This window comes from Thalassophryne amazonica, chromosome 8 (assembly GCF_902500255.1).
Source record: "Thalassophryne amazonica chromosome 8, fThaAma1.1, whole genome shotgun sequence".
Classification (NCBI taxonomy): domain Eukaryota; kingdom Metazoa; phylum Chordata; class Actinopteri; order Batrachoidiformes; family Batrachoididae; genus Thalassophryne; species Thalassophryne amazonica.
Genome location: NC_047110.1, coordinates 97161450 through 97305628, shown reverse-complemented (window position 1 = coordinate 97305628; position 144179 = coordinate 97161450). Strand labels below are relative to the sequence as shown.

The window sequence follows — 144179 nt, the reverse complement described above, 5'->3', positions numbered from 1 at the left end:
GATGAATGATCAATATCACGTGACATACAAACCACCAATCAAATGACAAGGATGTATTCAGCCGTTATATAATGGCAATTAACATGATATAACGTTACAGGTGTTCTTTTTCACACATATACTCAAGACTGTTCTTTGAAAATAACTTTGAGATACAGTGTGTCAGCATTATCAAGAGTGCACCAAGTTATCCTGTGCATTTAACTTTTCAGTGCTTTTTTATTTTTCCCATTTAATTTATTTTCCATTCATTTAATTTTCAGACCCAACCAGGAATTGTATTTCATTGACATTTAATTTGACAAACGTACCAACATAGGGTGTTATGTGTTGACGCGGGTTGAGGAGCGGACCTGTGTCTGACTGAACCCAGCGCTAAATAACCAGAAAGCGGTTCCAAAAAACAAAACAATTTTATTTTCCCCTCTTGTGCAATACTTTTTGTACAACATAAAAGTGCGTTTGTCTGGCGGAGTGAAGGACGGCGCGCTCTCCAGCACGCAAAGGGATCGAAGCCCGGTGCTTCTGGACTCACATTCACCGCCAAACACCCCCCAGGTGGACACGACAAACTGACTCTGTGAAGGATAGAAGAGGTGAGGTAAGTTACCAGCTACAACTAATATCCTTCAAAGGCACACACTATCAGCAACACATTCAGGTCTGAATTTAAGCTTTATGTAAATGAGCAGCTTCTCACAACAGGTGGAGGATCATCAGTCCGCACGCCACGGCCGTGAGAAGCGAGCTGCACAATTCTCATCAATGTTCAAATATACTGCGTAACAAAATCTCAAATTACTATCAACGATCATTCAGACAATCATCACCTCTGATGTGTGCTGACAGCATGTGTCCCTCACCCGTCCTCCTTCACAGGCACGATGTGTCAAACCCAGGCGCGGTCCTCAGCGTCTCACAAACGAACGTAACAAGGTCGAGTTCCTGGCAATTCTGCTTGAATCACTCATGGCTTAAATGCAGAACGCCATCTCATTATCTGCTTCAGCTGAAAGTCTTTAAGTTTGCACATGAGCATCATCCACAGGTGCTGCAAGTCATTAGGCCTGCACGTAAACATCCTCAACAAGTGCAGCCAGTGATGCTGATGAGGGTGAAGGACTCTTCCGCCAGCGCCTTCTCCACAGACAAACAACACCAAAATGTCCAGCCAAACCCCCCAACACACAACAATAGGGTGCACAGTTTCCCCATAATTTTTTTCAGACGCTGTGATACTCACCGAACCCCTTCCCAATAATCGCAAGGTGCATGTGAGATGCTCAGAAACAGAAAAGCTAAAGTTAAATGATCTGTTGGGAAAGTGTAGTGACACAGACCCACAACAGGGGGCACAAATGATCGGACAATGAAAGAGTCGAATATGAACACTTTACTGTTGTGAAAGAGCACAACAAAAACACAGAGGATTACAGAATTTGAGCAAACAGTCAATCCACAAAGGTGACGTGTGGGCAGGCTCAAGGATAGAAGACGTCTGTCCTGAGAAGAACCAGAACCACATGATTTCCTCCGCCACCGAACCTGGAGAATACTGGAGCCGCCAAGTTCCGAGTCCCCAGGTGGCCGCCGTCTCCGAGTGTCGGATCTGGTACTGCTGGCGAGGAGCAAAAACAGTCAGATGTGGGTGCGTGCACACCCAGTAACAACAATGGTGGGAATTCCACCTCCACCTCTAACACACACTCGTGCAGCTCCTGTCTAACCACTTATCTGGTTGGGGTGTGAAGCGAATCCGTCGCTGATCACACCAAACACCAATCTCTCAGATAGGGAACACCACAGGAAAGCAGCTGCAAAAAGAGTTCAGACTAAGACACAGTTAAGGCTGAGAATATTACCTTCACAGGTAGATGATATCTCGGCAACGAGGTGGAGATGACGTCCGGTTTTTATGGAGTGGAATGATGAAGTGTAGATGGATGACAGCTGTCATGAGATAATGAGTGACAGCTGTCACCCCCGGCTGTGTCCGTGGCGGCAGCGCCCTCTCGTGCCTGAAGCCCGCACTTCAGGCAGGGCGCCCTCTGGTGGTGGGCAAGCAGTACCTCCTCTTCTGGCGGCCCACACAACATGATCATTATTTATGTAATCCTGTCATAGTCCTGCATTTGTGGTTAAAGAAAAAACTACTTTTCCCAGACAAGTATTTTTTATTTTAAAGAATACTAAAAGGTGAGGATCACTCAGTTTCAGCTTCACTAACTACACCAAGAATTGCATGGGTATATTTGGGTATAAACAAAATTTAAAGTCCATATTTATTGTCAGAATGCCACAAATCATCACAGATCTGTGATGCGTGTCCAGCCAGCCCTACGCGCATCTCCAGTGAACAGTGCATGTGTCCAGCAAGCGGAGAACTGAAGGAGAGACGCCGCGTCATGTGGACCATAGCTCACGTGGGTGATGTGACATTCAGATCGCCAGCTGAGTGTACACATGATCACACTGTCCTTTGTACATGGGACATCCTGCCCATGTACGCGCTGAGCGGCTGCTCCAGCCCGTGGCAAAGGCCATATATGTTTTTATGCATTTCCACATGAGGACAGCAAGCATACGCACGCGCCTCACGGCATGGAGTTGTAAGGTCATGTCCTTCAAAACACAGTATGTGTTCTCCAGAAGTGACTTGCAGGTCCAGAGATCTCAACAGCTGCTGCTGTGTGCGGCCACGCCCATCTGTTTGTTAAGTGCACAGAACAAAGTGTCACTCTCAGTTTCTGTGTTAAATTATTTTGGTTATTTGTTATGTAATTGTGTAAGTAGTTATTGTAGTATTTATTTATACACTTGCCCTGGCTATGTTCTCTGTGTTTTTAATGTAACATGTCATGTGCACTGAGCTGTTATTTCCATTTGTCAGTGAGTGGCTGGTTGGCGATCAGTTGAGAGGCGCCTCGTTGTACTGTATGTGCTCAAACGTGGCTGGCCGGTCCCCATGTGATCTTGCCTGGACATAAATATGAGCATGTCATGCAAGTGTGCCCCCCCCCCCACGCACGCCATGTGTTGCAGGGGGAGCTGACACACTGGCACGCTACATTTGTTGGGGCGGTGGGGACGCGATTCACACACCCGCCACATGTGTTGGGGAGTGAGTTTGGCACAGCCACACCCATGTGTGCTGCTTGGTGACACCACACTTGTGGGGCACTTCACAAACAGTTTTCACAAACAGCTCGAATGTGGTCAGGTCAATTTTATAGACCAGCAAAAGGACTTTAAAATCCGATCTGGCAGAAACCAGAAGCCAATGAAGGGACGCCTGAATGGGTGTAATGTGGTCAAACTTTCTACTTTGTGTCAAAAGTCTGGCAGCAGTATTCTGCACTAACTGTAGACCCCTAATGCTGGACTGTGGCAGACCAGAAAATAAAGCATTACAATAATCCAATCTGGAAGAGATAAATGCATGTATCAAAGTCTCAGCATCAGCCATAGACAGGATGGGATGAATCCTCGCTATGTTTCACAGATGGAAGAAGGCAGTCCTCGTAATATCTCTAATGTGGAGGACAAAGGTCAATGTAGGATCAAAAAGTACCTCAAGATTCCTCACCTTGTCTGTATGATGAATAACACACAAACCCAAACTAAGCGCCAGCTGGTCAAATTGATGCCGATGTCTGGCTGGACCAAGAACCATCATTTCAGTATAATCAGATTTTAAGAGTAGGAAGTTACTAGACAACGAATTTCTCACAGATACAAGGGAATCTTCTAAGGATTGGCATGTACAATTGAGTATCATCAGCATAGCAATGAAAGGCAATCCTATAATGCCGCAGAATATGCCCAAGGGGCGCTATACAAAGTAAGAAAAGCAAGGGGCCTAACACAGACCCTTGTGGAATCACAAATTTCATTTCACCAAGGCCAGAGGTAGTGTTATTATACACAACACAGTGAGAATGACTGGACAAGTATGACGTCAACTAAGCAAGGACACTTCCAGTAATCCCAAAGTAATTTTCCAGCCTATCAAGTAAAGCACGATGATCCACAGTATCAAATGCAGCACTAAGATCTAAAAGCAGCAAAACCATTGTGGTGTCCGAATCCATTGCACACAGAAGATCATTCACCACTCTAATAAGCACTGTCTCTATGGAGTGATGTTTTCTAAAAGCAGACTGCACTCACTCAAAAAGATAATTCTCGGTAATATGGTCCACAAGCTGGTGTGAAACCACTTTTTCCAGAATTTTAGAGCAGAATGACAGATTTGATCAGCCTATAATTATTCAATACACCATGGTCAAGACTAGATTTCTTAAGCAATGGTTTAATCACTGCAGATTTAAAACACCTAGGAACAGAACCAGAGGATAATGAAAGATTAACAATTTCCAGCACAGTCGGCCCAAGAACGGGCTGTAAGTCCTTAACTAAGTTCTTAATAGGACTAGCTGTTAAAAATCCCAAATAATCAGCAAATCAATTGTTGGAGGTGCCCTCTTAGATGGGATGGGATCAATGATCACAAGATGCCACCACCACGCCACATCTTCAGTTGTTTGCCCCGAACGTCATTGGGTGTTTCGGCCACTTACAACAAGACACCCTCTGCCGAGGCTGGCCCATCCCAGGCTGATCAGACCCGGGCGTGCAGCATAAACAACTTTGTTGGTATAGGATCAAATAAGCAGGTTGTGCTTTTTGTAGACGTCATGAGCTTCACCAGCGCATCTAGTGAAATAGTATCAAATTCTGTAAATCTAGGTGTCACCTCATTTATAACACCCACCCTCCATAGCAGGGTGCAATGATTGAGCCAAGGCATGCTGAGATATGCTCAATCTAATGTCTTCTATTTCTTTTCAAAGTAATCCAAGAAGACCTGAGCTACAAACAGAGAATGACTAACAAGTGGCCGTCCATGGATAAGAAATGCTACAGTGTCAAACAAAAATTTTGAGTTGTGCTTGTTTTTATTGATCAAATCTGAATAGTAGGCCCGCTTTGTAGTCCATAATGCATGCTTATACTAATATACTCTATGACTGCATCATGCCATGCAAGGTGGAACACCTCTAATTTAGAACTACGCCACTTGCATTCCAGACTTCTAGCCTTCTGCCTGAGGTCCCGCAAGTAACCATTGAGCCAAGGCGACTACACTTTGGGAAGGCAAGGCCTTAATAGAGGAGGCACAATCTTATCAAGTGTAGTTTTGAGTACTGAATTTAGATTATCCACCATACTGTCTACTGATTGAGCATTCTGCAAAGTTGAAGCTAAAAGATCAGGCAATCTAGCTTCGAGTTCAGTCCTTGTTGAAGGTTTAATGTGTCACCGCAGTAACAGGCAAGGTTGTTGCTCCACTAAATGTGGCAGCATAAATGTAAACCTAATAAGTGAGTGGTCAGAGACCACCAATTAAAGGGGCAAGATGCCAGTATTTGTGACAGAAACACCACGTACAAGAACCAAATCGAGGGTATTCCCACAAATGCGTGTCGAGCCCTGAATACATTGCTGAAATCCCAGTGCATCCACAATTTCCATAAATGATTTACACAGGGGATGAGAGGGCCTATTCATATGAATATTAAAATCACCAATGACCAAAATGTTATCAGCACTAGTTGACAAGTTAGAAATAACGCACCAAATTCATCTAAGAATTAAGAATGTGGGCCAGGGGGCCTATAAACATTGACAAAATAACACGACTGATGTCCATACTTCTGCCCCAGACAATATGTAGCATCATGGGCAGAGTGGAGAATCAGATGCTCAAATGATTTATACTTGTGACCCCCAACGTTTAATAAAGTAAACCTAGACCTATAAATAAAAGCAACACCCCCGCCTTGCCTTGCACCACGGGAAACATGACTAAATGTATATGCTGGTGGGCAGGCCTCATTCGGGGGAAGGACAACTGTAGGCCTAAGCCAGGTTTCACACAAACCAATCATATCTAAATGGTGATCCACAATTAGATCACTGATCAACATAGATTTTGAAGACAGTGATCTGATATTAATAAAACCCAAACTAAGGACCTCGGCAGAGTTGACAGTTGGACTGTTTGGGTTTACGGGTGGTTCCAAAGTAACATTCAGGTACCTGAAAATAGGTTTAGGCCTGATACACTCCACACGGATCGCAGGCATCAGACATGAAATATTTAATACAGCAGGAACAGCCAGCGGGCCATCCTCGACTCCAATGTCATCCAATGTAGTAATAGATATTAAATTTTAAAAACATATCCCCCTATAATTTCTACGAATACGTCTACCGGAGCAGGCCACAGTCTCAACCTGATAAATCTCTAAATCACCCTCCCGAAAAATCCACTATCACCACCTTGGATTGGTGGTTGGCATTTTATTTATATATATATATATATATATATATATATATATATATATATATATATATATATATATATACACATTCTGACTTGTCTGGGGTTCTAGCTAGCCTGGCGGCCCACCAGGCTTATCATACTGTAGGAGGAACACTGGGGTGCTTATTCTCCTTACTGCTGATCCACTTCATTTTACTCAACAAAATGAAGTTATTAAATCCAGTGGATATTCGAGTTTGAGCACATCCTACTTTGGGTAAACTTTTGCAACTTTTGCACTTCTGTATTATTCTGCAATTCAAGAATTCTTTAGCATAATAGTTATGTCAGTAGATGACAGCAACAGCTGTATGTCCTTTAACAACCTTACCTACCCTCTTGCTTGCCTCTACTGGTGGTTGGCTCTCACTGCGGTATTGTATCACTTCCTGTTCCGGAGCACAGCGGTGTTTTTCTGTATCTGTTAGCTGTTTAATCTGCGCAGTTAGATTGGTCTAGTTATCTAGATTACGATTTGTTTCCCAGTGTAATCTTTACGTGCCTTAACTAAAGCACTCCTTCTGCTGAATCACCTCTAAATTATTTACACATTATTCACTTTGCGTGTTTTTAGGAATCCGCTAGCTTAGCGTAGCTACTAGCTCTTAGCCGATTTAGCATGGCGGCTTCTCCTGTCTCTCCCGCACTTTTCTGCTCTGGGTGTGAAATGTTTAGTTATTCCTCGGCCTCCTTTAGCAGTAATGGTACTTGTAATAAGTGTAGATTATTCGTAGCTTTGGAGGCCAGGCTGGGCGAATTGGAGACTCGGCTCCGCACCGTGGAAAATTCTACAGCTAGCAAGGCCCCTGTAGTCGGTGCGGACCAAGGTAGCTTAGCCGCCGTTAGTTCCCCCCTGGCAGATCCCGAGCAGCCGGGAAAGCAGGCCGACTGGGTGACTGTGAGGAGGAAGCGTAGCCCTAAACAGAAGCCCCGTGTACACCGCCAACCCGTTCACATCTCTAACCGTTTTTTCCCACTCGACGACACACCCGCCGAGGATCAAACTCTGGTTATTGGCGACTCTGTTTTGAGAAATGTGAAGTTAGCGACACCAGCAACCATAGTCAATTGTCTTCCGGGGGCCAGAGCAGGCGACATTGAAGGAAATTTGAAACTGCTGGCTAAGGCTAAGCGTAAATTTGGTAAGATTGTAATTCACGTCGGCAGTAATGACACCCGGTTACGCCAATCGGAGGTCACTAAAATTAACATTAAATCGGTGTGTAACTTTGCAAAAACAATGTCGGACTCTGTAGTTTTCTCTGGGCCCCTCCCCAATCGGACCGGGAGTGACATGTTTAGCCGCATGTTCTCCTTGAATTGCTGGCTGTCTGAGTGGTGTCCAAAAAATGAGGTGGGCTTCATAGATAATTGGCAAAGCTTCTGGGGAAAACCTGGTCTTGTTAGGAGAGACGGCATCCATCCCACTTTGGATGGAGCAGCTCTCATTTCTAGAAATCTGGCCAATTTTCTTAAATCCTCCAAACCGTGACTATCCAGGGTTGGGACCAGGAAGCAGAGTTGTAGTCTTACACACCTCTCTGCAGCTTCTCTCCCCCTGCCATCCCCTCATAACCCCATCCCCGTAGAGACGGTGCCTGCTCCCAGACTACCAATAACCAGCAAAAATCTATTTAAGCATAAAAATTCAAAAAGAAAAAATAATATAGCACCTTCAACTGCACCACAGACTAAAACAGTTAAATGTGGTCTATTAAACATTAGGTCTCTCTCTTCTAAGTCCCTGTTGGTAAATGATATAATAATTGATCAACATATTGATTTATTCTGCCTAACAGAAACCTGGTTACAGCAGGATGAATATGTTAGTTTAAATGAGTCAACACCCCCGAGTCACACTAACTGTCAGAATGCTCGTAGCACGGGCCGGGGTGGAGGATTAGCAGCAATCTTCCATTCCAGCTTATTAATTAATCCAAAACCCAGACAGAGCTTTAATTCATTTGAAAGCTTGTCTCTTAGTCTTGTCCATCCAAATTGGAAGTCCCAAAAACCAGTTTTATTTGTTATTATCTATCGTCCACCTGGTCGTTACTGTGAGTTTCTCTGTGAATTTTCAGACCTTTTGTCTGACTTAGTGCTTAGCTCAGATAAGATAATTATAGTGGGCGATTTTAACATCCACACAGATGCTGAGAATGACAGCCTCAACACTGCATTTAATCTATTATTAGACTCTATTGGCTTTGCTCAAAAAGTAAATGAGTCCACCCACCACTTTAATCATATCTTAGATCTTGTTCTGACTTATGGTATGGAAATAGAAGACTTAACAGTATTCCCTGAAAACTCCCTTCTGTCTGATCATTTCTTAATAACATTTACATTTACTCTGATGGACTACCCAGCAGTGGGGAATAAGTTTCATTACACTAGAAGTCTTTCAGAAAGCGCTGTAACTAGGTTTAAGGATATGATTCCTTCTTTATGTTCTCTAATGCCATATACCAACACAGTGCAGAGTAGCTACCTAAACTCTGTAAGGGAGATAGAGTATCTTGTCAATAGTTTTACATCCTCATTGAAGACAACTTTGGATGCTGTAGCTCCTCTGAAAAAGAGAGCTTTAAATCAGAAGTGTCTGACTCCGTGGTATAACTCACAAACTCGTAGCTTAAAGCAGATAACCCGTAAGTTGGAGAGGAAATGGCGTCTCACTAATTTAGAAGATCTTCACTTAGCCTGGAAAAAGAGTCTGTTGCTCTATAAAAAAGCCCTCTGTAAAGCTAGGACATCTTTCTACTCATCACTAATTGAAGAAAATAAGAACAACCCCAGGTTTCTTTTCAGCACTGTAGCCAGGCTGACAAAGAGTCAGAGCTCTATTGAGCTGAGTATTCCATTAACTTTAACTAGTAATGACTTCATGACTTTCTTTGCTAACAAAATTTTAACTATTAGAGAAAAAATTACTCATAACCATCCCAAAGACGTATCGTATCTTTGGCTGCTTTCAGTGATGCCGGTATTTGGTTAGACTCTTTCTCCTCCGATTGTTCTGTCTGAGTTATTCTCATTAGTTACTTCATCCAAACCATCACATGTTTATTAGACCCCATTCCTACCAGGCTGCTCAAGGAAGCCCTACCATTATTTAATGCTTCGATCTTAAATATGATCAATCTATCTTTGTTAGTTGGCTATGTACCACAGGCTTTTAAGGTGGCAGTAATTAAACCATTACTTAAAAAGTCATCACTTGACCCAGCTATCTTAGCTAATTATAGGCCAATCTCCACCTTCCTTTTCTCTCAAAAATTCTTGAAAGGGTAGTTGTAAAACAGCTAACTGATCATCTGCAGAGGAATGGTCTATTTGAAGAGTTTCAGTCAGGTTTTAGAATTCATCATAGTACAGAAACAGCATTAGTGAAGGTTACAAATGATCTTCTTATGGCCTCGGACAGTGGACTCATCTCTGTGCTTGTTCTGTTAGACCTCATGCTGCTTTTGATACTGTTGACCATAAAATTTTATTACAGAGATTAGAGCAGCCATAGGTTTAAAGGCACTGCGCTGCGGTGGTTTGAATCATATTTGTCTAATAGATTACAATTTGTTCATGTAAATGGGGAATCTTCTTCACAGACTAAAGTTAATTATGGAGTTCCACAAGGTTCTGTGCTAGGACCAATTTTATTTACTTTATACATGCTTCCCTTAGGCAGTATTATTAGACGGTATTGCTTAAATTTTCATTGTTACGCAGATGATACCCAGCTTTATCTATCCATGAAGCCAGAGGACACACACCAATTAGCTAAACTGCAGGATTGTCTTACAGACATAAAGACATGGATGACCTCTAATTTCTGCTTTTAAACTCAGATAAAACTGAAGTTATGTACTTGGCCCCACAAATCTTAGAAACATGGTGTCTAACCAGATCCTTACTCTGGATGGCATTACCCTGACCTCTAGTAATACTGTGAGAAATCTTGGAGTCATTTTTGATCAGGATATGTCATTCAAAGCGCATATTAAACAAATATGTAGGACTGCTTTTTTTGCATTTACGCAATATCTCTAAAATCAGAAAGGTCTTGTCTCAGAGTGATGCTGAAAAACTAATTCATGCATTTATTTCCTCTAGGCTGGACTATTGTAATTCATTATTATCAGGTTGTCCTAAAAGTTCCCTAAAAAGCCTTCAGTTAATTCAAAATGCTGCAGCTAGAGTACTGACGGGGACTAGAAGGAGAGAGCATATCTCACCCATATTGGCCTCTCTTCATGGCTTCCTGTTAATTCTAGAATAGAATTTAAAATTCTTCTTCTTACTTATAAGGTTTTGAATAATCAGGTCCCATCTTATCTTAGGGACCTCGTAGTACCATATCACCCCAATAGAGCGCTTTGCTCTCAGACTGCAGGCTTACTTGTAGTTCCTAGGGTTTGTAAGAGTAGAATGGGAGGCAGAGCCTTCAGCTTTCAGGCTCCTCTCCTGTGGAACCAGCTCCCAATTCAGATCAGGGAGACAGACACCCTCTCTACTTTTAAGATTAGGCTTAAAACTTTCCTTTTTGCTAAAGCTTATAGTTAGGGCTGGATCAGGTGACCCTGAACCATCCCTTAGTTATGCTGCTATAGACGTAGACTGCTGGGGGGTTCCCATGATGCACTGTTTCTTTCTCTTTTTGCTCTGTATGCACCACTCTGCATTTAATCATTAGTGATCGATCTCTGCTCCCCTCCACAGCATGTCTTTTTCTTGGTTCTCTCCCTCAGCCCCAACCAGTCCCAGCAGAAGACTGCCCCTCCCTGAGCCTGGTTCTGCTGGAGGTTTCTTCCTGTTAAAAGGGAGTTTTTCCTTCCCACTGTAGCCAAGTGCTTGCTCACAGGGGGGTCGTTTTGACCGTTGGGGTTTTACATAATTATTGTATGGCCTTGCCTTACAATATAAAGTGCCTTGGGGCAACTGTTTGTTGTGATTTGGCGCTATATAAAAAAATTGATTGATTGAATTGATTGATTGAACATACATAATGCCATTTGCGTCAATCCCAGTGATGTACAAAATGAAGGTGCAGAATTCCTTTAAAAAATGAAATTTGTGGCGTTATATAAATATAGGATCAAAGTAAAGATGTTTATTAATTTGAAGCAGCTTTCATTCTTTTCACCTATTTCATATTTCTTTGAGGAGTTTAAAGAGACCACGCTGGGTTCCAAAAGTATAAAACCAGACAGAAATGAGATCAAGCTCACTGAAATCACTCAGAATTTTAAGTATGTATAATACTTTTTCATTTTTTTATGCATGTTTTGTGCCACTGTGTAATACAAAGTTATAGTTATTTCATTCTTGAAAAACAAAAATTGCCAACAATAATGTGCATTATAGTCAATTTATTCATAATTGTGACTTTAGACCTGCTAATGTGTACGGAGCATACTGACTTGCCTTAAGTGATACAATGGAGTATGAAATCCTTTGTAATCCTTCTGTCCCTTCTTTAGAGATGAAAAATAAAACAAACCAAGTCGGCATGTCGACACCTCCCGCAGAACTTCTGTTTATTTGATAAAATCCCGTCCATTGTTTGGATTGGCCATTCACTTCCAGTCTTGGCAGTTGCGTGTTTCCACATCCCCATGGAGGCATGTTAGTCCTCCACTGATCTCCACTGTCATAGCTGCAAGACAGAAGAATGTCTTTGCTGAGCCAGATACCCCAACTGCAGCACTTGAGAAGCTGAGTTGTGGAATCGAAGTGTCTGGGTTTGTGATTCTCCTGGAGCCAGACTAAGATCCAGGCTTTCGGTGACTTCCTGGATTCAGGAAGTCATCAGAATTGTAGCTGTATGCAGCAAAGGTGTTGAACTTGGAGAGACATTCAGTTATTTTGGCAGTGGTATTTGTGTCTGTGGGTACTTGGCCTTTGAGTTTGAGAAACTCCTTGGAAAATAATATCTGTGCTGAATACTTATTTTATGTTAGTGATCAAGTATTTGCTTTTGTTATTTGATTGGAAGTCTCTGAGATCTGGTTTAAAGTTTAAACATAAGAGTTAAGTTTCTGTTTCATCACGCATGTGCAAGTTTCAGATACAGGGAGGGCTCCCCCTATCTGTGAGAGCCAGTAATGTAATAAACCACACCCACTGTAATGCCCACATTGTATAAACGTGTTGTGCGAGCCATCTTTGTCGTCTTTACACAAGATGGAGTTCGTCTGTAGAGACCCAGGCCTGGTTTTCAACCTGACCTTCAATAAATTCAAAATGAGGAATATACGAGGTCTGTCCGACCTTTTTATTTTTTGCAAAAACCATATGGATTTGAATCACGTGTGATTGCATCAGCCAAGCTTGAACCTTCGTGCAGATGCTTGAGTTTTTTCACGACTGTCGGTTGCGTCATTCGCCTGTGAGCAGGCATTGTGTGAGCAGTGGTCTACCCCTCTCGTCGGATTTTATTGCGAATAAATGTCTGAACGATTTGGAGCAATGCTGCATCAAATTTTTCCAGAAACTGTGAGAGACCTCCAGGTGGACACCATTCGGAAAATTCAGATGGCTTTCATTGGCAATTTTATGGGGATTACACAGATTAAGGAGTGCTCCAGCCGGTTTAAAGACCGCCCACAGCATCTGAGAGCACGGCGCACTCCGAGCGCCGATCGACAGGCTGACACCCCGCTGAAACAACCAGATCATTTCCAACATGAAGGCTTTGTTGATCCGGGATGTCGTCTGACTTCCACAAAAATGGCAGAAGATGTGGACATCAAGACTTTTTCAGCACATTCCACTGTTACAGGAGTTTTTTTCATGGAAAGAGAAGCAGAGGGATGCGCCACAGAGCCGCGAATGGCGCGGGACAAAAGCACCTCCGTGTTGGTCTCACAGGACGGCTTTCAGACGGCTTTCGGTGGCTTTTCAGTCATGTGACTATCCGAGAAATTGTGAATGAGCTGGACATGCCAGGACATGTCCTGTGAGGCTTCATCACGGCGTTGCTTTGCGCCATGAGGCTCCACCGCGACGTGCAGAATTCCTCCGCACGTCTGTCTCAATGTGCCGAAAAAGTGCAGATGTCCACGTCTTCCGCAATTCCTGTGGAAGTCAGACGACGTCCCGGATCAACACAGCGTCCAGTGTGGAAATGAACGGCACATTTCACTGTTACAGGAGTTTTTGTCATGGAAAAGGGAGCGGAGGCATTCCGTGCGTCGCGGTGGAGCCGCATGGCACAAAGCAACGCCGTGATGAAGCCTCACAGGACATGTTCAGGCATGTCCAGCTCATTCACAATTTCTCGGATAGTCACACGACTGAAAAGCCACTGAAAGCCTTCTGAAAGCCATCTGAAAGCCATCCTGTGAGACCAACACAGAGGTGCTTTTGTCCCGCGCCATTCGCGGCTCCATGGTGCATCCCTCCGCTTTTCTTTCCATGAAAAAAACTCCTGTAACAGTGGAATGTGCCGAAAAAGTCTTGATGTCCACGTCTCCTGCCATTTTTGTGGAAGTCAGACGACGTCCCGGATCAACAAAGCCTTCACTTTGGAAATGATCTGGTTGTTTCAGCGGGGTTTCAGCCTGTCGATCGGCGCTCAGAGCGCGCTGCGCTCTCAGACGCTGTGGGCGGTCTTTAAACCGGCTGGAGCACTCCTTAATCTGTGTAATCCCCATAAAATCGTCCCTGAAAGCCATCTGAATTTTCCGAATGGTGTCCACCTGGAGGTCTCTCACAGTTTCTGGAAAAATTTGATGCAGCAAAGCTCCAAACTGTTCAGACATTTATTCACAATAAAAATCCGACGAGAGGGGTGGACCACTGCTCACACAAAGCCTGCTCACAGGCGAATGACGCAACCGACAGTCGTGAAAAAACTCACGCATGCGCACGAAGGTTAAAGCTTGGCTGATGCAATCACACGTGATTCAAATCCATATGGTTTTTGCAAAAAATAAAAAGGTCGGATACTTTTCTAACAGACCTTGTGTATATATATATATATATATATATATATATATATATATATATATATATATATATATATATATATATATACACACACATATACACTCAACAAAAATATAAACGCAACACTTTTGGTTTTGCTCCCATTTTGTATGAGATGAACTCAAGGATCTAAAACTTTTTCCACATACACAATATCACCATTTCCCTCAAATATTGTTCACAAACCAGTCTAAATCTGTGACAGTGAGCACTTCTCCTTTGCTGAGATAATCCATCCCACCTCACAGGTGTGCCATATCAAGATGCTGATTAGACACCATGATTAGTGCACAGGTGTGCCTTAGACTGTCCACAATAAAAGGCCACTCTGAAAGGTGCAGTTTTGTTTTATTGGGGGGGGATACCAGTCAGTATCTGGTGTGACCACCATTTGCCTCATGCAGTGCAACACATCTCCTTCGCATAGAGTTGATCAGGTTGTCAATTGTGGTCTGTGGAATGTTGGTCCACTCCTCTTCAATGGCTGTGCGAAGTTGCTGGATACTGGCAGGAACTGGTACACGCTGTCATATACGCCGGTCCAGAGCATCCCAAACATGCTCAATGGGTGACATGTCCGGTGAGTATGCCGGCCATGCAAGAACTGGGACATTTTCAGCTTCCAAGAATTGTGTACAGATCCTTGCAACATGGGGCCGTGCATTATCCTGCTGCAACATGAGGTGATGTTCTTTCATGTATGGCACAACAATGGGCCTCAGGATCTCGTCACGGTATCTCTGTGCATTCAAAATGCCATTAATAAAATGCACCTGTGTTCTTCGTCCATAACAGACGCCTGCCCATACCATAACCCCACCGCCACCATGGGTCACTCGATCCACAACATTGACATCAGAAAACCGCTCACCCACACGACGCCACACATGCTGTCTGCCATCTGCCCTGAACAGTGTGAACCAGGATTCATCCGTGAAGAGAACACCTCTCCAACGTGGCAGACGCCAGCAAATGTGAGCATTTGCCCACTCAAGTCGGTTACGACGACAAACTGGAGTCAGGTCGAGACCCCGATGAGGACAACAAGCAGGCAGATGAGCTTCCCTGAGACGGTTTCTGACAGTTTGTGCAGACATTCTTTGGTTATGCAAACCGATTGTTTCAGCACCTGTCCAAGTGGCTGGTCTCAGACGATCTTGGAGGTGAACATGCTGGATGTGGAGGTCCTGGGCTGGTGTGGTTACACGTGGTCTGCGGTTGTGAGGCTGGTTGGATGTACTGCCAAATTCTCTGAAACGCCTTTGGAGACAGCTTATGGTAGAGAAATGAACATTCAATACACGAGCAACAGCTCTGGTTAACATTCCTGCTGTCAGCATGCCAATTGCACGCTCCCTCAAATCTTGCGACATCTGTGGCATTGTGCTGTGTGATAAAAGTGCACCTTTCAGAGTGGCCTTTTATTGTGGGCAGTCTAAGGCACACCTGTGCACTAATTATATTTTTGTTGAGTGTACATAAAGAGCCAGGAGAAATTACAGACGGACCAGTTGTGTGCCTGGATGGTTGCCATCCAGGACTCAAGGTTGTTTTCCTGTTGGTGGATGTTATGATGGATGACAGCAGCACATGCTCGCAGACTTGGCTTAGAGTACCACCAATTCTGTGAGAAAATTTCTTCAGGCTTGTAATCTCATGTTTGGACTAATATATCACACCCAGCGTGGAACAATTTGCTCAAAAACACTTTAGCACACTGACTGGAATAACCTGGATTTGATCCACTGAGCTTCCCAGATTGCAGGAACTCACTGTACTCACTGAGCTGCAAGTATGATATGTGCCAAAGTACTCAGTACTTAGTAAGTTTAGTTCTAGGTAAAAAAAAAAAATCACTGTTGGATAAACAGTAAGAGGACTGTGTTTGTATAGCACTTTTCCATCTGATGCTAATGCTTAAAGCACTTTATAGTGATGCCACACATTCATACTACGGGCTGCACACACTAGTCGACCAACAACTAGATTCTTTGCTTTTTCCTCTTGGTATTGTACACTTCAAATTTACAAACTCTGACAGAGACCTGTGCTTTAACGCCTACCACTGACTGTTTCTCCACACGTGTGCACATTGGCGTCTCGCAGTATTCAGTGTCGCATTTGCACTAAGAGTTTGCAGCAGTGCTTCATGATGGATTGTCATAGTGAAGAATGAATGTAACCAGCACGACAGCCCGACAGGACAGGGCGTTATCAGGATTTGTCTGCTCATGTTTGAGGATAAAAGCAAGAAAAACTTAATAATGTGTGTCTGGCCCCTACGACAGACTGGTATCCTGTCCAGGGCGTACCCTTCCTCAGACCCCCACCATGACCTGAAGCGGTTGACGATGAGTGTGTGTGTGCCTGGCCCAATGTTTTGTGTTTCCTTGTGAAAAAGTTGAGTTCAGTAGTGCACACGGTAGACTGCATATTGTGTGATAAATTTTTTAATATACTGACATTTCAGTCTTGTTACACATTGAAATGGAACTTGCAGCACTCGTGGTATTATTGCTGTCAAGTTGCAACCTCTTGTTTGTGTAAAACAAATATATTGCTGACTGTAAAGCATTTCCTTCTCCTGTGGTCTTAGTAATCACATCAGGAATGGTTATTCATCTTTGACTTGACTTTCATGACATAACTGGTTTTAAAAATCTGAAGTTGTACAGCCCCCAATTCTCTCTCTCTCTCTCTTTGGGATTAAGGACTTTGCTCAATGTCACCTTAGTGATTTGTCCTGTCTGATCAGGGAATTGAACTGAGGTTTCTCTGGTCACAAAACCTGGCTCTCTAACCCCCAGGCCACCATAAAGGCTTATGTCCAAATGGGATAAACAACAAAGAACTTACCAAGCAGTTTGCTGTGTGTAGGCACTAACAGTCCCTCCACTGTGGCAGTGTTCTACCTTTTCGTAGCTCCTTGTACTGACACACCCCTCCACATTTGCATCAAAAAATCTCCAGTCTTATCTTACCTCCTTGCTGACTCTACCAGCAGGAGATTTCAGCAGGTCAGCTCAGTTTTCTGGGAATATGTGCTTGGGCCACTCATTGCTGCATCTTGAGTCCTAGATCAGTGGTGTCCAAACTATTCCAGAAAGGGCAGAGAGGGTGCAGGTTCAGCAGGTGATTTTCACTGATTAACATCCCTTTGAGCAGGTGGGATGAGTTCATCAGTGAAATCACTTGCTGGAGTCAGTAGCTGCAAAGAAAACCTGCACCCTCTCAGCCCTTTCTGGAATAGTTTGGACACCACTGTCCTAGAAGGTAACCCCCCAGGCAGAGCGTTGGTCCATCCCTACAGTCTATCTGCCACAGCCAGGTGAAACATGAGCGTCCACTTAGCCTTCTCCAGCCACTGGGGTCCTCAACACTCAGGCACCTGCATACTGATAAATGTGACACATTTCCAAAATGTCGTAGCTGACGCTCCATCACAATGGAACTGATACTCCTCTGGAACTGATACTCATCAAGTAACCCAAGCAAAAGACACAAGTTTATTGATGCAGCTGTAATCGCTACAGTCTCGAACAGCTTCATAACACCCACGTTGTGAGAAAAATAAATGCAAATAATGACACGTCCAACCTCTGGACCCACGCTGAAGAACTCCTGCTAAAGCCTCTGCCTGAAATGCAAGTAGGAGTAGGTGAAAGGCTGCATGTTTGTCTGAGTGTGGTGATGAGCAGACACACCTTTATGGATTTAGAATCATTCATTTACATTTTGCTTCCTTTTGTTGGACGGGGTGCATTCAGAAAGTATTCACAGTGCTTCACCTTTTTCCACCTTTTTTTCACCTTATTCCAAAATTGATAAAATTCATTTTTTTCTCAAGGTTCTACACTCAATACCCCATAATGACAATGTGAAATGTTGTTTTTTAGATTTTTGCATATTAATTAAAAATTAACATCTAAGAAATCACATGTACATAAGTAAATAAGTTCTTTTTTGTAATTTATTGAGATCCATTTTCCATTGTTGGTTATGTCTCATGACTAAATCAACATGGGCTTGGATGAAAAGTCAGTCACTCTCATTCCAAATTACTCCAGTTTTTTTCTTGCAAAGTGAATGCAGACCAAAGGATTTCTTTAAAATTATGAAGCTAATATATTTCAAGTGTCTCCATATCAACTATAGTCACTTAAGTAAAGGTATGCATATCACTTTTTTTTCCAAAAAATAACACAAACCATTGAATAACTGACGTTATCTTGTCTGTGACTGCCATTATAATTAGACTGTTACCTTTAGACAAAAGTAGGGAAGAGGTTTATCAGCCTGAACTATATGAACATTTTCATACATTTCCAACTCCAGTGGGTCCAGAATGAGTTGATTTCATGAAATTCCATGAGGCATTGACTTGAGACATTGATTCTAAGGAATTCCATGAGGCATTGATTCTAAGGAATTCCATGGGGCATTGACTCCATGGAATTCCATGGGGCATTGACATGAATTGTAGATTATTGCTATCATCAAATCAACACCATTTGTTTGACCTGAAGCATCTACCAAAAAGGAATAATAGTAGGTAACAGTGTCTGATTTGACAGCGAGGCAGCCGGGGACACGGGTAAGCACATGCATCAACCTTTCTTATCAAATCAAATCAATTTATTTATATAGCGCCAAATCACAACAAACAGTTGCCCCAAGGCGCTTTATATTGTAAGGCAAGGCCATACAATAATTACGGAAAAACCCCAACGGTCAAAACGACCCCCTGTGAGCAAGCACTTGGCGACAGTGGGAAGGAAAAACTCCCTTTTAACAGGAAGAAACCTCCAGCAGAACCAGGCTCAGGGAGGGGCAGTCTTCTGCTGGGACTGGTTGGGGCTGAGGGAGAGAATCAGGAAAAAGACATGCTGTGGAGGGGAGCAGAGATCAATCACTAATGATTAAATGCAGAGTGGTGCATACAGAGCAAAAAGAGAAAGAAACAGTGCATCATGGGAACCCCCCAGCAGTCTAAGTCTATAGCAGCATAACTAAGGGATGGTTCAGGGTCACCTGATCCAGCCCTAACTATAAGCTTTACCAAAAAGGAAAGTTTTAAGCCTAATCTTAAAAGTAGAGAGGGTGTCTGTCTCCCTGATCTGAATTGGGAGCTGGTTCCACAGGAGAGGAGCCTGAAAGCTGAAGGCTCTGCCTCCCATTCTACTCTTACAAACCCTAGGAACTACAAGTAAGCCTGCAGTCTGAGAGCGAAGCGCTCTATTGGGGTGATATGGTACTATGAGGTCCCTAAGATAAGATGGGACCTGATTATTCAAAACCTTATAAGTAAGAAGAAGAATTTTAAATTCTATTCTAGAATTAACAGGAAGCCAATGAAGAGAGGCCAATATGGGTGAGATATGCTCTCTCCTTCTAGTCCCCGTCAGTACTCTAGCCGCAGCATTTTGAATTAACTGAAGGCTTTTCAGGGAACTTTTAGGACAACCTGATAATAATGAATTACAATAGTCCAGCCTAGAGGAAATAAATGCATGAATTAGTTTTTCAGCATCACTCTGAGACAAGACCTTTCTAATTTTAGAGATATTGCGTAAATGTTGGGAAAGTGTAGTGACACGGACCCACAACAGGGGGCGCAAATGAACGGTCAATAGATGAGCCAAAAAGTAACAATTTAATGTTGTGAATGTGCACAACGAACATACAGACAATCACAGAATATCATAACAGTCAATACACAGAGGTGACGTGTGGGCAGGCTCGAGGATAGAAGACGTCTGTCCTGAGAAGAGCCGGAACCACACGATTTCCGCCGCCCCAGAACCTGGTGAATACTGGAGCCGCCAAGTCCCGAATTCCCAGGTGATCACCGTCCCCGACTGTCGGATCTGGTACTGCTGGCGAAGAACAAAGACAGTCAAGTGTGGGTGTGTGTACACCCAGTAACAACAACGGTGGGAATGCCACCTCCACCTCTCACTCAATACTTGCAGCGCGTCCTCAGAGGAAAAAGAGTGCTGTATTGCACAGCCTCTACAAAAGGACCGGAACTCCTGCAAACACTCACAATAAACAGATTCTCAATATTTCCACAAAGGCTGAGGATATTACCTCCTATGAAGTATGATATCTCGGCAACGAGGTGGAGATGACGTCTGGTCTTTATGGAGTGAGATGATGTTGAGTAGATGGGTGACAGCTGTCAAGAGGTAATGAGCGACAGCTGTCATCCCCGGCTGTGTCCATGGCGGCAGCGCCCTCTCGTGCCTGAAGCCCGCACTTCAGGCAGGGCGCCCTCTGGTGGTGGGCCAGCAGTACCTCCTCTTCTGGCGGCCCACACAACAGTAAATGCAAAAAAGCAGTCCTACATATTTGTTTAATATGCGCATTGAATGACATATCCTGATCACAAATGACTCCAAGATTTCTCACAGTATTACTAGAGGTCAGGGTAATGCCATCCAGAGTAAGGATCTGGTTAGACACCATGTTTCTAAGATTTGTGGGGCCAAGTACAATAACTTCAGTTTTATCTGAGTTTAAAAGCAGGAAATTAGAGGTCATCCATGTCTTTATGTCTGTAAGACAATCCTGCAGTTTAGCTAATTGGTGTGTGTCCTCTGGCTTCATGGATAGATAAAGCTGTGTGATAGATTATGTTGAGGGTGAAGGCAGATCAGTGAACCTCTGCAGTCAGATTCAACTCCTTTTGATAAATTTGTAATACTGGTTTGTCTTAATTTGTTATGTGTTGGTTTGTTATTGACCATACAGATGGATAGATGTCTTTGTGCAATTTATGACAGTTTGTCATGCAAAGTTGAACTGCCTCATTGAGACTGATATGTTATGAGCCATATGTTACCGCAGGCGTTCCAATTACAAATTCAGTGGTACTTATTATAAATCTCTTGATCTACAGTCACTGAGATGTGATGCCATATGTTCAGTCACCATTACAAAATGACTGCAGTGTAATAATCTAAATTCTGAGGGGAACACAACATCAAATTTGAAGTAACTGGAGTCATTTCAGCTCCAAATTCACACAGTAGCACACATTTCTGGGGTCTCACAATCCCAGTTTTCATCTAGAAAACATTGACATTGGGCATCTCCCTGGAGAGAGAGAGAGTTTACCACCCATTAAGAAAGCCACACAGGATTTGACAGATTGAGACTTTTACCCTTGACCTGAAAATGTCATATGAGGCAAACTATGAGTTATTACTCCCTCAGTTGCACTGCATTAGCGACAGCGCCCTCTACAGACAACTGATTTGATGTAACCTGTGCTGATAAGAAGAGCATTGACTTGGGATTATGTCTCACAGAATATTTAGCAGCCAAGGACATTCAACCAGCATGAACCAGATAAGAACAAAATACCACCCAGAAAATGGATTCCTCACAGATGACAAGCAGAGCTTTTATTTGTAGCGTTGCAAAGCACATTTCATGGTTGTTAGCACTTATTCTCTCTCTCTCTCTCTCTCTCTCTCCCCATTCTCTTTTTCTTTCCTCATCAACTTAGTGAAAACACTTTGGACCACAGGTCCACATATTTCAATACAGTTCATTTGGAGTGTGTGATGAAAATAAATAAATCAACCTTCGCCCCGGTCAGACAGCACTAACGAAGGACACCTAAGCCAAAACGAAACAAAAAAATCTGGACTTACGTTGACTGTCGGAGACATCCTTTAATCATCGTCCAGCTTCGTTCCTGTAGCTGGCGCTTCGTCAGAATTTTCAAACTGTTGAAAAATGTGAATGAATCCTGACGACAACCTTAGTTTGTCCATATTCTGTTGTGCTTTCTGTCTTGACGGTTCCTCGTCATTTTTGTAGTTCCTGTACTGTCAGAGTTCCGTTTGGCTGTTGTCCAACTTTGTCCAACCTCCCAAGTCCAACATCTTACACGAACATTGATGATATCTGAACGGATCACTAACTAAAGATCCAACGAGCTGAATGTGACTCGTCAGTGTGTGGGACGAAAACCAACGTTTTCATACAGAAACAATAGCGGCAAGAACGTGTGATCAACTACTTTAACTATTTACGCACATTGCAGCGTGCATATGCGCGCACACGTTGTTGTAGTGAAGACAGACCTGTTGTCAAGACAACTAGCTATCGCAGCTGCAAAGCGTCAAGGTCACCGTTCGCTTCGTTTTTTTTCTTTTGCTAGTTTCTGTTTTGTTTTGGTGTCTTATGCACCCTAGACTCGTAGGCTTTTTGGTAATGGGAGAAGTGCCAGCTCATTCATCCACTTTTTCTCGACAGTTAGTGGCTTTATGACTTTTTTCCTTCGTTCAGCTAATGCCTTGTGCCGTGTAACCAGGCGATTAAGGATGGTGCACAGCACAAACAGATATGAGATGTATTCAACTCCACTTTTCTATCTACACAACATGTAATCGGAGTGTAAAGTAAGGCATGAGGTGCAAAGGAGTTGTATTTAGTCACTTAAATAGTCATAGGTGTGTTTTGGACATAAACTCTGCCATCTGTCATTCCAACACACACACACACATACATACATACATACACACACACACACACACACACACACATATATATATATATATATATATATATATATATATATATATATATATATATATATATATATATATATATAAGGATTAAACAACTTGAAGCCGTGCATTTTACAGTTTGAATGCATGACGCGGAGTCTAAAATGCCACGAAGTGAAGTGCATTCAAACCGTATAATGCACGACTTCGAGTTGTTTAATCTGCTTATACCATGGTCCCACACAGTGAGCTAACACACAAATATTTAAGTTAACAGACCTTGATAAAAATGTGTAAGTATTTGGGACTATTTTATGCCAGTCTCAAGATGTTTTCATCCTTGGCAACCGTTCTCTTCTTCTTTCCCGTCTTCAATCTTGTCCAGTTCGTCCGATGTTAAATCTTTACGCCGTTGCTTTTGCTGTTCTTCTCATTTGCTCTCCTCCTCTTTCCATTCCTCAAACATTTTATTTTGGCCAAAAATATTAAAATTCACTTGGAAATCCATGTTTTATCACGTTTCTTTCATTCACTTGTCAAAACACAGCTGATCTGCGCCAACTGATTTGTGTGTTGCTATGGTGACGACCAGAGCGGAGTGATATTACCGTGACTTAACTCGCCGAACTACGTGTGCATATACATGAAAATAATGCACGCCAGTTAGACATGGAATTCTCACTGACCATGGTGTGTGTGTGTATATATATATATATATATATATATATATATATACATATATATTGACTGGTGGTTGGCTCTCACTGCGGTATTGTATCACTTCCTGTTCCGGAGCACAGCGGTGTTTTTCTGTATCTGTTAGCTGTTTAATCTGCGCAGTTAGATTGATCTAGTTATCTAGATTACGATTTGTTTCCCAGTGTAATCTTTATGTGCCTTAACTAAAGCACTCCTTCTGCTGAATCACCTCTAAATTATTTACACATTATTCACTTTGCGTGTTTTTAGGAATCCGCTAGCTTAGCGTAGCTACTAGCTCTTAGCCGATTTAGCATGGCAGCTTCTCCTGTCTCTCCCACACTTTTCTGCTCTGGGTGTGAAATGTTTAGTTATTCCTCGGCCTCCTTTAGCAGTAACGGTACTTGTAATAAGTGCAGCTTATTCGTAGCTTTGGAGGCCAGGCTGGGCGAAGTGGAGGCTCGGCTCCGCACCGTGGAAAATTCTACAGCTAGCCAGGCCCCTGTAGTCGGTGCGGACCAAGGTAGCTTAGCCGCCGTTAGTTCCCCCCTGGCAGATCCCGTGCAGTCGGGAAAGCAGGCTGACTGGGTGACTGTGAGGAGGAAGCGTAGCCCTAAACAGAAGCCCCGTGTACACCGTCAACCCGTTCACATCTCTAACCGTTTTTCCCCACTCGACGACACACCCGCCGAGGATCAAACTCTGGTTATTGGCGACTCTGTTTTGAGAAATGTGAAGTTAGCGACACCAGCAACCATTGTCAATTGTCTTCCGGGGGCCAGAGCAGGCGACATCGAAGGACATTTGAAATTGCTGGCTAACGCTAAGCGTAAATTTGGTAAGATTGTAATTCACGTCGGCAGTAATGACACTCGGTTACGCCAATCGGAGGTCACTAAAATTAACATTAAATCGGTGTGTAACTTTGCAAAAACAATGTCGGACTCTGTTGTTTTCTCTGGGCCCCTCCCCAATCAGACCGGGAGTGACATGTTTAGCCGCATGTTCTCCTTGAATTGCTGGCTGTCTGAGTGGTGTCCAAAAAATGAGGTGGGCTTCATTGATAATTGGCAAAGCTTCTGGGGAAAACCTGGTCTTGTTAGGAGAGACGGCATCCATCCCACTTTAGAGGGAGCAGCTCTCATTTCTAGAAATCTGGCCAATTTTTTTTGGATCCTCCAAACTGTGACTGTCTAGCGTTGGGACCAGGAGGCAGAGCTGTGGTCTTATACACCTCTCTGCAGCTTCTCTCCCCCTGCCATCCCCTTATTACCCCATCCCCGTAGAGACGGTGCCTGCTCCCAGACCACCAATAACTAGCAAAAATCTATTTAAGCATAAAAATTCAAAAAGAAAAAATAATATAGCACCTTCAACTGCACCACAGACTAAAACAGTTAAATGTGGTCTATTAAACATTAGGTCTCTTTCTTCTAAGTCCCTGTTGGTAAATGATATAATAATTGATCAATGTATTGATTTATTCTGCCTAACAGAAACTTGGTTACAGCAGGATGAATATGTTAGTTTAAATGAGTCAACACCCCCGAGTCACACTAACTGTCAGAATGCTCGTAGCACGGGCCGGGGCGGAGGATTAGCAGCAATCTTCCATTCCAGCTTATTAATTAATCAAAAACCTAGACAGAGCTTTAATTCATTTGAAAGCTTGTCTCTTAGTCTTGTCCATCCAAATTGGAAGTCCCAAAAACCAGTTTTATTTGTTATTATCTATCGTCCACCTGGTCGTTACTGTGAGTTTCTCTGTGAATTTTCAGACCTTTTGTCTGACTTAGTGCTTAGCTCAGATAAGATAATTATAGTGGCTGATTTTAACATCCACACAGATGCTGAGAATGACAGCCTCAACACTGCATTTAATCTATTATTAGACTCTATTCGGCTTTGCTCAAAAAGTAAATGAGTCCACCCACCACTTTAATCATATTTTAGATCTTGTTCTGACTTATGGTATGGAAATAGAAGACTTAACAGTATTCCCTGAAAACTCCCTTCTGTCTGATCATTTTTTAATAACATTTACATTTACTCTGATGGACTACCCTGCAGTGGGGAATAAGTTTCATTACACTAGAAGTCTTTCAGAAAGCGCTGTAACTAGGTTTAAGGATATGATTCCTTCTTTATGTTCTCTAATGTCATATACCAACACAGAGCAGAGTAGCTACCCAAACTCTGTAAGGGAGCTAGAGTATCTCGTCAATAGTTTTACATCCTCATTGAAGACAACTTTGGATGCTGTAGCTCCTCTGAAAAAGAGAGCTTTAAATCAGAAGTGTCTGACTCCGTGGTATAACTCACAAACTCGTAGCTTAAAGCAGATAACCCGTAAGTTGGAGAGGAAATGGCGTCTCACTAATTTAGAAGATCTTCACTTAGCCTGGAAAAAGAGTTTGTTGCTCTATAAGAAAGCCCTCCGTGAAGCTAGGACATCTTTCTACTCATCACTAATTGAAGAAAATAAGAACAACCCCAGGTTTCTTTTCAGCACTGTAGCCAGGCTGACAAAGAGTCAGAGCTCTATTGAGCTGAGTATTCCATTAACTTTAACTAGTAATGACTTCATGACTTTTTTTGCTAACAAAATTTTAACTATTAGAGAAAAAATTACTCATAACCATCCCAAAGACGTATCGTTATCTTTGGCTGCTTTCAGTGATGCCGGTATTTGGTTAGACTCTTTCTCTCCGATTGTTCTGAGTTATTTTCATTAGTTACTTCATCCAAACCATCAACATGTTTATTAGACCCCATTCCTACCAGGCTGCTCAAGGAAGCCCTACCATTATTTAATGCTTCGATCTTAAATATGATCAATCTATCTTTGTTAGTTGGCTATGTACCACAGGCTTTTAAGGTGGCAGTAATTAAACCATTACTTAAAAAGCCATCACTTGACCCAGCTATCTTAGCTAATTATAGGCCAATCTCCAACCTTCCTTTTCTCTCAAAAATTCTTGAAAGGGTAGTTGTAAAACAGCTAACTGATCATCTGCAGAGGAATGGTCTATTTGAAGAGTTTCAGTCAGGTTTTAGAATTCATCATAGTACAGAAACAGCATTAGTGAAGGTTACAAATGATCTTCTTATGGCCTCGGACAGTGGACTCATCTCTGTGCTTGTTCTGTTAGACCTCAGTGCTGCTTTTGATACTGTTGACCATAAAATTTTATTACAGAGATTAGAGCATGCCATAGGTATTAAAGGCACTGCCCTGCAGTGGTTTGAATCATATTTGTCTAATAGATTACAATTTGTTCATGTAAATGGGGAATCTTCTTCACAGACTAAAGTTAATTATGGAGTTCCACAAGGTTCTGTGCTAGGACCAATTTTATTCACTTTATACATGCTTCCCTTAGGCATTATTATTAGACGGTATTGCTTAAATTTTCATTGTTACGCAGATGATACCCAGCTTTATCTATCCATGAAGCCAGAGGACACATACCAATTAGCTAAACTGCAGGATTGTCTTACAGACATAAAGACATGGATGACCTCTAATTTCCTGCTTTTAAACTCAGATAAAACTGAAGTTATTGTACTTGGCCCCACAAATCTTAGAAACATGGTGTCTAACCAGATCCTTACTGTGGATGGCATTACCCTGACCTCTAGTAATACTCTGAGAAATCTTGGAGTAATTTTTGATCAGGATATGTCATTCAAAGCGCATATTAAACAAATATGTAGGACTGCTTTTTTGCATTTACGCAATATCTCTAAAAGCAGAAAGGTCTTGTCTCAGAGTGATGCTGAAAAACTAATTCATGCATTTATTTCCTCTAGGCTGGACTATTGTAATTCATTATTATCAGGTTGTCCTAAAAGTTCCCTAAAAAGCCTTCAGTTAATTCAAAATGCTGCAGCTAGAGTACTGACGGGGACTAGAAGGAGAGAGCATATCTCACCCATATTGGCCTCTGTTCATTGGCTTCCTGTTAATTCTAGAATAGAATTTAAAATTCTTCTTCTTACTTATAAGGTTTTGAATAATCAGGTCCCATCTTATCTTAGGGACCTCGTAGTACCATATCACCCCAATAGAGCGCTTCGCTCTCAGACTGCAGGCTTACTTGTAGTTCCTAGGGTTTGTAAGAGTAGAATGGGAGGCAGAGCCTTCAGCTTTCAGGCTCCTCTCCTGTGGAACCAGCTCCCAATTCAGATCAGGGAGACAGACACCCTCTCTACTTTTAAGATTAGGCTTAAACTTTCCTTTTTGCTAAAGCTTATAGTTAGGGCTGGATCAGGTGACCCTGAACCATCCCTTAGTTATGCTGCTATAGACGTAGACTGCTGGGGGGTTCCCATGATGCACTGTTTCTTTCTCTTTTTGCTCTGTATGCACCACTCTGCATTTAATCATTAGTGATCGATCTCTGCTCCCCTCCACAGCATGTCTTTTTCCTGGTTCTCTCCCTCAGCCCCAACCAGTCCCAGCAGAAGACTGCCCCTCCCTGAGCCTGGTTCTGCTGGAGGTTTCTTCCTGTTAAAAGGGAGTTTTTCCTTCCCACTGTAGCCAAGTGCTTGCTCACAGGGGGTCGTTTTGACCGTTGGGGTTTTACATAATTATTGTATGGCCTTGCCTTACAATATAAAGCGCCTTGGGGCAACTGTTTGTTGTGATTTGGCGCTATATAAAAAAAATTGATTGATTGATATATATATATATATATATATATATATATATATATATATATATATATATATATATATATATATATATATATATATATATATATACTTTATTAGTTTTGCTGGGTTTCATTGCACATTTGCCCAAATGTGAGTGATTGAATGCCACTGTTGGGTCCTGTCATCTTGCGGTAACTGTCATTCCAACGAGAAATCTATTTCCTAAAGTCATGACCATGGATTGGCAAGTCCCACTAAATATTGGCATTTCATTATTTTTTTTTTTAATCCATTGCTGTACCATCATCTCTCTCAAGCAACATCAAGCTCTCCATCTCTTCTTCCATCCACATGTACCGTAGCCATGTATTTTAGAATGTCGTGTGACTCTTGGTCATGTGAGCTCTAACAGTGGAAAAACTGTTTCCATTGCAGTTTTGCAAAATAAAGCTTTTTTCAAATCATCTGGCAAAGCCACTTCATGCAAGCATAAAAAAAAGTTTTTATTTTTTATTTTTTAAGACTTACCACTCAACATATTATCAAGTTTCGACTTCAAAATTGTACAAGATCCTCACTAGAATGACAGTTCTCACGAGAGGACAAAAGCCGGTGTAGCAGACCGAACGGTCCCCCTAAAAATTGGTACACCCTGCCTTCACTGCGCATGCATCATTTGGGATCATAGCTGCTCGTCTGAGTCTGACTCTCTACACCCAAAGTGATCAAAGGGAATAATATGATTATTAACCATCAGATGACAAAGTAAAACCTCTTAAATCATTCTAAAGTCAGTTTTTAGCAGAAAATGAGGCTGTTTTAAGCAAAAACGAAGAGATAATCACCTCATTTCGCTACTGATGCACTGAAATGACGTAGGCGTAGCTGCACGTCAGATGTCTTCAGTGCTGCTGCTGTGCTCTGATTGGTCCGCCGTCTTTTAATACGAAATAATGCTGAATTTATATGGAAATGATTGTTGTACAAAAGCTTCAGATATTTGTCACTGAGATAGATGATGATGACTGCAGTGCAGTTTTAAGCAGAAACGACGTGATAACTGGTGGACTGCAGCTGATGCTCCGAAATGACGTATGCGCAGTGAAGGCATTTTTAGGGGGGGAACCACCGTTCAGTTTGCGACACCGACAGAGGCCTTCTGCAGCTCAGTTGAAACCCTGTCACAACTATTTTTAAAAATCAACGATCTAACTGCATTCTTCAGTATATGGTAAGCACCTTGAAGTCATCTTCCAGCAGCACCCTCATCTGTTATTCTTTTTGAGACAATAGCCCATCAGCATCTCAGATGGTGGAGGAAGAAGTGAGAGGTTTTCTGGTGAGGAACCTGAACTTTGTGCAAACTTGTGAAATCATGCGAGCAGATGATTTATACGTAGAAGTAGCTGCCTGGGGTGAACCATTTGAGTGCCTTGTTACGAAATGTCTTCTCCTCTTTCTCCTTCGAGGTGACAGTGTTGCACATACAGCCAACTCCCATGAAAGCAGTTATACTTGTTACTTGGAGGATGCACGTAAAAATAACAACTGCTTTGGCTGCACGCGAGCAGTGACACTTGCTATATGCTGTATGCTGCTGTGCATTGGGTGGAACATAGGGCCCACAGAGAGAGAGAGAGAGAGAGAGAGAGAGAGAGAGAGAGAGAGAGAGAGAGAGAGAGAGAGACGTCTTGTTGGATTGAAAACAATCATTTCTTTAGTATTTCTTCTCAGAACATGGCTTTAATCTTCAAAAATAATAGAGGAGCACTTGTTAAAATTCATGGCATAAACGTACAGCATGATACATGATGTCATACTGCAGGTAAGTGAAAGTCGTGTCTGGGGTTGTAATTACTTTCACAGTGGGAGGAAAAGCAACTTTGGATTGAATATTGCATGTTTATGGAAGCAGCCATTTACTAATATTGCTGCGGAGGTCTTCTTCTCAGTTAGTGGTCAGACAAGGTAGACCTTCGTAATTAAAGGGCTTTTAGAAGTCTTTCAGTTCAGTTGTCATCTAGAGGTGAGCACCTATCATTCAGGCACACAGCTTTACTCTGTCAGCAGAAACTCACAGCAAAGAAATGCAGTTTATTTAATGTCCTGTTAGCCAGCGCCAAATGCAGATGTTTTTGCAGTGAAATGAGTTGCGAGACCTTTTGGAGGGGACATTCAGTCAGGTCTGAAGTATTTATACTGTATTCCACACAAACATTCAGGGTTTATTTTCAATTAAGGGCTGACTAACGTTGTGTTGTTTCATTTAGAAAGCTGTTGCTGGCAGGTTATGGTTATTTGCTGCAACTTTGCCACCTTTCCCTAACAGGGCCAGAGATGAGTGTGTGCAATCCTTATCCAAACCTACACCCAGATTGGGTGAAGCTAAATCCCCCATTCCTCCTTCACTTCCCACTCCTGCTGCCACCTCTTGCAGCTCTGCTGAGGCAGCGGCAGCGGCAGCGGCACATTCCTCTTTCATTAGTCGGTCATGCTCCATCTTGAGCTCTTGGTAGGAGCGGGAGAACATGTGGAAGATGGAGGTAGCAGGGAAGGCCATGATGAGGATCCCACTGAGGATGCTGCTGAGAGCTACAACCTGCCCTGGAATGGATCGAGGCACCATGTCGCCGTAGCCTACTGTCGTCATGGAGATAATAGCCCACCAGTAGGATGCAGGGATGCTGCTGAAGTCATGGGCACCTGTGAGCTCACTCTCAGCCAGGTGGACCAGTGGAGAGAAGAGGGTGACAGCCACGCAAAGGAAAAGCAGGAGGAGGCCAAACTCGCGGGTGCTGCGTCTGACCGTTAGCCCCAGCGTCTGCAGGCCAAGAGAGTGGCGTGCCAGTCTCATCACATAGAGAATCCTCAGAGCCCGCAGGATCCTCAGCACCAGGCCCAGCTTGTCCAAGTACCCCTTACCTCCTCCAGGCCTCTCGTGGTCTAGAGCCTGATCCTCCTCTGTCACCACCAGGGAGACATAGTAGGGCAGGATGGCCATCGCATCAATGATGTTCAGTGGGCCACGGAGGAAGTCCAGCTTGCTGCGAGCTTGAATGAACCTCAGCACAAACTCCAGAGAGAACCAGGCGACACACACCGTCTCAATGATGAACATGTGGTAGCATTTGGAGGAGCATTCACCCTGAGGTAGAAAGGAGAAGAGAGAGATGGAGCAAAGCAGGAGCAGAGGTTTGACAGAAGGCACAGAGAGGTGGGCAAACAAAACAGCGAGGTCAGATAATCAGCCGTTATAATTAATAATGATAATCAGTAATAAATCATCAAGTGCTCCTAGGGTTGGGCAGTTGGACGATTCCTTCAAACACAACTGATGTTCTTACCAACATCACGATGTGAAGCCACTACCGTGATGCCACGCCTCCACCTTCCCACCTACATATTATACACATTCCAGTGTACATGCTGTAGCATAACAATGATGTATTTGCTCATGCTGGTGGCTTTCTGCAAAGATCAAACTGAGCACAGAGTGCAAAAATAAAGGATGGAGATGTGTCTTTATTTTACAACCCCAAATCAGAAAATGTTGGGACAGTACGGAAAATGCAAATTAAGAATAAATATAGCGTAATGCTAAAATATCCTTGGCCGTATGAGCATAAAAATAAGAAACAGAATGTGACCTTTTGAACTCTTAAAATAGGTCAAGGTTAGCTATCTTTGAACTTGTACAAGGTCTGTGTCCCAAGAATGTTCCCTGTGAATTTGAAGACACTAGCCTTAATAGGACTGGACTTATTTTGGCTTCGGGTAAAACTACAGTGATTGTTACATTTACTTTGACTTTTACTTCATTGCAGACAGTATGGACCCAAGATATTACATGTTTTGTCGGGTCATCTTAATTTATCCATCCATCCATCCATCCATCCATCCATTTTCTTCCTCTTTATCCGGAGTCGGGTCGCGGGGACAGCAGCTCAAGCAAAGCCGCCCAGACCTCCCGATCCACACACACCTCCCCCAGCTCCTCCGGGGGAACCCCAAGGCGTTCCCAAGCCAGCCAAGAGATGTAGTCCCTCCAGCGTGTCCTGGGTCTTCCCCGGGGTCTCCTCCCAATGGGACGTGCCCGGAACACCTTTCCACCAAAGCATCCAGGGGGCATCCGGAAAAGATGCCCGAGCCACCTCAACTGACTCCTTTCGACATGGAGGAGCAGCGGCTCAACTCCGAGCTCCTCCCGAGTGACCGAGTTCCTCACCCTATCTCTAAGGGAGCGCCCAGCCACCCTGCAGAGGAAACTCATCTCGGCCGCTTGTACTCGCGATCTCGTTCTTTCGGTCATGAGCCAAATCTCATGACCATAGGTGAGGATCGGAACGTAGATCGATCGGTAAATCGAGAGCTTTGCCCCCCTACTCAGCTCTCTCTTCACCACAATGGTCCGATACAGCAACCGCATCACTGCAGATGCTGCACCGATCCGTCTATCGATCTCACACTCCATCCGTCCCTCACTCGTGAACAAGACCCCGAGATACTTAAACTCCTCCACTTGAGGCAAGGACACTCCACCGACCTGAAGAGGGCAAAGCACCTTTTTCCGGTCGAGAACCATGGCCTCGGATTTGGAGGTGCTGATTTTCATCCCAGACGCTTCACACTCGACTGCAAACCGCCCCAGTGCATGCTGAAGGTCCTGATTTGACAAAGCCAACAGAACCACATCGTCCGCAAACAGCAGAGACGAGATTCTGTGGTTCCCAAACCAGACCCCCTCTACACCCTGGCTGCGCCTAGAAATTCTGTCCATAAAAATAATGAACAGAACTGGTGACAAAGGGCAGCCCTGGCGGAGGCCAACGTGCACTGGAAACAGGTTTGACTTACTACCGGCAATGCGAACCAAGCTCCTGCTGCGGTCGTACAGGGACCAGATAGCCCTTAGCAAAGGACCCCGGACCCCGTACTCCCGGAGCACCTCCCAAAGGGTGCCCCGAGGGACACGGTCGAACGCCTTCTCCAGATCCACAAAACACATGTGGACTGGTTGGGCGAACTCCCATGAACCCTCGCGCACCCGATGGAGTGTGTAGAGCTGGTCCAGTGTGCTGCAACCAGGACGAAAACCACACTGCTCCTCCTGAATCCGAGGTTCGACCATCGGTTGAATTGTCCTCTCCAGTACTCTGGAATAGACCTTACCGGGGAGGCTGAGGAGTGTGACCCCCTATAGTTAGAACACTCCCTCCAGTCCCCCTTCTTAAACAGAGGGACCACCACCCCAGTCTGCCAATCCAGAGGCACTGTCCCCAATCGCCACGCAATGTTGCAGAGGCATGTCAGCCAAGACAGTCCCACAACATCCAGAGACTTAAGGTACTCAGGACGGATTTCATCCACCCCAGGAGCCTTGCCACCGAGGAGCTTTCTAACCACCTCAGTGACTTCGGCCTGTGTAATGGATGAGTCCGCCTCTGAGTCCCCAGTCTCTGCTTCCTCTTTGGAATTGATTGATTGAATGGATTGAGGAGATCCTCGAAGTATTCCTTCCACTGCCCGACAACATCCCCAGTCAGGGTCAACAGCTCCCCACCCGCACCATAAACAGTGCTGGTGGAGAGCTGCTTCCGCCTCCCGAGGCGTCGGACGGTTTGCCAGAATCTCTTCGAGGCCGACCGATAGTCTTCCTCCATGGCCTCCCCGAACTCCTCCCAGACCCGAGTTTTTGCCTCTGTGACCACACGGGCTGTGGCACGCTTGGCCTGCCGGTACCTGTCAGCTGCTTCTGGGGTCCCACCTACCAACAAAGATAAGTAGGACTCCTTCAGCTTGATGGCATCCCTTACTTTCGGCGTCCACCACCGGGTTCGGGGATTGCCGCCGCGACAGGCACCAGAGACCTTACGACCACAGCTACGGGCGGCTGCATCAACAATGGAGGTGGAGAACATGGTCCACTCGGACTCCATGTCTCCAACCTCCCCCGGGATCTGGGAGAAGCTCTCCCGGAGGTGGGAGTTGAAGACCTCGCTGACAGAGGGTTCCGCCAGTCGTTCCCAGCAGACCCTCACGATACGTTTGAGCCTGCCAGGTTTGACCGGCTTCCTCCCCTCCCAGCGGATCCAACTCACCACCAGGTGGTGATCGGTCGACAGCTCTGCCCCTCTCTTCACTCGAGTGTCCGAGACACGTGGCCGAAGGTCAGATGATAAGACTACAAAGTCGATCATCGACTTCCGGCTCAGGTGTCCTGGTGCCACGTGCACTTATGGACACCCTTGTGCTCGAACATGGTGTTCGTGATGGACAAACTGTGACTAGCACAGAAGTCCAACAACTGAACACCACTCAGGTTCAGATCGGGTGAGGCCGTGCTTCCCGATCACCCCCCTCCAGGTCTCACTGTCGCCACCCACGTGGGCGTTGAAATCCCCCAGGAGAACAATGGAGTCCCCAGTCGGAGCGCTATCTAGTACCCCTCCCAGGGACTCCAAGAAGGTCGGGTACTCTGCACTGTCGCTCGGCCCATAGGCCGAGACAACGGTGAGAGACCTGTCCCCGACCCGAAGGCATAGGGACTCGACCCTCTCGTTCACTGGAGTAAACTCCAACACATGGCGACTGAGCTGGGGAGCAATAAGCAATGCGATCCCAGCTCTCTGCCTCTCCCTGAGGGCAACGCCAGAAAAATGAAGCGTCCAGCCCCTCTCCAGGAGTTGGGTACCAGAGCCCAAGCTGTGAGTGGAGGTGAGCCCGACTATCTCTAGTTGGTATCTCTCAACCTCCCGCACAAGCTCAGGCTCCTTCCCCCCCCAGCGAGGTGACATTCTACGTCCCAACAGCCAGGGGCTGTGGGCATGGACCGGGCCGCCGGGCCACCCGCCCTCGACCGCCACCCAATCCTCTCTGCACCCAACCCCCATGGCCCCCTCTGCAGGTGGTGAACCCACAGGAGGGCGGGCCCACGTCGCTCTTTCGGGCTGAGCCCGGCCAGGCCCCATGGGCCTTAATTTAATTTGTTAATATCCAGACAGTTCTGAATTTCAGGCCTGCAACGCATTCCAAAAAAGTATTTTGACCCATTACTTCACCAACAAGTGCACGTACATGTGCATTGTTCCTCTTCTGAATGTTATAACAGTCCTGTGTATGCACTGGCTGCTTTACTACTTTGCAGAATATAATCAGCATTGGTGCCAAACAGTGTAACACGATTGCAAAAGTCACAATCTTTCCTTTTATTGTAGGTCTGCTGTTTGTTTATTCTGTCAGCATCTTCACTGTTTTTTTTAATCCACTTTATTCATTGCTTTCTTCGTGCATCCGTCACTCTCACAGTCTCATCTCTCCTTCACTCTCATCCGTTTGGCTTCTTACCACCTTGCACTTTCTCCTCCTGCCTCCGTCTGCTGCTTCTTATAACTCATGCTCTTTCCTCCATCCTCACCCTTCTAGGACTCCCTCTCTCCCTCCCTCTCATCCCTCACTGCGTATTTGTTACTTAGCTATTCTCTTTTGTTCAGTCCTTTATTCACTCAGCGCTCTCCTGAACATAACTCCGTTTCTCTATGCATGATGCATTCTTCATGCACCCGTCCCATTCCAGCAGCTCTCATTTATCACTCGTGTCCCCTCTGACTTTCTCTCTGACTCTCGGCCCAGTGTGACTTTTTCTCTGTGCGCCGACATGCATCTGCATAGATTACACTGTTATTGCCTGTCTTTCTATCAGCAGTGGGCGTTAGAGAAGTGGGCACAAGCTTTACACAACTGAATATGTCTGTTTTACATATTCATTTTACAGTAATGTAGTCAGGTACTACATTTGTTTGTGTGTGTTCTGCATCTCAATGGAAATACACTTCTGCCAGTTAAATTTAAAGAGATGTTATCATTTCACACGTCCCAAATTAATAGCATTTTCTCACAACTATGTAATGGGTAGTTAGAGCAGGTGGCTGGGTGGGACAGGAGTTGGACTACCAATATATGGACTGGGGTTCGATTCCAAGTGTGTGCTTCAGGCTACTTGTCTGTGTCCTTGGATAAGATGCATACTTCATCTGCATTGTCCCAGTCCACCCAGCTCTCAATGACCTGCTTCAGGTCGTGATATCCAAGGATAAGCAACAACATAATGAGCCTCAGGGCCTGACTGACTTCATCTTAAAAGTCATGAAAGTGAAATAAGTCAGACCAAAGGAAATTTAAATTTAATTTAATTAAATTTATTTAGTTTAGATAGCGCCAAATCACAGCAAAGCTGCCTCAAGGTGCTTCACACAATTAAGGTCTAACCTTACCAACCCCCAGAGCAAGCACACAGGTGACAGTGGTAAGGAAAAACTCTCTCTCTGATGATTTGAGGAAGAAACCTTAAGCAGACCAGAGTCAAAGGGGTGACCCACTGTTTAGGCCATTCTACCAAAAAGGTTTACAACACAGAACACAACACAACAACAATTGATAAGAGTCCATGCAGGCATCTAGTCCACTTGTTGGATCTGTTCCTACAGCAGAGTCCGTCCCGTGTTCACCGCAGAAATCATCTAATCCAGCAGGTGGATCCAGCTGCATCTCGGACAGAGAGAAAAAGCAACAGATTCAGGCAGCCAGAAAAACTACACTTAAGGTACAATTTGTCAGCATTAAGCAACAGGAAAGCAGAAGAAATACTGAGGTCATCACCGGCCACTAGCCCTAAACTTCACTAACACACCCAGACTTTAGATAAAGTTGAGTCTGAGACTTGCTCTGTTTTCCTAATAAAATGAATTTAAAAGGGTAAAAAGCATAGTAACATACTATGCCAGTGTGCTAGCCATATGAAATAAGTGCGTCTTAAGCAGTGTTGCCAGAGTTACTTTGAAAAAGTCGTCCAATTACTGATTACCCCTTGAAAAAGTAACTTAGTTACTTTCGTGATTACTCAACTTTAAAAGTAACTAAGTTAGATTAATAGTTACTTTTTAAAGTTACTTTCAGCAGCTGCCAACAACACCCCCACCACCTCAACAAGAAAATAATAACCCATTTTGCTAATACTCACTTTATAGTCACCCTTTCTTGACTTCAATCAACATAAATCCTTGTTTAATAAAAAATAAAATAAAAACACCTTTCTTGACCTCATATTTAACTTGACAGCACTGTAACAGTAAAACTTACCATTTCTAACCTACATTATTTATGAATGTAACTATTAAATTCTTTCTAAAATTTTTTTTAACATTTAAATTCTTAACATTTTATTTGCTGAAATTATTATCATTATTAAGTAGTATTAGTAGTAGTAATAGTATGAAAAAATGTCTTCAACAGTGGGCCTTTAATATAGGGTTGTTGTGGGGAACGTCATCTCCAATGGGGAGGTCAAAGAACATCGTAGGCTCAAAAATCACCCCAAGGTTCCTCACTTTGTCAGTGTGATGTATGACACATGAGCCTAGGTTAAGCATTAGCTGGTCAAAATGATCAGCGTACCAAAAAATCTCAGTTCATGGTTTCAGATTTACTTAATTTTCACATATTTTGCAGATTATGGACTCTATTAGATTCTGATGTCTCTGGGGGCCAGAATGAAGCAACTCTGAGACCGCACTGTACAACAAGCCTTGTTAACAGGGAATTTTTAATCAAGATAAGACCAAATTATATTTTTTCATTTAATTTTGAATTTTAAGGCAGCCCTCTCATTTATATATTGAGTTGAACAACATGTTCAATTTTACAGTACATGAACTTGGAGCCACTAATTCATTTTATATGGAATGACCCAGATTCTAAGTCATGGTTATGAAATACTAATAATGTTCATTAAGCAAAGCACAAATCTCTATTGTAAACAGTACATGCACAAAACAAGTGTGTACATAATGGCTGCAGTCCATGATTTCTCCAGGGGAATATTTCTTCCTGAAGCACAAGAGTTTAACAAAAGAATGGTACAGTATAGAATAGTATAAAAGTTATATTTTGAAGAAGGGTCACTTTAGTAAAAATTTAATTTAATATGATCTTTTAAGCTTCCCCTCCCAGTGTATCTGCTTGATGCACTCGTCTAATTTTGGGCAGAGATTTCTTCTGTATTAATCTTTAAGGAATTCACATTTAACTATGCGCACATCTCATTAATTTCTCATATATATATATATATATATATATATATATATATATATATATATATATATATATATATATATATATATATATATATATATATATATATATACAGTGAGGAAAATAAGTATTTGAACAAATCAAATCAATTTTATTTATATAGCGCCAAATCACAACAAACAGTTGCCCCAAGGCGCTTTATATTGTAAGGCAAAGCCATACAATAATTACGGAAAAACCCCAACGGTCAAAACGACCCCCTGTGAGCAAGCACTTGGCGACAGTGGGAAGGAAAAACTCCCTTTTAACAGGAAGAAACCTCCAGCAGAACCAGGCTCAGGGAGGGGCAGTCTTCTGCTGGGACTGGTTGGGGCTGAGGGAGAGAACCAGGAAAAAGACATGCTGTGGAGGGGAGCAGAGATCAATCACTAATGATTAAATGCAGAGTGGTGCATACAGAGCAAAAAGAGAAAGAAACACTCAGTGCATCATGGGAACCCCCCAGCAGTCTAAGTCTATAGCAGCATAACTAAGGGATGGTTCAGGGTCACCTGATCCAGCCCTAACTATAAGCTTAGCAAAAAGGAAAGTTTTAAGCCTAATCTTAAAAGTAGAGAGGCTGTCTGTCTCCCTGATCCGAATTGGGAGCTGGTTCCAGAGGAGAGGAGCCTGAAAGCTGAAGGCTCTGTCTCCCATTCTACTCTTACACACCCTAGGAACTACAAGTAAGCCTGCAGTCTGAGAGCGAAGTGCTCTATTGGGGTGATATGGTACTATGAGGTCCCTAAGGTAAGATGGGACCTGATTATTCAAAACCTTATAAGTAAGAAGAAGAATTTTATGTCTGTAAGACAATCCTGCAGTTTAGCTAATTGGTATGTGTCCTCTGGCTTCATGGATAGATAAAGCTGGGTATCATCTGCGTAACAATGAAAATTTAAGCAATGCTGTCTAATAATACTGCCTAAGGGAAGCATGTATAAAGTGAATAAAATTGGTCCTAGCACAGAACCTTGTGGAACTCCATAATTAACTTTAGTCTGTGAAGAAGATTCCCCATTTACGTGAACAAATTGTAATCTATTAGATAAATATGATTCAAACCACCGCAGCACAGTGCCTTTAATACCTATGGCATGCTCTAATCTCTGCAATAAAATTTTATGGTCAACAGTATCAAAAGCAGCACTGAGGTCTAACAGAACAAGCACAGAGATGAGTCCACTTTCTGAAGCCATAAGAAGATCATTTGTAACCTTCACTAATGCTGTTTCTGTACTATGATGAATTCTAAACCCTGACAGAAACTCTTCAAATAGACCATTCCTCTGCAGATGATCAGTTAGCTGTTTTACAACTACCCTTTCAAGAATTTTTGACAGAAAAGGAAGGTTGGAGATTGGCCTATAATTAGCTAAGATAGCTGAGTCAAGTGATGGCTTTTTAAGTAATGGTTTAATTACTGCCACCTTAAAAGCCTGTGGTACATACCCAACTAATAAAGACAGATTGATCATATTTAAGATCGAAGCATTAATTAATGGTAGGGCTTCCTTGAGCAGCCTGGTAGGAATGGGGTCTAATAGACATGTTGATGGTTTGGAGGAAGTAACTAATGAAAATAACTCAGAACAATCGGAGAGAAAGAGTCTAACCAAATACCGGCATCACTGAAAGCAGCCAAAGAGAACGATATGTCTTTGGGATGGTTATGAGTACTTTTTTCTCTAATAGTTAAAATTTTATTAGCAAAGGAAGTCATGAAGTCATTACTAGTTAAAGTTAAAGGAATACTCAGCTCAATAGAGCTCTGACTCTTTGTCAGCCTGGCTACAGTGCTGAAAAGAAACCTGGGGTTGTTCTTATTTTCTTCAATTAGTGATGAGTAGTAAGATGTCCTAGCTTTATGGAGGGCTTTTTTATAGAGCAACAGACTCTTTTTCCAGCCTAAGTGAAGATCTTCTAAATTAGTGAGATGCCATTTCCTCTCCAACTTACGGGTTATCTGCTTTAAGCTGCGAGTTTGTGAGTTATACCACGGAGTCAGGCAGAGGAGCTACAGCATCCAAAGTTGTCCTCAATGAGGATATAAAACTATTGACGAGATAATCTATCAGGGGAACACCCTGCGGTTTTGCAAGTTCTCCCACTTAGAAATCATGGAGGGGTCTGAAATTTTCATCTTAGGTGCATGTCCACTGTGAGAGACATAATCTAAAAAAAAAAAAAAAAAATCCGGAAATCACAATGTATGATTTTTTTAAATACTTTATTTGTATGTTATTGCTGCAAATAAGTATTTGAACACCTACCAACCAGCAAGAATTCTGGCGCACACAGACCTGTTGATTTTTCTTTAAGAAGCCCTCTTATTCTGCACTCTTTACCTGTATTAATTGCACCTGTTTGAACTTGTTACCTGTATAAAAGACATTGTTCACACACTCAAACAATCACACTCCAACCTGTCCACCATAGCCAAGATCAAAGAGCTGTCTAAGGACACCAGGGACAAAACTGTAGACCTGCACAAGGCTGGGAAGGACTACAGGACAACAGGCAAGCAGCTTGGTAGAAGACAACAACTGTTATGATTATTCATTAGAAAGTGGAAGAAACACAAGATGACTGTCAATCTCCCTCAGTCTGGGATTCCATGCAAGATCTCACTTTGTGGGGTAAGGATGATTCTGAGAAAGCTCAGAACTACACAGGAGGATCTGGTCAATGACCTGAAGAGAGCTGGGACCACAGTCACAAAGATTACATTAGTAACACATGATGCTGTCATGGTTTAAAAATCCTGCAGGGCAGCAAGGTCCCGATTCTCAAGCCAGCACATGTCCAGGCCCGTTTGAAGTTCACCAGTGACCATCTGGATGATCCAGAGGAGGCATGGGAGAAGGTCATGTGGTCAGATGAGACCAGAATAGAGCTTTTTGGAATCAACTCCACTTACCATGTTTAGAGGATGAGAACAACCCCAAGAAAACCATCACAACTGTGAAGCATGGGGGTGGAAACATCATACTCTGGGGTTTGCTCTTCTGCAAAGGGGACAGGACAACTGCACCGTATTGAAGGGAGGATGGATGGGGTCATGTATTGTGAGATTTTGGCAAACAACCTCCCTCCCTCAGTAAGAGCATTGAAGATGGGTCATGGCTGGGTCTTCCAGCATGACAATGATCCAAAACACACAGCCAGGGCAACTAAGGAGGGGCTCCGTAAGAAGCATTTCAAGGTCCTGGAGTGGCCTGGCCAGTCTCCAGACCTGAACTCAATAGAAAATCTTTGGAGGGAGCTGAAACTCCAAACCTGAAAGATCTAGAGAAGATCTGTATGGAGGAGTGGACCAAAATCCCTGCTGCAGTGTGTGCAAACCTGGTGAAAAACTACAGGAAATGTTTGACCTCTGTAATTGCAAACAAAGGCTACTATACCAAATATTAACATTGATTTTCACAGGTGTTCAAATACTTATTTGCAGCAGTAACATACAAATAAATTATTAAAAAAATCATACATTGTGATTTCCGGATTTTTGTTTTTAGATTATGTCTCTCACAGTGGACATGCACCTAAGATGAAAATTTCAGACCCCTCCATGATTTCTAAGTGGGAGACCTTGCAAAATCACAGGGTGTTCAAATACTTATTTTCCTCACTGTATATATATGTGTGTGTGTGTGTGTGTGTGTGTGTGTGTGTGTGTGTGTGTGTGTGTGTGTGTGTGTGTGTGTGTGTGTGTGTGTGTGTGTGTGCTGTGGTTTTCTCAGGGTAAGAGTGAGTTTAAGCCCATTATTAGGACTTTGCAACACTTTCCTCTTTGCAAGACAGGCCATTTGTTATAGCTGGAAGCAGAATTCCACAGAGTCTCACCACCATCAGAACCCCTCCACGGACCCACACTCTCTCCCAGCCAATACCCTCTGTCTCCCTGACCTTATCTCCTCTGTACAATTCTCTCTGGAGCTGTCAGTGTCAGCTGACTTCATCATAGAGTCGCTGTTCAGCTGCGCTGCTGGGTCACAGGGGGTTTGACATAATTGTTTCTATTAACACATCCCAATGTCAGATTACAGCAAAGTCCACAGCAGGGATGGAAAGAGTCACATAAGACTTTTTAAGAACAGTGATGAAAGCAGTGCTGTCAAACATAATGCCATGATTATTTTTTCCTTATTATCAAACGCTTCTGTGTAGGCTCTCAGTTGTCCAGGTGGTTTCCATAGTAGAGAAGCTTGAATCTTCGACTGGACTGGGTTGCTTGACGCGAGGACGTGTGAGATTGGAGAGAACAGGCAGCTCCAGACAGGGGTTTACAGAAAACCAACTCACACTGCTCAAACCACCCCCTTGAACACAAGCTCGGGGTGATCAGGACACTTCAACACAGAGCCCTACAAGTGCCCACAACTGCAGAGGGAAGGGCTAAAGAACAACAACTTGTCCGGAAAGCCCTCACAGTATGTAGGTACCCACGATGGTCCCTGAACAAAGTGCAGAAGTCCCTGAGAACAAAGAGACCAGATAGACAGGAGACAGAGACAAGAAGAAGAGTGTCTCTCCCTTATTTAGCAGGAGTAGGGGAAATCTACAGAGGATCTTCAGACAGCACAAAATCCTAGTTTACTTTAAACCGGTTAACACCTTGAGACAGAAATTAGTTCACCCTAAGGACAGGATCCCTAGTTACAAACAGAGCAATGTAGTGTATTCTATCAGATGTCAGGAAAACTGTAACGAACACTACATAGGTGAGACTAAGCAACCTTTACACAAAAGGCTATACCAGCACCGCAGAGAGGGCGCCAGTGGATCTCAGTCTGCAGTTCATCTCCACCTTAAAGACACTAACCACACGTTTGAGGACAAGGAAGTTAAAATATTAGCCAGAGAGAAGAAATGGTTTGAGAGAGGGGTCAAGGAGGCATTCTTTGTGAAACGTTTGAAACCTAGCCTTAACCGGGGAGGGGGTCTGAGACACGCTTTATCCCCTGTTTACAATGGGGTACTCAGGTCAAAGCAGTTTCAGTCTTTTGTTCATGGTAATGAGTCATTCACGTCATCAGCAGAGTCGTCAAGGGAGCCATCAGGAGAGGGACAGCTGCCCTGTCATTAGGAGGGTGTTAACTAGAGCACAATAGGTGCTAATTAGAGCTATTGTTTAGTCACCAGCCTATAGCAGTCTGCCTCTCGGTAGGAGGGGTCTGGTTAGGTTTAAAACTCCAGCTTTTGTGACTTCTTGATTATTCTTCTCTACAAGAGTCAAGACAGAAGTCAGACCACCAGAGCAAGAATTTTAGCTGAGGAAGCTTCTGCGATTTGAAGCGAAACGTCCTCACGTCAAGCAACCCAGTCCAGTCGAAGATTCAAGCTTCTCTACTTATTATCAAACAGCAAATGTTGTAAATATAATAACATAACCAGAAAAACTCTATTAAGCCAGCCATTCTTGACTTGATTATATGCTGTATTAGTTCTGTATCAACGTACCACAGTGCCGCATCAATATAATGCAGGAACGTGTTGCAGAAGAACCACAGAACACTTTGTACACATTACAGTGTGCGCCTCTATTTGTGCAACAAAGGAGAAGTGGGAGTTACATCACATCTTACTGAGCACTCAAAATGCTATTGTGCAAGCACAGGATACAATTGTTTCTCACTGTTGATTAGTTTGTGTGCACATGATAAGCTGTGCATGCTATAGTTAAGCATGCACAGAGAAGTGAGTTAGAAAAACACTTTAGGTAAAAGAAGCTATTATCGGGTTGGAAATGAGTTTATTGAGCACAGATTAGATTTATTTTATAAGAGAGAAACATCGACAGTCCACATAGTCACATCAGCATTTAAATGCTCCAGTTACTCTAAATAATCAAACTCCACCCAGAAAGGTCCCAGGTTGGGTTTGCCCCAAAGACTGTCTGCCACCACTTGTTCCACAAATTCAGTCTCTTGCCACCAGAATCCCACTTTCATCCCAGTTAGAGTTTGCATCCTCAACTGGCACCACAGCTGGTTACAAGAGCTTGTTTATCCTGAACATTTTCTGTCATCTGTCCGGGCAGCCAGCCATCTGACCGTGCCTTCCAACTGCATCTACAGAATCTGTTTTCATTAGCTGCACACTCTTCATCTTCAATAAACTTTAATTGCCATCTGTTGTTGTGATGTTGCCCTTGTTATTGGATGTTCTTTTGACTCAACAGAAGACTTTATAGTGGATGATATGCTCATCAATCAGTAACACTTGATGAAAGGAAATGCTTACCAACACGCAAAATGTTAAGTACATCAGCATTCATGAGCTAAATTACAAAAGATCATGCATTTGGGAAATTTCTGTAAAAATATGACATGCTTTCCTGAAACGTCTACAGTTGTATTCAAACTTTCTCTTTCACACACACCATATGTTCCTAATATGATGACTTTCTCTCTCTTTTATTTATCTCTGTCTCTAAGGCCAGTACTCAATTAATTAAAAAAAAGACCCTCATGATGGTTGTTTTAATCCTGATGTGTCCAAAGGTTTGAGCAGAAATGGCAACAAAGTAGAAATATATTCAGCCCATCAGTCAACTTTACCTTGCAGCAGACCATGAATATAACGTGCACCACTGAACACTACTTTTCTGCACTACAGTGCTACGTTGACCTTGCACTCTCTTTAAAAAGAACTCTGAAGAGAGTGAGAAAGGAGAAAAGACGCAGAACGTCGAAGGCAAAGAATGTAGAGGTGATGTGGAACAGCACACCACTCACCTTAACCTGAAATACTGCAAGAAGCGTCGTGTTCAGCAGTCATGGCTTATTAAAGAGTGTATTGTGTGACACCTCCATCCATCACAAGGCTGTTCTCCTCTTACTTTACAGTTACACACTCACTCACTCACACACACACACACACACACACACACACACACACACACACACACACACACACACACACACACACACACACACACACACACACACACACACACAAAGATAGACAGAATAGGCAATAGTAAAACTTCCACTCATTACAATGTGGACACCCTTAAAGACAAGTTCACTTTTTTACATCCTTAGTCATATTAAACCATTTTTTTAAAATCAGTCAAAGTTCTTCTGAGTGCTCTGCTCACCTACATCTACTGCTGGTGATATCATTCCGAGGCTTTGGAAAAATATAGGCATATAAGCCTGAAAAATGCAGTAAAAAATACAGATAAATAGACCATAAATGGTGGCCTTGTATTTTTCTTTTTAATTTAAAAACATTTATTTATTTACTCGTTTGCATTCCCCTACCACCGGTGGCTTAGGGTCACCCGCAATCTGGAATATGGCAGATTTCGTCCAATGTCCTTCCTGACATAACTCCATTCACTAGCAGCCTGTCTGCCAGATACTAATCAGGTCCTCCTCTGCTTCATGTCTGATAATTGGGAGGATAAAGTGTGTGCAGAGTGCAACATGGCTGCAGCTAATACTGTCATGTTGTAACTTATGGCCTAGTTCAAAAATAATGAAGCCTAACTGCTGATTTGCATTGCATTTGTCATGAACAAGCCATTATTTTATTTAGCACCATCCAGATTTATCTGTGAGTTGTCTATAGTCTCTTTGACAGGTACTGAAAATGTCATGGAAAAATTCCGCACAGTCCAGAGATATGCAAGAAATTTACCCCAAAAATAGCACTTTTTTCATCAGTTTTGTGTGACATTGATATTTAGCATTATCATTTAAAGTTGAATGTTAAAGAAATAACCTTGTATTTTGTCAGTTTGTTTGTTTGTGCTTCATACTAACACACAGTAATACATTTTTGTAAAGGTAGAAATGTCATTTCCTAGAAAAAACATCATGTTTCTAAAGCAAGGTAAAACTGTCGCAAGCGTAACACTGAGAATAAGTCCTTGATTTATTTGTGTCAAAACCTTAGCTATATCTCCTACTCTGCTTCAATAGAATAATTATATTACTTGTTCAATAATACCAGGAACTAATGGACAGAATTTCTTTGTTTCAGGCTTCTGCAGACTAAAGAAGATACCTCCAACTGTTGTCGCAACCTTACGCTCTAGCACATTATAGTATATATGCACTGATAATTTCTAGCAATGACTGAACCGAGACCAATAGAAATATTGAAACTCTGATATATAACCATACCTAAAATGATAACATTTCACAAGAAAGACCACTTTTAAATTTTGATGGTTATGTCACACTTTGGCTTCATTATTTTTGAACTAGGCCTTATTAAAAGTTGGTGAACTTTGATGTAGCAGGTCAGTCCAAACAGCGACTTTATTTCACACGCGTGTCTGCCATCTGCTGGATGGTTAATGCACACTGGCTTGATGATGGATTAGGAGCAGGTGTGGATGTCAGTGAGACAATCGGAAAAGTAAACCACTGATTTCTTATTCTTTCACAACATTTGCATCCTAAAACTCAAGTAACAGTCACACTTCTATCCAACACTGTAGGAATAATTTTTTGTGTGAATTTATCCACAAAGGAAAAAAACAACAACAAAGGAAATGGTCACGTGAGCTAATCAGTGAATGGGTCAAAGAGCTAGACACCATTTGTACACAGAAATGTACAAAATCAGTAAAAAACACCATTAATTTCTGATTGTTTCACAGCGGTTCCATTATAAAAGTTAAAGTAACATTGTCACAAGTCCACACAACCCCACCGAAAGGATTTTGAATTAATATAGCTAAGGTCAGGTTCTTCCTTTTCTTTCACTCTATCAATATATCATATGTGTGGTTTTGAAGTTGCATGTATCTTGAAATGAATTGATCCATTTATTTCATTACCAAAGCTTGTCTACTTGTTAAAGTAATATAGGGACAATTTAACGTACCCCACATAACCAAATTAAATGGAGCTAACTCTAATATATAAGACTGACGCAGGGTTGATATTAAGTAGGATATTTATAATAAAACTGCTCCTGCCCCTAACTTTTTGTGGTATTTTATATCAATAAATGGTCAACCTTTTAAAAAAGTAAGTTATGAGCATTATTGTGTTGCTATTTTGAATGTACAGTAGATTTTTGTCTCCCTGACACCTGCCCTATCGGCTGATGGATTAACTTCCTAAACTGACTTTTCAAAAAGGTATTTTACACAAACAGAATGATCACTGAGGGTGAGCACATCATTCAGAAGCTTGATTGTCAACAACGTAGTAATCAGTAAAGTTGGTAAAATAAAGTGAACTTGCCATTATGTAATAAAAGAGAAACCGTCATGATCCTGCCCTTGTTGGGCCTCCGGTCATAGTTTTGTAATGATTTCTGCTTCCTTGTTCGGTACATCTGCATTTATAGTCTGGTCATGGCCATGTTATCATTGGTTTTGTTTTCTGCTCTTCATTCATGTTTTCTAGTCTTAGTTTGGTTCTGTTTATCTCATTTCTTGTATTATGCTTTAGTCACTGGTTTGGTTTTCTGTTGATGATTTTGTAGTCTCTGATTTTGCTTCATTTACTTTCTGTGTTTAGTAATCTGGTTATGTTCCTTTAGTTATTTTTTGCATTCTTTGTTTATCATTTATTTTGTGTTTCGTTGCATCACCTGTATTCTTTAGTCACTGGTTTGGTTTTCCGTCATTTATTTTCTGTTTAGCTTGTAGTCTGTTTTGCCATCTTATTATCAGTTATTGCATGTACATTTATACTTTAGCCAGTATCAATTCCGTTTTAGTTTTAGTTATAGCCTTTTATTTTCTTGTTGTTCTCCTGTTAGGCTGGTCACCTTATTCCCTTGGTTGCTTCCTTTGTTTTGTTCATGTTGATCATTGTTTGTCTTGAGTGTGTCATGTTTTTCAGTGTTGGTTTTTCTGTTACTTATCTTGCTCCAGTTTGCGTTGCTTTTTGTCTCACTGCACTCTGTTGCACCTGCCCTTGTCTTTCTCGGTCACACCCCTTCCAGAACCTTCCTCACACCTGTTCCTCATTTACACCTTGATTACCCAGTTCATTATTTAAGCCCTCACAGTTCCTCACTTCTCCGCCAGATTTTTGAATGTATTTCACTTTCCATTTGTTCCATGTCTTGTTTTGCCTTATTATCAGCCTGCCGGTATTTGACCTTGTTTTGCCCTCGACCTCGTACTTGTCTTTGACTCTGAACACCTCCGCGCCTTGTTTTTTGACCTCAGCCTGTGTTTTTTGGACCAAGCCTCAGCCTCACACCTGTCTGTACCTTTGCTTCACTGCTGGACCTCCCGTTTACCGAATCCCTGCTTGTTTAATTATATTAAACCTTTTTCTTACACCAATCTGCTTGTGAGAGTTTTGCATTTGTGTCCTGCTGTTTGTGCCACGCCCGATGCAAACATATTCTTCAACGCGTGTCCGCCCGTGCGTCTAGTCTGCTGACATAGACTGTCCATCAAGAACACTAGCACTCAGCTGCACAATATGAAGTTAATGCGTTAACATGAACATGAGTGCAGATTCAGAGCTAAACAATTTTATCTTTCTATATTATGATTGTACAGATGAAAATGTACTGAGAATCGCTGACAGAGACGAACAGTGTTTTTGCATATAAACAGTCTAATGTAGAAAAATGAAAGCGCTGTTCGGAGGATGCTGACTGTTTAACCAGCAAATATTGTCATATTGGCTCAAAATAATTTTGAACTGAAACACCTCCTTCCTTCCTCCCTCGACTCTAAAAGCACCAAACGCTTTCAGTCAATGGATGAGCCTCACAAAGGCAGCTCAGCTGAGGTCAAAGTTCAACAAAATCTTAATTTTCAGAGCAGATTCTGCTCACACTGCAAGAGAAAGACATCTCATGCATAATAATAAAACTGTGCATACAATGTGCAATGCCTGCAGAGGCGTGCGCAGCAGCAGACACACAGAAAATAAATTGGAAAAGAGTGTAATATGTTTCGGTGTCATCATGAAACCAAGTTAAATCACAATTTGCATGTAATATCAAGCACATAAAATTTCAAATGTCAGTGTTTACCAGTTGTTCACAGTTACAAAGTGACTGCTGTTCTTTTTTACTATGTTCACTCATCTCTGTTGTAAACACAATTAGATCCAACAGGCGGTATTACACTCTACTCGCCTCTTCTATGTCGAGTACGGCTGTACAGTCCCGTCCTGGCAAGGACACGATAAACACCTCTGACTTTGCTGTTCTTTCCCTTAATCCCACTTGGCAGCCATGCAGCACATCACGCAGACGGAACATAGCTCATAACTAGATAGGCCGTAATAGGCATGGAATCTGCTGTACGTGATAGTGCCAGAGCATCTGCAGGCACAACACCATGCATACAGTCAAACACAGAGGCAACGGGTGAAATTTATCTGTTTTTCAAATCGGGGCTATCTGGTCTGGACCCACCTGTATGCCAAGAAAACATGTATACAAATTAAAGCTTTACTTACAGTGGGGAAAATAAGTATTTGATCCACTGTGAATTTTGCCAGTTATCCCACCTACAAAGAATGTAGAGGTCTGTAATTTTAATCGTAGGTACACTTCAACTGTAAGAGACAGAATCTTTAAAAAAAAAAAAAATCACATTGTATGATTTTTAAATAATTAATTTGCATTTTATTGCATGAAATAAGTATTTGATCCAACAGAAAAACAAACCTTAATATTTGGTACAGAAACCTTTATTTGCAGTTCCAGAGGTCAGACATTTCCTGTAGTTCTTGAACAAGTTTGCACACACTACAGCAGGGATTTTGGTCCACTCCTCCATACAGATGTTCTCCAGATCCTTGAGGTTTGGAGTTTCAGCTCCCTCCAAAAATTTTCTATTGAGTTCAGGTCTGGAGACTGGCCAGGCCACTCCAGCACTTGAAATGCTTCTTACGGAGCTCCTCCTTAGTTGCCCTGGCTGTGTGTTCAGGTCATTGTCATGCTGGAAGACCCAGCCATGACCCATCTTCAATGCTCTTACTGAGGGGAGCAGGTTGTTTGCCAAAATCTCACAATACATGACCCCATCCATCCTCCCTTCAATACGGTGCAGTCGTCCTGTCCCCTTTGCAGAAGAGCACCCCCAAAAATTATGTTTCTACCCCCCAATGCTTCATGGTTAGGATGGTTTTCATGGGGTTGTTCTCATCCGTCAAACACAGCAAGTAGAGTTGATACCAAAAAGCTCTATTTTGGTCTCATCTGACCACATGACCTTCTCCCATGCCTCTGGATCATCCAGATGGTCACTGGTAAACTTCAAACGGGCCTGGACATGTGCTGGCTTGAGCAGGGGGACCTCGCTGCCCTGCAGGATTTTAAAACCATGACAGCATCATGTGTTACTAATGTAATCTTTGTGACCGTGGTTCCGGCTCTCTTCAGGTCATTGATCAGGTCCTCCTGTGTAGTTCTGAGCTTTCGCAGAATCATTCTTACCCCACAAGATGAGATCTTGCATGGAGCCCTAGACTGAGGAAGATTGACAGTCATCTTGTGTTTCTTCGATTTTCTAAGAATTACTCCAACAGTTGTTGTCTTCTCACCAAGATGCTTGCCTGTTGCCCTGCAGCCGATCCCAGCCTTGTGCAAGAATTGTTACTGGTTGTTAGGTGATCAAATACTTATTTCATGCAATAAAATGCTAATTAATTATTTAAAAATCATACAATGTGATTTTTGTTTTTTTCTCTTTTTTTTAGATTCTGTCTCTCACAGTTGAAGTGTACCTATGATAAAAATTACAGACCTCTCCATTCTTTGTAGGTGGGAAAACCTGCAAAACTGACAGGGGATCAAATACTTATAAAACAAGTAACCAGTGTAAATGAGTTGATTACAAATTCCACAATTACACTGGGCAACTGTCAAGGCCAACCTGCATTGGGAGTAACATCACTGTTGGCTTCTGTATGTACAGCATAACTGACATGCATCAAGATCGTTGAGTTTTGGGCAAATTCATTGAAATGTCACATCTAGATCCTGGTTAATGTCAAATTTTAAATTGATTTTATCAGATACATTATTCCACCAGGTTTCATGGAGATACTGTTGTTAAAATAATTTTGAGATAACCTGTAACAGATATACAAAGCTGGAAACATGATCTCCTTGGCAGCAGTAATAAACAGAGCAGGTTTCAATTTGGAAGAGAGCAATCGTTGAAGACAATACTCAGATCCAGCAAGAAAAATCCATGTTCATGTCTAATATGCGAGTACACAGCCCCCCAAATTCATCTGAAACTTTTCTTAACCTAAGACATCCTTATCGAGAGCCTATCCTTACCCTAACCATGAGCTTAATGCAGTCCTAAACTTCAAGGTGCTATAAAAAAAATTCAGTACCACTAGATGTCACACAGACACCAGCACTTCAGACCAAAACACTGGCTTTCCTTTCTCTTGCAATAATGGTGGTTTCGGGTGGGGGGTATGATTAAATTTGTCTTGCACATGCAGAAAGTGTACGGAGTTCCCACGAAGAATAAAACTTTTTCCCACAACTGTTTAGTGTTATTTCAATGAATGACTGTTTTCAATTCACTTTCACTGTGTATTTTACACATACCGTGTAATGTTGCCTGTGTCGGTGTGAGGGCAGCTCTCATAAAATGAGTTTTTCATCCTCTGCCCGCCTCCTATTCCATTAAGCTCGCATTTGCCAACACTGGCCATGATATGCTATCATATTAATATTGCACCATTGTAGGCGACTATGTGCTGTGAAGCCTTATTTTTAGATCAACACACCAAGGTGAACACAAAGAGTGTTGTTATTTAGAGGACGCAGGTCACAGGAGTAAATGTGACAGGTTTGGTGGAAACGAGCAATGACACTTGCACTGGGCTTTTATGCTGGGTAGAATTAGGGAATAACCCTGTTGTGTCTAATGATTTGCAGATGTTCATGCTGGAATTTACGATCGCAAATTGAGTTAACGCAGAGCGGGTAAAATGGATATTTGCGACCATAATCCAGCATGAACATCCGCAAATCATCAGACACAACAGGGTTATTCCCATTCTAATCCAATTCCTTCATTTGCACAGTTTATTTTTCTGTAAGGAATTCGGTCGGTGAATCCTTGTGAAAGGGTGTGGTCGACTCTTCAAAGCTTACTGTAGCAACAGCGTCTTTGTGCCAACATGGAAATTCTGTGACCAGACCCACAGATTTCTCCATCTCGTCAGCTGCATTGACTTAAATCTACGGTAAATCCATCAATTAATCCAGTTAAATCCATTAAATCCACATATTTCTCTCGCTCTCACCTGACAGCGCCATTTTTGACACCTGCGCAGCAACGCGGTCAGGGCGTGGAGTTATACATCAAATGTGAAATGGTCGACTATTTTGCCAGCGTCTACTCGATATTTTATGGTCTGAGATCTCACATGATTAACAAATCAGATTTGTGGAACAAATGTAATTGGATTACTGCCATCTAGTGGCAAGATTACAGATTACACTGACAGACAAAGGTTTGTTTCCTTTCATATAATCAACCAGTAGACAGCGTATAGGGGAGCAACCACTGATTCTGATTCATCTTTTTTCTTTCTTCTATCTTATGGCTGCACAGCAAAATACCAAAGATGGAGTAATTATGTCGCTTTTGGGCGACTATATCAACATGGCAGCGCAGCATGCCAGTCTCCATGAGGGGGTCTGCTCCCATGTAGATATGACAGCCTCATTCTAAGCTTCTGAAAACACATGGATTCTTTGTTGTGGGTAATGGTACACCAATGACAAACAGATGGTTCATGCTACACACTGCAGCTTTAACATGACTGAAGTTCTGCTGATTCAGAAGGTTGCAGCTACACTGAGGTCTGGTCAGATCTTTTAGATCCATACCATATTCACTGTCCTTGAGTGAGAGCCACTCTGACTGACAGCCAGCATCCTCACCCTTGTGAGCCAGTAAAGTTTGTTCATGTGAACACCTATTTATGCCTGCATTGTGCTCATGAGGCAGAAATTATGATAATGCAAATGCAGAACGTGAGGAAAATGTCATAAAATGTAAAAAAAAAAATTTGCCCTTGTTGTTAACTTCTCAAACAAGCCCTGTGACTGATGCTGCTGCTATTTCTTCATGCGTCAGCAGAACCTAAGTCAGTTATGCCTGACTGTTAGTACTTTGCATATCCTGCTATAGTGTTGTTTCAGATGAAGAACTGAATTGTCTTAAATAAAATTATTTGTGCTCAAGGCTTTCAGTTTATGAGAATAGGAAAATCCAGCCCCAATTGATTTTCATTATTTTGTGTGCCAGACATGCCTGCAACTGAGAAGCGACTAACTCAGAGAGGAGGGACTGTAATGTATAATGAGGGTCGTTTTATAATTGGGACAATATGATATTTCTTTGAGTGTGTAAGGTAATATTTGGCATCAAGGCTCTGATCTCTTTACATTTTGCAACATGCAGTAAAGCACAGTGTTTTATTTTAAATACAATTTACATAGATACAAATAATGAGCCATGGTATTTTCAATTTATTTTTTATTTCATTTAAAGATAAAGATAAACTTTATTGATCGCACAGAGGAGAAATTCACATGTTACGCCAGCTCTTAAAAAACACACAAGATGGGTGCAAGTAGAGAAAAATGTTCATCAAACAGCATGTGCAAGGATAAGCAATGTTTCAGTGTCACCATGAAACCAAGTCCCAAATCACAACAGAGTTGCCTCAAGGCGCTTCACACAAGTAAGGTCTAACCTTACTAACCACCAGAGCAACAGTGGTAAGGAAAAACAACCTCTGAGGAAGAAACCTCAAGCAGACCAGACTCAAAGGGGTGATCCTCTGCTTGGGCCATGCTACAGACATAGATTACAGAACAATTCACAAAACAAATATACAGGAAATGCTGTTGGTGCACAAGACAGGAGGGTCTTCAGCACAAATACCACACCCATCTTTGGATGGAGCTGCAGAGAAAAAACAGAATCAGGCATCAGAAAGACAAGAAATACTGTATAATTTGCCAGCATTAAACAACAAGAAAAACAGGATACTAAGGTGATCGCCGGCCACTAGGCCTAAGCTTCACTAAAAGACCCAGAATTTAGGTAAAGTTGAGGCCGCAGCATGCTCTGTTTCCCAATGACATGAATTAAAAGAGTAAAAAACGTAAAACTATACTATGCCAGTATGCTAGCCATACAAAGGGAAAATACGTGCATCTTAAGTCTGGACTTGAAAGTCTCCACAGAATCTGACTGTTTTATTGACGCGGGGATATCATTCCACAGAACAGGGGCATGATAAGAGAAAGCTCTGTGACCCGCAGACTTCTTATTCACCTTAGGGACACAAAATAGTCCTGCACCCTGAGAACGCAATGCCTGGCCGGTACGTAAGGTTTAATTAGGTCAGCTAGGTAGGGAGGTGCCAGTCCGTGAACAGTTTTATAGACTAGTAGCAGAACCTTAAAATCTGATCTCACTGGGACAGGAAGCCAGTGAAGGGATGCCAAAATGGGTGTAATGTATTCAAACTTTCTGCTTCATGTCAAAAGTCTGGCTGCAGCATTTTGAACCAACTGGAGAGCCCTAATGCTGGACTGCGGTAAACTAGAAAATAGAACATTTCAGTAGTTCAATCTAGAAGAGACAAATGCATGAATCAGGGTCTCAGCATCAGCCATAGACAAGATGGGACGAATCTTCGCTCTATTTCACATGTGGAAGAAAGCAGTCCTCGTAATATTTCTAATGTGGAGGTCAAAGGACAATGTAGGGTCAAAAATTACCCCAAGGTTCCTCACTGTCAGTGTGATGTATGACACACAAGCCTAGGCTAAGCGTTAACTGGTCAAATTGATGCTGATGTCTCACTGGACCAAGAACCATCATTTCAGTCTTATCAGAGTTTAAAAGTCGGACGTTTCTAGACATCTAACTTCTCACTGATGCGAGGCAATCTTCTAAGGATTTTATGTGAATGAGATTACCAGGAGTTATCGGCATGTATAACTGAGTATCATCAGCATAGCAGTGAAAGGTAAAATTGAACTGAACCTTTTTCTTCATGATCATAACAGCTTTTTTTCTTGTGAGAAAATGAGTGTGTTCATTCTTGTGTGCCTGGGTCATATCGGCGTGTCTCAGACAGTCTTTAAACTTTGAACAGCTCCTCGGGGAGGCAGAGTTAAGACAGAAGAGAACAAGGAATCGTCATGGCTGGTTTAGTTTGCACATCCTCTCCTCTTTCCTGACTCGCTTATTTTGCACTCTTGCTCCTCAACGCCTCTGTCTCCTCAACACTGTTACCTTATCTTCCTTCAGACGTCACAAGACATACTATTTCTCTCTCTCTCACTCGCTCTCTTTCCCTTTCTCTCTTACAGAATGAGAAATCCCATATTCCTTCTCTTGTCACATCATCAGACAGTGTTTACAGTTCAGTAACGTTATTGATAAAATCTCTACATGCGCGTTGTTAATCAAAAACACTGAATCTTAATTTATGTGCTCCACACAAATTATTGTCCTTTTCTGTCCACATACATTTGATTTATGCCCAAGGTTGTAATTATTGGACAGCAAATCTCATTTCAATTTATGGCACTAAGAATGGAAAATGATCACTTCCGTTAGTCTTCAGGACTGTAAATCTGCATACTTTGATCATTTGAGCAGTACAGGGAAATGTGTTGCTATAAAGTTTTACTTAGAGAGCTCAACAAGAAAAGCTGTCTTTAATTTAATTTCATTTATATAGCGCCAAATCACAACAAAGTTGCCCCAAGTCGCTTCACACAAGTAAGGTCTAACCTTACCAACCCCTAGAGCAAGCACACAGGTGACAGTGGTAAGAAAAACTCCCTCTGATGATTTGAGGAAGAAACCTCAAGCAGACCAGACTAAAAGGGGTGACCCTCTGCTTGGGCCATGCTACAGACACACTTGACAACACAAATATACAGGGAATTTTGGGAGTCCATGCTGGTGTCCAGGACGGGAGGCCTGCAGAAGAAGACACCCACTCCCAATTCTGGATGGAGCCGCACCTCAAACAGAGAAAAAAAACAGAATCAGGCAGCAGAAAGACAACAAAGTATAATTTGCCAGCATTAAGCAACAAGAAAAACAGAAGAAATACTAAGGTGATCACCGGCCACTAGCCCTAAGCTTCACTAACAGACCTCGACTTTACATAAAGTTCAGGCTGCGACCCTCTCTGTTTACTAATAAAATGAATTTAAAAGGGTAGGAAGCATAGTAACATACTATGCCAGTATGCTAGCCACACGAAAGGGAAAATAAGTGCATCTTTCAAACACCAAAATAATGTACAGTACATTTTAGTCATTGCAGGCAGGTGTTTCTTGTAGATGGTTTTGTCCCAGACCAGCAACTCAGATGTTACAATTTCACATTTTCCCTTGGTCCAATTTTCTTCTTTAAAGAATAATAATAATAATAATAATAATAATAATAATAAGTAGCAGAAGAAGAAGAATGGGTGACATGGTGGATTAGTGGTTAGCACTGCTGTCTCACAGCATGAAGGTTGTGGAATTGCCTCCCACCTGTAGTCGTTCTGTGTGGAGTTTGCATGTTCTCTTTGTGTTTCTGTGGGTTGCCTCCAGGTGCTCCTGTTTCCTCCCATTTCCAAAGATATGCATGTTAGATGAATTGGAAACTTTAATTGTCTTTATGTGGCCCTGTGATAGACTGGTGTCCTGTCCAGGGTGTACACCGTCTCTTGCCTCTCGTTAGGGTAGGCTCCAGTCCTCCATGACCTTTGATTCTAGTAAGAAGGTATAGAAAACTAATGAATAAATGGGAGGTGATGGTCTAGTGGTTAAGCGTTGGGCTTAAGTAAGTAAGTACATTTTATTTGTATAGCACCTTTCACAGACAAGAGCCACAAGGTGCTTCACAACATAAAAAGCACAATACACCACACAGTGGCCAAGACATTTAAAAACATAGCATAGCAGCCCAAAACCTAAGCTAAAGCTTGTGTAAAAAAGAAGGTCTTAAGTTGGCTTTTAAAAGTGTCAACAGAGTCCAGTGAGTGCAGAGAGAGCGGGAGACCATTCCAAGCCAAGGAGCAACAGCCTGGAAAGATTGCTCTCCTCTGGTTGAAAAACGGGTGCGTGGAACCATCAACAAATTTTGATCCACAGACCTCAACGCCCTGGCAGGGGCATAAGGCTGGATGAGGTCACAGATATAGGAAGGCGCCTGACTATGTAGAGCTCTAAAGGTTAAAACCAAAATTTTAAAATTGATCCTGTAGGACACTGGCAGCCAATGAAGCTCCTTTAAAATTGGGGAAATGTGAGTCCTCCTGTTGGCTTGTGTCAGAATTCTCGCTGCAGAGTTCTGTACCAACTGCAGTCGACGCAACTCCTTCTTGTTTAGACATGAAAACAAACTGTTACAATAGTCTAAACATGTTGACACAAAAGCATGAATAATACGCTCTAAATCTTTTCGTGACACCATTTTCCTGAGCTTAGAGATGTTTCTTAGTTGAAAGAAGCAGTTCCTCGTCAGCTGTTTACAGTGCTGTACTAAAGACATCTCTTTGTCAAAGATGACACCCAAGTTTCGAAGACTTGATTTTGCAGACTCGCCCAGATCACCCAAGTACTGTTGAATACCTGGAATATGGGCATCAGGGGCAATAACCAATGTTTCTGTTTTGTCTGCATTGAGCTGAAGAAAGTTATTCCTTAGCCATTGTTTTATTTCCACTAAACAATGGAGGAAGGAATTGAGCTTCTTAATCTCAGATGGCTTAAAGGAGCAGTAAAGCTGGATGTCATCCGCATATAACTGGTAAGAAACATCAGTGAATCTTTGAATGATCTTACCTAAAGGGATCAAATACAATAAAAACAAAATGGGGCCCAAAACAGAACCTTGAGGGACTCCACATAACAGGTCCGCAGACTCTGACCTTATCTGGTTAGCAGAAACGCTAAAGCTACGCCCGGACAGATATGAGAAAAACCACCGAAGAACTGACCCCGAGAGTCCGACATGATCCCTCAATCTACTCAGCAGGACCTGGTGGTCAACAGTATCAAAGGCAGAGGACAAATCCAAGAGTACTAACTCAGTGCATTTCCCAGCATCAGCAGACATCATAATGTTGCTGGACACTTTCAGAAGAGCCGTTTCCGTAGAGTGTTGTCTACGAAAACCGGACTGAAACCTGTCGTGAATGTTATTCTGATCCAGGAAGAGTGTCAGTTGGTCTGACACCACCCTCTCGAGGATCTTAGACACAAATGGGAGCTTAGAAATAGGTCTAAAACTACTTAGCTCCATTTGATTTAAACCTGATTTTTTTCAGTAGAGGCAACACTATGGCATCCTTGAAAGCACTGGGAAACACACTGGTGGACAGAGAAAGATTTACCATTTTAGTAACACATGTAACACCTATTATCTCAAATACTTTAGAGAAGAGCCTGTAAGGAAGGATGTCCAATGAGCAAGAGGAAGGTTTCATCTTGTTCACCAATGCCGAAATATCAGCAAGTGTCACAGCCCTAAATGAAGACCAAATGCTGGGGACAGGCTCAATAACAATAGAAGTACCACACAGGGAGAGTGGAATTTTATCCTTGATCAACTTGATTTTGTCAATGAAAAAACTCAAAAAGGCATTGCTGTCAGCTTCAGAAAACACAGGAGTAACTGAAGCAGCAGGACATACAAGAGAGTCTTATTCACAGACAACAGCTGACGTATGTAGACAGAACGGGCACTCTCAGCCATTTTGTTATATGATAAAACCAGCTCCCTGAGATGAAGCCTGTGAACCTCAAGTTTAGAGGATTTCCACAGGCGTTCAGTCCTTCGACACACACTCTTAAGACTTAAGAGTTCTTCATTTATCCAAGGGCACTCATTTTTTTGCAAAGACACATTGTATTTAACAGGAGCCAACTGATCAAGAATAGTTTCACAGTGTTGGTTAAAACACTGAATTAAATTGTCCACATCAAGGAAATCAGTGAACATACAAGGATTAAACATAGAAGAAAATCTTTCTGCAGTATCAGCAGTGATGATACGCCTCTGAGACTTAACTTCTAAGGGCTTCTGATCACAGCTGAAATGCAGGTCAAACAAAACGAGACTATGATCACTCAAGTGGACGTCATTTATAGACATGTTTAAAATGTCTAGGCCAAGCGTAAAAACTAAATCTAAAATGTGACCCTTTTGGTGAGTGGGCTCAGAAACATGTTGCACAAAATTAAAAGCTTCAGTCAATGATAAAAGCTCCATAGCAGAGCAAGATAACTTGTCATCAACATGAAGCTTAAGACCAGAGGATCCTCTGTTCAAACCCCAGCCTGCCTGGAAAATCACTAAGGGCACCTGGGCAAGGTCCTTAATCCCCAAGTTGCTCCCCGTGTGTAGTGAGCACCTTGCATGGCCGCACCCTGACATCGGTGTGTGAATGTTTGTGTGAATGGGTGATGTGAGGCATAATTGTAAAGTGCCTTGAGCATCTGATGCCGATGGAGTAAATGCAGTCCATTTACAATTTGAATAATTTAATTCCATATTATTAAGAAATAATTCTAAGTGGATTGAATCTTGTACACAGAATCTACAAATGGGCACACTATCCTCTTATTGGTCAGATTAAATTAAAACAAACTGCACAACATGCAGAATTCACATCTTAGTTGGGTACTAAGTCTGTTGCTTTAGTTTGGATTCCCACTTTAATGCAGTCCACTTGAAACCGGATTTAATCTGACCTTTTCAGGCAGACTGTGGTCTAGTTGTTTGTGTTGTGTGGGCCGCTGAAGAGGAGGTACTGCTGGCCCACCACCACCAGAGGGCGCCCTGCCTGGAGTGCGGGCTCCAGGCACCAGAGGGCGCCGCCGCCTCACGTGAGCAGCTACGGTGACAGCTGTCACCCATCACCTGAGACAGCTGACGGCAATCATCTGTGGGGTATATCAGCAGGACGGCACCTCCACCTCATTGCCGAGATATCGTTTCTACCGGAGAGGTAACGTATCGAAGCTAACGGAGTGTATCTTTTTGGGTTGTGCTAGTTTGTGGATTACTGTTCCAACGAGAGGTGGAGGTAACTTCCCTGCTGTTCGGAGTCTTGGGTGCAAACGCGCCCCCATCTAACTGTTCTTTGTTCCTCGCCAGCAGTACCAGGTCCGACACGCGGAGGCAGTGGCCACCTGGGAGTTCGGGACTTGGCGGCTCCAGTATTTCCGGGGTCCTGTGGCGGAGGAAGCCGTGTGGTTCGGGTCTTACCTTGGAGAGGCGTCTCCTATCTTCGAGCCTGCCCACACGACACTTTTGTGAATTGACTGTTGTCCATTTCGTGATTGGTTGCATTCGTTGTGCACGTTCACAACAGTAAAGCCTTGTTATTTGACTTTCTCCATTGTCCGTTCATTTGCGCCCCCTGTTGTGGGTCCGTGTACTGGCGCCGCTGCGGCTCTCCCTCCCGTTGATCCTGTGCGTAACGTTGACGTTCCACTGGTTGTTCAACGACCTCTCCCTCCTTCCCCGGAAGCATACATAAGCCCTCCTGAGCCGTACGGAGGCTGTGTGGAGACGTGCGCGGATTTTCTGATGCAGTGTTCGCTCGTCTTCGCACAGCGTCCCGTTATGTACGCGACCGATGCTAGTAAAGTAGCTTATGTCATAAACCTGCTTCGCAGTGAGGCACGCGCTTGGGCTACAGCGCTCTGGGAGCAGAATTCACGGCTCCTTCTGACATACGATGGGTTTGTGAGGGGGCTCAGAACCGTGTTCGATCACCCTAATAGGGGCGAGACCGCTTCAACCGTGCTACTGTCAATGAGACAGGGGCGCCGGAGCGCAGCTGTTTATGCAGTCGACTTCCGCATCGCGGCTGCGAGATCCGGCTGGAATAACGCTGCCCTCCGCGCTGCCTTTGTAAACGGACTGTCTTTGGTTCTCAAGGAGCACCTGGTGGCTAAGGACGAACCGCGGGATTTAGACGGGCTTATCGATCTTGTCATACGGTTGGACAACCGGTTAGAAGAACGTCGGCGGGAACGAGACGAAGGGCGTGGCCGGGCACGCGCCGTCCCTCTCCCTTCCGGTTCCGACCGCGCTCCGCCTTCCCCACGCTCCACGGCCCCTGCGCTCCGTGGGGTCACAGCTCCCCCTACTGACGAAGCTATGGACACGAGTAGGGCAACATTTAGGGCACCAGCTGCACAGAGGAGACGGGCCCATGGAGCTTGTTTTGTTTGTGGTGCACTAGAACACCATGTGAGAGACTGCCCCGAGCGGTTACAACACCAACGCCCGCCCCTAGAGACTGGGCTAGGGGTGGGCCGAGACATTCACGTGGGACACACCCACATTGCTACACAGCTCCCAGTCACGATCCTGTATGAGGATTTAACCCTGAAGGCCCCAGCACTGGTGGACACGGGCTCTGAGGGGAATCTGTTGGACTGCAGATGGGCCAGGGAGATAGGGCTCCCTCTGGTGGCGCTTACCTCGCCTGTGCAGGTTCGAGCGCTAGATGGCTCCCTGCTCCCTCCGATCACACATAAGACACCACCTGTAACGCTGGTGGTGTCAGGAAACCACCGGGAGGTGATCGAGTTTTTTGTGACTCAGGCCACTTCCCGTGTGGTTTTAGGCTTTCCCTGGATGTTGAAGCACAATCCCCGGATTGATTGGCCGTCCGGGGTAGTGGTTCAGTGGAGCGAGACCTGCCATCGGGTGTGTCTAGGTTCCTCGGTTCCTCCCGGCTCCCAAGCTAAGGAGGAGGTCAGAGTCCCGCCCAATCTGGGGACGGTGCCGGTGGAGTACCACGACCTTGTCAACGTGTTCAGCAAGGATCTGGCGCTCACACTCCCCCCCCACCGTCCGTACGATTGTGCCATCGATTTGGTTCCAGGCAGTGGGTTCCCGTCCAGTAGACTGTACAACCTCTCACGGCCTGAGCGCGAATCAATGGAGACCTACATCCGGGACTCGTTAGCTGCCGGGTTGATCCGAAATTCCACCTCCCCGATGGGCGCAGGTTTCTTTTTCGTGGGTAAAAAAGATGGCGGACTTCGTCCATGCATCGATTAAAGGGGGCTGAACGAAATCACGGTTCGCAACCGATACCCGTTACCCCTGTTGGATTCGGTGTTCACGCCCCTGCATGGAGCCAAGATATTTACCAAGCTTGATCTTAGAAACGCGTATCATCTGGTTCGGATCCGGAAGGGAGACGAGTGGAAGACGGCATTCAACACCCCCTTAGGTCACTTTGAGTACCTGGTCATGCCGTTCGGCCTCACAAACGCCCCCGCGACGTTCCAAGCCTTGGTTAACGACGTATTGCGGGACTTCCTGCACCGGTTCGTCTTCGTATATCTAGATGATATACTCATCTTTTCTCCGGATCCTGAGACTCATGTCCGGCATGTACGTCAGGTCCTGCAGCGGTTATTGGAGAACCGGCTGTTTGTTAAGGGCGAGAAGTGTGAGTTTCACCGCACCTCTTTGTCCTTCCTGGGGTTCATCATCTCCCCCAACTCCGTCGCACCTGATCCGGCCAAGGTTGCTGCGGTGAGAGACTGGCCCCAACCCACAAGCCGTAGGAAGCTGCAACAGTTCCTCGGCTTTGCAAATTTCTACAGGAGGTTCATTAAAGGCTACAGTCAGGTTGTTAGCCCCCTGACAGCCCTGACCTCACCAAAAGTCCCCTTCACCTGGTCGGATCGTTGTGAGGCCGCGTTCAAGGAGTTGAAACGGCGCTTCTCATCTGCACCCGTTCTGGTGCAGCCCGATCCTAGTCGCCAGTTAGTGGTTGAAGTGGACGCCTCTGACTCAGGGATAGGAGCTGTGCTGTCCCAGAGTGGGAAGACCGATAAGGTCCTTCATCCGTGTGCCTATTTTTCCCGCAGGTTGACCCCGGCTGAACGGAACTATGACGTCGGCAACCGAGAACTCCTTGCGGTGAAAGAGGCTCTTGAAGAGTGGAGACACCTGTTGGAGGGGACGTCCGTGCCATTCACGGTTTTCACTGACCACCGGAACCTGGAATATATCAGGACCGCCAAGCGGCTGAATCCCAGGCAAGCCCGCTGGTCACTGTTCTTCGGCCGTTTTGACTTCCGCATCACCTACCGGCCCGGGACCAAGAACCAGAAGTCGGATGCCTTGTCCCGGGTACACGCAGACGAGGTCAAAGCGGAGTTGTCGGATCCACCGGAACCCATCATCCCGGAGTCCACTATCGTGGCCACCCTCACCTGGGACGTAGAGAGAACCGTCCGGGAGGCCCTGGCACGAAGCCCGGACCCCGGGACTGGACCAAAGAACAGACTTTACGTCCCACCAGAGGCTAGGGCTGCAGTCCTGGACTTCTGTCACGGCTCTAAGCTCTCCTGTCATCCAGGGGTGCGAAGAACCGTGGCAGTTGTCCGGCAGCGCTTCTGGTGGGCGTCCCTGGAGGCCGACGTCCGGGACTATATCCAGGCCTGTACCACCTGCGCCAGGGGCAAGGCCGACCATCGCAAGGCTCCGGGACTGCTACAGCCGCTGCCCGTGCCTCATCGCCCCTGGTCCCACATCGGCCTGGATTTTGTCACGGGCCTCCCGCCGTCCCAGGGAAACACCGTGATCCTCACGATAGTGGACCGATTCTCCAAGGCGGCCCACTTCGTGGCCCTCCCGAAGCTCCCAACGGCCCAGGAGACAGCGGACCTCCTGGTCCACCATGTCGTCCGCCTGCATGGGATACCATCAGACATCGTCTCCGATCGCGGTCCCCAGTTCTCCTCGCATGTCTGGAGGAGCTTTTGCCGGAACTGGGGGCCACGGTCAGTCTCTCGTCCGGGTATCACCCCCAGACCAACGGGCAAGCAGAGCGGGCCAATCAAGAAATGGAGCAAACACTGCGTTGTGTGACAGCCGCGCACCCGGCGGCCTGGAGTACTCATCTGGCCTGGATCGAGTACGCCCACAACAGTCAAGTGTCATCAGCCACCGGCCTCTCCCCCTTTGAGATGTGTTTGGGGTATCAGCCCCCGTTGTTCCCGGTGGTTGAGGGAGAGGTCGGTGTGCCCTCGGTCCAGGCCCACCTGCGGAAGTGCCGTCGGGTGTGGCGTGCCGCCCGTTCTGCTTTGTTGAAGGCCCGGATGAGGGCGAAGACCCATGCAGACCGGCGGCGGACCCCGGCCCCTACGTATCGCCCCGGGCAGGCAGTGTGGTTGTCCACAAAGGACATCCCGCTACAAGTGGCCTCCCCAAAACTACAGGACAGGTACATAGGACCGTTTAAAATCCTCAAGGTCATCAATCCCGCCGCAGTGAGGCTTCAGCTTCCAGCCTCACTGCAGATTCATCCAGTTTTTCATGTGTCGAAGCTCAAGCCCCATCAATCAATCAATCAATCAATCAACTTTTTTTTTATATAGCGCCAAATCACAACAAACAGTTGCCCCAAGGCGCTTTATATTGTAAGGCAAGGCCATACAACAATCATGAAAAACCCCAACGGTCAAAACGACCCCCTGTGAGCAAGCACTTGGCAACAGTGGGAAGGAAAAACTCCCTCTTAACAGGAAGAAACCTCCAGCAGAACCAGGCTCAGGGAGGGGCAGTCTTCTGCTGAGACTGGTTGGGGCTGAGGGAAAGAACCAGGAAAAAGACATGCTGTGGAGGGGGGCAGAGATCGATCACTAATGATTAAATGCGGAGTGATGCATACAGAGCAAAAAGAGAAAGAAACAGTGCATCATGGGAACCCCCCCACAGTCTACGTCTAAAGCAGCATAACCAAGGGATAGTCCAGGGTCACCCGATCCAGCCCTAACTATAAGCCTTAGCGAAAAGGAAAGTTTTAAGCCTAATCTTAAAAGTAGAGAGGGTATCTGTCTCCCTGATCTGAATTGGGAGCTGGTTCCACAGGAGAGGAGCCTGAAAGCTGAAGGCTCTGCCTCCCATTCTACTCTTACAAACCCTAGGAACTACAAGTAAGCCTGCAGTCTGAGAGCGAAGCGCTCTATTAGGGTGATATGGTACTACGAGGTCCCTGAGATAAGATGGGACCTGATTATTCAAAACCTTATAAGTAAGAAGAAGAATTTTAAATTCTATTCTAGAATTAACAGGAAGCCAATGAAGAGAGGCCAACACGGGTGAGATATGCTCTCTCCTGCTAGTCCCCGTCAGTACTCTAGCTGCAGCATTTTGAATTAACTGAAGGCTTTTTAGGGAACTTTTAGGACAACCTGATAATAAAGAATTACAATAGTCCAGCCTAGAGGAAATAAATGCATGAATTAGTTTTTCAGCATCACTCTGAGACAAGACCTTTCTGATTTTAGAGATATTGCGTAAATGCAAAAAGGCAGTCCTACATATTTGTTTAATATGCGCTTTGAATGACATATCCTGATCAAAAATGACTCCAAGATTTCTCACAGTATTACTAGAGGTCAGGGAAATGCCATCCAGAGTAAAGATCTGGTTAGACACCATGCTTCTAAGATTTGTGGGGCCAAGTACAATAACTTCAGTTTTATCTGAGTTTAAAAGCAGGAAATTAGAGGTCATCCATGTCTTTATGTCTGTAAGACAATCCTGCAGTTTAGCTAATTGGTGTGTGTCCTCTGGCTTCATGGATAGATAAAGCTGGGTATCATCTGCGTAACAATGAAAATTTAAGCAATACCGTCTAATAATACTGCCTAAGGGAAGCATGTATAAAGTGAATAAAATTGGTCCTAGCACAGAACCTTGTGGAACTCCATAATTAACTTTAGTCTGTGAAGAAGATTCCCCATTTACATGAACAAACTGTAATCTATTAGACAAATATGATTCAAACCACCGCAGGGCAGTGCCTTTAATACCTATGACATGCTCTAATCTCTGTAATAAAATTTTATGGTCAACAGTATCAAAAGCAGCACTGAGGTCCAACAGAACAAGCACAGAGATAAGTCCACTGTCCGAAGCCATAAGAAGATCATTTGTAACCTTCACTAATGCTGTTTCTGTACTATGATGAATTCTAAAACCTGACTGAACCTCTTCAAATAGACCATTCCTCTGCAGGTGATCAGTTAGCTGTTTTACAACTACCCTCTCAAGAATCTTTGAGAGAAAAGGAAGGTTGGAGATTGGCCTATAATTAGCTAAAATAGCTGGGTCAAGAGATGGCTTTTTAAGTAATGGTTTAATTACTGCCACCTTAAAAGCCTGTGGTACATAGCCAACTAACAAAGATAAGTTGATCATATTTAAGATTGAAGCATTAAATAATGGTAGGACTTCCTTGAGCAGCCTGGCAGGAATGGGGTCTAATAAACATGTTGATGGTTTGGATGAAGTAACTAATGAAAATAACTCAGAAGGAACAATCGGAGAGAAACAGTCTAACCAAATACCGGCATCACTGAAAGCAGCCAAAGATAACGATACATCTTTGGGATGGTTATGAGTAATTTTTTCTCTAATAGTCAAAATTTTGTTAGCAAAGAAAGTCATGAAGTCATTACTAGTTAAAGTTAATGGAATACTCAGCTCAATAGAGCTCTGACTCTTTGTCAGCCTGGCTACAGTGCTGAAAAGAAACCTGGGGTTGTTCTTATTTTCTTCAATTAGTGATGAGTAGAAAGATGTCCTAGCTTTACGGAGGGCTTTTTTATAGAGCAACAAACTCTTTTTCCAGGCTAAGTGAAGATCTTCTAAATTAGTGAGACGCCATTTCCTCTCCAACTTACGGGTTATCTGCTTTAAGCTACGAGTTTGTGAGTTATACCACGGAGTCAGACACTTCTGATTTAAAGCTCTCTTTTTCAGAGGAGCTACAGCATCCAAAGTTGTCTTCAATGAGGATGTAAAACTATTGACGAGATACTCTAACTCCCTTACAGAGTTTAGGTAGCTACTCTGCTCTGTGTTGGTATATGACAATAGAGAACATAAAGAAGGAATCATATCCTTAAACCTAGTTACAGCGCTTTCTGAAAGACTTCTAGTGTAATGAAACTTATTCCCCACTGCAGGGTAGTCCATCAGGGTAAATGTAAATGTTATTAAAAAATGATCAGACAGAAGGGAGTTTTCAGGGAATACTGTTAAGTCTTCTATTTCCATACCATAAGTCAAAACAAGATCTAAGATATGATTAAAGTGGTGGGTGGACTCATTTACTTTTTGAGCAAAGCCAATAGAGTCTAATAATAGATTAAATGCAGTGTTGAGGCTGTCATTCTCAGCATCTGTGTGGATGTTAAAATCGCCCACTATAAGTATCTTATCTGAGCTAAGCACCAAGTCAGACAGAAGGTCTGAAAATTCACAGAGAAACTCACAGTAACGACCAGGTGGACGATAGATAATAACAAATAAAACTGGTTTTTGGGACTTCCAATTTGGATGGAAAAGACTAAGAGACAAGCTCACACCTCGCCCCTCTGTACACCCGGTCCGGCACCACCTCCTGCCCGGATCATCGATGGCGAGCCGGCTTGGACAGTGCGCCGGTTGTTGGACGTCCGTCGGATGGGCCGGGGCTTTCAATATCTGGTGGACTGGGAGGGGTATGGTCCCGAAGAACGCTCCTGGGTGAAGAAGAGCTTCATCCTGGACCCGGCCCTCCTGGCCAACTTCTACCGTCGCCACCCGGACAAGCCCGGTCGGGCGCCAGGAGGCGCCCGTTGAGGGGGGAGTCCTGTTGTGTGGGCCGCTGAAGAGGAGGTACTGCTGGCCCACCACCACCAGAGGGCGCCCTGCCTGGAGTGCGGGCTCCAGGCACCAGAGGGCGCCGCCGCCTCACGTGAGCAGCTATGGTGACAGCTGTCACCCATCACCTGAGACAGCTGACGGCAATCATCTGTGGGGTATATCAGCAGGACGGCACCTCCACCTCATTGCCGAGATATCGTTTCTACCGGAGAGGTAACGTATCGAAGCTAACGGAGTGTATCTTTTTGGGTTGTGCTAGTTTGTGGATTACTGTTCCAACGAGAGGTGGAGGTAACTTCCCTGCTGTTCGGAGTCTTGGGTGCAAACGCGCCCCCATCTAACTGTTCTATGTTCCTCGCCAGCAGTACCAGATCCGACACGCGGAGGCAGTGGCCACCTGGGAGTTCGGGACTTGGCGGCTCCAGTATTTCCGGGGTCCTGTGGCGGAGGAAGCCGTGTGGTTCGGGTCTTACCTTGGAGAGGCGTCTCCTATCTTCGAGCCTGCCCACACGACACTTTTGTGAATTGACTGTTGTCCATTTCGTGATTGGTTGTATTCGTTGTGCACGTTCACAACAGTAAAGCCTTGTTATTTGACTTTCTCCATTGTCCGTTCATTTGCGCCCCCTGTTGTGGGTCCGTGTACTGACACTTTCCCAACAGTTTGTTTAAATGCAAGTTCACAACTTCAGAAATTGTGCAAACAAACCACAATCTAAGTGAAACAAACAAAACAGGTTCGGTGCCCCAAGTTTAAAGTGCGAGTAAAGGTGAGATTTAGCATCTTAAAATAATTGCTATGAAATTTACTGATTTAATTTGTGAGTGGTGTCCAAGTTTAACTACAAATAGCCTCCACAGCCGGGGTGCCGAAAAGGGGTGAATAAGAAGAAGGATTCTAGGGGCCCATGATTGACAGGGGCCCAGAGAGGCCAGTAATACAATTATAATACTGACTAAATAATCTGGGGGGTGGCCCAGTAAGATTTCTTTTCATGGGGCCCAAAATCCCTGGCAGCGCTGCTGTCCACAGTTATACATTTCTGTCAGCTGGCTGAGAAAATCCTCCGTCATTTTTACTCTGACTTTGTACCAAAATACTCTGCATCTGAAATCTGTGCATGTAAAGCTGAAAGGATGAACAGGAGCTCCAAAAGTATATGGAGAGATTTTAACGTAAAGAGCAGGGTGTTTATGGAATGATCTGTAGTCAGTGATGGAGAAACAATGGAGCAGTTACCGCCATAAAACCGCGTCCTAAAGTTGTTCATGCATACAGTTTGATAGAAGGGGTGATGTGAGGACAGACACTAGTGCCACACTTGGATTCAAAGAGAAAGAAGAGCAGGAACAATGACAGAGGATTTACTATATCACATTCTTTTCAGCGGAGTCTTACTTTCATCTATTCTCCCGATTTAACTCTCTGAAGCAAATCCTTTTTTAAAATTCTCTCTGCTGACAAGATCACAAAACCACTGAAAAGATGTTTCAGAGTGCCATAGCAACAGCACTTAGTGACATCACCACAGAGCGACAGTTCAGGCTCGCTGGTCACATTGTGTGTCTGACGACACACGGAACGTGCACAACTGTTAGAGTTATGGATCCCACTGGGAAGAAAGTGGAAAAAAGGGGTTATCAAAGTACATCTGGTGCACAACAAAGGGTAGGTGGTGCAGCACCTGCAAAGAGGACTTTGAGCAAGTCAACATCACTTGATGAGAAGGAACCTTCGCACTAGTCCTAGGGTCCACTAGTCCTGGTTAGGGTTAGGGGTTAGGGTGAACTTTAAAATAAGTTTGGGTTTGTAATATACACCACCAAATAATAGAAAGTGGACCCTAGGACCAGTGAACCCTCCCTGAACGTGCTGCTGAAGACCATAACAAATGGGGACATCGTGCTTCCCAGTGTGCCAGAAGACACAAGAGAAACTAATTCAAAGTCTAATTCTCCTTTTCACTGTAAACTATGATGTATTTTACAGTATTTGTTGTCCCCTTGCTCTCACCAGCTTCACTCATCGTGCCTTTAGACTTGATCGCTCCTTTCATGTGCAGTACCCTCACAGAGGCAGACAAAAAAGATGAACGATGATGACTGACTGAGGGGATCTCCACAAAGCAAACCATAGACAAGGACAAACAATTGGGCTGTGTGAATTTAATATGACAGGAACCCTGCTTTTTTGCTAAACGCAGGCAATGGAGTTCTGCGGCTAAACTCGAGAGTAGTTTGAAATATGCAGAGAGTGAAACTTGAAAGCAGCAAATTAATCTGTTTACTTTTGGTGAAAGCTGACATCTTGTTCTTTTCTCTCTCTCTCTCTCTCTCTCTTTTTAAAGAAGTCAGCATAGACAGACTAAAAATGTCCCATCACACAATGTTAACTTTGTAGGTGATTATAAGTTGCTAAGTTCTACTCAGTGCAAAATGTGTCAATCAATCAATCAATCAATCAATCAATCAACTTTTTTCTTATATAGCGCCAAATCACAACAAACAGTTGCCCCAAGGCGCTCAATGCGTCCAATGCAACAAGGCTGACATAAAGGAAATTCAATCATTTTAGAGTGCATTACTCAGTTTCACAAAGCACAATGTCTTAATAATGACATCCAGCTGCACTGACTTTCACAAAGTGAAACTAAGAACCAAGTCTCACTTATCACCAACCCGTGTGTCATCAATAATTTGAACACTTTATACAAAAACTCAATTAAACATTGTAGAAAGAACCTTTAGGGCCGTGTCTTAATGATCTATAGCCAAGTGGATTCTGGGTGTGTACATCTCCACTTTATTTACATGGTACATAATCTGAGCTCAGAGTCAGGTGCAGGGAACAAACAAATTGTATTTTATCTTTTCATTTGTCACAGATTTTGTTCTGGGTACAACAGAAATTAACGCTCTGAGGTCAGTGGATACGCCTGACTTCTCAGTGTCACGTTGCCGTTAGTCGATCAGCGACAGAAGGTCACAGAGACGTCATTCCACCACTTCTTGAAACTACAAATCCTCAACTGTAAAGGCACCTTGACACTTGCACGAATTTGATTCCCGCACTGGCACTCAATCTGGTGTGCCAGTGAATAAACTCGTAAAATGCGTGTGAACTGTGCGCAGCTGCAAGCCAGTGCATTAAAAAAAAACTTTGAAATGTTCAAAATGTCTGGCACACATTAATTTTGTGAACTAGACCTGAACATTGCGCAACCTATTTGAAAACACTGTGTGTCACTGCGAGTCGATGCGTCTCATTGCCACAGTGCATCTGAACAAGATGTTACATCTACAATAAACATAATTTTACAGATACATTATCTAACACATAAGGAATGACAATGCAACTGTTTTACCAATCCATTACAATATAAATATAAATAACTACTTTTGAGATTATTCCAAATGCGTTCTCCACCACATGACACACACAAGAGAAGCTGCAGCTGCAGATCATTTCTCTGTGATTCTGGGAGCGATGAGAATGGTTTCATCAACCAAGTTCTCAGAGCAAATGCATCATCGGCTACGAAATAATAATTTTCTATAACTTGGCGTCAAACGGAACAAAGTGTATCCAGGAGGACAAAGCGGGTAACATTAGCATGACGAATTGTGTCCCAGTGCGAGGATCAAATTCATGCTAGCATCGAGGTGCCTGAACATTCACGTCTCGTCTCAGCAATCTTTGACTCCCAGCCAATCCTACAGGCTGGAAAAAGACACGTGGTATGCCTCCTCTTTGTCCCTGAGAGAGGCTACACTCGGGCTGTCGTGATTGTTAGCTGGACATCCTCACTGAAATACGCCACTAAAGGCTCATAAACTCTGTCACCCGGAAAAAAAAGTTTTTATTTTTATATAGTCTTACACACAAACAAAATCACTTTGGAAAAACACACCGAGGAATTCTTTTCTTCAGGAATGGTGCAGCAAATTTTTTTCAAGGCATTAATGGCCTTTTTTTGCATCACTTTTCATCACAGTTGGACTTTATTCATCCAGAAAAGAATTAATCCAACACAGAAGACATCTAGCAGACAGGTAAGTGATATTATTTTACATATACGCTGTTTGTAAACCCATTTCAAACACCAAAAAGAGTTTATCCACATGAACAAAAATGTATATTCACTGAAGATTTGAAGAATTCCTGAAGACACATTTCATGTTTCTAGCTTTAGAGCCAAATTATATCTTTTATAGTGTTCTAGACAAATTCATGTCTTGCATTCAGAAACATGGGATTGCTCTGAGCATTTTCATGTGTAACACATGGGCATTATACTAAAAGAAAGTACCTTAAAAAGGGAATTATTAAAATATCTTTGGACTGCACATGGTTAAAGCAGATTGTCATCTGCTGTTGCCCTCAGGAGTTGCATGTGCTTGAAATCTATTGCTGTTTAGATAGTGGACTCAATGAGTGGCAGGAGTGAGAGGTTTCCCAGTGAGGAAATGGATCTGCGCACAGAGTGTCAAGGTACACAGCATATCTTTTAAGGAAGCAGCATTCACTAAAGCTCCCTGAGGTGAAGCAGTTGAGCAGTTTGTTCCTGCCAACACCTCCTCCTCTCCCATTTCCAGCCACACAATCTCATCTATATTCCAAATTGCACATATAGCCCTCATTTCCCAGTCCCTGTCCCTGGACCATACTGTGGCTAGTCCCGCCTTGCTGCTTCCTAACTATGAACCTGGGGAGGAAGAAAACCAGTTTAAATATACGTATGATACGAACCAGCTGTTAAAGTTATATATACAACCCCAATTCCAATGAAGTTGGGACGTTGTGTAAAATGTAAATAAATACAGAATACAATGATTTGCAAATCCTCTTCAACCTATATTCAATTGAATACACCACAAAGACAAGATATTTAATGTTCAAACTGATAAACTTTATTGTTTTTGTGCCAATATTTGCTCATTTGAAATGGATGCCTGCAACATGTTTCAGAAAAGCTGGGACAGTGGTATGTTTACCACTGTGTTACATCACCTTTCCTTCTAACAACACTCAATAAGCATTTGGGAACTGAGGACACTAATTGTTGAAGCTTTGTAGGTGGAATTTGTTCCCATTTTTGCTTGATATACGACATCAGTTGTTCAACAGTCCGGGGTCTCTGTTGTCGTATTTTGTGCTTCATAATGCACCACACATTTTCAATGGGTGACAGGTCTGGACTGCAGGCAGGCCAGTCTAGTACACGCACTCTTTTACTATGAAGCCACGCTGTTGTAACACGTGCAGAATGTGGCTTGGCATTGTTTTACTGAAATAAGCAGGGACGTCCCTGAAAAAGACGTTGCTTGGATGGCAGCATGTGTTGCTACAAAACCTGGATGTACCTTTCAGCATTGATGGTGCCATCACAGATGTGTAAGTTGCACTAACACACCCCCATAACATCACAGATGCTGGCTTTTGAACTTTGCGCTGGTAACAATCTGGATGGTCTTTTTCCTCTTTTGTCCGGAGGACATGACACCCATGATTTCCAAAAACAATTTGAAATGTGGACTCATGAGACCACAACACACTTTTCCACTTTGTGTCTGTCCATTTCAAATGAGCTCGGGCCCAGAGAAGACGGCGGCGTTTCTGGATGTTGTTGATGTATGGCTTTCGCTTTGCATGGTAGAGTTTTAACTTCCACTTGTAGATGTAGCGACGAACTATGTTAACTGACAATGGTTTTCTGAAGTGTTCCTGAGCCCACTCAGTAAGATCCTTTGCACAGTGATGTCGGTTTTTAATGCAGTGCCACCTGAGGGATTAAAGGTCATGGGCATTCAATGTTGGTTTTCAGCCTTGCCGCTTATATGTAGAAATTTCTCCAGATTCTCTGAATCTTCTGATGCAATCCCTAAATTCCTTGCAATTGAATATTGAGAAACATTGTTCTTAAACTGTTGGATTTTTCACGCAGTTGTTCACAAAGTGGTGATCCTTGCCCCATCTTTGCTTGTGAACGGCTGAGCCTTTTAGGGATGCTCCTTTTATACCCAATCATGACACTCCCCTGTTTCCAATTAGGTGTTCCTTGAGCATTCATCAACTTTCCCAGTCTTTTTTGTGCCCCGTCCCAACTTTTTTGAAATGTGTTGCAGGCATCCATTTCAAAATTAGCAAATATTTGCACAAAAATAAAAAAGTCTATCAGTCTGAACATTGAATATCTTGTCTTTGTGGTGTACTCAATTGAATATAGGTTGAAGTGGATTTGCAAATCATTGTATTCTGTTTTTATTTACATTTTACACACTGACCCAACTTTAATGGAATTGGGGTTGTATTTTCCATTAGTTTTTCCTTGAATTTGTTTTCAGTTTCATTTTATTTTGGTATTGTTTATGTTTGATAAGTGCTGATGGAGAATCTGAGGACGGATGCACATCCCTGTGTGTACACACAGAGCGTACATACATCATGAACCCACCTGTGGAAGCTATATCTGAATATTGTGACATATATAACAGAAAAAAGTCTGTGGTAATCATGAGACCAGGTTTTTTGGTGGTCTACGGTGCAATCATATTCTACTGGCTCACGATGGCAACACTGCATGTGACCACACCACATTTTAAAACCAACATGTCCATGGGTGCACACATAAGCACAAGTACATTTGAAATCCACAACTGCGTCATTTGGAAACCAACTGTTATATGGCTGGGGGGGCCTGGCTGCCTTTTTGTTTCTGTCCTTTGTTTCTCCTTCCAGGTGGCTTGCATTTGGGACTGAGTGGCTGTGTTGCTGAGGTTATCAGGACCTCACCCTGATCACCTGCGGCTCGTCAGGACTCACAGCTGAGGTGCATCTATATGGATTGGAACATGGTGGCATTTAAGACTGGAGTATACAGTGTGTATTTGCCAGAGACTCGACCTTGTGACCAGACGGGTGAGATCGTCGTCTCGGGAGCCATCTCATCATCAGTGGATGCAGAGAACGTCCAGGGTTTGATGCACGGTCTGTGAAAGAGGAGGGGGTGAGGTCTCACGCTCGTCAGCACACTTCCTGAGGTACGTTAGATTTTGTGACTAACATTTATACAGTCAGTACAGTCAGGTTGGGAAGCTGATTAGTAATCAAGCCAGGAAGTGTTTGCTGTTTGTACACCTTTAAGTGTTCTCTCTGTGTGTAGAGTGTGGACTCACATAATGGTTCCTTCTTTCACAGACTCGGTTTGTTGCGGCCACCTGGGGGGTGTCGGCGGGGTCCTTGGGTCCGAACAGCTTCTGGCTCCGGACCGTTAGCGCTGCTGGGAGCGCACCACGCCAGACCGCACTTTCTGTTATTTTTGTATCACTGTTATGTATTAAATTCAGTTAGCCTTTGTACCGTGCTCTGCTTATTTTATACTGGGTCCTTCAAACGCTGGTCGGTTCTCCGAGCTGCGTCCGACACATAACACCAGCAATGTGTTGTTGCACAGTGCAGCAACAAGACCACGGATTACACCGGGCATTATGTCATGATTAGCTGTAGCCACAATACTGATGCCCACCTGAATCAGCGGTTATTTTTAGTTTGATAAAGTCCCCTAACCAGAGTGGGCGCTGACGTCCAGCTCTGTACATGCATCACTATGTCTCTGCCGTTAAACTGAAATGACCTCAAAGAGTGAGAAGCTCAGTCACACACCCACACACACTGGGGCATAAAGTTTCACAAAACATTTTTTTTCTTCTGAAGCAATGGGTTCTGTTGCAGGAATCAATACAGTGTGGTAACGATCGGCGTGTCTGAACCGGTGTGAGTGTGTCTCAGTCACTGCTGCTGTGTTTACCTGGCACAATCACAAGCAGGAAAATCCAATTTCCTGTTTACATCAGAGACACCACTGCTATCATTTCCATCAGGAAATAAAGTCGCGAGTACAGGCGGCCGAGATGAGTTTCCTCTGCAGGGTGGCTGGGTGCTCCCTTAGAGATAGGGAGGAGCTCGGAGTCGAGCCGCTGCTCCTCCACGTCGAAAGTCCGGATGCCCCCTGGACGCCTCGCTGGAGAGGTGTTTCGGGCACGTCCCACTGGGAGGAGGCCCCGGGGAAGACCCAGGACACGCTGGAGGGACTACATCTCTCGGTTGGTTTGGGAACGCCTTGGGGTTCCCCCGGAGGAGCTGGGGGAGGTGTGTGTGGATCGGGAGGTCTGGGCGGCTTTGCTTGAGCTGCTGCCCCCGCGACCCGACAAGAAAATGGATGGATGGATGGATGGATTTCACAACATTTTTACTCTGTCCCTGATTTGATGAACTGAATATCTTCTTTCTTTGCATTGTCAGCCTCAGCCCTGCTAATCGGTTTGCAGCGCCTTCGTAGAGGTGAGTCCTTCTCGCCCTGCTTGGAACATCGCAGCACTTTATTTTGATGCCAGCAGATGTGCATACTCGATTTGTATCCCTGGATCTGTTTGAATCTTTCAATCTGATGGCGCATTCAGATTAACATCTGAAGCCTAGAGGAAAAAAATGCAGCTGTAGGGTCTCAAAAAAGTTAAAAAATGTCCTCATTTATTTCAGAAACACAACTATTAGATCACTGCTTGAAGGAAAATTTGCTCTTTTTGTCTCCTTTTTTTTACAGCCTTATTGAATTATAAGAGTTTCCAATCAAGTCTCTGAGTGCTCTACTCACCTTTTCCCACAAATCACCAAAAAGCAAGCACACAGATATCATTGATGCACCTGTAATGGAGCTCTAAATGAACTCCAACTATCTTTTTTTAGAACCTTACCATTACATAGCAAAGTTATTAATGCATTGCTGCATTTTTTTAAAATTACTTGTGCCATAAATAGCTAGTGATAATATTACGTTTCTGAAATGTCCACCTTATAGAAACATTCACTTATCTCTGCAGTGATATTCATGTCTGAGAGACATCTCGGAATAGCTTCTGTAGTCATGAGATCATTGGACAGACACGTTTGGCGATGCTGATACCTTTGCAGGGGAATGAAAGTCAAAGTCTTTTGGGTCCTGGTACTTTCTGTCTGTCACAGAGGATCCTACGCCTTTTAGTTCCACCTTCATTCATCCCAAACATTCTCATCAGGAAATTCCACCACCTTGGCCTCTCCCCTCACCTCTGCAACTGGATCATGGACTTTCTCAGACATGGCCCCCAGTCTGGAAGGCCGGGCCCCTTTCTCTCCTTCGCAGTCACCCTCAGTACTGGTTCTCCACAGGGCTGTGTGCTGAGCCCACTCCTGTACTCACTGTACACATATGACTACAAACTCAATCACATCTGCAACTCCATAATTAAATTTGCCAGTGACACCACAGCGATTAGCCTCATCTCAGGAGGGGACAAGGTAGCATACCGAGACAAGGTCTACAGATTGTCCCAGTGATGCTCTGTCAACAACCTAACTGTTAACACTAAAAAAAACAAACAATAGAACTGATATTAGACTTCAGTAAGTGCAGAGCTGACCATCTGCCCATCCTCATAAATGGAGACTGTGTGGAAATAGTCCACAGTTTCAAATTTCTGGGGAACCACATCTTGGGCAACCTCTTCTGGTCAACAAACACCATGGCTGCTGTGAGGAAAGCACAACAGTGCCTATACTTTCTGCACGTTCTCAAGAAATACAACCTGGGTGTCAAGCTGTTCACCTTCTACTGCTCTTCCATAGAGAGCAGCCTGACATTCTCCTTCACAAACTGTTCAGTTGCTGACCAGAAGGTCCTACAGAGGGTCATAAAGTCAGTGCAAAAGATCATCGGCTGTCCCCTCCCCTCACTGGAAGACATCATTGACTCCTGCTACCTATTCAGAGCAAACAACATAATCAAGGACAAATACCACCCTGGCCACTCCTTCTTTGACCTTTTGCCCTCGGGCAGGCGCTATAGGTCACGAAACTCCAAAACAAACAGACTCTTAACGAGCTTCTACCCCCAGGCCATACAAACTCTAAAGAAAAACCTCAAGCGGCCAAAGACAACTTCTGGTAATGTCACTTTGATTAATATCAAGTTGTCATATTCAATACAACCCAAAAAAATATCAACTTGTAATGACAAAAACCGAATGACACTTAATGACAGCAATCATAAATGTTTATGACATCGACATAATGTTTATGACACATTCATGACTGTCATGAAAATTCAATATGGTATGTCTTCTATAATATATTCCAATTCTAAAGTAGAACTCTACTAGTGTATACTAAGGTATATCTAAATATCTAAAAAAAAAAAAAAAAGAATAGTAGAATAGAGTAGAGTAGAGCCACTTAGGTGCCTAGTTTTGAGAACCAGGGATGGTAGGTTCAAAAGCTTTTTTTTATCCCATGGAAACTCTCCCTACCCAATCAAGTGACTCAAGAAATTGGACATTATGTATATAAGTGATATTTACACATTAAGGGTAATAAACAATATATGCAACATATACAAGAAATATAGTACTACATAATATTATAGGAGTTACCTTCTAAAACTTAAATATTCATACAGGAGAAGATAGTATTATACGTATACTAGTCTGTAGACTAGTAGTAAAATAAATTATAGCTAGTAGGCTAAGCTATAAATATGCTTCATTTATTATAGAAACAGAAGCTATGATGTAATATGTTATGGGTATCTATCTAAAATTCACCCAACTAGCATTACTATAGGAAGAGAAAATACATATTCTATGTGCTATCTAATGAAAACCACAAAATAGGATACTATATGTTGAAATCTATTAAAGAACCCATAAACTGAAGAATATTAAAAATCTACACCATGTAAAATAAATTTGTAAATCATGAAAATAAGCTAACTATAGCTATATGAGCTACTGTTAAATTAGCCATTAATAAGCCAACAAGGTTAAACAAAGCCGGTAACTAGCGTATAAAGTACAATAGCGTAGTTTAACCCTACAATAACAATATTAACAAATTCATATAAAAACAAATGTAAACAAAAGTGTGTATTAACGTTAGCTTCCCAAACAGAACAGAACTGACTATATTGTTAGCTATGATAAACGGTGCTGCAGTCGGTAGCAGGCTTGGGGAGTAACGGAATACATGTAACGGCATTACGTAATTAGGATACAAAAAAAGGTAACTGTATTCCACTACAGTTACAGAAAAAAAGACGTATTCAGATTACAGGTATACGAGGTATCTTATAAAACTAACCGGCAGTTTTATAAAAAAAAAAAAAACTATATGGATTTGATTGACATGCGATTACACCAATCATGCTTGAACCCTCGTGCGCATGCGTGAGTTTTTTCACGCGTGTCGGTGACGTCATTTCCCTGTGGGCAGGCCTTGAGTGAGATGTGGTCCCACCCTCTCGGCTGAATTCCTTTGTTTCACACGCTGCTCGAGACGACGCGCGTTGCTTTATCAGACTTTTTTCTGGACCTGTGAGGAATATCCGAGTGGACACTATTCGAGAAATTCAGCTGGCTTTCGGTGAAAAGTTTAACGGCTGATGAGAGATTATGGGGTGTTTCTGTCGGTGTAAGGACTTCCCACGCAGCGGGACGTCCTGCAGCGCTTCCAGGTGCCGTCGTCGGCCTGTTTCAAGCTGAAATCATCCTAATTTAAGGCTCTGTTGACCCAGGACGTTGTGAGAGAACAGAGAAGAGTCAGAAGAGGCCAGCATGAGGAGTTTATGCGGACATTCCACTGTTTAAGGACATTTTGTAATGAAAGACGTGCGCGCAAATTCGCTGAGTTGTTTCCGTGATGACTCGGTAAATCTGTGTGCGCCGCGACAGTTAAAACACCTCCGTGTTGAAAACCATTTGTAAAATTCAGGCGGCTTTGATGGCTTTCAACAAGTGAGTAACTGAGAAATTGTTTAACAGCTTGGGCATGTTCCAACTTGTCCGTTAAGGTTTCCAACGGAGGTGTTTTTCCTGTCGCGACCCCCCCGCGGTCGGGTCCGGCCCGACATGCGACTCTGCCCGCACGTTCTTTCATTACAAAATGTCCGTTAACAATGGAATGTCCGAATAAACTCCTCATGCCGACTTCTTCTGAAAGTTCTCTGTTCTCTGACGACTTACTGGGTCAACAGAGCCTGAAATGTGGAAGTTTTCAACTTGAAACGGCGAGACGCTGCCACCTCGAAGCGCAGATCGCCGTCAGGCGCCGTGGGCCGTCCTTACGGCGACACTACCAGACCAAAATCTCTCATCAGCCGTTAAAATTTTTACCGAAAACCAGCTGAATTTATCGAATGGTGTCCACTCAGTTGTGCCTTAGAGTTTTGAAAAAAGTTTGATCAAACAAAGCAGCAGTCTCTGAGCCATTCCTAAACAATGAAAAAATCGACGAGAGGGTGGGCGACTCCTCACTCAAAGACTGCCCACAGGCGAATGACGTAACCGACAGGCGTGAAAAAACTCTCGCATGCCCACGAGGGTTCAAGCATGTCTGATGTAATCACACGTGATTCAAATCCATATGGTTTTTGAAAAAAATAATAAGGTCGGATACTTTTCTAATAGACCTCGTATTTAGTAAAAATGAGGATTACTTCGCAGGATTACAATTTTAATGCATTTTATGATATTATCTGTATATATTTTTTTTCTTTGAAACGAAAACGTCCCTTCATGAACAGCGACATGACGTCTCCTAACCGGCAAAATATTGATAAAGTACCCGGATGTTAATGCATTTTCAAAGGAGACCCGCGACTGAACACACTCAGAAAAATGCTCGCAAAAATACATGTTAAAATGCCATTTTGACCTGGATATCGAGCCAGTAAAATTAAATGACATTAAATTATGTCAGGAAAGTATTAAACGTACTCGGACACACACATTCCCAAATATTAATTAATCAAAAACCAAGACAGAGCTTTAATTCATTTGAAAGCTTGACTCTTAGTCTTGTCCATCCAAATTGGAAGTCCCAAAAACCAGTTTTATTTGTTATTATCTATCGTCCACCTGGTCGTTACTGTGAGTTTCTCTGTGAATTTTCAGACCTTTTGTCTGACTTAGTGCTTAGCTCAGATAAGATAATTATAGTGGGCGATTTTAACATCCACACAGATGCTGAGAATGACAGCCTCAACACTGCATTTAATCTATTATTAGACTCTATTGGCTTTGCTCAAAATGTAAATGAGTCCACCCACCCACTTTAATCATATCTTAGATCTTGTTCTGACTTATGGTATGGAAATTGAAGACTTAATAGTATTCCCTGAAAACTTCCTTCTGTCTGATCATTTCTTAATAACATTTACATTTACTCTGATGGACTACCCAGCAGTGGGGAATAAGTTTCATTACACTAGAAGTCTTTCAGAAAGCGCTGTAACTAGGTTTAAGGATATGATTCCTTCTTTATGTTCTCTAATGCCATATGCCAACACAGTGCAGAGTAGCTACCTAAACTCTGTAAGTGAGATAGAGTATCTCGTCAATAGTTTAACATCCTCATTGAAGACAACTTTGGATGCTGTAGCTCCTCTGAAAAAGAGAGCTTTAAATCAGAAGTGCCTGACTCCGTGGTATAACTCACAAACTCGCAGCTTAAAGCAGATAACCCGTAAGTTGGAGAGGAAATGGCGTCTCACTAATTTAGAAGATCTTCACGTAGCCTGGAAAAAGAGTCTGTTGCTCTATAAAAAAGCCCTCCGTAAAGCTAGGACATCTTACTACTCATTACTAATTGAAGAAAATAAGAACAACCCCAGGTTTCTTTTCAGCACTGTAGCCAGGCTGACAAAGAGTCAGAGCTCTATTGAGCCGAGTATTCCTTTACCTTTAACTAGTAATGACTTCATGACTTTCTTTGCTAATAAAATTTTAACTATTAGAGAAAAAATTACTCATAACCATCCCAAAGACATATCGTTCTCTTCGGCTGCTTTCAGTGACGCCGGTATTTGGTTAGACTCTTTCTCTCCGATTGTTCTGTCTGAGTTATTTTCATTAGTTACTTCCTCCAAACCATCAACATGTCTATTAGACCCCATTCCTACCAGGCTGCTCAAGGAAGCCCTACCATTAATTAATGCTTCGATCTTAAATATGATCAATCTGTCTTTATTAGTTGGCTATGTACCACAGGCTTTTAAGGTGGCAGTAATTAAACCATTACTTAAAAAGCCATCACTTGACCCAGCTATCTTAGCTAATTATAGGCCAATCTCCAACCTTCCTTTTCTCTCAAAAATTCTTGAAAGGGTAGTTGTAAAACAGCTAACTGATCATCTGCAGAGGAATGGTCTATTTGAAGAGTTTCAGTCAGGTTTTAGAATTCATCATAGTACAGAAACAGCATTAGTGAAGGTTACAAATGATCTTCTTATGGCCTCAGACAGTGGACTCATCTCTGTGCTTGTTCTGTTAGACCTCAGTGCTGCTTCTGATACTGTTGACCATAAAATTTTATTACAGAGATTAGAGCATGCCATAGGTATTAAAGGCACTGCGCTGCGGTGGTTTGAATTATACATGCTTCCCTTAGGCAGTATTATTAGACGGCATTGCTTAAATTTTCATTGTTACGCAGATGATACCCAGCTTTATCTATCCATGAAGCCAGAGGACACACACCAATTAGCTAAACTGCAGGATTGTCTTACAGACATAAAGACATGGATGACCTCTAATTTCCTGCTTTTAAACTCAGATAAAACTGAAGTTATTGTACTTGGCCCCACAAATCTTAGAAACATGGTGTCTAACCAGATCCTTACTCTGGATGGCATTACCCTGACCTCTAGTAATACTGTGAGAAATCTTGGAGTCATTTTTGATCAGGATACATATGTCCTTCAATGCGCATATTAAACAAATATGTAGGACTGCTTTTTTGCATTTACGCAATATCTCTAAAATTAGAAAGGTCTTGTCTCAGAGTGATGCTGAAAAACTAATTCATGCATTTATTTCCTCTAGGCTGGACTATTGTAATTCATTATTATCAGGTTGTCCTAAAAGTTCCCTGAAAAGCCTTCAGTTAATTCAAAATGCTGCAGCTAGAGTACTAACGGGGACTAGAAGGAGAGAGCATATCTCACCCATATTGGCCTCTCTTCATTGGCTTCCTGTTAATTCTAGAATAGAATTTAAAATTCTTCTTCTTACTTATAAGGTTTTGAATAATCAGGTCCCATCTTATCTTAGGGACCTCATAGTACCATATCACCCCAATAGAGCGCTTCGCTCTCAGACTGCAGGCTTACTTGTAGTTCCTAGGGTTTGTAAGAGTAGAATGGGAGGCAGAGCCTTCAGCTTTCAGGCTCCTCTCCTGTGGAACCAGCTCCCAATTCGGATCAGGGAGACAGACACCCTCTCTACTTTTAAGATTAGGCTTAAAACTTTCCTTTTTGGTAAAGCTTATAGTTAGGGCTGGATCAGGTGACCCCGAACCATCCCTTAGTTATGCTGCTATAGACTTAGACTGCTGGGGGGTTCCCATGATGCACTGAGTGTTTCTTTCTCTTTTTGCTCTGTATGCACCACTCTGCAGTTAATCATTAGTGATTGATCTCTGCTCCCCTCCACAGCATGTCTTTTTCCTGATTCTCTCCCCTCAGCCTCAACCAGTCCCAGCAGAAGACTGCCCCTCCCTGAGCCTGGTTCTGCTGGAGGTTTCTTCCTGTTAAAAGGGAGTTTTTCCTTCCCACTGTCGCCAAGTGCTTGCTCACAGGGGGTCGTTTCGACCGTTGGGGTTTTTACGTAATTATTGTATGGCCTTGCCTTACAATATAAAGCGCCTTGGAGCAACTGTTTGTTGTGATTTGGCGCTATATAAATAAAATTGATTGATTGATTGATATTAGTGTTGAAAGTTACACGGATCTGCGCTGTTCCAGCTGCTGAGCTGAGGCGTCCTGCTGCAGCTGCTGTTCAACGCAGGTCCTAAAACCATTACAATGCATTTATATACATATTATATTTTTACACAATTAACCTTGATTGACCGAGTTTCATTCATGAAGTCAGTGGTGTGGGTACACATCACTATGTGTGGGTGTGACTGTGAGCGGCACAGCACGGGTCATTTTAATCTCATTATTTTAAGGTGCAAATTTAAAAAAAAATCCCCAGTCTTGTCAAACAATTTTAATCACTAACAACCCGTATTTTAACTAGACATTGGTCTAGCAGTGGAAAATATCAACTAGACATAAGTGAAGAGTTAATGGTCCGTGACATCGGACGACACAGGTACGGCAGGAGACATACAGCTGTTTATCATCCAAATATCACGGACAAAGTGACAAGAAGAACCAAAACCACTTACTTATGGAAGGAAATATTGTCTCCCTTGCTCCTCCATTTTTGGCTTTGCCAACATGTACAGCTTTCTGGCATATTCCACCTGTTTCTTGAACTTCTATGCACGCAAATCACTAACTTGCCCGGAATTAAAATGGCGATCACGCCTCCTTACTGACAGTATTTACTTAATGGTTTTCATTATGCTTTTGTTCTTATTTTGAAAGTTCAATAAGTGGACTGATATGTTAAACATGGTGCGAATGCCATGTGAAAGACTAAAGTAAGATAATTTTATGTTTACTGAACAAGTGGTAGATTTTTTTTTGTTTGTTTTGTATATTGTTCTGCAAGCCACTTTTAATTAAAAATTCATCCGCACATGCCTGAGTTTTCATTATCCTTCATTTGTTTGGCATTTTTTGTTGAAAATTTAGCAGGTGAACACTGGGTGTATTTAAAACAATATTGTGGTGCTCTTAATTCATAATGTGAAGTAAAACAGAGCATGCCATGTAAAAGAAACAGTTTTATTTTTGCTTAATAAACTGTACTATGTGGTCAAGACTATTTATATTTAGTTTCTTTTGTCTGTATTAGCATATTTGATATTGGAGTAATCCAGAAGTAATTGAAAGTAATCAAATTACATTATTTTAATATTATGGTACTTGGATTACGTTACTGATTACATCTTTCAACAGGTAACTAGTAACTGTATCGGAATACATTTTTAAAGTAACCCTTCCAACCCTGCAGGCTAGAGAAGCTAACGTCAGCTGTTAGGTTTAACTAATTGCACCACACTCTTACATTTTTAACAATGTAACACTTATGACAGTGTCATGTCACTATTATGACCCTACCTTCAAGTAAAGTGTTACCCAATAAAGGCATCTTATCTCATTTCTCTGGGTGTGATCCAGGTTGCACGTATCTCAGTACTGAGGGACCCCGGCAGCCGGAGAGGCCAGTTAGATGCCCACATTCACCTGGCTGCAGCAAATACACTCAACAAAAATATAAATGCAACACTTTTGGTTTTGCTCCCATTTTGTATGAGATGAACTCAAAGATCTAAAACTTTTTCCACATACACAATATCACCATTTCCCTCAAATATTGTTCACAAACCAGTCTAAATCTGTGATAGTGAGCACTTCTCCTTTGCTCAGATAATCCATCCCACCTCACAGGTGTGCCATATCAAGATGCTGATTAGACACCATGATTAGTGCACAGGTGTGCCTTAGACTGCCCACAATAAAAGGCCACTCTGAAAGGTGCAGTTTTGTTTTATTGGGGGGGGATACCAGTCAGTATCTGGTGTGACCACCATTTGCCTCATGCAGTGCAACACATCTCCTTCGCATAGAGTTGATCAGGTTGTCAATTGTGGCCTGTGGAATGTTGGTCCACTCCTCTTCAATGGCTGTGCGAAGTTGCTGGATATTGGCAGGAACTGGTACACGCTGTCGTATACGCCGGTCCAGAGCATCCCAAACATGCTCAATGGGTGACATGTCCGGTGAGTATGCCGGCCATGCAAGAACTGGGACATTTTCAGCTTCCAAGAATTGTGTACAGATCCTTGCAACATGAGGCCGTGCATTATCCTGCTGCAACATGAGGTGATGTTCTTGGATGTATGGCACAACAATGGGCCTCAGGATCTCGTCACGGTATCTCTGTGCATTCAAAATGCCATCAATAAAATGCACCTGTGTTCTTCATCCATAACAGACGCCTGCCCATACCATAACCCCACCGCCACCATGGGCCACTCGATCCACAACACTGACATCAGAAAACCGCTCACCCACACGACGCCACACACGCTGTCTGCCATCTGCCCTGAACAGTGTGAACCGGGATTCATCCGTGAAAAGAACACCTCTCCAACGTGCCAAACGCCAGCGAATGTGAGCATTTGCCCACTCAAGTCAGTTACGACGACGAACTGGAGTCAGGTCGAGACCCCGATGAGGACGACAAGCATGCAGATGAGCTTCCCTGAGACGGTTTCTGACAGTTTGTGCAGAAATTCTTTGGTTATGCAAACCGATTGCTTCAGCAGCTGTCTGAGTGGCTGGTCTCAGACGATCTTGGAGGTGAACATGCTGGATGTGGAGGTCCTGGGCTGGTGTGGTTACACGTGGTCTGCGGTTGTGAGGCTGGTTGGATGTACTGCCAAATTCTCTGAAACGCCTTTGGAGACAGCTTATGGTAGAGAAATGAACATTCAGTACACGAGCAACAGCTCTGGTTGACATTCCTGCTGTCAGCATGCCAATTGCACGCTCCCTCAAATCTTGCGACATCTGTGGCATTGTGCTGTGTGATAAAACTGCACCTTTCAGAGTGGCCTTTTATTGTGGGCAGTCTAAGGCACACCTGTGCACTAATCATGGTGTCTAATCAGCATCTTGATATGGCACATCTGTGAGGTGGGATGGATTATCTCAGCAAAGGAGAAGTGCTCACTATCACAGATTTAGACTGGTTTGTGAACAATATTTGAGGGAAATGGTGATATTGTGTATGTGGAAAAAGTTTTAGATCTTCATCTCATACAAAATGGGAGAAAAACCAAAAGTGTTGCATTTATATTTTTGTTGAGTGTAGATGGTTATTTTCGAAAGGTAGGAACAGACCAGTTGTTTGGGTGCTGGATGACTGGTTGTCATCCAGCACCCAAGATGTTTCTGTCGTGAGCTGGATGTGTTTTGTGTACGACACCCGCTCATGCTCCCAGACTGATATGACCCCCACACAACACAATCACACCATCAAACCCAAAGCAATCCCATTATTCTCTTATACCCTCGGGATAGGTAAATAAGTAATAAAGCTATAAGGCAGTTCAACAAATAACAGATGCAAAGCTCTGAATACCTCTGCAGGTACAAAAACCAAAAACACCTTCTGCTGCAAAAGCATTGCAAATATTGCACTTAGCATCTAATCCAGATCACACCCGACCTTTGTACTTTGTGTAAATCGGTTAATGTAATTTTGAGCAAAATCAACAAAGCAACAACAGATAAACAAAACATAACCTAAAGGCTGCATCATGATGAAGACTTTGTACTTCTTTTAAGGCACGTATTGTTCACGCAAGGTCAATTGCAATATATTTTTTCTATCAAATACCGTCATAGAGGATGATGTCAAAGCAAGTGTTTCCAGCTTTAAAGCTTCCATTAAGTCACACAGGGACTTTGCCCAATTTTGCACTCCTCCATCTGTGCTCATTGGACTCCTCCTGGCACAGCTCTCGAAAATCCTCTCTTCAGTCTTTCCAACTCCTCCACCTCCTTAAACTGTCATATCACAGCCTCCTGCACTCCATCCTTTTGGCTGCCTGTGACTGCTCATATATGCAGCAGCAGACTGCTGGAGACAACTTTGCAAAGAACAGCAGCTGAAAAAAAAAACGGGTTTTCCTGCAGGAACCGGCTCATGCATGTGTGCACGCGCGCACAGACACACACAATTTATTTGTTCAAGCTTTTATTAAAGAACAGCTCAACAAAGGTGGTGAAATGTGGTGTCACTTGGGGTTTTACATGATTTATGCATTCCGGCTGCAGAAATTATTATATTATTTTGATAACTGACTAAATCTAACAGTTATCACATTGATTAGTTAACTAACTGGATAACAATTAGTCAGCTTTTGCTGTGTTGCTTCAGTGTTAAGCATGTGCTACTAAGCAAGAAAGATAAGAAAATGAAAAAAAAAAGAAAATATTTTTGACGGAATGATCCTTATTGAGGGCGGCACGGTGGATTAGTGGTTAGCACTGTTGCCTCATAGCAAGAAGGTCGTGGGTTCAATTCCGGGGGCCTTTCTGTGTGGCGTTTGCATGTTCTCCCTGTGTTTGTGTGGGTTTCCTCCGGGTGCTCCGGTTTCCTCCCACATCCAAAGACATGCGGGTTAGGTGGATTGGAATCTTTAAATTGTCCGTAGGTGTGCCTGTGGGTGTGTCTGTGTTTGTTTGTCTGTTTGTGGCCCTGCGACAGACTGGCGTCCTGTCCTGGGTGTACCCCACCTCATGCCCTATGACTGCTGGGATAGACTCCAGCCCCCAGTGACCCTTAATTGGACTAAGCGATAGAAGATGGATGGATGGATGGATGATCCTTATTGAATTGCATGGTTTAAAAATAAGCTATTGTGGTTTAAAAACCTAATTTTTAACTTTTCAGTGCATTTCAAAGTAAATATGTATGCAACTGTATGTGATGTGTGACTAAGTGTGCGTGTGTGTGTGTGTGTGTGTGTGACCGTGGGTGTAACTGCATTTATATCATTGTTCAACTGTATGTGTGTACTCAACTACAGATCCACATTAGGTTATGGTCTAGTGGTTAAGTGTTGGGCTTGAGACCAGAGGATCCTCAGTTAAAATCCCAGCCTGACTAGCCTCACTAAGTGCCCTTGGGCAATGTCCTTAATCCCCTAGTTGCTCCCAGTGTGTAGTGAGCACCTTGTATGGCAGCACCCTCACATCGGGGTGAATGTGAGGCATTATTGTAAAGCACTTTGAGCAGATGATGCAGATACAAAAAGCGCTATATAAATGCAGTCCATTTATTTACCATCTTCCTTTTAGTGATAGTGCGTGTGTGCAAGCTTATGTGTGCACCCCTGTGTGTGTGTGTGTGTGTGTGTGCGCGTGCGTGTGCAAGCGTATGTGCATGGGTTTATGTGTGCAACTGTGTGTGTGACTATCTGTGCACATACTGGTGACTAGATGTGCCACATTGCTTGTGTACTCAAGCACACATTTATCTGCTTTCTTGCAAGGCTGTGTGCACATGCTACTGTGTGTGTGTGTGTGTGTGTGTGTGTGTGTGGTGTGTGTGTGTGTGTGTGTGTGTGTGTGTGTGTGTGTGTTGTGGTGTGTGTGTGTGTGTGTGTGTGTGTGTGTGTGTGCTGTTTAATGTGTCATACAGTGAAGTTGTTTTATTATTCTCCAGTGTTTCCTGACAGACTCTGGCCAGGCTTCAGTGACCAGCTTGGCCTTCATTATCGTGGGCTGCGGGTGTATCACAGGATGGTCATCAGCTGCAAAATAGAAGTTCAAGTCTTTATACTGGATCAGCTGTGAAGCATCTATTTAGAAAAAGTTTTCTTTCTTTGAACTTGAGTTGTTTTTTTTTAACCTCAGTCTTCTGCAGTGACATTCATGTTTTTGCGTCCTCAGACGCCTGGGTCATGCTAATGGAATCATAAGTTCAATGGACAGAGGTGATTGATGAGGCTGATACATTTTCAGGAGGATGACGGTCCACATTTTTATTGTCCTGATGCTTCCTGTCTCACTCTAAGGTTATGAGACTTGGACACTAGCCAGTAACCAAAGGGACTGCTAGATGTCTTGGTACAGGTCTCGTTAGAAGATCTTGTGCACCGCTGGGACGACTTTCTATGAATGTGCAGTTACCTTTAGGTAGACTCCATTTAGAGGACTGTCACTTGCATTGTGAGGAAATATCAACTACAACATTTTGGTCATGTGGTACATTTCTCTGTGCATGATCCAGCACACGGGTGACTCAGTGTTGAGAACAGCAGCAGCTGGACATTGCCAGGGGGACACCCATGCTTCACCGCACTGTGGCAGATATGTTTGGTTTCAAGAGTTGGGGATGAATCAGTGTCCCAAGATGGTTTCTTAGGATGCATCACACCATCCACTACACTATCTCCAAGAATATTGTTGATTTTGATTTCAGAGTTAAAGGTCAAGATCAGTGGAGCATTTATTTCTTTATTTATTTTTAAATGAAGCTTCTGCTGTACATACAGTACCTGATTTTTAGTAAACATGGAATGTATGGTTAAGTAGCCCAACTCTGAGAACTGTTGATCACTGGTAGTCAATTATAATATTGCCTCCGCCAAGGAGATCATGTTTTCAGTCGCGTCCGTTTGTTTGTTGGTTGGTTGGTTAGCAGGATTACTCAAAAAAAAAATCCTCAATGGATTTCAATGAATTTTTACCAGGGGTGTATCTTGGCCTAACTTCAAAGTCATTAAATTTTGGTAATGATCCGGAACACGATCCGGATCCAGTAATTTTTTTAAGGATTCTTTATCATTGCAGGATAGGGCCACTTTCAACATTTTTGCATCTAACATCATGAAGACGGGTCACAAAGGCTGAACAAAAATTAAGTTACGACACAACAATAATTTAGCATTTGTTTCTCCTCACTGGATAAACGTATTAGAAAATTTACAAAAAACTTGTGTAGTTCATGCAGTTTCTCTTTATAAATGCATCTGCTGAAGATCTAAGGGTTTAACCACTGAATCTGAAACATGACGGTAGATGCATGAAACGACGTGGAATAAGTGTCTTTGCCAAAGGGTATTCCATGTGACATCAGTGACCCTATGGCCTTGGCGGAGGTTTGCGCTCTTCGAGTGCTTCTAGTTATTGTTATTATTATTATTATTATTATTATTATTATTATTATTATTATTATTGCATAGCAACCAATGGTAATCACGGGCTGATGGGTAATAAGATATCTATTTTTTTCACAAGTAGTAATTTTTACAAATCCTGAGGATCACCCAAATCTGCCTCACATACAGTATGAAAGTCTTCAAGTTTAAATGACAGGGTTTTTATGCCTATCAGGAATTCACTGATCTGTTTTATACTTACTGTGCTTTTTTAAAATATAAATTTACTGTTTCATTGTTGCTTCGATTCAGTAAGAAAAGTGGCTGATACTGTTTTGCAGTATTTGTACAATGTGGCACTCTCTGATGCACCAAAAATAACATTCAATTCAAGTGGTGCAGAAACATAAAAATAGCTTTGAAAAAAGAGTTTTGTGTATTTGTGGCAATAATTTTAGTGAATTAACAGTTTTTTTTTCACAGTGTTTTTAAACTTTTTTGGCAGCTTGTGTGGGAAAAGGTGTGAATGTATGCTTGCTTTGTGAGGGAGCTGCGCATAAATAAATAAATGAATCAAATAAATAAATATAAAATCAATTTGACCAGTGGTGCCAAACTCAAACTTAGGGACTTTTAAAACACGGAAGTCGAGAGACTTCTCAGTTAGTGTTGGGCTGTAGGGGATAAATGAATATCCTTTTATGATGTTATGAGCAGCTGCTCTTACGAACTTTCTGAGCCTTTTGTCTTTAGCTCGGAGTACTTTGTGAATTGGACGGCTGCAATCAATCACACCACTCACGATAAATCTCATTGGCAGCGCTGCTGTGGGCCTCTATTAAAAACATAAAAATTATGGGCCTTATTTAATTTAAACAATTATAATTGGTTATTAAGGGGTCCTGCCTTGAGGCTTCAGACTGTATGGAACATGCTGACACATTCTGGTTCACTCACCCTGTCTTCTTCCTCTCTGAGGTCTGGCATGGTGCTGATGCACAAGCTGACAACAGTGACGGCAACCATGATCACTGACATGCAGGCGAAGATCTTGCCCGGCAAACCAGATTGAGGATTCTCCACCATATCTCTCAGGCCAGTTCATCACTTGTGCGGTACCTCGTCTCCTCCACAATCACACGCTGCATGGCGTTTCTCTGCCTACGCTCCTCCTCGCGGCCGCTCCTGTTCTGCACTTCCTCCATGCGCGTGTACATCTTCCTCTTGCAGCAGCGTTCCATGTAGGCCATCTCCACACCCCAGTAGGTCAGCTCGTCGTGCAGGGAGAGGATGCACATCTCCCGCAGCAGACGGAGTTTCCCTGCAGCCAAAAAGTTGAGGATAACCCTGAAGGCAGATGGCGAGCGGTCAAAGAAGAACTCCTTGCGTGCTTCGTCGTAGTCGTCACAGACTTTGGCGATGTCCTCAGGTGAACGGCAGCCGCAGAGGCGGCCAAGTCGTGTGAGAGGGAATTGCTCCAGGGTGCTCCAGGGAAAGGTGTAGCGGTTTCCCCCTACATTTATGACTGCCAGCAAGCCGTGGTCGATGGATACCAGCTCCTCTGGCCGACGAATGAACTGAGCCCTCTGGTAGTACACACCCTAAACAGTGAAACAATGGAAAGTGTTGATAACTCTGAGAATATTTGGGGCCTGATTTACTAAGATCCCAGATAACAAGTGCTAGATTGTGTGGGTAATCCAAACTTTTGCACTTTGGGGATGAGACACTGATTATTAAGACTCATTGCGCAATTGATAGCAGGTGGTAACGTAAAGTAGACAGCAGTATGTAAATGATTTTGTTTATGTTAATGGTTATAGGCGCAAAATGATATCCTGACAAGTATGCACCTTGTGTTTCATTATGCTGAAACTCCGCCACATAACCGAGCATGTTCATGTGTTGGCAATTAAAAAAAAAAGAAAAAACAAAAACAATCTTTTTTCCATTATTGTTCCATCCATGGTATTTGGGCAGCACTGTGACTTAGTGGTTAGCACTGTTGTCTCACAGCATGAAGATCATGGGTTCGATTCCCACCTGTGGCCTTTCTGTGTGGAGTTTGCATGTTCTCCCCATGTTTGCGTGGGCTTCCTCCAGGTGCTCCGGTTTCTTCCCACATTAAAAGACATACAGGTTAGGTGAATTGGAAACTTTATAATTGTCAAGGTCTCCCTTGCAAAAGATGTCTTAATTGTCAGGTGGGACTAACCTAGTTAAATAAAGATTAAAATTTTTACTAAATTGTGAATAAGACAACTGTGCACATAGTTCTCGGTGTTCCACTGGCAGAACACAGCTTAATTATTCACCCATTTTCTTAAAGACTCCGGATGGAACAATAATTAAATGTCTAAAATGGATTGTGTTTTTTTTTTAAATAGCCAGTACATGAGTGAGTTGCCTCTACTGGTGGTTGGCTCTCACTGCGGTATTGTATCACTTCCTGTTCCGGAGCACAGCGGTGTTTTTCTGTATCTGTTAGCTGTTTAATCTGCGCAGTTAGATTGATCTAGTTATCTAGATTACGATTTGTTCCCAGTGTAATCTTTACGTGCCTTAACTAAAGCACTCCTTCTGCTGAATCACCTCTAAATTATTTACATATTATTCACTTTGCGTGTTTTAGGAATCCGCTAGCTTAGCGTAGCTACTAGCTCTTAGCCGATTTAGCATGGCGGCTTTCTCCTGTCTCTCCCGCACTTTTCTGCTCTGGGTGTGAAATGTTTAGTTATTCCTCGGCCTCCTTTAGCAGTAACGGTACTTGTAATAAGTGTAGCTTTCTTCTCTTTTTGCTCTGTATGCACCACTCTGCATTTAATCATTAGTGATCGATCTCTGCTCCCCTCCACAGCATGTCTTTTTTCCTGGTTTTCTCCCTCAGCCCCAACCAGTCCCAGCAGAAGACTGCCCCTCCCTGAGCCTGGTTCTGCTGGAGGTTTCTTCCTGTTAAAAGGGAGTTTTTCCTTCCCACTGTAGCCAAGTGCTTGCTCACAGGGGGTCGTTTTGACCGTTGGGGTTTTACATAATTATTGTATGGCCTTGTATGGTGGTTCACAGTGAGCACAGCGGTGTTCTGCTGTATCTGTTAGCTGTTTGAACTGAGCTGTTTGAGTTCTTTGAATTAACAGTCTTTTTCAAGACTTTTTTACTTTTTTTACTTTTTTACTTTTTTTTTTTTTTACTTTTTCGCCGTGCTCCAACGCCTAGAGAAGACCTCTAGCGGTCGAAACATCGTGACGAGCGCTTTTGTCGGCTAACTTTCATCGGCGTTGGCAAGCTAGCTAGCTGCTAACGCTTTCGTTTTTATTTTATTTGTTTTTAGCACTGTTGTCGTGCTGCTCCACAGCCTGTCTAGTGGATTTTTATTTTATTTTAGCACTGTTGTCGTGTGTTACTTGTGCTGCTCCACAGCCTGTCCATGGATTTTTATTTTATTTTTTAGCACTGTTGTCGTGCGTTACCTGTGCTGCTCCACAGCCTGTCCAGTGGATTTTATTTTATTTTTAGCACTGTTGTCGTGTGTTACCTGTGCTGCTCCACAGCCTGTCAGTGGATTTTATTTTATTTTTTAGGCACTGTTGTCGTGCGTTACCTGTGCTGCTCCACAGCCTGTCCAGTGGATTTTTATTTTATTTTTTAGCACTGTTGTCGTGCGTTACCTGTGCTGCTCCACAGCCTGTCCAGTGGATTTTTATTTTATTTTTAGCACTGTTGTCGTGCGTTACCTGTGCTGCTCCACAGCCTGCCTAGTGGATTTTTTATTTATTTTAGCACTGTTGTCGTGCGTTACCTGTGCTGCTCCACAGCCTGTTCAGTGGATTTTTATTTTATTTTAGCACCGTTGTCGTGCATTACCTGTGCTGCTCCACAGCCTGTTCAGTGGATTTTTATTTTATTTTAGCACTGTTGTCGTGTGTTACCTGTGCTGCTCCACAGCCTGTTCAGTGGATTTTTATTTTATTTTAGCACTGTTGTCGTGTGTTACCTGTGCTGCTCCACAGCCTGTTCAGTGGATTTTTATTTTATTTTAGCACTGTTGTCGTGTGTTACCTGTGCTGCTCCACAGCCTGTTCAGTGGATTTTTATTTTATTTTAGCACTGTTGTCGTGTGTTACCTGTGCTGCTCCACAGCCTGTTCAGTGGATTTTTTATTTTATTTTAGCACCGTTGTCGTGCGTTACCTGTGCTGCTCCACAGCCTGTCCAGTGGATTTTTATTTTATTTTTTAGCACTGTTGTCGTGCGTTACCTGTGCTGCTCCACAGCCTGTCCAGTGGATTTTTATTTTATTTTAGCATCGTTGTCGTGCGGTACCTGTGCTGCTCCACAGCCTGTCCAGTGGATTTTTATTTTATTTTTACCACTGTTGTCGTGCGTTACCTGTGCTGCTACCACAGCCTGTCCAGTGGATTTTTATTTTATTTTTTAGCACTGTTGTCCGTGTGTTACTGTGCTGCTCCACAGCCTGTCCAGTGGATTTTTATTTTATTTTAGCCGTCGTTGTCGTGCGTTACCTGTGCGGCTCCACAGCCTGTCCAGTGGATTTTATTTTATTTTTACCACTGTTGTCGTGCGTTACCTGTGGCTGCCTCCGCAGCCTGTCCAGTGGATTTTTATTTTATTTTTTACCCACTGTTGTCGTGCGTTAACCGATGCTGCTGCTCCGCAGCCTGTCTAGTGGATTTTTATTTTATTTTTTACCACTGTTTCGTGCGTTTACCTGTGCTGCTCCACAGCCTGTGTAGTGGATTTTTTATTTATTTTTGCACACCGTTGTCGTGCGTTCGCTGTTGCCGTGCGTTACTTGTGCTGCTTCGTGGCCTGTCTGGTGCCTTAACTAAAGCACTCCTTCTGCTGAATCACCTCTGAATTATTTGCACATTGTTCGCTTTGCGTGTTTTTGGGAATCCACTAGGTTGCGTAGCTACTGGCTTTTGGCCGGTTTAGCATGGCGGCTTCTCCTGTCTCTCCCGCACTTTTCTGCTCTGGTTGTGAAATGTTTAGTTGTTCCTCGGCCTCCTTTAGCAGTAACGGTACTTGTAATAAGTGCAGCTTATTCGTAGCTTTGGAGGCCAGGCTGGGCGAATTGGAGACTCGGCTCCGCACCGTGGAAAATTCTACAGCTAACCAGGCCCCTGTAGTCGGTGCGGACCAAGGTAGCTTAGCCACCGTTAGTTCCCCCCTGGCGGATCCCGGGCAGTCGGGAAAGCAGGCTGACTGGGTGACTGTGAGGAGGAAGCGTAGCCCTAAACAGAAGCCCCGTGTACACCGTCAACCCGTGCACATCTCTAACCGTTTTTCCCCACTCGACGATACACTCGCCAAGGATCAAACTCTGGTTATTGGCGACTCTGTTTTGAGAAATGTGAAGTTAGCGACACCAGCAACCATTGTCAATTGTCTTCCGGGGGCCAGAGCAGGCGACATTGAAGGAAATTTGAAATTGCTGGCTAAGGCTAAGCGTAAATTTGGTAAGATTGTAATTCACGTCGGCAGTAATGACACTCGGTTACGCCAATCGCAGGTCACTAAAATTAACATTAAATCGGTGTGTAACTTTGCAAAAACAATGTCGGACTCTGTAGTTTTCTCTGGGCCCCTCCCCAATCAGACCGGGAGTGACATGTTTAGCCGCATGTTCTCCTTGAATTGCTGGCTGTCTGAGTGGTGTCCAAAAAATGAGGTGGGCTTCATTGATAATTGGCAAAGCTTCTGGGGAAAACCTGGTCTTGTTAGGAGAGACGGCATCCATCCCACTTTAGATGGAGCAGCTCTCATTTCTAGAAATCTGACCAATTTTCTTGGATCCTCCAAACTGTGACTGTCTAGCGTTGGGACCAGGAGGCAGAGCTGTGGTCTTATACACCTCTCTGCAGCTTCTCTCCCCCTGCCATCCCCTCATTACCCCATCCCCGTAGAGACGGTGCCTGCTTCCAGACCACCAATAACCAGCAAAAATCTATTTAAGCAAAAAATTCAAAAAGAAAAAATAATATAGCACCTTCAACTGCACCACAGACTAAAACAGTTAAATGTGGTCTATTAAACATTAGGTCTCTCTCTTCTAAGTCCCTGTTGGTAAATTATATAATAATTGATCAACGTATTGATTTATTCTGCCTAACAGAAACCTGGTTACAGCAGGATGAATATGTTAGTTTAAATGAGTCAACACCCCCGAGTCACACTAACTGTCAGAATGCTCGTAGTACGGGCCGGGGCGGAGGATTAGCAGCAATCTTCCATTCCAGCTTATTAATTAATCAAAAACCTAGACAGAGCTTTAATTCATTTGAAAGCTTGTCTCTTAGTCTTTTCCATCCAAATTGGAAGTCCCAAAAACCAGTTTTATTTGTTATTATCTATCGTCCACCTGGTCGTTACTGTGAGTTTCTCTGTGAATTTTCAGACCTTCTGTCTGACTTAGTGCTTAGCTCAGATAAGATACTTATAGTGGGCGATTTTAACATCCACACAGATGCTGAGAATGACAGCCTGAACACTGCATTTAATCTATTATTAGACTCTATTGGCTTTGCTCAAAAAGTAAATGAGTCCACCCACCACTTTAATCATATCTTAGATCTTGTTTTGACTTATGGTATGGAAATAGAAGACTTAACAGTATTCCCTGAAAACTCCCTTCTGTCTGATCATTTTTTAATAACATTTACATTTACCCTGATGGACTACCCTGCAGTGGGGAATAAGTTTCATTACACTAGAAGTCTTTCAGAAAGCGCTGTAACTAGGTTTAAGGATATGATTCCTTCTTTATGTTCTCTAATGTCATATACCAACACAGAGCAGAGTAGCTACCTAAACTCTGTAAGGGAGTTAGAGTATCTCGTCAATAGTTTTACATCCTCATTGAAGACAACTTTGGATGCTGTAGCTCCTCTGAAAAGAGAGCTTTAAATCAGAAGTGTCTGACTCCGTGGTATAACTCACAAACTCGTAGCTTAAAGCAGATAACCCGTAAGTTGGAGAGGAAATGGCGTCTCACTAATTTAGAAGATCTTCACTTAGCCTGGAAAAAGAGTTTGTTGCTCTATAAAAAGCCCTCCGTAAAGCTAGGACATCTTTCTACTCATCACTAATTGAAGAAAATAAGAACAACCCCAGGTTTCTTTTCAGCACTGTAGCCAGGCTGACAAAGAGTCAGAGCTCTATTGAGCTGAGTATTCCATTAACTTTAACTAGTAATGACTTCATGACTTTCTTTGCTAATATAATTTTGACTATTAGAGAAAAAATTATTCATAACCATCCCAAAGATGTATCGTTATCTTTGGCTGCTTTCAGTGATGCCGGTATTTGGTTAGACTCTTTCTCTCCGATTGTTCTGTCTGAGTTATTTTCATTAGTTACTTCATCCAAACCATCAACATGTTTATTAGACCCCATTCCTGCCAGGCTGCTCAAGGAAGTCCTACCATTATTTAATGCTTCAATCTTAAATATGATCAACTTATCTTTGTTAGTTGGCTATGTACCACAGGCTTTTAAGGTAGCAGTAATTAAACCATTACTTAAAAAGCCATCACTTGACCCAGCTATTTTAGCTAATTATAGGCCAATCTCCAACCTTCCTTTTCTCTCAAAGATTCTTGAGAGGGTAGTTGTAAAACAGCTAACTGATCACCTGCAGAGGAATGGTCTATTTGAAGAGGTTCAGTCAGGTTTTAGAATTCATCATAGTACAGAAACAGCATTAGTGAAGGTTACAAATGATCTTCTTATGGCTTCGGACAGTGGACTTATCTCTGTGCTTGTTCTGTTGGACCTCAGTGCTGCTTTTGATACTGTTGACCATAAAATTTTATTACAGAGATTAGAGCATGTCATAGGTATTAAAGGCACTGCGCTGCGGTGGTTTGAATCATATTTGTGTAATAGATTACAGTTTGTTCATGTAAATGGGGAATCTTCTTCACAGACTAAAGTTAATTATGGAGTTCCACAAGGTTCTGTGCTAGGACCAATTTTATTCACTTTATACATGCTTCCCTTAGGCAGTATTATTAGACGGTATTGCTTAAATTTTCATTGTTACGCAGATGATACCCAAGCTTTATCTATCCATGAAGCCAGAGGACACACACCAATTAGCTAAACTGCAGGATTGTCTTACAGACATAAAGACATGGATAACCTCTAATTCCTGCTTTTGAACTCAGATAAAACTGAAGTTATTGTACTTGGCCCCACAAATCTTAGAAGCATGGTGTCTAACCAGATCTTTACTCTGGATGGCATTTCCCTGACCTCTAGTAATACTGTGAGAAATCTTGGAGTCATTTTTGATCAGGATATGTCATTCAAAGCGCATATTAAACAAATATGTAGGACTGCCCTTTTTGCATTTACGCAATATCTCTAAAATCAGAAAGGTCTTGTCTCAGAGTGATGCTGAAAACTGATTCATGCATTTATCTCCTCTAGGCTGGACCTATTGTAATTCTTATTATCAGGTTGTCCTTAAAAGTTCCCTAAAAAGCCTTCAGTTGATTCAAAATGCTGCAGATAGAGTACTGACGGGGACTGGCAGGAGAGAGCATATCTCACCCGTGTTGGCCTCTCTCATTGGCTTCCTGTTAATTCCTAGAATAGAATTTAAATTCTTCTTCTTACTTATAAGGTTTTGAATAATCAGGTCCCATCTTATCTAGGGACCTCGTAGTACCTATCACCCTAATAGAGCGCTTCGCTCTCAGACTGCAGGCTTACTTGTAGTTCCTAGGGTTTGTAAGAGTAGAATGGGAGGCAGAGCCTTCAGCTTTCAGGCTCCTCTCCTGTGGAACCAGCTCCAATTCAGATCAGGGAGACAGATACCCTCTCTACTTTTAAGATTAGGCTTAAAACTTTCCTTTTCGTAAGGCTTATAGTTAGGGCTGGATCGGGTGACCCTGGACTATCCCTTGGTTATGCTGCTTTAGACGTAGACTGTGGGGGGGTTCCCATGATGCACTGTTTTCTCTTTTTGCTCTGTATGCATCACTCCGCATTTAATCATTAGTGATCGATCTCTGCCCCCCTCCACAGCATGTCTTTTTCCTGGTTTCTTTCCCTCAGCCCCAACCAGTCTCAGCAGAAGACTGCCCCTCCCTGAGCCTGGTTCTGCTGGAGGTTTCTTCTGTTAAGAGGGAGTGTTTCACTTCCCACTGTTGCCAAGTGCTTGCTCACAGGGGGTCGTTTTGACCGTTGGGGTTTTTCATAATTATTGTATGGCCTTGCCTTACAATATAAAGCGCCTTGGGGCAACTGTTTGTTGTGATTTGGCGCCATATAAAAAAAAAGTTGATTGATTGATTGATTGATTGATTGCCTTACAATATAAAGCGCCTTGGGGAAACTGTTTGTTGTGAGTTGGCGCTATATAAAAAAATTGATTGATTGATTGATTGATGTGCTTTGCATTGTGTGTGCACAGCTACAATGTGTTTGGCAGACAAAACATCAGTGACGGTAGTGAGCAGGAGTCTCACTAAAATCTACGTTGTGCTCAGTGCAAAACTATGGTCCACCTGTTACCCATGGAGACATTTATTCTTAAAGAAACAAGCATGAAGTAAACTGTTAACGCTTTAAATATGCACATTTTCCAAGGAATGATTCATTTATTTATTTTAATTCTGTGTATGAGGAGGCTGTAGCGGCCTCTCTGCTGCTGGAACAGCTGCCTGTAAAGCGCACTAAGTTAACCCCAAGGCTTCCAACATGCTAAATAAGACAAATTTTTCCTTTGAGCTTGATAAATTGTGTTCTGTGAGCACACCTCATCTGTTTGCATGTTCCTTCCTACAATTTTGTGCACTCGGGTGGGCAAACCCCAAAGTGCATATGTGTGAAGGCAACACACACTAAATGAACAATACGCACTATTTTGCACTTTTGAAAGAGGCAGTCCTCAGTGTGCAGTGTTACTAAATCAGCATGCATGTATTATTATGAGTACTATAGTGTTTGTGCACATTTTAACACACACAAACTTTTAGTAAATCAGGCCCTTGATGTTCAGTAAGTATTCTTCAACTTTATATTGATGTCACAGGACACATTCTGACAGTCAGATACCTTGATGGTCTCAGTTTCAGGGATCTCGGTAAAGATGCGGTCAAAGCTGCTGTCATCGCTGACGGACAGATTGCTGAAGTCATGGTTGGCGTTGCTGATGAGGGCATGGCAGCATCAGGAAATCACACTGCTCCAAACTGAGCAGCTCAGACCAGCCAGTGGACACGGGTAGTTTGTGGGGAACACTTTAAACCGGGTCAACACTATGATGAAGCGGAAAAAGTTTCCATCCTCGCAGAGTTCGAGGACTTACACAAGAGAAATGCTTTCGTGCCACAATCTGGTTTCACTGCGAGACATAGGCTCAAAACCTGCAGCAGAGTCCAGGTCCCATCATAACAAGGAACTTATCCTCGGTTAGTTATGGCTTTTTCTTCCAGCCAACACTGGCAACACCCAGAAGGGAAATGCATGGAACCTCCTCATCTGTTGTGAACATGTATTTATGTCAACGAGGGTCCACAGCAGAATCACATCAGATCAGCAAGTAATCCATAACTGAAGGAAGGATCTAGAAAAGAAAAAATACAGTGGGTTATGACTATAGCTGGAAAGGATGAGGTGTCGTGATGAAGTGTCCGGACACGGATCCTTTCTCATGCTGCAGAAAGATTAGAGCTTTGACACAGAGTGATCTCATGCAGAGAGGAGAAAGAGCAGTAAAAGTCAGGACAGATTGATTTGGACTGAGGGATTTGTCACAATAACTAGAATCGCCAAAGCTATACAAGCGAGCAAGAGCACCTGAATGAGAATGCAGCGCTTTTGGCTCCTTCTCCTTTCACTTTCATTAGGGCCCAGTGTGAAACAGACACATTATCTGTGCTGCTATAAAAGGCCAGGCACTGTGATCACTACACTTGACCAGATAGCAAAGCTATTTCTACTCAAATAAACATCCGTGAAGATAGTCTGGTTAACTGACTTAGTCCGGGCGTTTGAACAAGTGTAACAGGAATAAAGGAACGTTCAGGTTCTATGGTGTAATTCACCACAGTTGTCGCTCTTATAGATGGATAATAATTCAACAAACAGATACTCTATCAAACAGAGTCCAAAATGTATTTCTTGGCAATTTTTGTTCTTTTTGGCCTGAATCACGTTGGCATTCTTACTTATTACAGTTGCCCAGAATGCTTCACTGTGCATCAAAGCCCTAAATAGCTCATGATATTTTAAAATGGGCCATATTTTATCATTGTACTGAATTCTTCTAACTCCAAAGTATTTTAAAATGTGTATTTACTGGTCTGCTGTGGTTACACCACCACCCGACCTTTTAACAATCATCAACAACCACAGCATAAAATGATAGTTAACTCACCAGCAAATTCACTAGAAGGAAGAAATTCTTCAGTTTGACTTTACCGAGCTGGATGACCTAACTCTCTGAATGACAGGTGCTTTCGGTTCATTTTTCACTGCACCTGCAAGCCATGCACCTCCATGGAAAATCATGGCTACAGGTAAGTAGAACTAAAAAAAAAGAAAAAAAAAGTATTTTGCCCAGGAAGACACAATTATACAACATTTATCCAAGTCCATATTGTAAAAAAATGGGGGATCTCTACGTGCTGCACAAATACCAAACATCCAACCAACCAACTTTATTTGTTAACCCTCTGGGGTCCGAGGGCATTTTTTGGACAGTTTACTCAACTGGCATAAATGTTGTATAATTGCTGTTAACAGCTCTCCCTGCATCCCACAATCAAGTTTTATGTCTTTTTTTTCAGGACAACCTCTGCTTTAAGAATATATATGTTTTTGTTGTGTTTTATAAGTGTAATAATGGTTTACAATCAAAAATAGGCAAGGAAAAAATAAAGCGAAAAATAATTTTCCACACACATTTATTCAAAACACACGGCAAACTATAATAAACAACTGTTTTGACACTTTATAAAGGTAATCTGAGGTCTTGTGTGAAAGGACTGAACAACCAAAAAGGTTCAAACAATAAACACGAATGCACATTTTGAACAATATATACATCCATTGATATGGTAAACAGTGCTTTACGCTGAGAAAGCAACAGAGTTATCCAGTAACATTCACATGCAAACTAGTGGAGCAATCCTGATAGTTACACACTCTTTGTTTGAACACATGAGATTGTCATCAGAGGCTCTCTGTCTGCTCCTGCTTTCAATGATCGCTGTGCGTAATGGCGCAGGGCACACTGAGTATGTACTAATAGTATGCACTCAGTGGAGCACCCGGGGGGCTATTCAAACGGGCCAACTAGTAACATATCACTCCTGAAAACGATCTTGGCTTTCATCATGCGGTAAATCTGCCCTACGATTAGATTTTGGAAAGCCATGTGACGGTGAACCAATTCTGATTGGACACTCACATTGTGCACGTCATCACACAGCTTCTATGCGGAGTACAAAGATGGCCGATGGCTGGCTCGAAAGTCTGCAGAGTTAACTTTTCAGAAAAAAAAAAGTAAGTTTCTATCTCATGTCATTCAAACGTTATTTATAATTTAGTAAAGCTTGGTCTTAGCCATCGTATATGACGGCATCAACCTTAAACACCTTAAAACAACCACAGTGGACCAAAGTGCTGTACAGAAGAACAAATAAAATCACCATGAAAGACATAACAATTCACATAAGACATAAACTTGTAAACAAAATGCAACTAAAAGAATTAAAAGCCATAAAACAGTTAAACATAACAACCACACAATAAAAGCAATAAGATAAAATCAAATGAATGAAGTCAATAGGTATCAAAGGTGAAGGGGAAGAGATAGGTTTTCAGAAGAGATTTAAAAGCAATGATGAGGTCTGTCTAATCTCCAGGGGCAGGTCGTTACATAATTTTGGAGTCGCAACAGCAAATGTGTGGTCGTGTCTGAGCTTCCACTTAGTTTTAGGCACACTCAGGAGCAGCTGATTGGCTGACCTGAGGGTGTAGGAGCTCAGAGAGGTAGAGCAGGGCAAGAGCATTCAGGGATTTAAAAACAAAAGAATTTTAAAATGAATCCTGTATGGGCAGTGGAGTGAGGTTAAAATGGGGGAAATGTGCTCATATTTATGTGTGCCGCTATCGCAGACCAAACGGTCTCCCCTAAAAATTGGTCCACCCTGCTTTCACTGTGCATGCGTCATTTGGGACCACAGCAGCACGTCTGAGACTGATTCACTTCACCTAAAGCGATCAAAGCGAATAATGGGATTATTAACCATCAGATGACAAGCTCAAACCTCTGAAATAATTCTAAAGTCAGTTTTAAGCATAAACAAGGCAGTTTTAAGCAGAAAAGAGGCAATAATTGGTCAGTCGTTATTGACGCGCTGAAATTACATAGGCGCAGCTGCAGCTCTGGCGCAGTCTTTTGTTACAAAATAATACTGAATTTATGTGGAAATGATTGTTGTACAAAAGCTTCAGATGTTTGTCGCTGAGACAGATGACTGGAGTGCAGTTTGAAGCAGAAACAATGTGATAAATGGTGAATTGCTGTTGATGCTCAGAAATGACGCTACTGATATCCGAAATGACGCATGTGCAGTGAAGGCAGGGCGGATCCGATTATTAGGGGAAACATTCAGTTGGCAATACCAGTTAAAAGATGTGCAGCGGCATTGTATACCATCTGGAGACGGGCTGCGGAGGGCGCACTAACCCCCACATATAGTGCATTACAGTAATCAAGCCGAGTAGCAACAAAGGCATGGATTACTGTGTCAAAGCGTTGCCAGATACCTCAAAAGAAAAAAAAACTCAGTTTAACAACTGCCCTGATATCAGTGTCAAATTTCAACTCAGTGTCCACTTTAACTCCTTAGTTTGTGATGGCTGGCTTCATATAATGGCATCAAATACGATAATTGTGTTTCTTCTTCTATGGTTCTGCTGTACACCACTGTTCTTTCCATGCTCTCCTCTGTCCTCCAGCCTGCATTTGAGTTGATGGTTCGCTGAATTTTTGTCACATGACTGCTGGTCTAAACCGAGCCATTCAACGTTTTAGAATTGCACTGAAGAATGCAGAATATTTTGTTTTTAATAAAAACTTTTTTTAGGTCAAGCAATGTAATTTTTGCAATTTTTTTAAAATGAATGTAGAATTAACCCCTTAACGCCTGAATTTATATAGCTGTATATAAAAAAATGTTTTGTGTGTGTTTTGCCTTTAAGTAGATGGTAAATAATGTTGAGATTATTAATTTCACTTTTTGCACAAAAAAATAAATAGTAATTATGGTATTTTGGTAATGACTTTATGTTATAATGTTATAATAATAATAATGGTATGTTGCAAATTTGCGACAACAGGCATACTGGTCAGTTTGGTATGTTGCATATTTGAGTCAAATATTGTAGCATATATGCGACAGTAGGCATTAAGGGGTTAAGTGATTTTGATGAAATAAATTGCTTTTAACAACAGTGAAATAATTGTTCTTATTTATTATATTGCTTTTCATTGTTTTATGTCTGATGTACAGCACTTTGTTTTCAACTTGATTGTTTTAAAGTGCTATAGAAATAAAGTTGAGTTGAGAAATATTTTAATCTTAGGTTAGTTTTTCCACATGAAGCATTGACTGCTCATGGTTACTTGATTGATTTTTGGAAACGGGAATATCTAATCATAATTACTCTTTTTAGAGTTTCTGGCTACAGAAGAGGAGGTAGCTGAGCGGAGAAGGAGCTGGCCTGCCAATATGCAGACCGAGGCTTGAATCATGTTCATGCTACCTGTCTGTGTCCTAGGACAATACACTTAGTCTGTCTCAGCCTACCCAGCTATAAATGAGTACCAGCCTTGGCTGGCTGGTTGGCTGTGTCAGATTGGTGTCCTGTCCATGGGGAGCTGTCGACTCTCATCTGCTTCACACTATGAAATCTGAGATAAGCACCAGCACCAACAGGCCACAGGGCCTATATATGACTTACTGCTTTGTGCCATGGCTAAATAGTGTAATTGAGGCAATTTTGCATAAAATAAAACAAGAGCACTGTGCTCATAGAACACAAACCTCCGCCAACACTAGTTTTCAATTCCACAAAATTTTACCTCCGAAAAAATTTTCTAAGTCAGAGTCCTGTTAGAAGTGGCTCATAAGCTAAAATATAATACAAAATTTAGATCAAACAGGCTTTTCAATGTTAAAATCAAACATCCGCTAAATCCGCAATACAGATCAGTCTATTCATTAAGAGTGCTAGTTTGTACCTCATTGTCACAAATGAGAGTGATTGAGGCATTTTTGATGGAGATATAATGCAAAATGTACACCAAATGGGCTTTTCAAATGTCCACAAAATCCACAATCCAGATCAGATCCAGATCAAACTTTGTCAGGTGATACTGAGTGCCAGTGTGCACCTCACGTTCAAATATGAGCATGATTGGGGCACATTTGATTAAGATATAATGCAAAATATACATTAAATGGGGTTTTCAATGTTAAATGGCCGCAAAATAAATCAGCAATCCAGATAAGATCTAGATCACACTTTGTCAGTTGATAAAGAATACCATCCTACATAAGGCTGTCAGATATGAAAGAAATTTGATCTTCTTTTGACAGTTATGAATTTTTGAAAATTCGTTCAATGTTAAAGATAGCAATTTTTCTACTATTCCAAGATTTTTCCTGACTTTGCCCTTTGACCTGTGATCTTGAGAATTTAATCACCTCTTGCCTATCAGGATATTAATCTTCAATAAAAATTCCTAACGATTTATGAAAAATTGTGGGCTCTACACAAACAAATAAACAACAGGTGAACCATCAATGGGTGAATTACCTCCTGGAGGGGGTAATTCACCCGTTGATGGTAATTGTATTTTGTAACACCACTATTTTAGCTACACATTGTTTGGATAGCTCAAAAAGGCTATGTGGACTTTCCATCACCATCCTGTGGGCTCACCACCCACAGGGGAACCGTGGGGGTCGGGTGCGCTGTCCCATGCGTGACAGCGAAAGTCGAGCCCCTTGACGGACCAGACCCGGGTGGCAGAGGATAGCAGTGGGGGACTCCATTGTTCTGCTGAGGAACTTCAACGTGGGCAATGACAGAGATGCCTGGAGAGGCGTGATTGGAAGGAACGGCCTCCCCGATCTAAACCTGAATGGTCGTTTGTTATTGGACTTCTGTGCTACTCATGGGCTGTCAATAACTAACACCATCTTCGAACATAAGGATGCTCATAAGTGTACATGGTACTAGAGCACCCTAGGCCAAAGGTCGATGATTGATTTTGTGATCACATCAGGTGATTTGAGGCCCCATGGTCTGGACAATTGGTTAAAGACAGGGCCAGAGTTGTCAACTGACCACCACCTGGTGGTGAGTTGAATCAGAGAGTGGAGGAGGATTTTGGACAGACCTGGTAAGCCCAAACGGGTAGTGCGGGTGAACTGGGAATGTTTGGAGGAGCTCACTGTCTAAGAGATCTTCAACTCACACCTCTGGTGGAGCTTTTGTGGTATCCCTGTGAAGGTTGGAGGCATTGAACCAGAATGGCCAATGTTCAAAGGTTCCATTGCTGAAGCTGCTGCGGGGAGCTGTTGCCTGAAGGTCTTAGGTGCCTCACGGGGCGGTAACCCTCGAACACCTTGATGGACACCAGTGGTCGGGGAAACCATTCGACTGAAGAAGGAGTCCTTCTGGGATATGTTACATTGGAAGACTCTGGAGGCAGGAGTAAGGTACTGACAGGCCCAAAAGCAGAAATGTGTGGGAGGAGTTCAGAGTAAACAGAGAAGGACTTTTGGTCAGCACCAAGGTGCTTCTGGCACACCGTGAGGCACTTCAGGAGGGGACAACTGGAAACCATTCAAGCTGTTTACAGTAAGGATGGGACTCTGTTAACCTCAGCTGAGGAGGTAATTGGGTGCTGGAAGGAACAGTTTGATTAACTCCTGTATCAGACTGGCGTGCCCTCTGTGGTGAGGCAGAGCTGGAGGCTGATGGGGGATCAACGTCAGTTTCCCTGGTGGAAGTCATTGAGGTAGTCAAACAACTCTGCAATGGCGAAGCCCTGTGGGTTGATAAGATCCACCCAGAAATGCTGAAGGCTCTGGGTGTAGAGGGACTGTCTTGAATGAACCTTCTTTTCAACATTGTGTGGATGTTTGGGACAGTGCCTAAGGAGTGGCAAACTGGGGTGGTAGTCCCCATATTTAAAAAAGGGGACCAGAGAGTGTGTGACAATTACAGGTGCATCACACTACACAGCCTCCCTGGTAAAATCTACTCCAGGGTGCTGGAAAGGAGGGTTCAGCCGGTAGTTGAACCTCTGATTGAAGAGGAACAATGCGGGTTCCGTCCTGGCCATGGAACAACTGACCAGCTCTTCACTCTCACAAGGATCCTGGAGGGGGCCTGTCTACATGCGTTTTGTGGACTTGGAGAAGGCGTATGATTGGGTACCCTGAGAGATACTATGGGAGGTGCTGCAGTTGTCACCAATCCTGTTTGTGATATTCATGGACAGAATATCGAGGCATAGTCGGGGGACAAGGGTCTTCAGTGTGGTGGGCTCAAGGTCTCATCACTGCTTTTAGCACATGATGTGGTCCTGTTGGCTTCATCGGCCTGTGACCTCCAGCACTCACTGGGTTGGTTCACAACTGCTTGTGAAGCGGCTGGGATGAGGATCAGCACCTCTAAATCTGGAGTGAGGGGACATTGGAACATGAGACTGGCTGGAGAACTGGCACAGCAGAGACAGTATTGCATTCGCTTTACTGTGCTGTTGTAATAAAAAGGGAGCTGAGCCAAAAGGCGAAGCTGTCGATCTCCTGGTCAGTCTTTGTTCCTGCTCTCAGCTATGGTCATGAGGGTTGGGTCATGACCGAAAGAACTAGACACTGGGTACAAGCGGCTGAAATGCATTTCTGCAGGAGGGTGGCTCTTGTCTCCCTTGCAGATGTGGTGAGAAGCCGGTCATTCATGAGAAGCTTGGAGTAGAGATGCTGCTAATTTGCGTTGAAAGGAACCAGCTGAGGTGGTTCGGGTATCTGGTAAGGATGCCCCCTGGGTGCCTCCCTTGGGAGGTTTTCCAGGCACGTCCATCTGGGAGGAGACCCCGGGGAAGACCTAAGACTAGACGGAGAGATTATATCTCCACAACGCCTCGGGATCCCTCAGTCAGAGGTGGTTAATGTGGCCCGGGAAAGGGAAGTTTAGGGTCCCCTGCTGGAGCTGTTGCCCCCACAACCTGATCCTGGATAAGCGGTTTAAAAAGTATGCATGTATTTATTGTTTGCATAATACATCAACAGTTTCCAAGGAAATATCCCATTTTCATTCATAAATGCTTGCCCATTGATTGACTGTGACTGATAGTCTATTGAAGATGTTGTGCTGCTGCCATAAAATTACTATGAATTTCAATGGTAATGAACTTTGCCAGCCTGATAGCGCCATCTTGTGGCAGTATTGAGAGTTGACTTTCCATTCATTGAAATGAAGTTGCAGTGAAATTGCTTCTGTCAGCAGTAGTACATCGGTGCAGGTTGCTTGTTAAGTGGTAAAATGTGATGCAAAACACACAAATAACTCACTTTATAAGGCCATCAAACATTTCAAAAACTCTGTGTTGAGATTATTTTTGAAATGTATATAATTCTGCAATTCTTTTTTTTTGTAAACACTGAACTCTCCTCATGTTTTTATCAGTTACAGACAGGTCTGCCTTCAAACTACTTGTTAAATGAAGTGATGAAAGATAATCTGTGGAAAGTCAAAGACTGAATTTTGTTAGGATTGAACTGTTTATATATATATATATATATATATATATATATATATATATATATATATATATATATATATATATATATATATATAAAAGGAACAAAAATAAGACCAAGGATAAAACTGGGAGAATATTATTTGAGACTTGTTCCACAGCTTGTTGTAACCAATTTCTAATAATTCTACTGATGTAGATTTGGGTGGCTGCCCTGAACTGTATTTGCATCAGCTTTTGAGTAAGATAGAAAACAAAATATTCCCTCAAACATATTCCACAGCAGTTTACAGACCAGCCACGGAATCTCTGAGAGTAAATGATGTAACACTTTTCTATCTATCATATAAGCATATCTGCACACAGGCCATCCTCATTTGTAAGTGTCAATGACTGCGACTCAGAAACCTGCTGGTTTCATCATTTTGATGCAGAAATGTTTGTAACTGGATGGTTTAGAATGCTGCGGGATATTCAGTAGAACCTTTGGCCCAATAAAACACGTGATGGTGTTTTCCACTTCACACCAGGAGGAGGGCATGATAAACTATTTAGTAATTGATTTCTGTTCTCTGTGGAGGAGGCAAGGGGTTTTTTTCTAAGTGGAAAGTTAACTGATGTTTTTGTCAGGAGACATTATCATTTTTTCTGGGCTTCCCCTCCAAACAAATCGCATTATATATTGGATCGGTGCCGAAAAGATTACCCGATCAATATAGAAATAACTGTCAACACGCTTCTGTAAATGAACATTAAATTTGTATGTTTGAAAAAGAAGAGAGTCCTGTGTTGGCCCTAAGGCCCATTGGTGCCGCTGCTTATCACCAGATACCATAGCATGAAGCAAATAAGTCTACAACTCCCCCTGGATGGGACACCAGTCCATTGCAGGTTATCATCTCCATCCAAGATTAGCACCCATTTACAGCTGGATGGACTGGGATGATGCAGATGAAGTGTCTTGTTCAAGGACACAGACAGGTAGGGTGACAGAATCAAACCCAGGTTGATAGTCCATGTCCTATTCCACTGAACTACCTGCTCTGCATACTTTTTTAAAAAGTGGGAATAAATTGGGGAGTTGGTAGCCTGGAGGGTAAAGCAGTGTATGACCAGAAGATCCTTTGTTAGACAAATAACTCCCTGTCAGACAAATAACTCAAGAAGGACAGTGGGTAAGGTCCTTAATCCAAGTTGGTGATTTTAAAAGTTTGGCCCTTGTGTGGTATTTCCCAACATGGCAACATGTGTAACCTATTCAGTCTTTCAGAGACCCATAATGCAATGTGTCTTTGGAATAGTCAACATAAACATCAACATCATCAATAGTCAACATAAACATCAACACGGTTTTAATGTAAGTTCTGAAAGACCAGTATTTGAAAAAGTAGAATGAAGGGAAGAAATAAAACAGAACTCAACAAACTTTATAAATGTAAAGTAAGTCCCCTAGGCTTCTCCCTTTTTCACCACAGCAGAACCCACATGGATCTGCATGTTGATTTGGCAAAAGTTTTACTCCTGATGCCCTTCCTGGCTCAACTCCACATTACATGGAGAACAGTCAGGGGTGGCCTTGAAACAAGAATGTTGGCCACCATCCCAGCAGCAAGCTTTGTGAATGAACTCTTATGATTTTTATTAAGTCCAACTTAACTCCTTAACAATACTTAACTTGTCCTCTGTGTTTGCTGTGTGTATTGCTTCGAAAAGCTTGAAGAGACCGATATTCACGCATCTGTTCACAGCTAAGTGAATGCAGGCTGGGCCTGGAATTATGCCCTACAGACTAGGAATTATGGGTCCTTGAAAGAGGCAATGTTGTGTCCTTCACTGAGGCTCAATCCCAAGGACTCTAGCATCTGTCCCTCAAACATCTTTTGGCATCAGGGGAGTGAGATTTACTCACTGCACAGCACCACCTACTGGCCAATGTTACAAATGCTGACTTTGGCGTGTGTGTGTGTGTGTGTGTGTGTGTGTGTGTGTGTGTGTGTGTGTGTGTGTGGTGTGTGTGTGTGTGTGTGTGTGTGTGTGTGTGTGTGTGTGTGTGTGTGTGTGTGTGTGTGTGTGTGAGTGAGTGAGAGAGAGAGAATGTGATCATTGCAAAAGGACTTTGACCTTCTCCATTCGATGGAAAAGTGCTACAGAAATTTAGTGCAGTGACTATTTGACTTGTTCCAGCTTCTCCATGGCGTGGATTGGTTGCACACATTACAAAATGCTTGAAACACCATTATTTAAAGACAGTTTCAAACAGCTCCTGACTGGATCTAACGTGGGTAAATGGAAACAGTCCATTTTTAACCTTGTTAAAAATAACCTACCAGTGTTTTTAATGGATTTAAAATCAGTTAAAAGCAGGTCTTATTATTTGTTGAAATGGTTTGAAGTAAAATATCAACTAACGGATTTAAATGGGATAGCTTTGACAAACTGTGTTTTTTGGGCTGTAGAATGTGAAACTTTAATCAATTTGTGTAATTTATGAGATGAGGGTGATGAACTGATTCATAAAATACCTGACAGTGTAATTGTATGATGCATGTAATCTTCACATTTTACAAATGCAAACTGCTGCATATGAAAATGTGGACATGCCTGTCACCTGTGAAATACTCGGAGGTCACTGGAGGTCAAATTCAGGCATTGAGATATCTTTTTATTGATGAGAAGTCCAACACTGAGCTGGATTTACCATTTTAACAAAGGCTCAGGTTTCCTTATTGTGGTGTAAGTCCCTGCCTCTCTCTTTCTGTCTGTCCTTTAAACTTAAAGCGCATGAAAATCGCCGCCTTTACGCACACCGCGTCTCCATACGCGCGCGCTCATTTGGATTTTTTTTAAGACAAATCGTGTTTATGCGCAAAAATACGAACACTCAATAAGTTTAACGTCTAATATGATACATATGTCAGTGACTGTACTTTCTTTTTTCCAGTTTTCTACATGCTACTCGTGCAAACACAACAACGTCACCGACGTGGGGCTTCAACACTTTAATCAACATGCAGGCAGAACACAACTTACAGCGAACCATCCCGATCAGAACCTCACACTCTTCCTGCTCTGTGTCCTTGCTGCCTCCAAGGTCCCCGCTCAACACCGATCCGGGGCGTCAAAACCCATTTTCAGCCGCCACATGTTCAAAACTGAAGGACATCTCTTTGACATCTGCATCATCCGCGCCCGTGGAGGCGCACAGTCAGCGCCAACGTGCCAGGGACAGAGCGGAACCGTTACGCGCGCCCGCCGTGCTGAAAGTGTCCCGCTACAGTTCAGATAGTAGTGCTGCAGGAGGAGGAGGGGAAGGGAGGAGGGAGTCGGATCTGTTGTCGTGCGGAACAGAGGAGAATCCAGGTAACCAAGTTCGAGTTTGCGTAAAACGAGGCGCCAAGGTGACAGCAGGAGGATCACGCGAGCAACGGCACGCGAGCTTCAGGTGACACTTTAAGTCTCCCCGCTTCTCCTTCAGGAATTACAAAAGGACGCACAGCAGAAACACGTCAAGCATGATGATGACCCTGAAGCTCGGTGCGCTAAGGAGGCGCGGCTCCCTCTCAAATCTGCAATGAAGCACCGACTTTGAGTCGGTTCCTGACACTGGGACTCGTTGATTACGCAGAGCGTACACCTCAGCCAAACCATACACAGTTATAATGTTTTTTTTTAAAAAAGACCACAACGTTTGCACATTAGAACTAAAGAGTTAAATCCAACATTTGCAACATGTTTTGTCAGGGCCGGTGCTGCCCATTTGGGTGCCCTAAGCACAAATGCTGACAGACTGAGTCCAGATTAAAAAAAACAACAACAACAAAAAACTCTGTTGATTCTCTGTTTCATTCACAAGAGACAACGGAGACAGGCGTGCGTTTTTATCCACTTCTCTGATTATGCCGATCCAAGAGCTTGATTTTTTTTTTTTGGTGCCCTATGAGCAACGTGTGATGAGCGTGTGCAGAAAGAGCATTGTGTTTTGTGAATGTTGTAAAGAACTGATTAACTAACCATCATAATATTTGCACCGTATTCACAGTAAATTTTGCAGAGTAAAATATACTCTGCCAGGATAACATTTGGTCCCAGTCCATATAGAGTTAAATACACTCTATTATAGAGTGAAATTAGCTCTATTGTTTTTCAACTCCAAAAAGACTCATTCACAGCATGATGGAATTGATTTTACACTGTCATAGAGTTGATTTAGCACTAAGATAGAGTATATTTAACTCCGTTTGGACTAGGACCTAATGTTGTCCTGGCAGAGTATATTTAACTCCGTTTGGACTAGGACCTAATGTTGTCCTGGCAGAGTATATTTTACTCTGCAAAATTTACTGTGTTCAGCTGCAGAAAGGAAAATAAGTGATACCATGTGTCGCCTCAATAGATCGTACCTCGTAAAAAACAAAACAAGTGATGTTACTCTAGTCAGCTCAGTGATCTTGCGACATCGCAGACTCAAGATACGCATCTATCTATCTATCTATCTATCTATCTCTGTCTGTCTGTCTGGAGATAAAAGGGAAAGATTGGCTGTATGTCCTTGGTGTACTCCGCCTCTCACTCAGTGTTTGCTGAAGTTGGCCGTACAAGTACTCACTGTGACTTCTTAAGGGGTAAGTGGTGCAAAATGGATGGCTTGATGGAAGGATGGACAAAAAGAAAGTTTTGAGACTGATTAATCTCTTCTGTATTCTTTTTTTTTCCTGTCTGCATATATAGTAATGGCAAATGCCACACTGGCAGAACCATTTATGAACATTAATACACATATATGCAATTTATTCTTGCAAGACAGAAGGTATGTAGTGCATGAGTGAATGTGGCGTGTGTGTGACCCCCATCCGCCCTTCCCGATCAGCCTACAACATCCTACTCAAAGCCAACCGACAACTTCTATCAGGAAGGACCGACCACCAAAACAACACAAAGACAGACAAGAACAAAAGACAAGTGGTGAAGACAATAACTGTGATGTGAGACACCGAGGAGACAGGGCCCCAACCATACGACATACCAGGACAAACAACAACACATGAACAAACAGTGACAGCAACAGACTGTTGTCTAATTAGTGAGCATTCATACCCTAATCTAGAACATCGTAGTGTTAATCCCCTTAAGAGCACCCAAAAACCGAATTGTGGTGACGGCCACAATCACACAACCATCCACACACAGAGACCCAGATCACAGCTCAATATCCGATCACTACTGTGGCTGGTGTGTTGGGCCAAGACAAGAGTACAGAACCTTACCATATGACATGGACCACTCCGGCACGTCAGAAGCCACGCGGCCGGCCACGAGCGATGACGGAAGTGGGTTCAGGATGCAGGGCCCTGCGGGAACCAGGAGAAAAGGGGCAGCGGAAGGGCACGGGACCAGGAAAGGCAGCCCCCAGAGCCACCGGGCAACACAGCAAACCAACAGCGGAGCGGCCCGACGGCGCCGGAACGCACCCCCAACAACCCCCCCTCCCCCCCCACAGGGTGGCAGGGAGCCGCCCCAAACCCGAGGGAAGCACACAGGGTGCCGGCGTGGACCCACCAATAGGGGGAGCCCCAGAACCACGCCACCCGGGCCATGGCCCCCAAGGGCAGGAGCAAGTGGCGGCAAGGACGGGGAGCAAAGGAGCCACCGCAACCGAATCCAAAGTACAAGGTAGGGACCACCGAGCCACACAAGGGCGGGGCCCAGCCCCCAGACAAGAGGCGAGGCCCGACCCCGGTGCCAGGAAGAGCACAAGGCCCCCCAACAGCAAGGCCCCCCAGCGCAGCCAGCAGTGCCCCCCAAGATCCTCCCCCCCCAGCCTACCCCCCCACCCCGAATCCCACCCCAACCACCAAAGCCCATGACCAGGAGACCGCCCGAGTGAGACCCATCCCGTGGAGACCACGACCCCCCATCCCCCCAGTGCCAAGACCCGCGCCCCACAGCCACCATCTACCCCCACAACAGGCCGCAGGACCCCGGGCTCCACAGGCCCAGAGCAGGGCCATCTCTTCTGTATTCAAAGACTATACTACTGCCCATCATGTTTCAAAGGTTTGAGAGAGAGAACAAGAGAGAGAGACATTGCACTGATGGGATAAATCAAAGTGCGCTGAGTGGAAAATAATGTCTGTCCATCCCTTATTACTGTCACTGAAGTGCTGTTGAGCAAGGCCATGCAACCACAACCCCTTCAGGAGAGTTGTTGAGTGTCCAACAGCAAAAACTGTGGTTGCAGGGAAAAGAAAAAAAAAAAATCAGCTGTGCAGGAAAATCATGTTTCTTCATGTGACCAATAACATCTCTGCTGCAGTGAGCAAATTAAGACCAGGGATTAAAATTTTATCCTGAGACTGTTCTGCTTCCACACGCATCATTCCGCAACCTGCAGCAGTGGAACAATTTTGCATAAGGTTAAAAAGTTCAAAAGGATAAAGAGAATTCTAATCAGAAATATTCCTGTCTTTGCCGGCCTCCTGCACACACTTTGTCCTTGAGACGCGGCTCATTAGGTTGCATGGCTTGAGGGAACAGGCTAAAGCAAGCAAACACTCTGTCCGGGTCCTTACGGCTGCTAACCGAGCAGAGACAACACATTAGCACAATGAGGAGATGGAAACTGAAAAGGTGTGTGTGCACGCGGAGGACAGAAATGTTCAGTTTATTGAATCTTTCCATCACTGTTCATTGACCTGCAGTGCAGCTCAGACCCACTGACTGCTGGATGTATGCAACACGAGACTGATCACACACAGCGGCTATTAGCTCTCACTCTTTTCTCAGCTTTTTTCTCCCTATGGACACGGCGTTTCAGTCACAGCTGAGCGCATTAGCTGACAAAAAGTGAACACACCGTTTTAATTCTGTCTGTCATATTGTGCTTCATTGCCCAAACATAAACACACACAGGTAAGGTGATTATTGTTATGGTGTGAAAGCCGTCCACAGAGTAATATAGTGCACACTATTTAATCAATAATCAGTATGATTATTTTTATCACAGCATCTGCTGCAATAGTTACACGCTTTTCTTGGACAAAGGAATCAGGATCTTAAGTGCAAATTTATATTCCATTTTGTTTGGTTTCATATTGAGGGTTTTTTCTCCAGGTTACTCTTTTATTTAGCCCTTTATTTTTTAAGTATGTACAGTGCACCTGGAAAGTATTCACAGCACTTCACTTTTTCCACATTTTGTTATTATTCCAAAATGGAGTAAATTATTTTTTTTCCCTTCAAAATTCTACTCACAACACCCCATAATGACAACATGAAAAAAGGTTTTTTGTTTTTTAAATTTTGGGCAGTTTTGCCCATTCCTCTTTGTCGCCCCTCTCAAGCTCCATCAGGTTGGATGCAGAGCGTCGGTGCACAGCCATTTTTAGATCTCCCTAGAGACATTCAATCAGATTCAAGTCTGGGCTCTGGCTGGGCCACTCAAGGACATTCACAGAGTGGTCCTGAAGCTTTGATATTTTGGCTGTGTGCTTAGGGTCATTGTCCTGCTGAAAGATGAACCATCACCCCAGTCTGAGGTCAAGAGCACTCTGGAGCAGGTTTTCATCCAGGATGTCTCTGTACACTGCTGCATTCATCTTTCCCTCAGTCCTGACTAGTCTCCCAGTTCCTGCCACTGAAGAACATCTTTACACCATGATGCTGCCACCACCATTCTTCACTGTACGGATGGTACCTGCTTTTCTCAAAACATGATGCTTGGCACTCACACCAAAGAGTTCAATCTTTGTCTCATCAGACCAGAGATTTTTGTTTCTCATGGTCCGAGAGTCCTTCAGGTGCCTTTTGGCAAACTCCAGGTGGGCTGTCATGTGCCTTTTACTGAGGAGTGGCTTCTGTCTGGCCACTCTACCATACATGCCTTATTGGTGGATTGCTGCAGAGATGGTTGTCCTTCTGGAAGGTCCTCCTCTCTCCACACAGGAATGCCGGAGCTCTAACAGAGTGATCATCAGGTTAAATTGTGGGACCTTATTTGTAGACAGGTGTGTGTCTTTCTAAATCATGTCCAATCAACTGAATTTAGCCCAGATGGACTCCAATTAAGCTGTAGAAACATCTCAAGGATGCTCAGTGGAAACAGGATGCACCTGAGCTCAATTTGGAGCTTCATGGCAAAGGCTGCGAATGCTTATGTACGTGTAATTTCTTTTTTCATTTTTATTTATTTTTAATAAATTTGCAAAAATTAAAAAAAAATAGCTTTTTTGACATTGTCGTTATGGGGTATTGTGTGTATAATTTTGAGGGAAAAAATGAATTGAATCCATTTTGGAATAAGGATGTGGCATAACAAAAAAAGGCGAAGCGCTGTGAATACTTTCCAGATGCGATGTATTAATTATTATTGGCCATTATGCAATATAATAATAATACATTTATTTTGTATACTACCTGTAGTCATTACAGAGTGTTTTAATGGATAAAATCAACATATATCTAAGAGTTAAACTGGAAGGGCAAACAGAGAGCGTATACATCTGCCAAAGAACTGCACTCACATTTGATTCCATTTAAGTCATGAACATTCACCTTTGGTTCTGATCTTTGATTCTGATTGCTGATCTTTGTCAGTGATCTTGATTTGATTTTCATGTCATAGCCTTTTAGCCTGATCTTGATGAGACAGTAGTGCAATTGGTGTTTGTCCAACTCCACGTTGCTATTTGCATGCGGTGTGTTTGATAGTGAACTAAGGCATAAAGGAGTTAGGTTTAGTGTTGTTAGTGTTTAGTGTTGATTAACTGAGACACTAAACCTAAGTCCTTTGAACATGAACATGAATTCAACCAATCAGGTTGCCATCTGTCATTGCCTGTGAGAGCTGTGGGCACTTGAAGGTGGTGCATTGCTATTCATATGGTGGACTCTGAATCAAGAGGTTTCTGGCCAGGAAATGGATCATCTCCCTGGGGTGAAAGAATTGAGCACCTCATTCCTGCAACATCTCCTCCTCCCCCATCCCATTTCACCTGATTTTCATATCCTGTCAGATGCTGATAGACCCCCCAGGGGCGGGGCTTGAGGACAAGCAAGCCAAGCAGTTTCTTGGAGCCCCGGTCACTAGGGGGCCCCCATATGGCTGCCAAAATGTACTCCACAGCAATGACAACAATGAGTGTGAAGTCCTCCTCTTGTTCAACCCCAAAGGATGCAAGGACAACTCAAATTTCCAGCTCAATCAACTTTATTTTTTCTTCCAAGTTTTGTTCTGCGATTGGTTGGCTTGGTCAGTTGATGGCACAATTTGATCCAATCATGAACGAACATTTGAGTGGGGTTCAAACCACACAAACAAAGATGGACTACCTCAGCAATGAAATTCAAAGCAAAATCATATCATCGATGGGAGACAAAATAAGTAAGGAGATAGTCAGACAGGTGAAAAACGCAAAGTACTTTTCTGACATAACGGATTGTACTGCCAACATTAGCCACACTGAACAACTTTCTATTGTCTTGAGAGTGGTGAAATGTGAGCCATCAGTTGGTGCATCTATATTTAAACATTTCATTGGATTTGTAGATGTTGGAGACACCAATGGAAGAGGTCTATGTGAGACACTTTTGGAGAAGTTGGATAATCTCAACTTGAACATCGGAGACAATCTTATGATAATGGGAGCAACATGATGGGACATGAACAAGGTGTTCAAACAAGATTAGTGTGTCCCATGCAGCAGTCACACGCTTAATCTGGTTGCAGTAGATGCTGCCAAATCTTCAGTAGTGTCCCTTCAGAGATGGTATAATCTTTTTAGCTTCTCTGTGCTGGGCAGTTTTACAGGAACATAACAGTAAAATCTTTGTCACTGACCAAATGGGAAGCCCAGCTTGACAGTGTGAAAGTTGTCCGTTACCACCTGCCAGAGCTCTTTCAAGCACTGTCTGGCCTCCAAATCCTTTCAGTGCAGAAGAAGGACTGTGATACAATGTCCACAGCAACCAGCGTAAAGGCTGAACTCATGACATGTGCACTGTAATCTGGTATAATATTTTGTATCAGATCAACCAGGTCAGCAAGATTCTGCAGAGTCCCAGTGTTTCTCTTGAAACACCTAAAACAAAAGCAAGCCCGTTGAGAGTCTATCTGGAGAAATTAAGAGAAAGTGGACTTGCTGCAGTTCAAAGTGATGCTAGAGAGATAGCAGAAAGCCTCAAGACCCACAGGACATTTCCAGAAAAAAGACAGCGAAAAACAATCCATCAGTTCCTGTATGAGGGCAGTGAAGAAACCTGATCCACTCCAGATGAGCAATTTAAGAGAGTTTTTTTCTGCCCCTAGTGGACACAGCCCTCAACAGCTTGAATGACAGGTTTTGTTGGCCAAATTCCAGGTGACAGGCACGAACATCTAACACTGCTCATTTTGCACTTAGAAAGTGTGTGGCCATTCACATGATTAACATGACAACAGTCAGCAGACAATCACTGTCGTGCTGGCAGTGAAATTTGTGTAAGTGCCCCACAAGTGTGGCTTTGGTGTGTGCACTAAAGTGACAGGAGGTGTGGCCGCCGACAGAAGCAGCTGTGGAGATCTGTGGATCTGGACATCCCAACTGGACAACATGTACTGTGTTTGGACAGACATGGACTAACAACTGCCCACTGTTCGTGCGTGTCTACGTTTTGCCATCACGTGGACATAAATAAAAGCATACATCACTCTGGTGATGGGCTGCACCCAAGTTGAAACGGACCATCAGATCATAACACACAGTGGGCGATCTGACTGTCACACCACCCACGTGAGCTCTGTTCCACATGACGCGGTGTAAGTCCTGTGGCGTGCCAGCTGGATGCCGCCAGCAGATGTGGACATGATCAGAGCACACTGCTTCTCATTCATGTCATTTCATGACTGTACCTCAGTGACCATGGGTCATCTACAGAGGAACAGACGGATCATATTTGTATTGCCTGCTTGATAAATGTGGTGTTTTTACAGTTGTGCTCAAAAGTTTACATACCCTGGCAGAATTTTTGCTTTTTTGGCCATTTTTAAGAGAATATGAATGACAACACAAAAACTTTTTTTCACTTATGGTTAGTGGTTGGGTGAAGCCATTTACATCTCCCGTTCACATCTCTAACCGTTTTTCCCCACTCGACGACACACCCGCCGAGGATCAAACTCTGGTTATTGGCGACTCTGTTTTGAGAAATGTGAAGTTAGCGACACCAGCAACCATAGTCAATTGTCTTCCGGGGGCCAGAGCAGGCGACATTGAAGGAAATTTGAAACTGCTGGTTAAGGCTAAGCGTAAATTTGGTAAGATTGTAATTCACGTCGGCAGTAATGACACCCGGTTACGCCAATCGGAGGTCACTAAAATTAACATTAAATCGGTGTGTAACTTTGCAAAAACAATGTCGGACTCTGTAGTTTTCTCTGGGCCCCTCCCCAATCAGACCGGGAGTGACATGTTTAGCCGCATGTTCTCCTTGAATTGCTGGCTGTCTGAGTGGTGTCCAAAAAATGAGGTGGGCTTCATAGATAATTGGCAAAGCTTCTGGGGAAAACCTGGTCTTGTTAGGAGAGACGGCATCCATCCCACTTTGGATGGAGCAGCTCTCATTTCTAGAAATCTGGCTAATTTTCTTAAATCCTCCAAACCGTGACTATCCAGGGTTGGGACCAGGAAGCAGAGTTGTAGTCTTACACACCTCTCTGCAGCTTCACTCCCCCTGCCATCCCCTCATTACCCCATCCCCGTAGAGACGGTGCCTGCTCCCAGACTACCAATAACCAGCAAAAATCTATTTAAGCATAAAAATTCAAAAAGAAAAAATAATATAGCACCTTCTACTGCACCACAGACTAAAACAGTTAAATGTGGTCTATTAAACATTAGGTCTCTCTCTTCTAAGTCCCTGTTGGTAAATGATATAATAATTGATCAACATATTGATTTATTCTGCCTAACAGAAACCTGGTTACAGCAGGATGAATATGTTAGTTTAAATGAGTCAACACCCCCGAGTCACACTAACTGTCAGAATGCTCGTAGCACGGGCCGGGGCGGTGGATTAGCAGCAATCTTCCATTCCAGCTTATTAATTAATCAAAAACCCAGACAGAGCTTTAATTCATTTGAAAGCTTGTCTCTTAGTCTTGTCCATCCAAATTGGAAGTCCCAAAAACCAGTTTTATTTGTTATTATCTATCGTCCACCTGGTCGTTACTGTGAGTTTCTCTGTGAATTTTCAGACCTTTTGTCTGACTTAGTGCTTAGCTCAGATAAGATAATTATAGTGGGCGATTTTAACATCCACACAGATGCTGAGAATGACAGCCTCAACACTGCATTAATCTATTATTAGACTCTATTGGCTTTGCTCAAAAAGTAAATGAGTCCACCCACCACTTTAATCATATCTTAGATCTTGTTCTGACTTATGGTATGGAAATAGAAGACTTAACAGTATTCCCTGAAAACTCCCTTCTGTCTGATCATTTTTTAATAACATTTACATTTACTCTGATGGACTACCCAGCAGTAGGGAATAAGTTTCATTACACTAGAAGTCTTTCAGAAAGCGCTGTAACTAGGTTTAAGGATATGATTCCTTCTTTATGTTCTCTAATGCCATATAACAACACAGTGCAGAATAGCTACCTAAACTCTGTAAGGGAGATAGAGTATCTCGTCAATAGTTTTACATCCTCATTGAAGACAGCTTTGGATGCTGTAGCTCCTCTGAAAAAGAGAGCTTTAAATCAGAAGTGTCTGACTCCATGGTATAACTCTCAAACTCGTAGCTTAAAGCAGATAACCCGTAAGTTGGAGAGGAAATGGCGTCTCACTAATTTAGAAGATCTTCACTTAGCCTGGAAAAAGAGTCTGTTGCTCTATAAAAAAGCCCTCCGTAAAGCTAGGACATCTTTCTACTCATCACTAATTGAAGAAAATAAGAACAACCCCAGGTTTCTTTTCAGCACTGTAGCCAGGCTGACAAAGAGTCAGAGCTCTATTGAGCTGAGTATTCCATTAACTTTAACTAGTAATGAGTTCATGACTTTCTTTGCTAACAAAATTTTAACTATTAGAGAAAAAATTACTCATAACCATCCCAAAGACGTATCGTTATCTTTGGCTGCTTTCAGTGATGCCGGTATTTGGTTAGACTCTTTCTCTCCGATTGTTCTGTCTGAGTTATTTTCATTAGTTACTTCATCCAAACCATCAACATGTTTATTAGACCCCATTCCTACCAGGCTGCTCAAGGAAGCCCTACCATTATTTAATGCTTCGATCTTAAATATGATCAATCTATCTTTGTTAGTTGGCTATGTACCACAGGCTTTTAAGGTGGCAGTAATTAAACCATTACTTAAAAAGCCATCACTTGACCCAGCTATCTTAGCTAATTATAGGCCAATCTCCAACCTTCCTTTTCTCTCAAAAATTCTTGAAAGGGTAGTTGTAAAACAGCTAACTGATCATCTGCAGAGGAATGGTCTATTTGAAGAGTTTCAGTCAGGTTTTAGAATTCATCATAGTACAGAAACAGCATTAGTGAAGGTTACAAATGATCTTCTTATGACCTCGGACAGTGGACTCATCTCTGTGCTTGTTCTGTTAGACCTCAGTGCTGCTTTTGATACTGTTGACCATAAAATTTTATTACAGAGATTAGAGCATGCCATAGGTATTAAAGGCACTGCGCTGCGGTGGTTTGAATCATATTTGTCTAATAGATTACAATTTGTTCATGTAAATGGGGAATCTTCTTCACAGACTAAAGTTAATTATGGAGTTCCACAAGGTTCTGTGCTAGGACCAATTTTATTCACTTTATATATGCTTCCCTTAGGCAGTATTATTAGACGGTATTGCTTAAATTTTCATTGTTACGCAGATGATACCCAGCTTTATCTATCCATGAAGCCAGACGACACACACCAATTAGCTAAACTGCAGGATTGTCTTACAGACATAAAGACATGGATGACCTCTAATTTCCTGCTTTTAAACTCAGATAAAACTGAAGTTATTGTACTTGGCCCCACAAATCTTAGAAACATGGTGTCTAACCAGATTCTTACTCTGGATGGCATTACCCTGACCTCTAGTAATACTGTGAGAAATCTTGGAGTCATTTTTGATCAGGATATGTCATTCAAAGCGCATATTAAACAAATATGTAGGACTGCTTTTTTGCATTTACGCAATATCTCTAAAATCAGAAAGGTCTTGTCTCAGAGTGATGCTGAAAAACTAATTCATGCATTTATTTCCTCTAGGCTGGACTATTGTAATTCATTATTATCAGGTTGTCCTACAAGTTCCCTAAAAAGCCTTCAGTTAATTCAAAATGCTGCAGCTAGAGTGCTGACGGGGACTAGAAGGAGAGAGCATATCTCACCCATATTGGCCTCTCTTCATTGGCTTCCTGTTAATTCTAGAATAGAATTTAAAATTCTTCTTCTTACTTATAAGGTTTTGAATAATCAGGTCCCTTCTTATCTTAGGGACCTCGTAGTACCATATCACCCCAATAGAGCGCTTCGCTCTCAGACTGCAGGCTTACTTGTAGTTCCTAGGGTTTGTAAGAGTAGAATGGGAGGCAGAGCCTTCAGCTTTCAGGCTCCTCTCCTGTGGAACCAGCTCCCAATTCAGATCAGGGAGACAGACACCCTCTCTACTTTTAAGATTAGGCTTAAAACTTTCCTTTTTGCTAAAGCTTATAGTTAGGGCTGGATCAGGTGACCCTGAACCATCCCTTAGTTATGCTGCTATAGACGTAGACTGCTGGGGGGTTCCCATGATGCACTGTTTCTTTCTCTTTTTGCTCTGTATGCACCACTCTGCATTTAATCATTAGTGATCGATCTCTGCTCCCCTCCACAGCATGTCTTTTTCCTGGTTCTCTCCCTCAGCCCCAACCAGTCCCAGCAGAAGACTGCCCCTCCCTGAGCCTGGTTCTGCTGGAGGTTTCTTCCTGTTAAAAGGGAGTTTTTCCTTCCCACTGTAGCCAAGTGCTTGCTCACAGGGGGTCGTTTTGACCGTTGGGGTTTTACATCATTATTGTATGGCCTTGCCTTACAATATAAAGCGCCTTGGGGCAACTGTTTGTTGTGATTTGGCGCTATATAAAAAAAAAATTGATTGATTGATTTATTGTCAATCAACTGTGTTTCCTCCTTTTAAATCAAAATGCCATTGAACTACCCAAATGAACCTGATCAAAAGTTAACATACCCCTGTTCTTAATACTGTGTATTTCCCCTTTAACATCAATGACAGCTTGGAGTCTTTTGTGGCAGTTTTGGACGAGGTTCTCTGATGGTAAAGGTGCCACTGAATATGTCTTGGACTTTATTTACATTAATTACAAAGAAATACAAACGGTATGGTACTTTATGGTAAATCTGCATGGAGTAGACAGTTCTGAAAAACTGAGTGACTGTGCAAGAAGTATAAGAGTGAGGAAAGCCACCAAAACACCCAGACAACACAGGAGAAGTTATGGACTTATGTGGCTGTGATTGGAGAAATTGGGCATGGTCAGCCCTGTCTTGGTGTTCTTCATCTGAAACCCAGTGAGGAAGAAAAACAACAAAACAGAGTTATTAAAGGTGTAAAATGTTCTTAAAGTCTTGTGTTGAGTGAAGATGAGGAATATGAAATCTAATTCATGACCCTGTGTGTCCAAACAGAGCGTACACATGTCATGAACCCATCTTTGTCATGCATATCGGCTTTTGTTGATCTATGATGTGACCACTTTCTGCTGCTTTACAACACCAATCCACCAGCACTGCTCCTGACCACCCTTCATTATAAGACCAACATGCCCATAAGTGTAGACATGAGTGCAAGTATACTTATTTAAAAAACATGAGCCCTGGCTGTTTCAATTAGAAATGAAACTTGTGATGTTTTTTGTAAGATGGGTCATTAAATGGACTGCATTTACATGCTGCTTTTTCATTTGAATCAGAAGCATTTTTCAGTAATGCATCGCATTCACACCGATGTCAGGGTGCTGCAAGGCACTCACTACACATCATGAGCAACTTGGGGATTAAGGATGTTGCCCAAGTGGCCTTAGTGAGTTTTCAGCCAGACGGGGGCTTGAACCGAGGATTCTCTGCTCTCAAGCCCACCGCTTAACCGCTAGACCATCACCATCCCATTCCGCTAGAATATTAGAATTTTCTTTATGATGTCATGGGGCCAGAATGTTAAGTTTTCTTTGATGATGCCATTTGCCAAAAAATACAGAAATTCCTTTACATTGTTATCAGAGTAGAATGTTCAGTTTTTCTTTTCAAGGTCATGAGCCAAAAACTGGTGATTTTTCTTTACAAAGTCATCAGAGTAGAATGTTTAGCTTTCCTTTATGATATCATGAGTCAAAACTAAGTTTCCTGTGCATCATTAGAACAGAATGTTTGGTTTTCATTTATGATGTCATCAGTCAAAACTGACGTTCCTTTACAATCTCATCAGAGTAGAAAAGCTTTTTTTTTCTTTATGATGTCATGTCATGGGGTAAAACACTTCAGTGGGTGAGATCACATGTGTTTTTTTGTAAATTACTCAATTACAAGTATTTACTGTCAGTTACACTCAGGTTGACCACTTACTGTTACTTTAACTGCTTTAACCATACATTAGATTGAGAACCACTGCTGTAAAGTGACAGATTGGACTCATTCTTAAATGGAGACATTCTGACATTAAGATTCTTGTCTCAGCACATTCTGCTGCAAATAGGATCCAAGATATATGATTTAGATAAAACCCAGCACAGTGTCATTGTTCACTATGATAGATTACCCCTCACAAGAAGATTTCAGGTACCAGAAAAAAATCATTTAAAAGGTGAACCAGGTTCAGGTTCAGGTTCCTTTTGTTTTAGATGAAGAAAACAGTTGGAGGTAAGAAGCTGTATTTGATACTTCTATACCTCTATATTTGAACTCAAATGTCACAACAACCGATAGGGTCCTTTAATTCCTAGAAAATGATGATTTTGGTATTTCACTTGGAAAGCTCTCAATTGTCCACTATTTATCTCATGCACGTGTACGTGCTGGACCACATCAGAAAGCTGCAAACAAATATGATATGCACAGCTGCAGCTGGGTCAGGAATAATATCAGGGCTCAGTGTGGCAGATTAAGAGTTTAATCCCTCACAGTCGATGAGACACAGCAGCAGCAGCAGGCATCCTGAGGTCTGGTGTGCAGCGGTGTGACCAGGAGAGAACCAATGAGTCACCAAAAAAAAAAAAAACTTTCACACTGAAGGTGCTTTCCAACTGTTTCTTCCTTTCAGGCCAGACTCAGTCTTTCCCTCATCTCTGATTTCTCTCTGTCCTCAGTGCTGTCTGATTGTGTTTGGTGCTGCAGCAGCAGGTTTTGATCAGGTTCATTGCTACCTCAAGTTGCACTGCGAATAGGTTGATTAACACACAGCGGCTGGGATGCAAAAAAGAACAGATGTTGAAAAGGGGTAGAGAGGATAGATAAGATGAATGGGGACAGTGCGGGATCAATCAATCAATCAATTTTATTTATATAGCGCCAAATCACAACAAACAGTTGCCCCAAGGCACCTCATATTGTAAGGCAAGGCCATACAATAATTACGTAAAAGCCCCAACGGTCAAAACGACCCCCTGTGAGCAAGCACTTGGCGACAGTGGGAAGGAAAAACTCCCCCTTAACAGGAAGAAACCCCCAGCAGAACCAGGCCCAGGGAGGGGCAGTCCTCTGCTGGGACTGGTTGGGGCTGAGGGAGAGAACCAGGAAAAAGACATGCTGTGGAAGAGAGCAGAGATCAATCACTAATGATTAAATGCAGAGTGGTGCATACAGAGCAAAAAGAGAAAGAAACACTCAGTGCATCATGGGAACCCCCCAGCAGTCTAAGTCTATAGCAGCATAACTAAGGGATGGTTCAGGGTCACCTGATCCAGCCCTAACTATAAGCTTTACCAAAAAGGAAAGTTTTAAGCCTAATCTTAAAAGTAGAGAGGGTGTCTGTCTCCCTGATCTGAATTGGGAGCTGGTTCCACAGGAGAGGAGCCTGAAAGCTGAAGGCTCTGCCTCCCATTCTACTCTTACAAACCCTAGGAACTACAAGTAAGCCTGAGAGCGAAGCGCTCTATTGGGGTGATATGGTACTATGAGGTCCCTAAGATAAGATGGGACCTGATTATTCAAAACCTTATAAGTAAGAAGAAGAATTTTAAATTCTATTCTAGAATTAACAGGAAGCCAATGAAGAGAGGCCAATATGGGTGAGATATGCTCTCTCCTTCTAGTCCCCGTTAGTACTCTAGCTGCAGCATTTTGAATTAACTGAAGGCTTTTCAGGGAACTTTTAGGACAACCTGATAATAATAAATTACAATAGTCCAGCCTAGAGGAAATAAATGCATGAATTAGTTTTTCAGCATCACTCTGAGACAAGACCTTTCTAATTTTAGAGATATTGCATAAATGCAAAAAAGCAGTCCTACATATTTGTTTAATATGCGCATTGAATGACATATCCTGATCAAAAATGACTCCAAGATTTCTCACAGTATGACTAGAGGTCAGGGTAATGCCATCCAGAGTAAGGATCTGGTTAGACACCATGTTTCTAAGATTTGTGGGGCCAAGTACAATAACTTCAGTTTTATCTGAGTTTAAAAGCAGGAAATTAGTGGTCATCCATGTCTTTATGTCTGTAAGACAATCCTGCAGTTTAGCTAATTGGTGTGTGTCCTCTGGCTTCATGGATAGATAAAGCTGGGTATCATCTGCATAACAATGAAAATTTAAGCAATGCCGTCTAATAATACTGCCTAAGGGAAGCATGTATAAAGTGAATAAAATTGGTCCTAGCACAGAACCTTGTGGAACTCCATAATTAACCTTAGTCTGTGAAGAAGATTCCCCATTTACATGAACAAATTGTAATCTATTAGATAAATATGATTCAAACCACCGCAGCGCAGTGCCTTTAATACCTATGGCATGCTCTAATCTCTGTAATAAAATTTTATGGTCAACAGTATCAAAAGCAGCACTGAGGTCTAACAGAACAAGCACAGAGATGAGTCCACTGTCTGAGGCCATAAGAAGATCATTTGTAACCTTCACTAATGCTGTTTCTGTACTATGATGAATTCTAAAACCTGACTGAAACTCTTCAAATAGACCATTCCTCTGCAGATGATCAGTTAGCTGTTTTACAACTACCCTTTCAAGAATTTTGAGAGAAAAGGAAGGTTGGAGATTGGCCTATAATTAGCTAAGATAGCTGGGTCAAGTGATGGCTTTTTAAGTAATGGTTTAATTACTGCCACCTTAAAAGCCTGTGGTACATAGCCAACTAATAAAGATAGATTGATCATATTTAAGATCGAAGCATTAAATAATGGTAGGGCTTCCTTGAGCAGCCTGGTAGGAATGGGGTCTAATAGACATGTTGATGGTTTGGATGAAGTAACTAATGAAAATAACTCAGACAGAACAATTGGAGAGAAAGAGTCTAACCAAATACTGGCATCACTGAAAGCAGCCAAAGATAACGATATGTCTTTGGGATGGTTATGAGTAATTTTTTCTCTAATAGTTAAAATTTTATTAGCAAAGAAAATCATGAAGTCATTACTAGTTAAAGTTAAAGGAATACTCGGCTCAGTAGAGCTCTGACTCTTTGTCAACCTGGCTACAGTGCTAAAAAGAAACCTGGGGTTGTTCTTATTTTCTTCAATTAGTGATGAGTAGTAAGATGTCCTAGCTTTACGGAGGGCTTTTTTATAGAGCAACAGACTCTTTTTCCAGGCTAAGTGAAGATCTTCTAAATTAGTGAGACGACATTTCCTCTCCAACTTATGGGTTATCTGCTTTAAGCTGCGAGTTTGTGAGTTATACCATGGAGTCAGGCACTTCTGATTTAAAGCTCTCTTTTTCAGAGGAGCTACAGCATCCAAAGTTGTCTTCAATGAGGATATAAAACTATTGACGAGATGTAAATGTTATTAAGAAATGATCAGACAGAAGGGAGTTTTCAGGGAATACTGTTAAGTCTTCAGTTTCCATACCATAAGTCAGAACAAGATATGATTAAAGTGGTGGGTGGACTCATTTACATTTTGAGCAAAGCCAATTGAGTCTAATAATAGATTAAATGCAGTGTTGAGGCTGTCATTCTCAGCATCTGTGTGGATGTTAAAATCGCCCACTATAATTATCTTATCTGAGCTAAGCACTAAGTCAGACAAAAGGTCTGAAAATTCACAGAGAAACTCACAGTAACGACCAGGTGGACGATAGATAATAACAAATAAAACTGGTTTTTGGGACTTCCAATTTGGATGGACAAGACTAAGAGTCAAGCTTTCAAATGAATTAAAGCTCTGTCTGGGTTTTTGATTAATTAATAAGCTGGAATGGAAGATTGCTGCTAATCCTCCGCCTCGGCCTGTGCTACGAGCATTCTGGCAGTTAGTGTGACTCGGGGGTGTTGACTCATTTAAACTAACATATTCATCCTGCTGTAACCAGGTTTCTGTAAGGCAGAATAAATCAATATGTTGATCAATTATTATATCATTTACTAACGGGGACTTAGAAGAGAGAGACCTAATGTTTAATAGACCACATTTAACTGTTTTAGTCTGTGGTGCAGTTGAAGGTGCTATGTTATTTTTTCTTTTTGAATTTTTATGCTTAAATAGATTTTTGCTGGTTATTGGTGGTCTGGGAGCAGGCACCGTCTCTATGGGGATGGGGTAATGAGGCGATGGCAGGGGGAGAGAAGCTGCAGAGAGGTGTGTAAGACTACAACTCTGCTTCCTGGTCCCAACCCTGGATAGTCACGGTTTGGAGGATTTAAGAAAATTGGCCAGATTTCTAGAAATGAGAGCTGCTCCATCCAAAGTGGGATGGATGCCGTCTCTCCTAACAAGACCAGGTTTTCCCCAGAAGCTTTGCCAATTATCTATGAAGCCCACCTCATTTTTTGGACACCACTCAGACAGCCAGCAATTCAAGGAGAACATGCGGCTAACATGTCACTCCCGGTCCGATTGGGGAGGGGCCCAGAGAAAACTACAGAGTCCGACATTGTTTTTGCAAAGTTACACACCGATTCAATGTTAATTTTACTGACCTCCGATTGGCGTAACCAGGTGTCATTACTGCCGACGTGAATTACAATCTTACCAAATTTACGCTTAGCCTTAGCCAGCAGTTTCAAATTTCCTTCAGTGTCGCCTGCTCTGGCCCCCGGAAGACAAATGACTATGGTTGCTGGTGTCGCTAACTTCACATTTCTCAAAACAGTCGCCAATAACCAGAGTTTGATCCTCGGCGGGTGTGTCGTCGAGTGGGGAAAAACGGTTAGAAATGTGAACGGGTTGGCGGTGTACACGGGGCTTCTGTTTAGGGCTACGCTTCCTCCTCACAGTCACCCAGTCAGCCTGCTTTCCTGGCTGCTCATGATCTGCCAGAGGGAAACGGAACGGATAACGGATAACGGAAAGTACGAGATGATGTAGACGAGGAAACATATTTGATGGAGAAAAGAGCCGGAAAAGGTTAACAGGAGTGTGAGATGTGAGGAGGGAGTGGAATTAAAAGGAGAAGACAGGATGATGAAACGGCAGGCTGATGCGGGACGACAGCATCTACATCAGGTCTTTTTCAATTAGTGTCTCTGAGAATGGAGAGCGTATCATTTCATACATATAAACACCATCTGCTGTGTTTCGTTAAAACTGTCACAGTGCTGTAAGATTTAAGGGCACAAACAAATCCTGCTGTTTCGTCTGCTAAAGATCATCTAGTACACAGACAGAGGAACAGATTTGATGCTGGACAGATGTGGACTGTAAGTAACACTGACATGTCCACATCTTCGACAGTTTGGCTCTGATGACCTTGACAAATGGCTTTAACTGTCTGATGATTGCTGCTGGAAAACTAATCTTACTTAGAAAGGAACGGACTAAGAACATGAATGCCTTCTGCAACATATAGTCCTCACAGTTTATGGATGCATCGACACACTGGAACATTCCCTTGTGTAACTGAGATTTGAACACCGGAACTCTCATTCAGTGTTCTACAAGGTTCACCACAGGGGAATCCCCACTAGCCAAACAGCAGGAACATATTTCAGTCTGGACTTCACCTTGCTACACCTCATCAAAGTCTCCCTGAGTAAATGCTCATTTAACACAAAGTACTCCAGCAGTACCCAAGATTCTCTGACGACACTGAAGATGTCCAATTATTATGTACAGGTGCTCTTGTGGGCACAATAGAAAGGATGGAGAGAAAATTCAGACATATTAGCATCTTCCTATGTGATCAGTTTTTTTTCTCTATATTATTTGTTGAAGTTAACAGTAATTCGGAGTATAAATAACTGTAATATGAGACCTGTTGCTGCTCTCTTAATCTTTCAAATGAAGCATTACGTGTCAGCAGTGTGTATTCATAATTCTGGTTCGGTTCTTGTTTCATTCTACATTTTAAACAGTCTGGGTTATTTTTTCCGTAGACTTTTTGGATCAGATCTGCAGTTTTATAAACGAATGCACATGCATTCATTTTTAGGTCTTTTGTTCTATGGGTCAGTTTTGTCTTTGCTCCAAACTTTGATTTGTGTTATATCTCAGTTGTTAACTGTCATAACGTGTGGTGTCAAGTTCAACTCAATTTACTTGATCATTCTGCAGTTTGTGGAACAAAAGGTCATGTGTTAAATAATTTAAGTAGCAAGCATTTTGTCACATATTGTGCCAAATATTTGTGCTTTGCGATGCATTAGCAAAAGGCTTACTTGTGTTCTTGTGTGCAAAATCCACTGTCTCTTTTTGTCAACTACATCATCTCTACAGCAGAATCGCAAAATATTGCAATAGGGTTCACTTTGTGTCCCCAGAATACTTTTAGGCACATATAATGTAACTGAGACTTAATAATAATAATCTATATAATAGTATCTAACATTTATAAATCGTATCACGAAATAAGCACAAGTGTAATCATTTTTCATTTGAAATATTCCATAATTTCTTGTAGGTGGTGTCTTAGGTTGCATTTAATCATGTTTTTACAGTAATTTGGTTATTGAGTGAGCACTGTCAAATGTTATTGTGTTGTTGTGTACTAGGCAGTAAAGAAATCAGTTTATTATTATTATTAATTAATTAAATTTTTTCCCAATTTTAAAATGAGGTCTATATCTTGAAATGGATAGGTTGTTATTTTTGAAAAAGTCTCACATTTGATTTTTCTTGGAATAGGAGTGTTTTAACATCACAAATTTGGTGCATTGAAGCTGAAGGTTTCCTTTGTGTAAGCAGAGAAAGGAAACAGGATCCACATGGTTGGATTGTCTCCGACTATTGTTACGCTCTCAGGTTCTCATTCAAGTGTGCCTTTGTCTTTCTCTCATTACAGCAGAATCGGTTTCCTCGTTTCTGCAGTCCAAACACAGCTCTTGATGAGGTGGAAAAATCCACTGGAGAGGAGAACTTTATCCATCGTGGTGATCGGGTGCCAATAAATCAGCATTACGGTAAATGTGAGTGTATTGACTGTCATGTGGGGGCACCGTGCTGGTTTCTCTTTGTTAATCATGCATGTGATCCTGCTCTTTGAATGTGTTTAGTCATGACAGCAGCACATGTTTGTCTGCACAAAGGTGTTTAACTTCAGGTCTGTATTTCAATGCAACACACGCTGCATATGTCATACAGCAAGGACCATAAATATTTGGTCATTAACTCAAGTCATATTGGATCTGATTTGCTGCTTCACCTCAGGGAGCTTTGGTGCCCACTGTCCACTGTGCTCTCTGACATATTGGCAGTAATCTGTTAATGCACCAGAATTTTTTTTAACTCTGCCTCTTCAAGATTATGGTGGTGTGTGACTGTCACAATTCAGTGAAACTGGTTTTGGTAGTGAATATTTATTAATAAATTTTGAAGTGATTATGTTTATATTATTTGCTCACATTCAGCCAAATAGTTCAAAACTCATTCACAGTTTAGATGGACAAATGCCTGAAGTATATTTTGAAAGCAGCCAAATAAGCAGCAAATAAGATGACTGATGACAATCACCTCACCTCAGTGAAATTAAGCATTTTACTTTTTAAAGATAAAACTGAAGGAAAAAAAAGTTGGCTGGTCCAACAATTTTTCAGTGTGATGGTAAATTTTAGTGTTTCAAATGTTATCATAACACATGGCCTTGGGAAGTGGATTGGGCTTGGGGTGCTGTACACTGTAAAAAATAAGTTTGGAATAGTGAATTGAAAATATACTCAATGAAACACTTTGTTTTAAAAAATTAAATAAATAAATAAATACATAAATAAAACTCTTAAATATGGCAACAAAGAGGTTTTATGCTTGCATGAGGTGGTTTTTCAGGTGATTTGAAAAAGCCATATTTTTCAAAATTTCAGTGGAAACATGGTTTCTGCAGTTACAAATCACATGGTGTACAGAAAGAGTCACATGACATCATAAAATAAATGGCATGGCACGTGTGGACAGAGGAAGAGACAGAGATCTTGTTAAACCTTAAAGAGCTGTTATAGCAATATGGAATTTTATTTTTCATTTTTTTTAGCGCCAATATTTAGCTGGACTTACCTTTCCATTGCCATGACTACTGGAATTACAGTTCTCCTGAGAGCATCACTGGAATGATAGTTCTTGCGAGAGGACAAAAACCAGCAGTTGCATTCCATCACTCAATGACAAGGCTGTCATTTTGCTCGTGTTTTGTTGTTATTCTGAAAATATCACTTAACTTTTGTGCAAATCTGTAATGGAAACTCATCTTCTGACACACATGTGGAGCACCGAGAGCGAGCAGTGTGTTTTCACATTTCTCTGGTGTCTCCATCTCCAGACATGTTGGCAAGAAATTCGACAGGAACATGAAGCCGTGCTTTATCAGTGAGAGCATGAAAGTGATCAGTCTGAATAACGGAGAGAAGAGGAGCGAGGACAACAGGAAGGAGTTAACAGGAGGTGAAAACACAGACAGTTTGGGCTTATTGAGTCCCTGCATCAATCAATCAATCAATCAATCAATTTTTTTATATAGCGCCAAATCACAACAAACAGTTGCCCCAAGGCGCTTTATATTGTAAGGCAAGGCCATACAATAATTATGTAAAACCCCAACGGTCAAAACGACCCCCTGTGAGCAAGCACTTGGCTACAGTGGGAAGGAAAAACTCCCTTTTAACAGGAAGAAACCTCCAGCAGAACCAGGCTCAGGGAAGGGCAGTCTTCTGCTGGGACTGGTTAGGGCTGAGGGAGAGAACCAGGAAAAAGACATGCTGTGGAGGGGAGCAGAGATCGATCACTAATGATTAAATGCAGAGTGGTGCATACAGAGCAAAAAGAGAAAGAAACAGTGCATCATGGGAACCCCCCAGCAGTCTACGTCTATAGCAGCATAACTAAGGGATGGTTCAGGGTCACCTGATCCAGCCCTAACTATAAGCTTTAGCAAAAAGGAAAGTTTTAAGCCTAATCTTAAAAGTAGAGAGGGTGTCTGTCTCCCTGATCTGAATTGGGAGCTGGTTCCACAGGAGAGGAGCCTGAAAGCTGAAGGCTCTGCCTCCCATTCTACTCTTACAAACCCTAGGAACTACAAGTAAGCCTGCAGTCTGAGAGCGAAGCGCTCGATTGGGGTGATCACTGAACAGCAGCCAAAAACAGAGGCTGTGCCCACGGCTGATTAGTACGAGACCGATCACACATGTATTCTTCCTTCTCATTTAGATGTCCTCCACACAGACAGAGTGAGTCTCACGTATAATCCATTTGTATTCTTTTCTGCTTCACTGTGAGTAATGACTCTGCTGTTACATCCAACAGACCCATTTGTCCGTTCCTCTCTGATGTTCCTCTCTTTGCTCCAACACGTGCACACGTTTTTGTTGAAATGAGAGTGCTGAGGTACAGATTGGGAGTGGACAGTCCTCTGAGAGGTCCTGTCACAAAGATTAGGACAGATGTCTTTCCAGCATTTGGTCTGACAGTATTCCGGTGGGACGCTGCCTCTCTTTTGTACTCAGCATCAATTCATGGCACAGTCTCTCTTTTGATAGACAAACAAACTTTACTTCTCATTGTTCAACACACTCAGTTCCTTTAATTCACAGTATGGGGTGGATATGTCGCTGGTTGTGTTGGATTACTTTCGATCAAGATTACCTCTCATAAGTGGTCCTTTTATTCTCGAGTCTTCCTACATATGGACAGATAAAATATTCCTTTATTATTATCACTTACTAAAGCGTTCCCTGGAGGTTACCATTACTTTACATGGACACTGATACTCTATAACAGCTCCCAGAGGTGAGCCGTTAATGTCATTATCGGCCACTACTTTGTTCTGCTCTGAAACAGTATATATATATATACATACATACATATATATATATATATATATATATATATATATAATTTATATTGTTGTATCGTTGCACAGGCTGTACCATGGTCGGTAGCAGTATGCCCCATGCCTTCTGTCAAACCTCCTCCTAAAAATAAATATAACTTTAAAAAATTGTTTTTATTATTTAATATCAATTTAAGCCATAACAGTATAAAATGCATAGGATTAGGTGAAACTCTGAGTTTAAATATAGTATTTGCCCCAGGATGTCACTGTGACACAAAATTCTCTGAGACTGATGATGTCGAATGTGTTTGGATATTTTCTCTTATTTTTTTGTAAAGGTTAATGAGAAAGAAACACTTAAATGCCAATTTTGTAACCACATAATAAATTTGAAGTGATTTACGAGTCATCTTAAGGTACCATGACACATTTACTGGTCAATTTTTGTTCCTACTCTCACCTATGGTCATGAGGGTTGGGTCATGACCAAAAGAGCTAGATTGCGGTTACAAGCGGCCCAAATGGGCTTCCTTAGGAGAGTGGCTGGTGTCTCCATTAGAGATAGGGTGAGAAGCTCGGAGTAGAGCCACTGCTCCTTCGCACTGAAAGGAGCCAGCTGAGGTGGTTTGGGGATCTGGTAAGGATGCCCCCTGGCCAGGCACATCCATCTGGGAGGAGACCCCGGGGAAGACCCAGGACTAGATGGAGAGATTATATCTCCACACCGGCCTGGGAACGCCTCGGGATCCCCCAGTCAGAGGTGGTCAATGTGGCCCAGAAAAGGGAAGTCTGGGGTCCCCTGCTGGAGCTGTTACCCCGCGACCCGATCCCAGATAAGCGGTTGAAGATGAGTGATGACTGACCCTCTGTGCATTTGCTGGTATTAATGATACAAATTTAACTCCATAGGAAGGTAGCGGAAGTTAGCATGCACACTAACACCACAAAATGTGTTATCAGGTTACAAAAAGAGCATTTTCAGTTTTAGAAGTGCTTATTTCTCACTATCTTTTATAGAATATATGATAAAGAGGACTCACACACAAACAAAACAGAGTGTTGCAGTTAGCTACCAGCCTGTGATAACACTATGCTAACGTCCACAAAATAAGTTCAGGGGTGTTATTAGGTTCCAAAACCAGTGTTTTCGGTTTTAGAATTGTTTATTTCCCTCTAGCTTTTACATAATCAACTTCAATCAATCAACTTTTTTCTTCTATAGCGCCAAATCACAACAAACAGTTGCCCCAAGGCGCTCCATATTGTAAGGCAAGGCCATACAATAATTATGAAAAACCCCAACGGTCAAAACGACCCCCTATGAGCAAGCACTTGGCAACAGTGGGAAGGAAAAACTCCCTTTTAACAGGAAGAAACCTCCAGCAGAACCAGGCTCAGGGAGGGGCAGTCTTCTGCTGAGACTGGTTGGGGCTGAGGGAAAAAACCAGGAAAAAGACATGCCGTGAAGGGGGGCAGAGATCGATCACTAATGATTAAATGCAGAGTGATGCATACGGAGCAAAAAGAGAAAGAAACAGTGCATCATGGGAACCCCCCCACAATCTACGTCTAAAGCAGCATAACCAAGGGATGGTCCAGGGTCACCCGATCCAGCCCTAACTATAAGCCTTAGCGAAAAGGAAAGTTTTAAGCCTAATCTTAAAAGTAGAGAGGGTATCTGTCTCCCTGATCTGAATTGGGAGCTGGTTCCACAGGAGAGGAGCCTGAAAGCTGAAGGCTCTGCCACCCATTCTACTCTTACAAACCCTAGGAACTACAAGTAAGCCCGCAGTCTGAGAGCGAAGCGCTCTAATGGGGTAATATGGTACTACGAGGTCTCATAATATATGAGAGACATGCATATAAACACAAAGCAAAGCGGTTTTGAAGAGACCAGCCGCTGACGTCACAGTGCAGCTCTACTCTGATTGGCTGTCATCCCCCGCCACTCAAAAGCAAAGCAGAACAGATTCAAACAGAATGTGACTTTTTAACCTCTTAAAATACCTCTTAAAATATGTCAAGGTTAGCCATCTTTGAACTTGTCCAAGGTCTGTGTCCCAACAATGTTTCCTGTGAATTTGAAGACTGTGGCAGTAATACTAATAATAAAACTGGACTTATGCTGAGCACAGACAGACAGATGCCAGGTCTTAGCAATACCCGATGGTCATATGTTGAAATGACTATGGATAAAATGCATTGAAAACTGGTTTAAAAATTTTAAGACTGATTTTCAATAGGGTTTTCATTGTCAGCTTTTAAATGATAAAATGGACATGCCTTGCTCACTAGGCTTCAAAATTATGATTTGCTATAATATGCTCATTGTACAGGTTGAAAAATACCACTATTCCAAATCACGGTTAAAAACGGTCTAAACTTGAACGTTGATAAATGTCTACAAATAGATGTTGAAAAAACTTTCACTTTTTAACCATTTTTGAAAGTCACGGTGGGCGTAGACATTTTTCTGAAAACATCTTTTCAATGTAAAAATGCTCACTGGGATAAGTCGCAGGTCTCAAACTAGTTAAAAAAAAACCCTACTTGTACACCTGAAAATACAGTACTTCTTCCTGGATCAAGTCTAAGATCCAGGTTTTCAATGACTTCCGGGACTCGGCTGTCATCTCTTTGTGTCCTCATCCTTTGAGATCAAGAGATGCCTGGGAAGAACTTCTGGAGCCATGAAGCCACTGGACAGAGATATTTGGCAATGCCAATACCTTTGCAGGAGAACAAAAGTCCAGGTCGGTATCCAAGGATCTGCAGAGGATCCTTAAATACCAGGTAGTGACCATCTATGACTCCAGAGTAGCCGGTAGGAGATTGTGGCCCATATATGGCCAAATGAACCAAACCCAGATGGAAAATGCGCCATGGTCCAAACAAGCAGTTTATGAACAAGCTCCAATTAGTGTCCACAAGGATGCTGAGATTAAAAAGGAACTTTATCAACCAACATGGCTGAAAATATGAGGTTCATTGATCCTCAGATGTATAAGAACCCAAGATTTCAGAGTTGAATATATAATATTTTTCTGACCAAGTCTAATTTACTGACTGACTCCATTAATGTTTTGCTTGCTCTGCTCATTACAGCAAATTTTAAATGACATTTTTCCTTTGATAATTTTTTTTTTGGAGAGAATTTTATATGCCCAAAGCTGAGAGAGAAAACTTCACACATCAGATTCCTCAAACGGGTACGTAGGAGATAAGGGACAAGCCCAGCTAAATGTGAAAAGGTCCCGCACTCCGTCTTACGTGCTGTAGAAAAATGTATTCAGGACTGTATCACCAACGTTTCGGCACTGTGGCCTTCATCAGGCAAATGAAGACTGAGCTCCAGGTAGCCATCTTAAGGGGTGGGTGCCAGTTAAATGCACAGTGCACCAAAATACAAATATCCATGAAAAAGTCAAGGTACAGAACAAGTACAGACATAATTATAAAATAAAAAGAAAAATGTTTGGATACATAATGATACTGTATATAAGTTACCGGGTTATAGAGTAAAACTGGTACACAAATATACACATCTCCATATAAATAACATTTAATAATAGCACATCACATCAGGACAAAGTTAATACTTTATTTACAGAAAAATACTCAAATTAAAATCATCATTTAGGCCTTTTAGGTCAAGTTTGGCATTTTTAATTACTTTTACAGTCGTGCATACAGCAAAAACACAGACGTATTTCTGGTTATGATAGGTATTTTTTATAATCATTGTAATTAAAGTCCCAAATGCTTCAGTCCCCTCAAGCCAAAGTAAGGAAGCGGCTGCACAGGAACACATTACCTGTTATCTGACCCCCAGTGACTACAGCTCATGTGCAGATTTGAAAAAGCACCTTTTTGGATGCAGATCTGATAATAATTTAGTCCCCCCACCACCACCACCACCACCACCACTGTGGCTGTATACGGTTGATTTAAGGGTCAGATTCTAACTTCCTCAAGAGCTATGAAAAATGCATTAATGCACAGGGGGATTGTCTAGAAAGTAAAGTTCAGAACAAAAGTTTTTTGGTACGCTGCCACTGTGAGGCTTGTAGTTAGAATTTTAATGAGTGTAGTGTCAGCAGGATACTTCCACAGCAGCAATTTGGTTTCTGACCCTCACTGGCAGCGCTGTAAGTTGAACTGCATGCTGTTGCTCATTTGGACCTGGTCTCCTTCTTGCTTGTTAGTCTGAGACACAGGTGCTCAGGTGAAACCAGAAACAACTCTCGATCTCAGCAGGGGACTACAAACCCCCAGAGGAGGGGTTGTGATGGAAAAGAACCATCGTTACCCCCAGACATACAGCAAATATATATATATGTAAAATGTATACACTGAACCTTGTGGAGCATCACAGTGGCTTAGTGTGGAGAAAGACTAGCGGTAGTTTCCCCAAAGGACACAGGCAGGGTAGGCAAAGAAAGCAGTGAAGCAGTGAATACAAATTACCTTCAGAGAAGAAAATGTAGCAGGTCTGTCCGACTGCTGCCTTTGCTACTGAACAGAACAAAGGAATTTAATGCAGAAGTAAATATTTAAGATCAAAGTGATGATTAAAAAATGATTAAAACAGTGAAAACGTCAGATTCAATAGGCTACATTTCTGTCGTGTTTTCTTTCCCATCAGATGCAGGTGTTCAAAGTGCTTTAGAATGATGCATCACATTGAGTCATTCACACACACACATACACACACACACACACACTGATAGCACTCAACTGCACACCAGGAGCAACTTTGGGATTAAGGACCTTGTTCAAGTGCCCAAGTAGCGAGCTGCCTGTCTGATAAGGAATCAAACCAACAATGCTCTAATTTCTAATCTTCAGGCCACAACTTCCCCAAGATTAAATTGTGTGTGATAGTGTCAAGGGTCCAGGAGTGGCTGTGTGATTTCACAGAAGGGGTGGTGTGTGCATCAGCAAGCACAGACACAAATGTCTGTCGGGGGCTCAAATGTACAGCATTTTATTTGCAAAGGTGCATTTATTTTCCAAAGCTGAGCTATAATATCTATATTATAATTCACCAAACGTCCACTCGTCCATCTGATCCCCTATCACACCAAAATGGTTCACCTGATCGCTGTGATTTTCATTCTGTGTCATCTACATACACTCAACAAAAATATAAACGCAACACTTTTGGTTTTGCTCCCATTTTGTATGAGATGAACTCAAAGATCTAAACCTTTTTCCACACACACAATATCACCATTTCCCTCAAATATTGTTCACAAACCAGTCTAAATCTGTGATAGTGAGCACTTCTCCTTTGCTGAGATAATCCATCCCACCTCACAGGTGTGCCATACCAAGATGCTGATTAGACGCCATGATTAGTGCACAGGTGTGCCTTAGACTGTCCACAATAAAAGGCCACTCTGAAAGGTGCAGTTTTGTTTTATTGGGGGGGATACCAGTCAGTATCTGGTGTGACCACCATTTGTCTCATGCAGTGCAACACATCTCCTTCGCATAGAGTTGATCAGGTTGTCAATTGTGGCCTGTGGAATGTTGGTCCACTCCTCTTCAATGGCTGTGCGAAGTTGCTGGATATTGGCAGGAACTGGTACACGCTGTCGTATACGCCGGTCCAGAGCATCCCAAACATGCTCAATGGGTGACATGTCCGGTGAGTATGCCGGCCATGCAAGAACTGGGACATTTTCAGCTTCCAAGAATTGTGTACAGATCCTTGCAACATGGGGCCGTGCATTATCCTGCTTCAACATGAGGTGATGTTGTTGGATGTATGGCACAACAATGGGCCTCAGGATCTCGTCACGGTATCTTTGTGCATTCAAAATGCCATCAATAAAATGCACCTGTGTTCTTCGTCCATAACAGACGCCTGCCCATACCATAACCCCACCACCACCATGGGCCACTCGATCCACAACATTGACATCAGAAAACCGCTCACCCACACAACGCCACACACGCTGTCTGCCATCTGCCCTGGACAGTGTGAACCGGGATTCATCCGTGAAGAGAACACCTCTCCAACGTGCCAAACGCCAGCGAATGTGAGCATTTGCCCACGAACTGGAGTCAGGTCGAGACCCCGATGAGGACGACGAGCATGCAGATGAGCTTCCCTAAGACGGTTTCTGACAGTTTGTGCAGAAATTCTTTGGTTATGCAAACCGATTGTTTCAGCAGCTGTCCAAGTGGCTGGTCTCAGACGATCTTGGAGGTGAACATGCTGGATGTGGAGGTCCTGGGCTGGTGTGGTTACACGTGGTCTGCGGTTGTGAGGCTGGTTGGATGTACTGCCAAATTCTCTGAAACGCCTTTGGAGACGGCTTATGGTAGAGAAATGAACATTCAATACACGAGCAACAGCTCTGGCTGACATTCCTGCTGTCAGCATGCCAATTGCACGCTCCCTCAAATCTTGCGACATCTGTGGCATTGTGCTGTGTGATAAAACTGCACCTTTCAGAGTGGCCTTTTATTGTGGGCAGTCTAAGGCACACCTGTGCACTAATCATGGTGTCTAATCAGTATCTTGATATGGCACACCTGTGAGGTGGGATGGATTATCTCAGCAAAGGAGAAGTGCTCACTATCACAGATTTAGACTGGTTTGTGAACAATATTTGAGGGAAATGGTGATATTGTGTATGTGGAAAAAGTTTTAGATCCTTGAGTTCATCTCATACAAAATGGGAGCAAAACCAAAAGTGTTGCGTTTATATTTTTGTTGAGTGTAATTTATTCTGGATCAGTTCCGTTTCATACTCATTGCTAGGGATGGGTATTGATAAGATTTTATCAATATCGATACCATTTTCAATTCAGCTTATCAATCCAATCCCGTATCGATACCTCCTGTGAATTGTCTGTGTACTACAAGTAGGCTTTACAGGTTTTCTATGTCAACAACATTTTATTGAGTCTTAAAGTAAGTTTGTTGTGATTTGGGTCTACATAAATGAAATTAGTCAGTGGTTGGGTGAAGTCATTTACTGTCAAACAACTGTGTTTACTCTTTTTAAATCATAATGATAACAGAAACTAACCAAATGAACCTAATCAAAAGGTTACATACCCTGGTGATTTGGGCCTGATAACATGCACACAAGTTGACATAAACAGGTTTTTTCCGATACGGATGACGACAGCGACCTCGAGGTTGAATTCGACTCTTTCTAGTCTGGTAATTAACACGTTTGTGTCCCTTCACAGAAAAAAAAAAATCTTTCTAGTAGTGCGTTCTAGTTTCCCCATTACTATAATTACTGTTTAAAAATGTGACATAAAATTCTTTGGAAATTAAAAAAAACGCTAAAATAGCTACGTTTTATGCGTTTTGTTTGTGTACGATCATTTCTCCCAAAATACGATAATTTTGAGGTTTTGGTACGATAGTTTCATATTTCACATCTGGCAACACTGCGCCCCTGTGAATGGACTGATTCCTCGGCGCCTGAACTTCTCTGCGCTTCTCGCTGTCCCTGCTGCTCGGATTTATTCCCGAATGTTGCTCCTGGTGTGGAAACGAGGGTGAAAATTTAAGATAAAACAAATGAGTGATGTTTTTTGTTTGTTTTAGGGGGTCAAAACTGTGATCTTTATTGGGACAGCAGACCAGTTATAATGGTAATAGGGGAGGCCTGGGCTGTTTGTAACTGTTCAAAGCTGCAGCCATGCTGGTATTTTGATTTCACTGTACACGTTATGAGGATCAGTTCACAGAAGTGAAATATTCTTTGGAGTATTCCACACTCTAAAACAAATTATTTGCTCAGTTTAAAAACAAAACAAAACCCTAAAATAGCAATTTTAATGTTTTTTAAAGAAATTCTAACTCAGCCACTGAGTACACACAAGACACTTATAGTTAGACAAACCTAAGTTTAGCAACGCATTTAATTAAGTGGTTTTGTATACTTAATTTGCTTTGTCCTCTACACTGTTAATTAATTTTAACCAATTTAATTTAAAGGTTTTGGTGTTATTAGTTAGTCAAGTTATTTAATTTAAGTTTTTCAAGCTTCTTTTTTGCCTCCATTCCACTCAGTAATGTTCATGCAAAATATTACCTTAATTTTCTCTCTCTCTCTCTCTCTCTCTCACTCACTCACTCACTCACTCACTCACACACACACACACACACACACACACACACACTTTGGAGACACAAAAGCTTTTTTCCACCTGTGTGCTTTTGCTTCCATTTTGTACTATGATCAAGGTGAAATGACAGTGAAAGTGTGTGT

The 144179-nt window shown here is 42.7% G+C and overlaps 1 protein-coding gene and 1 long non-coding RNA gene across 2 annotated transcripts; both read right to left on the bottom strand.

Annotated features, from left to right (window-relative positions):
• Positions 1–29883: 29883 nt before the first annotated feature.
• On the bottom strand, positions 29884–100894 carry kcng4a (potassium voltage-gated channel, subfamily G, member 4a; the record flags this gene model as incomplete). Its single annotated transcript, XM_034177032.1, is given in 4 exon segments — positions 29884–31402; positions 91656–91796; positions 91799–92299; positions 100781–100894. Coding segments are annotated over 4 exon segments (1635 nt in total), but the record flags the coding sequence as incomplete, so codon positions are not given.
• An 8548-nt stretch (positions 100895–109442) lies between these two features.
• Positions 109443–134087, bottom strand: LOC117516139. Its single transcript, XR_004562312.1, has 3 exons — positions 134004–134087; positions 123096–123099; positions 109443–109453 (listed from the first exon to the last, which is right to left on the bottom strand). It is a non-coding gene; the product is annotated as an uncharacterized LOC117516139 (long non-coding RNA).
• Between the last annotated feature and the right edge of the window lie 10092 nt (positions 134088–144179).